The sequence below is a fragment of the Diabrotica virgifera genome, chromosome 7 (assembly GCF_917563875.1).
Source record: "Diabrotica virgifera virgifera chromosome 7, PGI_DIABVI_V3a".
NCBI lineage: Eukaryota > Metazoa > Arthropoda > Insecta > Coleoptera > Chrysomelidae > Diabrotica > Diabrotica virgifera.
In genome coordinates, this window is record NC_065449.1 from 127,569,414 (window position 1) to 127,713,592 (window position 144,179).

A 144,179-nucleotide genomic window follows, 5' to 3' on the forward strand; every position below is an offset into this window, starting at 1 on the left:
TATTATTTGGTATGGCCACATATACTTCTGGTATATCATCGGTGATGTGACAATACCTCCTATCTGCTTTTTCATGAATTTTGTAGGAGACGAAAAACCATTTTTAGGGTCATCTCTGTTTTCACATGTAAATTTTGACATGTTTTGTGGTAAATAGATGATTGAATTTACTACAAAACATGTCAAAAAATATCATATGAAAACAGGAGGTGACTGTAAAAAAAGTTTTTAGTCTCTCTTACAAAAACGGTGAACAGAGGTGACAGTTAATAGAGAGACAGATAATCGAGGTTCTACTGTATAGTGAAATTTGGACACCCGACACCCCATACAAATTTTATGGGGGTTTTGTTCGTTTAAACCCCCCCAAACTTTTATGTAAGTTACAATTGAATTATTATTGTGGTACTATTAAACACAATGTTTTTAAAACTTTTTGCCTCTTAGTACTTTTTTGAAGTCAGTTTTTATCGTGATATTTTGAATATTTGTCCAATCCACCACATATTTGTATATGGTTAAGTACGATTGTAGAGACTAATAATATGAAAATTTATTTATGATTTACATTTTTAGGTATATTTTGAACCATTTTAAAAAGAAGCCATATCTTGATAAAAAGAGCTTTATCGAAAAAATAGAAAGAGGTAAAAAAGTTTTAAAAACACAGTGTTTAACTAATGGTACCGCAGAAATAATTTAATTGGAACATACCCAAAAGTTTGGGGGGGTTAAAGGGAACAAAACCCCCATAAAATTTTTATCATCATCATCATCATTGGCTCGACAGCCCTTTCTGGGTTTTGGCCTGTTCCAGGATTCTTCTCCACTCTGATCTGTTTCGTGCTTTTTTTCTCCAGTTTTTTATTTTTAAGGTTTTTATATCATTTTCTATTTGTTCTAAATATCTCAGCTTCGGTCTTCCTCTTGTTCTTTTTCCTACTGGCATCTGTTTGAATATTTTGTTTGGTATTTCGCCTTCTTCCATTCTTTCTACATGTCCCATCCAACGCAGCCATCCTATTTTAATGAATGTTATGATATCCGGATCCTGGTATATTTCATATAGTTCAAAGTTGTACCTTCTTCGCCAAATTCCATTTTCTTTTGTGCCCTTATATATGTGTCGCAAGATTTTTCTTTTAAAGGTGGCTAGCAATGTTTCCTCTCTTTTAGTGAGTGTCCAGGTTTCTGAGCCGTATGTGAGTACCGGTCTTATTAGGGTTTTGTATATTTGGCATTTTGTTTTCCTTGCGACGTTGTCTGATCTTAGTAGCCGAATTAAGCCATGGTAACTTTTATTGGCAATAAATATTCGCCTCTTCACTTCCTCTGCTACGTTATTATCAGATGTGACTAGGGATCCCAAGTATGTAAAGTTTTTTACCCCCTCAATGTTGTATTCTCCTATTGTTATATTTTGTGGCTGCCTTATTTCTGTGTTTTTACTTACCTGCATATATTTTGTTTTGTTCTGGTTGATTTTAAGGCCACTATTTTGTGCAGCTCGTTCTATTTGATTGAATGCCTCTATCATTTTTACATTAGTTTTTTCAAAGGTAATAGGAAGATCAATACTTCATATAAAATAAATAATGAAGAAGTTAAAGATTTAGGAGTGATTTTTGACGAGAGTTTGAGTTTTGTTGAACACATTAATTACATAACAGTTCAGTCTTCAAAAATGTTAGGATTTATTTTGAGACACTGTAGTAATTTTTCAGTTGACACTGTAAGAGGAGTTTATTGTTCTTTGGTGCGATCTAAACTTGAATATGGCTCTATAGTATGGTCTCCATAACATGCAGTTCATAATATGACTGTTGAAAAAATTCAACACAAATTTTTGAGGTTCTGTGCATTTAAATTAGGTCAAACTATTGTAGATCACGATTATTCATTAATAGAAAACAGTTTAAAACTTAATACACTGAAAAATAGAGGTAATCAAGTAGGATTAGTATTTTTGTATAATTTAATAAATGGAAATTTAGATTGCTGTGATCTATTACAGTGTATTAATGTTGATATACAAACTAGAAATTGAAGAGGTGATTTTATAACATTTTATATTCCTTTCCATCGCACAAGTTATGGCCAAAATTCACCTATAGATTGTTACTGTAAGCTTATAAATGACAAACACATTGAAATTTTTGATATATCTCTGAATATGTTTAAAAATAATTTAAATAGAGTATTTATTTAATTTTTTTGTTAGTTCTAAGGTTATAGGTTACTTCCTTATGCTTGTCATGCACGGGGAGCTATACTGTAATATATATTATATCACATCGCTCTCTATAGTAATGAGTGAGCCTGCACATACGGAACCATTAGTTCCCTGTCTGCAGGCTCACTCATTACTATAGAGAGTGATATGATATAATATACATATATTACAGTATAGCTCCCAGTGCATGACAAGCTTAAGGATGTAACCTATAGCCTAGGCTATATTATAAAAAAATCACTCAGATGGGACAACAGGTTTAGAAAATTCGAGACATCAAAAATGCCCTATTTTTAAGGTGGTGCGTTAATTTCTTGGAGAAGTGTATTGTAATTTAATGTAAATAATGTAATATTAAATAATTGTAATTTAATATAAGATGTAATATAAGTTCCTTAAAAATATATTTTTTATTTCCCACCATACATTCTCCACAGGTCTAAATATCGATGCTAGACGTCCACCGGAGGTCCTCTCAGGACGTTAGATGGACGTTCGGCAGCAAGACATTGGACCAAACTGGGACGTCCTATGAAGGTCCAATTGACGTTCACTGAACGTCCCCTCGGACGTTAGGTGGACGTCCATTGGACGTTTGGCAACGTGGCATTTGGACCAAAATAGGACGTCCTGTTAAGGTCCAATTTACGTCCCCTAGGACGTCCGATTAAGGTCCAATGTACGTCCCTTCGGACCTTAAGTGGACGTCCAACGGACATTCGGTAGCGCGACATTTGGACCAAAATAGGATGTTCCTTGGACGAAAACTAACCTCCCTAAAGTCCGTGAAGGACATCCTTGTGCTATTAGGGATGTATCTATGTAGGTATAGAGTCTCTTTATTCTATTATATTCTACTCTATTTCAAACCTATTCTATATAAGTATCTACACATTACACCTATTATCATCATCATCATTCTCTTTGCCTTATCCCTATGCAGTGTCGGCTTCCCTAATTGCATTTCTCCACACAATTCTATCTTGGGTCATATCAATGTTAATCCCCTTTACCAACATGTCCTGCCTTATCGTCTTCTTTGGTCTTCCTCTCCTACTCCTTCCAGGAATCTGCACTTCAGCTATTCTTCGTATTGGGTGATTAACGTCTCGACGTTGAACATGACCAAACCATCTTAACCTATGCTCTCTCATTTTGGTATCAATTGGTGCCACACCTAGACTTCCCCTAATATACTCATTTCTAATTTTATCCTTCTTTGTCACTCCACTCATCCATCTAAGCATTCTCATTTCCGCCACATGCATTCGTTGTTCCGCTTTCTTTTTCACTGCCCAACATTCAGTTCCGTGCATCATAGCCGGTCTTATGGCTGTTTTATAGAATTTTCCCTTCAGCTTCATTGGAATTTTTCTGTCACACAACACACCACTCGCTTCTTTCCACTTCATCCATCCAGCCCTAATTCTACTGCATGCGTCTCCATCTATTTCTCCATTACTCTGTAATACCGATCCTAGGTACTTAAAACTATTGCTTTTCACAATCATTTCACCTATTATATTATATTTTACTTTATTCTATACTATATATCTATTCTAATCTATCTATATATTTCATTTAATCTGTTACATTCTACTTTATTCTGTTTTAAATCAAATACTTTATTAGTAAGTATTATATCTACATATATATTACATCTATTCTATTATATTCTACTCTATTCTATTTCAAGTTTATACTATACTATATATCTATTCTAATCTATCTCCCTATTTTATTTATTTTATTAATCTGTTCTATTCTATTCTGTTTCAAATCAAACACTTTACTCAAACAAAGAAACAAACGACATTCAAAAGCTTCTAATAAAAAAATCATTGCATTGGTACTACTGAAAATATTGACATTTTTACAACATTTATTCCAAGTTCCTTGAATTTTTTTGAGGACAAGAAAATTTTGCTTTCAAGAAATTCACGAATTTATTGACGTCAAGTTAATAACGAACAAATATGGATGTCAAATTGTGCTTTGAGAACACGTCAAATTTGGCCTTGAATAACTTGGTCAATTTATTGTTCAATTTATTGTTGATGTAAAGTCCACTTAAGGAATAATAGGGTTATGAGATGTTAGCACCTCATTGATCGAATTTCGTAAAAATAATTATACCATTCTTTTGCTCACGGTTTGTACAGCAATGATCACTAGGTTTCAGATTTTGATCACCTGTAGTTTATTTTTTATTAAGGGTTGAAAATTCAAGGACGAAAAAAAAGATGTTGGCACCTCATTGATCGAAATCTTTAAAACGAATGACTGTATTCGATAGGAAATAAAGCGCTGACCAATGATCACCTATATTGAACATTGATCAGGCTTTTTTTTGCACTGAAAATAATTATTAAAGTTGCAATAACCTTAGCACGCACGCGCAGTCCATTAAAAATTTTATATCTAACAGGAGCTCTGTTCTTTATTTGAAAAATTTTCAAGGACAGTCACTCCCCAAGCAGCAAGAGTCAGTCGAAGAGACGTCGAATGTATGTCACTACTCGACGTCCAAATACGTCGAAACAACGGTCGGTTCAACGTGAATTCGACGGCACAATGTCATAGTTGAAACGACGTCGACTTATGACGTTTAATCGACGACGAGATATACCTCACTGATAACGTTATATAGACGTACAATAGACGTTGGAAGTTATTTATCGCAGGTATAGTTTCTTCGAATGGCAGCTTTCAGTCGTCAATTGGATGTACATGCACTTCATTTTTAGCATTTTCAAGTTAAAAAATAAACAGGGCATGTGTCTTCCGATTAGCAACTGCTGCTCTAACAAACGTAACCTGTGTCAAATAGTAAAGAAATCAAAAACTCTGTCAAAACTTTTATTATATAAAATACAAAAAACTTTGTAAAATGACATATGGATATAAAATACAAGAAACTTTGTAAAGCAAATGGCAGGTAGGGTGGCTAAGATATACCTGGTGACGAGATCAGGTAACAGTGAATAACTTTTTTGTTAATAAACCGATTATTTTGAAATCACATAAATATTCAGCTTTTGGCGGTGCTTCAATTATTACTTCCGGTTTAACCCGAAATGAGATAATTTTTTTGTGACAATTTTGTTCTTCACAAAATTTCAAATCTAGTGATGTATCATAATGTATCTTTTTGAAAATCTTGAATCGCATCCCCATGGCTATTTAAAAATAATATTTGAATGGTCATAAATAAGTATTTTTTTTTAATAAATATAGCTTTTTAATAATAATCTTTTTCATAAAATTTGCAAAATATTGATGTGTAAAACATACTTTTTTAAATAGTCAAAAAATTTAATTCATTAAAAATTTGAACATAATCGAGAATATTTTTATTTTTAAATTTTTTGACTATTTTTAAATAAAGATGTTACATTTTATACATCAACATCTTGCAAATTTTATACTTATCCTTAAAAACTTGTGTTTATATTAAAAAAAAAATACTTACGACCATTCGAATATTGGAATTTTTATTTTTGTTTTGTTTTTCAAATATTTTTTTATCGAAATAAAATTTTAAAACAAATATTCGGCAGAACACAAGATGATTATTAATTTTTTTATATGCAAGCTAATTTTTCAAAATAGTATGTTTAAATAGTCATGGCGGGATGTGATTCAAAGGAAATGACAACTTTAACAATTAGTCATCAATAATTTAAGGATGCGTTTACGTTAAAAATGGGATGAAAACGAAAAATGCAAACCATTTAAATTCCTTTCATAAATTCTTAACAAAAATACTTCATAGAATACCTATCTTACTTAGTCCATGTTGCAATAAAATATCGTTCTTAAAAATTACTTTGTAAAGACAGTTATTGCGCTTCAGTGAAATATCATCAAATTTCATCAAAGTATTTTTTGACAATGATATTTTAATTCAACATGGAAAAATATGCGAGGTATTCTATGAAGTATTTTGGTTAAGAATTTATGAAAGGAATTTAACGGTTTACAATTTTGATTTTCCCACCATTTTAAATTTAAATGCACCCTTAAAAACCATATGTTGCCACTTTACAATTTTGGCAATATCTGATAGAAGACTTTAATTTATTACTATTTATTTAATTTATTTTAGATTCGAAAAAATAAAAATGTACTTTTACATTGCTCATTTCTAAATGTTTGAAAGAATTTAATTTTTTTTCATAAATGGCCAAATGTCCCTCTCAAAAGTATACCCTCCTCCATTAAAAGTAAAATTTATTTTTGTAAAAGTCTGCCGAAGTTTGTTTTTTTCCATAATAATGCTAAAATATTTACTTTATAATAAAGGAAATGATAACCATTTACTGTTGTTGGGTGGATCAAGAGGGAATAACATACATTTTGTAATTATACTGTCGAGATTAAAAAGTTCCATATTTTGAAGTAGTTTACTTCCGATGCAAATATTAAGTGATTTTGATTCAAAAGGGTAATTATAGAAAGATTCGTAAGATGTAAACTTTTGACCTATTAAAAAATATTCATTTTTAGCATTAACTATGTTATTAATTTTTATTACACAATATTCCTTGTTTAGACAATAACAGTTGACATTGGAATGTGCTTCTACAGTATACACAATATTATTATATTTAAGCTTATTATACTGTTTAGTAGAATTAAAAGATAAATGTAACAGTGGACCATTAAAATGTTGGATTTCACATTTCTTTGTGACACTATCATTAATTACTGATATAGTATTAGCTTCTGTCAGGCGACAAAACAATTGTTCTAATGGTTTATTAGGCGATTTCACTGACTTTTTTATTTCATTTAAATAGTTTTCAAAAGGAAAAGCAGAAATCTGGTCCAATGGACCAAACAACCGAGCTTCTTCACTCAAGTGACACAATACATGAACATTATAAATTAAAAACTCTAATCCATACAGGTCTTTGGAATGGGTTATAAAGCAGTCCAGTAATTTTCTAGGAACATCACAACCAAAATTTGCTAAGTGCCTTTTAGATAACAGGATAGTAACAGAAGAATGCAATAGAAGAAAGTGTTCATACATAGCCTTATCAATATTTTTTAAAACTAGGACTCCTAAATAAAGCAAAAGAGTTCTAAATTCTGTTGCTTTAAAACGAGCTACCTCTGAAAGACTTCGAGGTTTTCTATTGAACTCTGAGACAACAAATTTTCCATAAAAAAATAAGTTTTCTGATATGTTTGTAACATCCCTACCACATAACCGAACACGCAAGTCACCACATATCCATGTGAGAAGAAGTTTTTTCATAACACCTAAGTATAAACAATGTATAGAGTCAATTGGAAATTTTGAAACCAATCCTATATTTAAGACTTCCAAAGGTGAAATTCCAGTATGATGATTCTGATCAGATTTTAGCAAAAATGACTGATCCGATCTCCTTGGTGCCAAAATGTTATTAAAAATCATCCTATGTTTAAAGTAGTCTCCTTCTTCAGTACATTTATCACACCCTGAATAACCGTTGTGCGATTTATTTTATAAAGGCTCGAGCTGGAGCATCACAAATGAAACTATGAACATGTATCCTATATTCTTTAACTTTAAAGGTTAGACCATTCTCCAGTAAAAATTTAAGATCATTAATAAAGTCATTCAAATAATCAGCCAGTGGGCTAGGTTTAGAATTTCCACAAAAAACACCTATAGCGAATGGTTTCACTTTTATACTGCTATTTACAATTAAACCCAAGATAGGCCAAAACTGCACTGAAGAGCTTTTAAAAAGAGGTAAACCATCAATATCAAAAGATATTAGAATATCGTTTGAAATTATTGAATCATTTGTAGAAATATAGAATTTAAGATAATTTTACAATCCAAAATGAACATAACTGCCTGAAGTTAGTTCTTTTTTTAAGGTAATAGTAGTTGGTGTGTTCAAAAGAGTCTTAGAACTCAGAGGTAATTCTGGATGAACTGGAACTAACACATGAAGAAGATCAGTTACTGTACTATGAGTGACTTTGTTACGAATTGCCCTCTCTTTAGTTCACCATGTAAGTCGTAAGAGTTTTTTTGAAATTTATTGGAGTTACTTGCATTATCTAAACAACTTATTAACTCTAAATCCATTTCAAAGTCAGATTCTATGCTCGTGTCATTTTCAATTTCACTAATATTATTACTATTAATTAAATTTTCAGAACTAACTTTAGAGTTGGTGACATCAGTACTAGAAATTATATTAACGGAATCACTATCTACTACTGTTTTACTAACAAGTGAAGAAGTCTGATTTAAATTACTTCTAGTGACATCAGTACTAGAAATTATATTAACGGTATCACTATGTACTACTGTTTTACTAACAAGGGAAGAAGCCTGATTTAAATTACTATTAAGACTTTCAATCGTATTTTTAAGTTCCTTAGCCACCCTCCTACACATTTGGCGTTCAGCTACAGATTCTTTATAAAACCTTTGCATGTTTAATCAAATAAAAAACTAAAATTAAAACAATTCCAAATTAGTAATTTTTCTTGTTACGGTTAGGAGCATGTTTTAACCAGCGCTTAATAGCGTTCTCAACTTCATGAGTTGTAAAGTCAGTTCCTTGTTTTACCGCATCTATAATAAAAATAAAATTCAGTGTATCAAAAAATATACAATATATGGGTTGTTTCATTCAGAAACATAATTACACAATACGGACTAAAACTGTTTGTACTAAAAATGAGTTTTTTCACTCTGCAAATAATATTACAACCCATTCACACAAAATATAATTTCTTAACTTTTCTTTTAAATCTGGGTTTGGAAATTTAAAAAGATTAAGACCAAAAAAGATTAAAAAACAATATACAAGGCAGTTGGAAAGAAAAAACTGGGCAAAATAGATAAAATGCCCTATACCTCAAGTTATTAAAGGAGTACAACCCATTAAATATGAACCTTCTGCAAAACACCTAGGCATGCCCTATCTGTAGTTAAAGTATGTCTATTTTAGAATGAAACACCCCGTATAAACACCTTTCCTTATTTTCTTCACAAGCCGTGTTTACAATCGAAGCAAGTTAATAAAAAACAAAAAAATTGAAACCACAAGACTCACCTAGAACCACTTTGTTTAAGCGCAGTTAATTAAATGGTCGCTTATTTGATATGTACTCTGTCATGCCGCCAGTTGTTACCGAAGTAATTAAAATGCTTCGCAATATTATCTGTCAAAAGAGATCTTAATAACCTATTATTCTTCTGGGTAACATCTTTCAGGTTTGAAATTGAGGCACAGTTTGATTTCTAAAAAAATATAAATTAAAAAAAAGTTATTTTACATTTAGGTGCAACTAATTTCTTTTAATTTATACAAAGAAAGTTTAATAAGGGAATAATTTTCTATTATAAACAAATCAGCAAAAAATTTAAATTTTCTTAATTTCTACAATTGGGTACAAGATGTATACAACTTACAAAAGTGTTGAAGTTCTCTTCTTCTGCCAAACATATCTCTAGTTCTTCCAGGTCTTGTAAGGATTCTATTGGCAATTTTATTTTGAAGTCATCAGGTAAATCTGAATTTTTAAATGGTTTTGATTTCTCCAAAATATTTAGAATTTTTCTGTTCTGTTCCTTAATTGTTAATATATGTTAGAACCTATGTTGTAAGTAGAACCTTCAATCCTAGAAACAAAACATATTTACAACACATTGAATAAAGTACAGAAGGTTTTCCATTAGTTTTTTGCAATTATTCATTGATACTTATAATGAATGCATGCTAACATTGTGTACCTATATCGTTGGTTGTACCTATGCCCATAAAAAATTGTAAGTTTGGGGAAAACACAATTTGACCATTTACATTAATAGTATCAGTAATAACTATAAAAATTAGATGATTTGTTACACTATTGGAAGCTTTTTCAAGTCAATTTTTACTGTGTGCTTTAAACCAACAATATTTTTGGCAAATCAATAAGGTAGTGTTGTGCAAAATTACTCCCATAAATAAAAGAACTTACCATTTGTATCCTGAAGACTATTATCAAAATTTAGAAACTCGTTCAGAGTCGGTGTTTGTATTTCAGTTGCTTCTTGCCTACCAAAAGACGATGAAATAAGAAATAATCCAAATATAAACTAATTTAATAAACGAGGAGCCAATGGATGGAAAAAAGCGAACTCCTTGAACACGATGGATCAAGAAAAACAGGAAAACGTAAACTAACGGAAGACGGCTTACACCACCATAACCAACAAAGCCATTTTGTTTGATTTGACTATTTGACTGTCAAAAACGTCAATTGTCATCCAAAATACACAGATAGCGGCAAGACCTTTTTTAGCCAATCACTACATAGTATTTCAAAGTAATAATAATTTGATTGGTTAAAAAAATGAACTCGATATTCTGTGGACAGGACCTTTTTCGCCGTTATGACAACTCTGAGAAAGTTTCGCGCAAAATTTGAATTTATTTAATGATAAGTTTTTTGAAGATCGATGAGTGAAATCATTGTTATAGGTACTAATATTAAATTTATAGGTCTAACGATTAAAATAATGTTGTTTTGCTTTGTACCTGTACCTCTGATGTTTTACTGTGTTTTTACTTTGAACTAAACTTTAGAATTGACGCGCGAAGTATTGGTACATTATAGAGTACTACGCATTCGTTTGTCTAATGTCTATTTTCAGTTTGATTTATAGATATTTCTATATCAAATAACTATAATATTGATGGTTACTTTCATAACGTCTTTTCAACGTTCATTTTTGGTCGATAAATTCTACCGCCCTACAATCGACGTTAAATCAACGTCTATATTATGATGTCGAAAAGACGTCTACAAATCGACACCTAATCGATGTCGTTTTAAGGTCGATCGACGTCAAGGTCTACAAATGACTTAGTATCGACGTATATTCGACTAACTCTTGCTGCTTGGGTCTTCGGTCCGAGTAAAATTATTCTGTCTAAATCTTGACCCGAGGGGTAGCGGCGTGTAATTTGGGTTGCCTATATAAACATCGACGAAATTTGAGTTATTTAAAACGCTGAAAAGACTAGTTAGTGATAATAAAAACCGATATTTACTGCGGTTACATGATATTTAATATTAAAATATTATTGGATGTGGTAGAATGTAGACTCTTTGTATAATTACCAATTGAACAGTGAAGCTGTTAGATCAATTTTCCGATTCAATCATTTCTACTGTTTACAGTTGTGTGTTTGTGTTTGCTTTTGAGTATGTATTTCATTTTCTTGACATCGAAAATGTTAGGTGTGGAAAGAATTAATAAGTGCGTGAAATGCGAAAAAGTGTATAAACATAAACATGATTTAAAAAGACATGTAAAAAGTTCGCATCCCGACAAATTTGATGCAATTGCCCCTTTAAAAGTGCTTAAAGGCAACGTCTATAAGTGCACACATTGTGATAAACAATTTAGATATAAGTCAAGTTTAAACTTTCATGTCAAAAAAGTGCACACAAATGTATCAGTTTATGCAGAAACTAAAACATTTCATCATAAATGTTCTGTGTGTAATTATCATGCAACTTTTAAAAAGGACTTTATTAAACATTATGAAACTTCTCATAGCATTCCTATGCAATACGATACAATAGAGTTTTCCAACCATGATGACTTTATTTCTTGGAAGAATAAAATAGAGCTTGAAACAAATGCTAGTGTCGTTTTATTGCTGAAAAAGTGAACTACATAATTGCCACCGATAATAAACAGGCCATTTCGCGATTCAAGTTTATCAACACAAATTACACGCCGCTAATATTCGGGTCAGGATCTAGAATCGAGTATCAAAATTGTTGCAAGCTTTTTACTCTTCGAAGGAACCGTTTTCTTACAGTGTTGCGCGATTTTGAATAAGTAATAAATTATAAGTTCTGATCCAGAAAACTCAGAATTGATTTTTACATTATAATCAAACGAAGCGGTTATAGTTAAATTTGTTGCTATCTAGAGAATGTAAAGATTATTCGTGATAATAAGAATTGTAATAGATTTCTTTGTTGTGGATATTAGGACTATTTTATTCCAAGGAGATTAAGTCAGATCACACCATTGGCAACTGAGAATCTTAAAACATATGTCTTATTATATGCATTGTTGTCAGGTCTAAAAGTTACTTTTTCTCTTAAAGTTTTTTATACCTACCTAATAATATTAGTATAATTATTATATTATATTATATTATATTATATTATATTATATTATATTATATTATATTATATTATATTATATTATATTAGATTATATTATATTATATTATATTATATTATATTATATTATATTAGATTATATTATATTATATTATATTATATTATATTATATTATATTATATTATATTATATAATTATATTATATTATAATAATTATACTATCATTTTTTAAAAAGGAATTTCTTTTTTAAGGAATGATAATATTATATAAAACTGGTGATTTTTTCCTTCGCCATGCGACGGGGGATACAATCAATTGCCATGTACAGTCGCTGTACTCAATTTTTTCTGGCATCCTCTAATTTTATTTGACAACCTCCAACGTTTTCTGACTCGTACTTTTTTTATTTTATAACTATAAGAAAGACTGGATTGATTTCGCTAATTTTGATTTTGAAATATTTTTAGAAGTCGTGTTCTCACCATAGGTATAATAACACAATAGATTAGGCCAGGTCCGAAAAATAGCGTAACGCGGAGCAGTTCGGGTCGGTGGTCTATCTATCTCTCTTTACCGGCGCTTAGCTTTCTCTCTCTAGCATATGATGGCTGCCGCCTCTGTGTCACTCAAGGTTCATAGATAGTATGCAATAATCTACCTTGTGTGTCACTGTCGTTCCATTACTCCCACCTCTTGGTAGATACGCTCACACTGGCACGACAGACAAAGATAGCTAGACCACTGTACTTAACCCGCGAGTAGTCACGCCGTTAGATAGAATCTCACATTTTATCCTTTTTCGCGATAACTTGATGAAAAATTTTGAAATTTTGAAAAAATTTCGTAAGTGCCTCGAGGAAGGGTGTAGTAATACGTAGGATTTTTTTATTTATTTATTTCTTCTTCTTCTTCTTTTTGTGGAATTTATGGCTATGGGGACAGCCAATTAGCTTTAATAATTGTTAGAAATAATATAAAATAAAAATTTGTTGTAAATCCGTATTTAAATTCCAATTTTGAGATAGAATCTAACACGCGACTATTCACGTTACAGAAGTGAGCGCGACTACTTCCGGGTTAATATTGGCGTTACACCCAGAGATATGTCAAGAATAGATCTGGCTAGGGATATGCTAAATAATGCATCGGGGTGTAACGTCAATATCAAGTAAGGTGGTCTAGCTATCTTTGTCTGTCGTGCGAGTGTGAGCGTATCTACCAAGAGGTGGGAGTAATGGAACGACAGTTAAGGCCGCGTCCCACCATCAAATAATTTGATCAAACTGGTTTGAGCCTTAGAATATAAAAAAACAGGAAGGAGTACAATGCGAAATGACTTGGTGGCAGAAAGGAAGTTGCAAATGGCGACCAGCTGTCAGATTTTGATTTCCTCCTCCAGTGACGTACCGTTGAAAGAGGGTAGAAAAGAAGTTTCCTAACGATTTTATTACCGAAAAAAGCTTAATGTGAAAAATGTTTTTGTCCTTACAAAAATATATCTAATGCATATATATAAAAAAGTCCGATCAAAAAGTAGTTTTGTCTAGACAAACTCTTGACAAATAGTTTTAAATCTAACATTTAAAGGATATTAATTTTAGAAAAGAAAATAGATTTAACAATGATTACGATTATTATAAATCCATTGTAACACTATTTTTTATTTTTGTGGTCATGAGATACAAATATACACATACTAAATATGTATGTCTATATAAATACACTAATACATGTTAATTTACAATTTTACCAGGTGGTTAACTTCATGACGCAGCATAGGGATTAGAATAGTAAATAAGAAATATTCAATTATTGTCTTCAATAATTATTTTGGAGCCTAATTTTAGGTTTTCGTAAAAAAATCTATATGCAACAGTAATTGTTTTCCCTTTTCTAAAATCGAAAATAGGTAAATATAAACAGTTTATTGTTTGTGAAGCTATTTGAAATAATAAATAATACTGTGTACGGTCATTGATCATTTTGTATCATCAAATGATCACAAATATTTGCTGCTATGTTCCATGTTTGTGCAAACATCAAATTCATTGTTGTTATTAGCTAAAATTTTTGTGATTGTTTTATGATACAATAACACATGGCCACACAAACTGTTACTTATTTTCATTTATTATTTCAAATAGCTCTTTGTTCGATTTCAAAAGTTGGAAGATCAAAAAGTACTGTTGCATTTACAATTTTTTTTCTCCAAATAATTAGGTTCTAAAATAATTTGGAAAGCCAATAACTTAACATTTCTATTTATCACTGCAATCCCTTTACTGCATCTTGAAATGAACCACACAGTACATTATCAGACATTTATGACTTTCATATATTAACATAAAGGATGCTTTAAAAAAATAAAACTAGATTAAAAAGAAGTGTTTATTGTCCTTTAAACAGTATTAATTTTGTACAAATATTTCTAATACTAATCTCGTTGAGCGCATTTCTACAAATAAAATGTAATCTAGTGTTCAAATACTGATGGCAGATACTTTTAATTAAGAGTATTTTATGACTCTCTAACGGAGTTACATCATGTGGTTGCATATTTTCAAATAAATTTTGATGCGAAAAATATTCCAGTACTTGTATGTAAACAACCTGTTTATTTATTTTACTTCCATGTTTGATCTTCTCCTCTCTTAAGAACTTTTCACATTTTAAGCATATATGAATAACATCATAGCTGGGGTAACTAAGAGCCTTTCTAGATTTTTGATAAATCAACGAATTTAAAAAATTTTCCTTAACACCATATAGTTCAGATATACAATTTTCACACTGTAATATCTTACCAAGTCTAAAGCTGACAAAACCAGCAATGTATGTAACCACTTCTAAAGAATATGATGATAAGGAATCCATTTCGAATGCATAGTTATGATCATTTAACAAGTTTGTCAAATGTTCATTATCCATTTGAAATGCATAATTATGATCATTTAATAAATCTGTCAAAGGTTCATGTTCATTTAAATCTATTCTTCTAGTGACTGATTCATTAATAATTTGTTCTGGGACTTTGTTTTTTGATGTTACATTAAGGATATTAATGTCCTCCAACGGTACACAGTTTCCTGCTCCACCATCCCTTACCTCGGCATGAATTAAAATTTTTTTGTAAGCTGCAGTAAACTGTCTACAGGTGGGATTGTTGTTATAACCCCCTTGAGACCTTATAGCACCAAAAAATAATTCTATATGGTCTTGGTTTATTTTATATGTTGGTATGAATTTAATAATACTGGTTTCAACATATTTTTCATACAAACCAAGTACAACCTTGAGGCCCATTAATAATCCAAAAAAACCAGATTTTCGTTTGGAGTCTAATACTGGTTGCCCATCAATCAACTTTAATCCCAGAACATATTTATAAAATTTTAAATAAAATGCTTTAATATTATTAATATTGTAGGAACATGCTGCTTGCTTGTATCCAAAGTCGCTAACTTTATGGGAATTTAAAATATCAAACGCATCATTCATCAGTAAAATAAATTCTGATGTTGCTGTACAATTATTAAATTCTTTTAATTTGAGTTTATTGGTACAATACAGTAAAGAATCTGATACAGATCGACTTAAGAGTTGTGTTGCAAGCCTAACTTTCATTTTTTGTTTAAAAAATTGAATGTGCCGTTTCCTTAATTTATTTCCCAAATGAAGTCCCTCAGTTTCTTGTAGCTCATTTAGTTTTATAAGATATGTAAAATCTACTACTTTCCCATCACAATTTATAAATCTCTTGCTGTCTGCAAAACAATTTCTGACTAATTTGATCATATGTGGTGGATCAGGCAACAAAAAGTATAAATTATCATTAAATTGAAAATGAGCCGTTATATTATTTTTATTTAATGTGCTGCCAAGCAATGAACACATACTAAAATTTGTTGAAGTGCCATCGAAAGTGATATTTGTTACAGTTATGCCTACATTTGTTAATAATGTAAGTGCTTGTTTTACCAAAGATTCTTTTTGTTCGCTATTTATTCCGGCCATAAAAAAATAACCTATAGGTATTTTCCATGCTTCGTTTATGCAAACAAGCATGAAGACTAACACTTCTTTGGCTATATCCACACTGTCACCACTGAGTCCATTACCACAATCTACATACCCGTAATACTTATCCCCTGCAAATTCTACATGTTTCCTAATGGACATTTCATCAAAAACTAATGAACAAAGCAGCTTCTTTTCTGAATTGACCACTTTAACTCTTAAAAAATCCAATGCTTCAGATGTGAAACCAGGCTTAGCATCAACTGAAGCATACCACTTTGAAAGAGTTTTTGGATGTGGCAAGCAGTTATTAAATGATTTTCTTACATAATTGTAAGCTTTTGGAGAAAAAAAGTGCAATGTCACTGCAAAAGTCCTTACTGAATGTTCATACATCCGTTTAACACTTTTATTTTGGCTTTTTTGGAACAGCCGTTTAATCAATTCATTGTTTTTACCAAAATGGTCCAACAATACATTTTCTTGCTGTTCCAATAACAAATGTTTTTGTTTCAATTGTTTAACCAGGCTTCTTAAAGATAACATTTGTTTTTTTCTTTGCAATGCTAAATTTTGAAGTTTTCGGATTTTCTTGCCCTGAAGTATATTTATTTGCTGTTCTTCCCTAAGTTTTCTCTTCAAAGCTTTTTTTCTTGGTGTGTCTGGCACGTTGACGGTAACAGTGGATGATACATTTGGAATCGGAGAAGGTAAACGAAAGTGGGAAGGTCCTGGTACAGCTATTCTAGACTCTAAGGCTGGGTCTGGAGTGTTCCTTGGTATATTTTCTACACACAGAGGTTTCAACACCATCGGATTGTATAATCTTACCTGTAATAATGAACATATTTAAATACTTTATATACATTACTTTTTAATTTCAAAAGATAAAAAAAATGGATTTTAAAAATCATCATTAAAAATCTTGCACAGAATAAAATAATTTTAAAATATAGTATAGTTGTTCCATTTTATCTTTGCCCATGCGTCACGGTTCATTTTCAAACAAATTAAGTCAAAACATAAAGTGAAACGTACGTCGATGTGTATATACATTGTATATACTGTATACTACAGTGCGTCCATAAAGTAACGCATAAATTCGTTATTTCATAAACCGACGACTTTAAGGAAAAAAAAACAGGTCGATTTTTACTTTTAAATTATGACTTTTTGAAATATATATCATACTGGTGACGTCATCCGTCTGGGCGTGATGACGTAATCGATAATTTTTTTAAATGCGAATAGGGGTCATGTTGAGGCTCATGTGAAAGGGTATTCCATTCTCTATTCACTAATGTAAACATTTACATATTTATTTATACAGGGTGTTCAAAAAAACATTATTTTAATTAAAATAATTTAGACAAAAAGAAGAATGTAGGTATGTAATTTCTTTAATTCAAAATGCGTTTTACTGTCAGAAAACAAAAAAAAAATTGTTTGACAAATAAACATTGATTTTCGCTTAAACGAAATGTTTAAACTGGCAAGGGGCAGGTGGGTGGCAACTTTAACATTGAATTAAGTGAAAAACAATGTTTATTTTTCAAATAAACATTTTTTTCCTGTTTTCTGACAATAATAAAACGTATTTAAAAATTAGATAAATCAAATACATTCTTCTTTTTGCCTCAATTATTTTAATTAAAAAAAGTTTTTTGAACACCTTGTCTAAATAATTATTATGTTAATGTTTATATTACTGAATAGAGAATTGAATTACCTTTCAATTGAGCTATCACATGACCCCTATTCTCATTTAAAAAAATCATCGATTATGTCATCACGCCCAGATGGATGACGTCACTAGTATGATATATATATATGCCAAAAAATCGGAAATTAAAAATAAAAATCGACCTGTGTTGGGATTTTTCCTTAAAGTCGCCGGTTTACGATATAATGAATTTATGCGATACTTTATGGACGCACTGTATATACTATACACATCGACGTACGTTTCACTTTATGTTTTGATTTAATTTGTTTGAAAATGAATCATGACGCATGGGCAAAGATAAAATGGAACAACTATACTAGCAATGTTGCTGCTGTCTACATTGGTCAAAAACAAAAAAATATTGAAATAACATACAGTGAATGTCATAAACATCCTGACCAATCAAAATATGTGAAACATTTAATCGAACAAAATCATATTCTGACATTAACCCGTTAGCTACCCTGGCTCGCAGGTGAGACTCTGGTTAATGGGAAGTCAGATATGGCTCATATGATACGCTTGGTAGTGAACGTACTAAACAACAAAACTTAACTTTTACATAATTGTCAAAATTTCCTTCAATTAAATTTTTTTAGGAGCATTATCAATAAAAAACGCACTTTAGATACTCAAAGTACACTGATGAATGAACAAATTGATCTCATGCATTCATTGCTTTTGGACATTATTACAGATACTCATTTGACATAATTTTGTATTCCAACACCAACCTCCTGTGAACTATTAATATTTATGTTTATATTACTACTTACATATTTCAATCGGTCCACTTCTACTGTAGGGACAGCAGTTGCTAGTAGTCTTATTCTCAGGTTAGAGGTTCTATCAAAAGAGTCCTGGGCAAAGTGGCATGAACACAGAACACTTGATGGTTTTGGTAACCAGTCTGGCTTTCTTACGAATTTAATCCACAATGTTCGTCTATGACAATCTTTTGGAAAACTACAAATAATGTAAATAATGAAATTGTACCTAATCTGCAAAATTTTGATTCAATGATTGACAATATTAAATTTTCTTCATAAATCTGTTTTTTATATGTCAACGTACCATTCCAAGCAGAAACAACATCAATCTTAACTTGCTGTAATAAACTGCAGCTTATATCAAATACGAGTCATCTACTGATGTTGTTTCTGAGAGGAAGCCAGTGTTTGCCTTGAAGTTTGACTACATGCAAAATCTTCGACTTCCACTTATTTTTTGTGCAGGTGACTTTAAATTTACTTCAACTAATCTACAACATCTTTGGAATTCATAATATGCAAAAAAAATAAGGGGACATTTCACACCCACCATGAGAGTTAAGCCCAAAAGTGTCCCAATGAAGTTGTTTCATTTCTTATGGATTAAGTACGTCAAGTCTGAAGAATATTTTTGAATTTAAAATTGGTGGTCTAAACGTTATAAAAAAACATGTATGTCTTTAGACTAAATGGGCAGAAAACACGAAAGGGATAAAAAATCACTTCCTAGATTTTAAACTACTACCATTTTTTTATTCTTTAAACCCACCAGGGACTGTAACAGTATCGGAAAATATTAATGGTTTTGTCATTAACAACTTTAAAATTAATATAAATGATATAATTTCATTTTTACCAACAGTCGTGACCTATCCGAATGGTAGAGTACCAATTAATAAAAAAAAACTGAAGATATATGCAAGCTAATTGAGTACATTTAAAAGAAAAAATAAGACCATGTTTTGAAGAGATTATGCATTGGCCTACTACTGATGCAATTAATGATGATTAATCCTTTTACTGTTGAAAAAGACAATAAAATTTCAAAAAAAATATAATTTTTAATTCTTTCCTGAAACAATATAAGCAATATAAATATATAAACCATATATATTCCTAAAAATCATAGTATGACTTAAGAAAAAAAAATAAAAAAGAATGTGTGATGCATAATGTACAGGCTTGTGAAATTATTTTAAAGTATTTTTTTCTACAGCGTTTTAAAAACAGTTTTTGTGATTTATGACTCATGTTGTTTCTGAAATGATCTTTTCATTTTTTACATTAATAACTTCAATTAATTGATTGCACATTATATACAGGAACTTTACCAGATGGTACGCCTATGCACACAGCTGATCTTTGATGTTCCTATGCAACTTTTAAACATACAAATACAATGTATTTAATGCATGTCATGCAGAACTTTACATATATGTGACAATTTATATAATTCACAGCTTACCTATGAAATGTAATTCCTTCTTTCTTAGTTTTCTCGGTCATAGTACAACCACAAGACGCACAACTAACCATTTTGATTTTATAGTCTTTTTAACGAACTTATACTAACACTATGTAACTAATATATATACTACTCCTAACTACAGATAAATATGATAAAAAATTAATGTAAACGTCGTCGCAAAAGGAAAATTAAAAGTAAAAACACTTGATAACACCAACTAAGAGGTTCAGCTTTCGTAAAACGTAAACACTATGAGTCATCCACAGAAGTACAAGATGGCCGACTTCCGCTAGAAATTTAAAGTGTTGTTGATATGTGACAGAGTCCTTCCTGTTTTATTTTATATTCTAAGGTTTGAGCAAACTGAAAGTGACAATTAGTGACGTCACATCCTGAGTGGTCATTGTGGATAATAATGAAAAATTTTAATTTTAAATAAAGTACAAACAAGTTAGACAACTCAATACACAAAATTTGATCAAACTAGACTGATAGTGAGAGCACAGATTTTTAGAATTTCAAAAAAACTGCAATTGTGATGTCACTTTGACGTACTTCCGGAGTTGGCTCAAATTATTTGATGGTGAGACGCGGCCTTTACACAGAGGCGGCAGCCATCATATGCTAGAGAGAGAAAGCTAAGCGCCAGTAGATAGAGATAGATAGACCACCGACCCGAACTGCTCCGCGTTACGCTATTTTTCGGAGTTGACCAAATCTATGTGTATAATATCTTTGGTTACCCCTCGATGCCACAGTATAGGAGGCCGATGCATTGAGTAGCATATCCCTAGCCAGATCTATTGTTGACATATCTCCGGTTCTCACTATCAAATAATGAACCGTGATAGTGCGACGTCAAAAGGTCCAAAAAGTTTCCAAACAAAGCAAAGGTTTGACGTCTGTGAATTGTTTATACACGTGATTTGTGTAATCCATTTTAATTTTATTTTATTTTAACAATAATCTGCACATTTTTTCTTAAGACACAATCTTTGTTAGTCATATCAATCATATTGCTTTTAATTTTATAAATGCCCTTACACAAAATCAAGGATTTACACACTACATAGTACTTACTGCTCTTCAGGTTCTTAACCAGTCCTATATGGAAATATGGTGGGAAATATACTATGAGCATTGATTACAATCACGGGTACCCAACACCCAACACATTACCATTTTGTAAAAATTAAACATCTTACAATAAGCAATATATTCCAATTATAAAAACCAAAACAAACACCACGTGTGAATTTTTGCTTTGTTTGGAAACTTTTCAGAGTAGCCAACATTGATTTGACGTCACGACTATCAAGGCCGCGTCTCACCATCAAATAATTTGATCAAACAGTTTGAGCAAACTTGACGTACTTGAGGAAGTACGTCAAAGTGACGTCACAATTGCAGTTTTTTGAAATTCTAAAAATCTGTGCTCTCACTATCAGTCTAGTTTGATCAAATTTTTTGTATTGAGTTGTCTAGGCCCCCTCACCATCAAATAATTGACAGTTATTTGATCAAACTTGACAGTTAGTGACACAAACTATACATACTAACTGTCACTTTGTGTCACTAACTGTCAAGTTTGATCAAATAACTGTCAATTATTTGATGGTGAGACGGAGCCTTAACTTGTTTGTACTTTATTTAAAATTAAAATTTTTCATTATTATCCACAATGAACACGCAGGATGTGACGTCACTAACTGTCACTTTCAAGGCCCCGTCTCACCATCAAATAATTGACAGTTATTTGATCAAACTTGACAGTCAAGGCCCCGTCTCACCATCAAATAATTGACAGTTATTTGATCAAACTTGACAGTCAAACTTGACTAGTGACACAAACTATACATACTAACTGTCACTTTGTGTCACTAACTGTCAAGTTTGATCAAATTAACTGTCAATTATTTGATGGTGAGACGGGGCCTTTAGTGACACAAAGTGACAGTTAGTATGTATAGTTTGTGTCACTAGTCAAGTTTGACTGTCAAGTTTGATCAAATAACTGTCAATTATTTGATGGTGAGACGGGGCCTTCAGTTTGCTCAAACCAGTTTGATCAAATTATTTGATGGTGGGACGCGGTCTTTACGGTCCACTTGATCAAACTGGTTTGAGCAAACTGAAAGTTAGTGACGTCACATTCTGAGTTTTCATTGTGGATAATAAGGATAATAATGAAAAATTTTAATTTTAAGTAAAGTACAAACAAGTTAGACAACTCAATAAAAAAAATTTGATCAAACTAGCCACTTTGACGTACTTCCGGAGTTTGCTCAAACTGTTTAATCAAATTATTTAATAGTGAGAACACGACTTAACGCTCGGTTTCATAATCAGATAAAGTGAACTTTAAATTTTAAGTTGGTACCTTTATCAATAGCTAAGGCCATGATACTGTAAATAAAGGCTAAGGCTAATAAATAAATGGCTAAGGCTACGTCGGGGCCGGCGTAGCTAAGCGGTAGTGTGCTTGGCTCGCGTGCCGGTGGTCCGGAGTTCAAATCCTACCGCCGGCAAGAACAACTAGACATTTTTAAAATTTTTATAGGCCCCAGGTCGACTCAGCCTGAATAAAATGAGTACCTTGGGTAAAACCAGGGGTTATAATAGGCGGTTGAAGCGTGGCACGCTGTTGAAGGTGGTTGAAGGTGTTACCTTCCTTGTATACCGTAGGCCCTAGATATTCGCTCTGAGCGTTAACAAAGTGTCAAAACAAAATCGACCGACCTGCTCATGGTGGCGGTTTTTTGAAATTTTATCAGGACGCTTTGTGTATGTTTAAATGAGACATTTAAAAAAAATGCCGTGTCACGCTAGTGATATTATGTATTAATATAAACAGAAAATAAAAACGCACTTAATCTGATATAAATTCTTCTATTTCCAATATTAATTATCAGTTTGATTTTGTATACATAACCTCACTATCGCAGTTTATGTCAATAAATCTTTATTAACGAAAAAGAAAATATTTTTGTTGCACTATAAATTACAGTATAAATTAATAACTAATGAATTCTAACAATTGTATTCGGTTATTATCACTACAAAATAAAATATTCAAGTTTAACAAAATAATCCCATAAGACTAAGGGCCGGTACTTTATGTCCCGGTTAAACCTCGGTTAGCTAACCGGGGTTTAATCGGGACAGAAAAGTACCCCATAGGGCCTCTTGCGTTGTAATAAAAGCAATTATAATTATTATTATAATTATTTATGAATATAATAATAAGTATAATTGCGTTTATGTCTATGTTTTGCATATATTTCTGTCCCGATTAAACCTCGGTTAACTAACCGGCTGTTAACGGAGACATAAAGTACCGGCCCTCAATGTTAAAACGTCCTGACAAAATCTGACAGCGTGTCACGTGACTGTAAGTAGAGGGGAGACGCACGGAGTCAATAGCAGACTACCCTGCTATACTCCCAAAGCCACGTGAGCGGTATAAAACGGGAGACTATTCATATTACCTTTATCAATGCAATAATTCATATGGGTAAATGTCAACGTTAAAGTGAACTTTAGTTGATGTTTAACACTTTAAAATTGACATTTACCCATAGGGCTTTTCATCGATTGGCATTTGTTTCGAGCTTCTGTCAGATGTTGTATAATATGTGTACAATATTAATATTGGCTCCGAGCGTTAACAAAGTGTCAAGGCAAAATCGACCGACCTGCTCATGGTGGCGGTTTTTTGAAATTTTGTAAGGACGCTTTCTGTATGATTAAATGGAACATTTAAAAAAATACCGTGTCACGCTAGTGATATGATGTATTAATATAAACAGAAAATAAAAACGCTCTTAATCTGATATAAATTCTTCACTTTCCAACAGTTTGATTATGTATACATAACCTCACTATCGCAGTTTATGTCAATAAATCTTTATTAACGAAAAAGAAAATATTTTGTTGCACTATAAATTACACTATAAATTAATAACTAATGAATTCTAACAATTTTATTCGGTTATGATCACTACAAAATAAAATATTCAAGTTTAACAACATAATCCCATAAGACTCAATGTTAAAACGTCCTTACAAAATCTGACAGCGTGTCACGTGACTTTAAATAGAGGGGAGACGCACGGGGCGAATACACGGATTATACAACATAAGACAGAAGCTCGAAACAAATGACTGTGAATGAAAAGCCCCATATGATAAGGTTACCAACTTAAAATTTAAAGTCCACTTTAACTGATTATGAAACCGCACGTAAGGAAGAAGATCTCTATACCTAGTCTATACATTGAATCTCATCAGATATCAAATGCGTTATTAGTTGTATAGAAAGTGTCTAAATAATGTGCTCCTTGTTCAAGAATATCTCTATTTTTGACAATATCGAAAATTAATATACGGAAAATATGTTTATAAATAAAAATAAGTTTAAAATATTGTTTATTTATTAGGTATAATAAAAAGTGTTTTTCAACATTTACTCTGCGATAAAGTTTAAAATTCAAAACCCTCCAATGATTGACAGACGCCTATAAAAGACTTTGGCCAGAAGCAGAAGACCAAGCTGCTAGGTCAATTCCAGAGAGTCGTCAATGGACGACACCTGCCACAAGCCAAGAATTTATAAAATATTCAGTGATGAGCGAGCTAATAACGGGCAAAATAACGTAAAAGAGAGAAAAGATAACACGTTGTGAAATAAAAAGAGATGACACTAGTAGAGATGTAAAATTATCAATAGGAAGCTATACTTAAATTTATATTACATAGTTTCTCACCTTTAGACGTCTGTGACAGGAGAATTTTATAAAATTGTGTGTGGCACTTGTCATCATAGATATAACAGAATAGATTAGGCCAGTTCGAAAAATAGCGTAACGCGGAACAGTTCGGGTCGGTGGTCTATCTATCTCTCTCTACCGGCGCTTAGCTTTCTCTCTCTAGCATATGATGGCCGCCGCCTGTGTGTCACTGTCGTTCCGTTATTCCCACCTCTTGGTAGATACGCTCACACTCGCACGACAGACAAATATAGCTAGACCACCGTACCTGATATCGTCGTTACACCCCGATGCATTGAGTGGCATATGACTAGCCTGATCTATTTTCTTTACATATCTCTGCTTGTCATACTCCTTTCATACTAAAATTGTCTAAAGATGGTGAAGTATGTAATGTAATGTAAATTTATAGGTTCTTATCGATAGTTTAACACCTCTGCTAGTTTCAACTCTTTTTATTACACAACGTGTTATGTTTTCAATCTTTTGCGTTATCATGTGTAAGCAAGGTTTGATAATTGAATTGAGTTGAAGCTAGTTTCTATAATAAGAACATTCTTGCTGAATAGGTATACAGTATGATGAGTGCACTAAGAACAGGCAAAATAACGCAAAAGACGGAAAACATAATACGTTGAGAGGTAAAAAGAGATGAAACTAGTAGAGGTGGGAAATTATCAATAGACATCTATAAATTTACATTATATTCATAGTTTCTCACCTTAAGACGTATCGGATGAGTTTGGCGACGTATAGGAGTCAAACTGTGGCAGGAAAATTTTATAAATTCTGTCATAATTTGACTCCGATACGTGGCCAAACTATCAATATAAGGTAAATTTCTAGGTTTTTATATATAATTTCCCACCTCTACTGGTTTCATATCTATTTATTTCACAACGTAATATGTTTTCCGTTATTTTGCCAGTTATTAATGTACTCATCACCGTATATTTTTACCACCAAACTCTGAACAATGTTATCTCGTTCAAATATTTTAATCTGTTTGTCCTTTGTCCAGTGTATGTTATTTATATCGTTAATTTTAAGTAAATGTCTTCATTCTGGGAAGGTATACTTAGATCGAAAGTATGCTTGGGCAAGATAATATTAATAAATAACTATGCTCAATATTTGCATTTTATTTTTAAAAATAAAAAAATATACCTATATAGGTGCATAATTTGCCTTTAATCGGTTTAATAAATACATATATTATATATTCGATAGTTAATTTGTAAGTAAGGGGCTTATTGTTAAAATGTTAATAAATGGTGAACTTATATCTAATATGGAAAAAACATTAATCGAAGCCATCGAGATAAATTTGTAAATATTTACATTTATATGTAATATTTCAACCAAGTTCGTTGATTTAAATAAATATTGAAACTCAGGCAACACTGCTGATGGTAACAACAATTTGCATTAGAAGTAATTTTTTTCTCTCTCTGTTAATAGTTCTATCCCTTCTACTGGATTATTATGAATGTACAAGTTGGCTAACTTGATAGACAGCTGATTATACAGTGTTGCCTTGTTGCCTAAGTTTCAGTATATATCGTTAAACCAATTATAATTTACTATTTTATTTATCTATCAGCCACAATTTAAGTGTGAAATTAAATTTATTTGGCGTTTTATCCTAAGTTGCCATAAGAAAATAGCTTCAGAACAATACAGTATAAAATTGTTTGAAATAAGTTACGTTTTTAAGTAAATATTTATAAATAATATGTAATAATTCATCTTGATGGCTTCCATTAACGTTTTATTCACTTAGTAGGTATAACTTTCAGCATTTATTAACATTGTAATAATAAGCAGCTTACTTTGAAATTAACTATTGAACTTGTTATTTGAAAATTATCAATACAATTCTGATTGAAGACAAACATATTCTGTAACAAGTTGCTTATTTTGGAAGATAGCTTATTTTCTGGGTTGCAAATTGCAATGCAATTATCAAACCTCGCTACCGTATCAGCGATTTAAAGGACGAATCCTGCTTTGTTTTATTTCTTATATTCAATCTTTTATATTTTGAAACAAGGTGGATAACAGAAAACAAACGTAATTTTTAAAATGTGGTTGCATTAAAAAACAACGTGTACTACTTATATAGGTATTTATGGACAAACTAGGGATTCCAAAAAGGTAATGTGCATGATAATAATGACGATTGGGTACGTAGATCTTATCAAACAAGAAAATACAGAACGATATTAAATATATAGATAGAGTGAGATCGACAGACAGAATAAGTCTTCTTAACAGACCTTAAGCTGCGACAGAAACATCCTGTTATGGCTGTTACTAATCTCATACTAATGGCACCAGTGGCGCACCCAGGGGGTGGTTTGGGTGTTAAAACCCCTCCCACCGGCCACCAGGACATACAAAGAATAGTAGGAAAATGTAACTTGTCTTTATTAACAAACATACAAAAAAATTGCTGTGTAATATGTAAAAAAGTAGAAAGAGGCTTTTCATCGATTGTCATTTGTTTCGAGCTTCTGTCATGTGTCACATAATATTAATATATCTACGTCATACGTCTTTGGTTTGTAATCATTGGCAATACCAATAACGTATGACGTAGATATATTAATATTATGTGACACATGACAGAAGCTCGAAACAAATGACTGAATGAAAAGCCCCATGAACGATCACATCAATCACTTATTTTGTATTTGCTGTCTTTTTCTATAAATAACAAACTTTTGTTATAGAAAAAGACAGCAAATACAAAATAAGTATTTAAGGTCAAATGTCTTCTTCTTTTTTTTCTCAAAATGTCATTTTATGCGATTATACATGATTTGGTGTTTATTTAAACAAATTTGCATTTTACATCGTAAAGTATCAATGAAAAAAATATATTTTAGTACAAGGGACTCAAAAATATCATTATATGGCTTTATAACAAGTTATTTTGATGGAAAATCAGTTTTTGATCAAATTTTATAGTGTATAAAACGTTTAAATATCGTTTTTCTACAACCGTGTTAAAAATGCAATTTTTAGCACTCCATACGATCATTATGCCACTTTAAGGCACTAGTGCTTTAAAATTTGTATGGCACTGCAGTTCGTATTGACCGTATAGGCAATTTTGATGTAATGTCAAAAAAATATAAAAATGGAATGTCAGTCAAGTTCAAGTAAAATTTTTGTGGATATTGCCCTGTAATTACGTTTGTAGAAAAAATATTGTATGATATGCGTGTTAAAAAGTACATTTTTAAGACACTCATGTGAATTGCAGAACTCGCTTCGCTCATTCTGAAAATTTTCACATGCGTGCCTTAAACGTGTACTTTTAATATTAATATCATAAATAACTCCGGATACAAAACGAACTAACGGAAACAATAGATGTGAAAAAGGGACTACGCCAGGGAGACGCTCTATCATGCATCTTGTTCAACATTGTACTCGAGAAAATAATGAGGGACACAACAGTCAATACTCGAGGAACAATAATTAATAAAAGCGTGCAAATACTAGCATTTGCAGATGATGTTGACATAATCGCAAGATCAAGAAGAGAAATGATAGAGGCATTCAATCAAATAGAACGAGCTGCACAAAATAGTGGCCTGAAAATCAACCAGAACAAAATAAAATATATGCAGGTAAGTAAAAACACAGAAATAAGGCAGCCACAAAATATAACAATAGGAGAATACAACATTGAGGGGGTAAAAAACTGTACATACTTGGGATCCCTAGTCACATCTGATAATAACGTAGCAGAGGAAGTGAAGAGGCGAATATTTATTGCCAATAAAAGTTACCATGGCTTAATTCGGCAACTAAGATCAGACAACGTCGCAAGGAAAACAAAATGCCAAATATACAAAACCCTAATAAGACCGGTACTCACATACGGCTCAGAAATCTGGACACTCACTAAAAGAGAGGAAACATTGCTAGCCACCTTTGAAAGAAAAATCTTGCGACACATATATAAGGGCACAAAAGAAAATGGAATTTGGCGAAGAAGGTACAACTTTGAACTATACGAAATATACCAGGATCCAGATATCATAACATTCATTAAAATAGGACGGCTGCGTTGGATGGGACATGTAGAAAGAATGGAAGAAGGCGAAATACCAAACAAAATATTCAAACAGATGCCAGTAGGAAAAAGAACAAGAGGAAGACCGAAGCTGAGATATTTAGAACAAATAGAAAATGATATAAAAACCTTAAAAATAAAAAACTGGAGAAAAAAAGCACGAAACAGATCAGAGTGGAGAAGAATCCTGGAACAGGCCAAGACCCAGAAAGGGCTGTCGAGCCAATGATGATGATGATCATAAATAACTATTTTTACATTTTCCTCCATTCCCAAAATACATTATAATCGATTTGGCTGAAAATATGCCCACAGATAGCCAAAGCATAGGACTTTAAGTGGTTAGAATGATTTGAATTAGAAAAGAAAATAATCGTTTTCGTTTTGATTCAATTCGAGTCTCTTGCCATCCTCTGACACCGTGTTTCGGGGTCTCTACCCCTTATCAAAGAGGCTATGCAAGTAGACTGAATTGAATCAACTCGAAACGAAGAAGAACTGCATATATTAAAATATCTGCAGCAGAGTGTGGTTAGACTATCCTCTAACGGGGAATGACAAAATGAATAAAAATAAATTTCGACCAAGAGTCAGGATTCTGTTAACCGAGATACGATAGTACACTTCGCGTCAAAAAAAACTGGTACAACTCTTATAACCGAAAATCGTGTTTTTCAAGTTGTGTAAGTTGATCTTGTCACAAGTGTCATTTAAATTTCTAGGGCAAAGTTGCCAGTTCAACGAAAATATTATATCAAACTAGGTAAAAACGGGGCTGTGCGACAGACCGCATTTTTTAATACACTAAAAACTAAAACAATTGTAATTTTCCGTCATCTAAATTAAGTATCCATGTTATGGCGAGCACGCCACTGTGTGTGTTTATATTTCAATATTTAGACTACGTGACATGATACGCTTGTAATTTCGCGGTGTCAGCGAAATGTTCATGGACTATGAAAGGTTTTAAGAAATATGTAGTTTGTATTCATTAATTTAGGCAGTTATCGTTTTGTATCTCTAACTGTTAACATCTCAATAAATTTGTGCATTTCCTTCAGTAGTTACGTTACTCAATTCTCCAACGAACACACCACATTTTATAAAGAATAAGACTTCCATACATTCCCTAATAACACAAAACATTCCATGAATGTTCCTAGAATGTACACACAGGACATTGAAAACATTCCTGGAATGTCCCCAAATGCACACGAATGTCCCTGGAAAGTCCCAGGAAAGTGCTGTGTCAGCATTTTAAATATTCTTAGAATGTTCTGTTGGAACATTCCATGAATGTCTACGAATGTTCTTTGGACATTCACAGTCTATTTTTTAGACTGAATGTCTTGTTGGAACATTCCATGAATGTTCTTTGGACATTCACAGTATATTTTTAGACTGAATGTCTTGTTAGAACATTCCATGAATGTCTACGAACGTTCTTTGAACATTCACAGTATATTTTTTAGACATTCACTGAAATATATCGTCAGTAATGTGACAATACCTCCTATATGTCTTTTCATGAGGTTTGCAGGAGACGAAAAACATTTTTTAAGGTCACTTTCTGTTTTCGTACGTATTCTGACTTTTTTGTAGTAAATAGATAGTTGAATTTACTGCAAAACAAGTCAAAAAATATATGAAAACAGGAGGTGGCCGAAACAAGTTTTTAGTCTATCTTACAAATCTCTTGAAAAAAACAGATAGGAGGTATTGTCACATCGCTGACGATATGTGGCCATACCAAATAATACATCCTTGATAAATATAAAAAAAATTTATTGCAAAAAATCTTTACATACATTTTTTAATGTAATTTACTGACATTCCTAAATATTATAAAAAAATGTGTCACATTTGCTTTGTAAACCTTTCTTTTGCTTTTCGTAGCCACATATTCCGTTTCCTTTCTGGTTTTTTGTAGACCACTTCTCTCAGCTGATTCTAAAAGAAAATAAAATAAAAGGTAATTTTTCTATCCTTTACAATTAACAATCAGAAGAAATATTATTTACAGGTAATAATACGCATAAATAATAATAATAAAAAAATAAAGATTAAATAATATTTAAATAAATAATAAATAATATTTAATAAATAAAATAATAATAATGAACATTTTGTATTTTGACAACGACATCCGACGTGGAAGTAGAAACCTTAATAAAATTATTTTTTCAAGTAAATTGTGGCTTATTTCCTCATTAGAATAGTTAATTACAAAAAAGCCACAAAGAAATAGATTTTTCACAAACAAATAAGTATTTAGTATTCATTATATTTATTGTTTTTATTATTTACTTTAATGTCCTACTGGTACATTATTTGACAAATAATGACATTTCGAAGTCTGTTAAGTACGATATAACGCCCTTGGGCATTAAATTTAAATAACGACTTAGATACTGTCAAGTTGACAAATATCAACCTAAGTAAAACTATGGTTACCACAATTATGTTACTACTGTTACTGGTAAATGTACTTATTTAAAAACTAATCAATTCAAAATTCATTCAAATTTTTCACATATAAAGAATAATTTAGTCAGACATTAAACGTTGAAGGCACCACAGGTATTATAATAATAACGCTTTCGGTCAACGTATATCCCTCAGGCCCTTGTTAAAAACACCATTGACCTCAAGCGTTATTATCCTTATAATACCCTTGGTACCTTAATAACTGTAACATAAGATTATACCTTAATTCTTGTTTTCTATTTCTGATGTTTTTATTTATTTACATTGAATATTAATCTGTTTTGTTGTATAATCTACTTCGCAATAATTATGTGATATATTTGACTTAAAATGAATTCAAAAATTTTTTGCAGTTGGGCAACAATGTCAACTTAGATCTCCGATGTAGATAATGAATTACAACAGTATCTATATTGTACAGACTGTATTATTAATTAGGTTATTTATTTATTTATTTATTGAAATATACATCCACCAGGTATAAACCCATAAAGGTGTACATAAGAAAACTACATACATTGACTGAACACTTGATGACAAAATATAAAATAAAATAAAGAATAACCAAAAATGTTTCTGTTGTTAATACACATACACAATAATAAACAAAGACCTTAATAAAGAAAAATAACATGGCATCAATTCGATAAGCTATTGTGTATTTCGCGTTTAAAGATGTTAAAACCAAGAAAAAAAATGCATATACCTGTGTGACATAAGCTATTGGAACAGCACAGTCTCTTAAACGAACAGATGAAAGTGAAATTCTGTCAATATCTTTTTCTAAAAAGTGTTTTGAACATACTCCTCTATTAACAAATCTGATCTATACTTCATGTCTTCTTCGCAGGATCTTCTGGAAAGCTAAAAATACAAAATATAGGCATTACTAAGCATTATTAACAAATTTTAGTTTTAAATAAAAAATATGATTAATGGACTCACAAAATATTATAAAACAGCTTAGAAATTGTTTATTAGTAAGTCAGTTCCCCAAACTCTGACACAACTGGCTAGTGATTTTAGTAGGTAATTTTTTTTGTTTTTGGCCAATTTTGCCAAAATTACAGTAATTATTAACTATTTAGTTATTATTTTTTTTTGCAATTTTACCAAATTGGCAAAATTATTTACTAAAATCACTAGCCAGTTGTACTGAGACTGAGTTTAGCAAATCGACTATAATATTCTGTGTATTCATTAGTTGGTACTGCATATTATAGTGTGTGGTCTACCATCCTATTTATAAAGGCATACATTAGCAAAAACGCAAAAAGAATTACTTTAGTTTTACAAATCCTATTGTTATTATCTCTATTTACTATTTTAGTTAGGAATAAGCGAAGTTATTGTGGCTTATTCACAATTATTATTAAAATAATAAATGGATATGACCAATTATTAACTTATAAAATAAAATAATAATTCTTCTGATTTATGCCTTTTATTCACTTTGTTATATCTAGGTTACTTAAAAGATTTTTTATGAATAGTATTATTAGGGTATTAATAGTATTAATTTATTTTCTGAAATACAGGGCATGCCTTCGTTTACATATTTGCATACTAACCTTTTAATAGGGCTTTTCATTTTCATTCACAGTCATTTGTTTGGAGCTTCTGTCATAATTGAAACGTTATTCCTGCAGATTTTTTTATCTACATTTGTTTCTGCTACTCCAACTGCGTTAAAAACAGGACACCATTTTATTCACTATGTTAATAATACTATTAAAGCTATTATAAAAGTATCCGAATTAAAAAAATATTCTTAAAAAGCACAAATAATACAAAGGTGGCAAGATGAAGATGCCAAGATGGCCGAAGCGAGGTCGTTGGTTGGTCGTTTTTAGTCACGTGATGCCCTCTCAAGCGCCATGCACAAAAATATATGCACGGCGAATTTGAAAATGAACGCAAAAGAAATAAATATAAATGCCTCTCTTGGGTTTTGCATAAGTTATAAGTATTTTTTTTATTAACAAAATCGCATTCCAAATTGAATATTCGCGAACAATAATTTTTATTACATTTGTATGTTTATAATATTGTATTAATTGAACTTGGAAAACTCTTTAAATTTGACATATTATTGCACTGTAGGCCTAAAGTGTCACTTAGTTTGTCTGGTATGTTATAAGTAATGTTGTATCTGTTACACGTATGTATTATTTCGCAACTTAAAATATATGAACATTGGTAGTATGTTCACAGAATGTCTTATGGTAACATTCCAGGAATAATTTAAACAGATGTTCACCGAATGTTCCCTAAATGTCCAGGACATTCAAATATTGATAGAACTTTGGTAGTACATTCCTGGAATGTTGTGTGTTGTTAGGGTTGATTCGGTTTTTATTATAATTTATAAAAATATTTCAATTCAAAAATAATGATAGATAATAAATCTTGGCATGACTTTAAATTATTATGTTTAATGTCAAATCGAGAGGTGTGATTGGTTTCTCGTAAATTGTAGGACAAAACTGCATTAAGTTGTGTAGAATACATAAAACACACTGGAAAAATTAAAAATTTAATTTGAAATTAATACAAAATGAATAACTTTTACAGTGAACAAGTGTGTAATTTAAATATATGTATTACAATTATTCGAAATATACATTTTAAACGTTATTTTTTTGCGTTATCTTTGCGTTTTGTATTTGCGTTATCTGTGATGGCAACAACGAAGTGATTCACGAACAATAATTGTCAGTCTGAACACAGGTTTACATTGGGAAAAAAAGTGTACCAGTTTTATATGACGCGAAGTGTACCAAGCGGCGCCGCTAGGAGGAGCATTGAATTACATTACAATACAAACTCAAAATACTCAAAAGTATAATTAGTCCAGTCGGGATAGCATTTGACCTTGCATGCTGAGCTGCTCAAAATTTTATTTTTCTTATCTTTAGGGGGGTCAAAAGTAGTCTAAATTTAAAATCGCGAATGAATTCCTCCGTTACGTTAGCCACCATCTTGATTTTAAAGGAGAACCGTTTTTGCACAATATCTCCGCCATTTTTAACTTTTCCACAAAAATGGTAGAAACTGAAATTGTTAAAAATAAATCGTATTTACAATTATTACAATTTCTTTTTAAAAATTTTTGTCGTGAGGTCGATATTTTCTGAGTTAATTGTACTTACAGTAACCGCCTATATTTTTGACCATGATATTGCATGTAACTTTTTTATTATTGTAATATAATTCAAATCCTTCTAACCACTTAAAGTCCTATGTTTTGGCTATCTGTGGGCAAATTTTCAGCCAAATCGATTATGATGTATTTTGGAAATGAAGGAAAATGACGGTATTTTAACGTTTTCTACACTATAAAATTTGATCAAAAACCTGTTTTGAATCCAAATAACTTGTTACCTATACCTATAATGCCACATAAATGACATTTTTGAGTCCCTTGTATTAAAATAGTATGTTTTCCATTGATACTTTACGATAGAAAATGCAAATTTGTTTAAATAAATACAAAATCACTATAAAATCGCTTAAAATAACAATTTGAGAAAAGAAGAAGAAGACAATTCGACCTTAAATGTTTTATTTCTACATCTCTCAGATGCTATATATATACAAATTTTCAGACAAATCGGAGATCCAAAAGTTTTTTTGATCCAAAATTGAGTGATTTGAAATGGAATCACCCGTAATTATATGGTATAAGTTCTTGGCTTGTGGCAGGTGTCGTCCATTGACGATTGACGACTCTCTGGAATTGACCTAGCAGCTTGGTCTTCTGGCCAAAGTCTTTTTAGGCTTAGGAGTCTGTCAATCACTGGAGGGTTTTGAATTTTAAACTTTATCGCAGAGTAAATGTTGAAAAATACTTTTTATTGTACCTATTATATTATATAAACAATGAAATATTATTCTGGTCCAGATAATAAAAATATTATTTATAACAATATTAAAGCTAATTTACTGTCCCCATAGCCATAATTTCCACAAAAGAAGAAGAAGAAAAAAAAAAATAAAAAAAGTCCTACGTATTACTACACCCTTCCTCGAGGCACTTACGAAATTTTTTCAAAATTGCAAAATTTTTCATCAAGTTATCGCGAAAAAGGATATAATGTGAGATTCTATCTAACGGCGCGACTACTCGCGGGTTAAGTACAGTAGTCTAGCTATATTTGTCTGTCGTGCGAGTGTGAGCGTATCTACCAAGAGGTGGGTTTAATGGAACGACAGTGACACAGAAGCGGCAGCCATCATATGCTAGAGAGAGAAAGCTAAGCGCCGGTAAAGAGAGATAAATAGACCACCGACCAGAACTTCTCCGCGTTAGGCTATTTTTCGGACCTGGCCTAATCTATTGTGTTATTATATCTATGGTGAGAACACGACTTTTAAAAATATTTCAAAATCAAAATTAGCCAAATCAATCCAGTCTTTCTCATAGTTATAAAATAAAAAAAAGTACGAGTCAGAAAACGTTGGTTGTCAAATAAAATTAGAGGATGCCAGAAAAAAATTGAGTGCAGCGACTGTACAGGGCAATTGATTGTATCCCCCGTCGCATGGCGAAGGAAAAAATCACCAGTTTTATATAATAGTATCATTGCTTAAAAAAAGAAATTCCTTTTTAAAAAATGATAGTATAATTATTATAATATAATATAATATAATATAATATAATATAATATAATATAATATAATATAATATAATATAATATAATATAATATAATATAATATAATATAATATAGTATAATAATTATAATATTATTAGGTAGGTATAAAAAACTCTAAGTGAAAAAGTAACTTTTAGACCTGACAACAATGCATATAATAAGACATATGTTTTAAGATGCTCAGTTGCCAATAGTGTGATCTGACTTAGTCTCCTTGGATTATATTAGTCCTAATATCCACAACAAAGAAATATATTACAATTCTTATTATCACGAATAATCTTTACATTCTCTAAATAGCAACAAATTTAACTATAACCTCTTTGTGTGATTATAATGTAAAAAATCAATTCTGAGTTTTCTAGGTCAGAACTTATAATTTATTACTTATTCAAAATCGCGCAACACTGTAAGAAAAAGATTCGTTCGAAGAGTAAAAAGCTTGCAAGAATTTTGATGAGATCGAAGAGTGACTGTCCTTGAAAATTTTTCAAATAATTAATACAAAATTATCTGCTAATGACTAAACCCTGGAAATGTGTGTCCTTTCGTGAGCACTTTGTTAACTTTCAGATGGTATAAATATATTTCAGAAATACTAGCCGTAACATAGTAATTTAGCAAAACTCGGGAAGGCACTGATTTCACAGTAGGTTTAAAATTTTTACCGCGCTAAAGAACTGGGCTCCTGTTAGATATAAAATTTTTAATGGACTGCGCGTGCGTTGTAATGTTATTGCAACTTTAATAATTATTTTCAGTGCAAAAAAAAGCCTGATCAATGTTCAAAATAGGTGATCATTGCTCAGCGCTTTATTTCCTATCGAATACAGTCATTTGTTTTAAAGATTTCGATCAATGAGGTGCCAACATCTTTTTTTTCGTCCTTGAATTTTCAACCCTTAATAAAAAATAAACTACAGGTGATCAAAATCCGAAACCTAGTGATCATTGCTGTACAAACCGTGAGCAAAAGGATGGTATAATTATTTTTACGAAATTCGATCAATGAGGTGCTAACATCTCATAACCGAATAATAGGGCTTTTCATCGATTGTCATTTGTTTCGAGCTTCTGTCATATGTTGTATAATCCGTGTATACTATTAATATACACGGATTATATGAAATATGACAGAAGCTCGAATGACTGTGAATGAAAAGCCCTATAGAGAGATATTGGTTGCGTTCATCAAACAGAGAGCTTGGAATCGGATTGGAAGCTCTTTTACTAGTGAACGGTGCGCTGAATTAATCGGATTGGAAGCGCTCGCCATTTTATTCAGCCTTAAATTTGTTATTGTGCTGTGATAGCTGAATCCCGCCAACTTTAAAATTAAGTTCAAAGTAAAATGGATAATTTAATTAAAATTGAATATAAATACAATAATTATTGTATGTAATTTATTGTAAATATTTGTAGTTCTTATTTTAGTATTATTAATATGTATTCTATATATAGTTATTATCTAAATTAAGTTAGAAATATTTGTGTTTTTTTATTTATATAGTTACTAGAAATATTAACACAATATCTGTATAGTAGGTACCTACCTCATTTATTTTCCAACAATCCAGTTTTTGATTGATTCACAAATCTTATAAAAATTGGTATTGATTGCATACCAACTATTTGTAATTAATATTTACCTACAATAAAATTAAATTTAATATAGGTAGGTAGGTACCTATACAATAATACTCCATATTAGTTATTTTCAATAATATTTCCAATTTTTTATTCTTCTTCACCCACCGTTATGTTATTAATTTCTTTATTTAGCATACCTACTCAATATTTCATTTATCCAGAACATTATTGCCTTCTATATTATAAAATTGTGTAAAACACAATGTTCGTTAATCGAATATTTTCTGTATCAAATTTTAATCCTCTAAATTTGCATTTTATTAGTTCAAACCTTTCTACAGCTGACCGAATCTTTAATTTATTATCAAAATTTTCTTGTTCTTGTAGTAAACGTTTATTATTCTGGTAAGATTTCATTAAGTTAAGTATCTAGATATGCCGAATTTTGAATGAGATTTATATTCGCTGGTAAAATGGAATCTGCTCGAGTTAAATAGTTAATAGGCCTGGATCCTGCATACCAAAAGAAAGTTTATTAATAGCAAGCTGAAAATTTGTTATTAGCTTAACGGTGTCTAGTCGGACAAACTTTGATGTTTTAATTTAAAACAAACACTGGAACGGGAAGTTTTAATTGTTGAACAGGTTACAGGTTTCGAACGTCAGACTACAAAAACGTCTCATGTGTTGTGTCAGACAGAACTTCCAATTGATTTGCTACTCTTTCATTAGCATGCAAAATTAGACTGCTATTTATCACCAATATAATTCCTATCCTCTGACATGTTCTACGTGTCGGAATTATTAAAATGCCCAACATAGAGAGAGACATACTTTATTGATACAATGTACCAAAAGGCCATCGACCAAAGTCTTTCAGCCAACTGCCCAACATATTTTTCGGACAAAAATTTTTTCATATATTATAATATACAAAGTTTGCTATTGAATAAACTTAAAAACAACCTGCTAGTTTTCACAATCATAAACTTGTCAGGATGGCACGTTCCACAATTAAGGCTTCCCCTGTTCCAGTGTTTCTATACATCAAAGTGTGTCCAACTAGACACCGTTAAGCTATTAACAAATTTGAGCTTGCTATCAATCAACTTTTTTTTGGTATGCGGTATCCAGGCCTAGGTACGAAATTTTTAAAAGTAGACGTTTTAAAAAAAATTTAATTATACAGTTTAAACAGCTTTTTCAAAACTATTTACAATCATATTATTTGTTGTCATTTCATGGAATTAAGCATAATCCAAATTTAATATAAGTACTATGAAAAAAGAACTAGAGGGAGATATAATCTATTTTTTAATACGATTCTTTGATCACAACCAACTAACTCTTGAGATAAACTGGGAATGCAGTAGACATCCCTTTATGATGCTCATACAGAAGCACATTTCCAAGCAATCTCACATTACAAAGTTGTTGCTGGCATCCTATAAAGGGAAAAAATAATTATTTTGCATGGTTACATTATCTTGAAGCTGTATTCGATAAAAAATTCTGAAACGAGAAAGCTCACTTTAATACTTATCCGGGCAAGACATTTTACTTCCATATAAAAGACATGGCATTTCGGGCCTATTGAGCCCCACTTGCCCGGATAAGGGTTAAAACAGTAAAAGAAAACGCAGCAGCATAAGGTACTGTTGGTTGGGAGCACTCTGAAGACCACCATGTGTTCGTTGTTCTCTGATAATACCATCAATACAGATAGAATTATTTCTACGAGTATGGCTATGTCAAACGAAATAAGGATTGAGAGACCTTTTAGATGCTCTCAGTGAAACAAATGCAATTTTAGAGCCACAACCAAATACTAGGAACGCTAAGGAAGAAATTCCTCTTATTAAAAAAAGAATGGAGGGACAATTCTTGTTAACAAATTCTGCTTAACAATGGAGGAGGAAGATATATGAAAGGTTGTGTTAAGTACAATACATTTAGTTTTTATCTAAGCATGAAAATAAATATTATGACCACATTTGTACTACATTTATTTTCAAACAAACCAGTTTTTTATTGATTCACAAAAAATTTTTATTGATTACGATTTACAATTAACCCATTCGCAGATACGACTAATATGCATGTACTTACAAAGGGAAATTACTGTCTGCATATGAAGATGTGTCCACAAATGTGTTAATACAATATTTACAATAAAATTATATTATAGAATATTTACAATAAAATTAAACTCAATATACACATTGATATTCAAGATTAGTTATTTCCAATTTTTTGTAATTCTATATTATTTGGGTGAAAATCTTATGTCCAGAGCTCTTTGGCAAACCAAACGTATCCCCAGCAACAAATTCTCTGGTTTACTTAGCATCCACATCATAAACATTAATTTTTTCCAATAGAATTATTCTGTTTTCAAATTGGTGGATATGACCAATACAATTAAATAGTTCCTGGAAATATAACAATATAATATACATGATGTTATTAATTTGTTATACAATTTTACCTGGAAAGTAGTTCTGGACATACGAAAATGTTCTCTAAATTGGATATTGAATTATGGTTTATATATATTTAATTTCATCTCATCCTTCTGGAATAATTGTGAGGCAGGTACATCTGCTAAATGTATAACGGCATTTGCTAATTTCGTCCCCAAACAAAAATTCTTCAAGAATATTATCCATTTTAGCTTAGACACAGTTTCAGTTTTATTTAAAAACAAAACTGTCTAGGTTATAAATTATATAAACAAAGAATAAAAAAATAAACAAATGGAACACAGAACACTCTCAATCGAATGTCAAACGTCAGTCGTTCACTAGTAAAAAAACTGTCAGCGTTTCAGCGCAAATTAATCGGATTGCACTCGGATTATTCTGGTGAACGCAACCATTGGTTGCGTTCATCAAACAGAGAGCTTGGAATCGGATTGCAATCGGATTGGAAGCTCTTTTACTAGTGAACGGTGCGCTGAATTAATCGGATTGGAAGCGCTCGCCTTTTTATTCAGCCTTAAATTTGTTATTTTGCTGTGATAGCTGAATCCCGCCAACTTTAAAATTAAGTTCAAAGTAAAATGGACAATTTAATTAAAATTGAATATAAATACAATAATTATTGTATGTAATGTATTGTAAATATTTGTAGTTCTTATTTATATGTATCCTATATATAGTTAATATCTAAATTAAGTTAGAACTATTTGTGTTTTTTTATTTATATAGTTACTAGAAATATTAACACAATATGTGTATAGTAGGTACCTAACTCATTTATTTTCCAACAATCCAGTTTTTGATTGATTCACAAATCTTATAAAAATTGGTATTGATTGCATACCAACTATTTGTAATTAATATTTATCTACAATAAAATAAATTTAATATAGGTAGGTAGGTACCTATACAATAATACTCCATTAGTTATTTTCAATAATATTTCCAATTTTTTATTCTTCTTCACCCACCGTTATATTATTAATTTCTTTATTTAGCATACCTACTCAATATTGCATTTATCCAGAACATTATTGCCTTCTATATTATAAAATTGTGTAAAACACAATGTTCGTTAATCGAATATTTTCTGTATCAAATTTTAATCCTCTAAATTTGCATTTTATTAGTTCAAACCTTTCTACAGCTGACCGAATCTTTAATTTATTATCAAAATTTTCTTGTTCTTGTAGTAAACGTTTATTATTCTGGTAAGATATCATTAAGTTAAGTATCTAGATATGCCGAATTTTGAATGAGATATATATTCGCTGGTAAAATGGAATCTGCTCGAGTTAAATAGTTAATAGGCCTGGATCCTGCATACCAAAAGAAAGTTTATTAATAGCAAGCTGAAAATTTATTATTAGCTTAACGGTGTCTAGTCTCGGACAAACTTTGATGTTTTAATTTAAAACAAACACTGGAACGGGAAGTTTTAATTGTTGAACAGGTTACAGGTTTCGAACGCCAGACTACAAAAACGTCTCATGTATTGTGTCGGACAGAACTTCCAATTGATTTGCTACTCTTTCATTAGCATGCAAAATCAGACTGCTATTTATCACCAATATAATTCCTATCCTCTGACATGTTCTACGTGTCGGAATTATTAAAATGCCCAACATAGAGAGAGAGACATACTTTATTGATACAATGTACTAAAAGGCCATCGACCAAAGTCTTTCAGCCAACTGCCCAACATATTTTTCGGACAAAAATTTTTTCATATATTATAATATACAAAGTTTGCTATTGAATAAACTTAAAAACAACCTGCTAGTTTTCACAATCATAAACTTGTCAGGATGGCACGTTCCACAATTAAGGCTTCCCCTGTTCCAGTGTTTCTATACATCAAAGTGTGTCCAACTAGACACTGTTAAGCTATTAACAAATTTGAGCTTGCTATTAATCAACTTTTTTTTGGTATGCGGGATCCAGGCCTAGGTACGAAATTTTTAAAAGTAGACGTTTTAAAAAAAATTTAATTATACAGTTTAAACAGCTTTTTCAAAACTATTTACAATCATATTATTTGTTGTCATTTCATGGAATTAGGCATACTCCAAATTTAATATAAGTACTATGAAAAAAGAACTAGAGGGAGATATAATCTATTTTTTAATACGATTCTTTGATCACAACCAACTAACTCTTGAGATAAACTGGGAATGCAGTAGACATCCCTTTATGATGCTCATACAGAAGCACATTTCCAAGCAATCTCACATTACAAAGTTGTTGCTGGCATCCTATAAAGGGAAAAAATAATTATTTTGCATGGTTACATTATCTTGAAGCTGTATTCGATAAAAAATTCTGAAACGAGAAAGCTCACTTTAATACTTATCCGGGCAAGACATTTTACTTCCATATAAAAGACATGGCATTTCGGGCCTATTGAGCCCCACTTGCCCGGATAAGGGTTAAAACAGTAAAAGAAAACGCAGCAGCATAAGGTACTGTTGGTTGGGAGCACTCTGAAGACCACCATGTGTTCGTTGTTCTCTGATAATACCATCAATACAGATAGAATTATTTCTACGAGTATGGCTATGTCAAACGAAATAAGGATTGAGAGACCTTTTAGATGCTCTCAGTGAAACAAATGCAATTTTAGAGCCACAACCAAATACTAGGAACGCTAAGGAAGAAATTCCTCTTATTAAAAAAAGAATGGAGGGACAATTCTTGTTAACAAATTCTGCTTAACAATGGAGGAGGAAGATATATGAAAGGTTGTGTTACAATACATTTAGTTTTTATCTAAGCATGAAAATAAATATTATAACCACATTTGTACTACATTTATTTTCAAACAAACCAGTTTTTTATTGATTCACAAAAAATTTTTATTGATTACGATTTACAATTAACCCATTCGCAGATACGACTATATATGCATGTACTTACAAAGGGAAATTACTGTCTGCATATGAAAATGTGTCCACAAATGTGTTAATATAATATTTACAATAAAATTATATTATAGAATATTTACATTAAAATTAAACTCAATATACACATTGATATTCAAGATTAGTTATTTCCAATTTTTTGTAATTCTATATTATTTGGGTGAAAATCTTATGTCCAGAGCTCTTTGGCAAACCAAACGTATCCCCAGCAACAAATTATCTGGTTTACTTAGCATCCACATCATAAACATTAATTTTTTCCAATAGAATTATTCTGTTTTCAAATTGGTGGATATGACCAATACAATTAAATAGTTCCTGGAAATATAACAATATAATATACATGATGTTATTAATTTGTTATACAATTTTACCTGGAAAGTAGTTCTGGACATACGAAAATGTTCTCTAAATTGGATATTGAATTATGGTTTATATATATTTAATTTCATCTCATCCTTCTGGAATAATTTGAGGTAGGTACATCTGCTAAATGTATAACGGCATTTGCTAATTTCGTCCCCAAACAAAAGTTCTTCAAGAATATTATCCATTTTAGTTTAAGACAGTTTCAGTTTTATTTAAAATAAAAACAAAACTGTCTAGGTTTAGGTTATAAATTATATAAACAAAGAATAAAAACATAAACAAATGGAACACAGAACACTCTCAATCGAATGTCAAACGTCAGTCGTTCACTAGTAAAAAAACTGTCAGCGTTTAAGCGCAAATTAATCGGATTGCACTCGGATTATTCTGGTGAACGCGACCATTAAATTGATCAGGGCCCTGATTCTAAATCAAATTTCGACACTAAACAAGTCGCTTTCAATATGGCGATGGCGACTGTCGAAATTATTTGACACGGAGATGAATGAATGGCCAAAAGCGAGGTTAGGTTTAGTTTAGATGTGTTTTGTTTATTTCTTGCAAGGAAAACTAAATCAAAAGGTATTATAATATAGCTGGGTTTAATTGAAATTTGCTTGTTTTGAGGAATTAGATAGAATAGTATTAAATTAGAAATATAATAATTGAGAATGTCCACAACATGAATCATCAACTCAATGAAAGATGTGAGGTAATAATCTGGGAAAATTAGTAAAAAACAAGGAAAATTAATTACCAGCTATTTTATTGCTGGACATGCTGAAATAAAATCTTCAAGATTTCCTATATTAGTAATATAGCTGTGCAAAGTCCACAGAAAGTGTGCTATTTTGTTTATAAACAAATTAGCGCTCCGAAATCTTTTTTTTTTATTATTGCTCTAAAACTCCGAAAATTTTAACTTTAAACCAAAACACTCACATAAAAATTGACAGTAATTTAATTCTGCACATTAATAATTTATTCCAATTTCCTTCGACGGAAATTTTCTTTGGAAAATTCGGGTTTTCCAAACAAAATCTTTAATTTTCAACTAAAATTTGAGGGAAGTAATTATTTATCAATAATTAAATAATTTGGTGACAGTGACATAAATCTTTTTTGTTATGAGTGTCTTGAAGATATGAAAATTTGTATGTACAAAGAAGACCGGAATTAAAAGGTATCTAATGGTTCAAAGATTAAAATCCTGTTGTTTATAACTCTGTCGCAAATGCCGGTCAAATTTGACCGGTTATACCTGGAATCACTCCTCGCAATTCAATTTGTTTTTCTTCGAAAAGGACACAGAAGCCGTGCTCTTTTCAACAGCGTTAACTTAATTTAATTTAATCTAATATTTTCTGAGGGGTTCTATTTGTTTATAAGCCAAAAAATTGTTTCTTTATAACATTCCCGAGACCGCTCAAATGGTCCAATTTCAATCCTGTAAGGTACGTTGAATAGGTATAGTGCTTTTTTATATGAAAATCATAGTTATTCTGGTGTATCATAATCTTTCTGGTTATTATTTCGACCGAAATTTTTTAATTAACATTTTAATTATTGCTAAACTATTGGTTAGATTGTCGCCGGTCTCCTGATATACAGAGAGGGGCTAAATTATGGAATAAATTCATTTTCTCTAAAATGGACGATTTTAGAGAAAAATCCCGAAACAGGTCGATTTTTATTTTTAAATTAAATTTCTTGGCATATATTTCAAACTAGTGACGTCATCCATCCGAGCGTGATGACGTAATTATTTTTTTAAATAGGAATATGGGTTCGTGTTGTAGCTCATTTACAAAGGCGTTCAATTCTCTATTCAGTATTATAAACATTAGTTTCATTATTTATACAGGGAGGCCAAGAAAAATTTTGAATTAAATTAATTGACGCAAGAAGAAGAATGCATGTAATTTATTTAACTCAAAATACATTGTATTGCTGTCAGAAAATAGAAAAAAATGTTTATTTTGCAAATAAACATTGCTTTTAGCTTAAATTAAAAGTTCAAACTGCCAATAGGTAGGAGGGAGTCTGTTTGTGATTTAATTTAAGCGAAAAGAAATGTTTATTTGTGAAATAAACCTTTTTTTCTATTTTCTGACAGCAGTACAATGTATTTTGAGTTAAATAAATTACATACATTCTTCTTTTTGCGCCAATTAATTTAATTCAAAATTTTTTTTTGGCAACCATGTATAAATACCTAATGATATTAATGTTTATATTACTGAATAGAGAATTAAACGCCCTTTCAAATGACCTACCACACGACCCCTATTCCCATTAACAAAATTATCGATTACGTCATCACGCTCAGATGGATGACGTCACTAGTATGAAATATATGCCAAAAAATTGTAATTTAAAAATAAAAATCGACCTCTTTCGGGATTTTGCTCCAAAATCGTCCGTTTTAAAGAAATGAATTTATTCCATAATTTAGCCCCTCTGTATAATCTACTATAATAAATCTTTCATGTCTTCAATTATTTAATTATTGATAAATAATTAGGTACTTCCCTAAAATTTTAATTGAAAATGGCAGATTTTTTGGGAAAACTCGGATTTTCTGAGTAAAATTTTTGTTGAAGGAAATCGGAAAAAAAATAACTTTGTGCAGAACTAAATTACGGTGAATTTTTATTTGAGTGTTTTTGGCTCAAAGGAAAAAATATAGGAGTTACAGACCACTAATTGAAAAAAAAAAGAAGATTTAGGAGTGCTAATTTGTTTATAAATAAAATAACACACTTTCTGCGGACTTGTCATACCCCATATTACTAATATATGCAATCTTAAGATTCGATTTTAGCAATAAAATAGCTGGTAAATAATTTTTCCCAAAAATGGTATTTTTTCGATAATTTTCCCAGACTATCAACAAAATCCAAGAAACCGAAGCGCCAACCCAAATTCTGAGCAGTCTCAACATAATAAGGTTAATATCCCCAAGAATCGCGCGGTGTCGAAATGAAATTGCGACTGTCGAAATGAATTAGAATCAGGCCCCAAGTTATTCAAGGCCAAATTTGACGTGTTCTCAAAGCACAATTTGACATCCATATTTGTTCGTTATTAACTTGACGCCAATAAATTCGTGAATTTCTTGAAAGCAAAATTTTCTTGTCCTCAAAAAAATTGAAGGAACTTGGAATAAATGTTGTAAAAATGTCAATATTTTCAGTAGTACCAATGCAATGATTTTTTTATTAGAAGCTTTTGAATGTCGTTTGTTTCTTTGTTTGAGTAAAGTGTTTGATTTGAAACAGAATAGAATAGAACAGATTAATAAAATAAATAAAATAGAGAGATAGATTAGAATAGATATATAGTATAAAATAAACTGAAATAGAATAGAGTAGAATATAATAGAATAGATGTAATATATATGTAGATACTTACTAATAAAGTATTTGATTTAAAACAGAATAGAGTAGAATGTAACAGATTAAATGAAATATATAGATAGATTAGAATAGATATATAGTATAGAATAAAGTAAAATATAATATAATAGGTGAAATGATTGTGAAAAGCAATAGTTTTAAGTACCTAGGATCGGTATTACAGAGTAATGGAGAAATAGATGGAGATGCATGCAGTAGAATTAGGGCTGGATGGATGAAGTGGAAAGAAGCGAGTGGTGTGTTGTGACAGAAAAATTCCAATGAAGCTGAAGGGAAAATTCTATAAAACAGCCACAAGACCGGCTATGATGCGCGGAACTGAATGTTGGGCAGTGAAAAAGAAAGCGGAACAACGAATGCATGTGGTGGAAATGAGAATGCTTAGATGGATGAGTGGAGTGACAAAGAAGGATAAAATTAGATATGAGTATATTAGGGGAAGTCTAGGTGTGGCACCAATTGATGCCAAAATGAGAGAGCATAGGTTAAGATGGTTTGGTCATGTTCAACATCGAGACGTTAATCACCCAATACGAAGAATAGCTGAAGTGCAGATTCCTGGAAGGAGTAGGAGAGGAAGACCAAAGAAGACGATAAGGCAGGACATGTTGGTAAAGGGGATTAACATTGATATGACTCAAGATAGAATTGTGTGGAGAAATGCAATTAGGGAAGCCGACACTGCATAGGGATAAGGCAGAGAGAATGATGATGATGATAATAGGTGTAATGTGTAGATACTTATATAGAATAGGTTTGAAATAGAGTAGAATATAATAGAATAAAGATACTATATACCTACATCCCTAATAGCACAAGGATGTCCTTCACAGACTTTAGGGAGGTCCGTTTTCGTCCAAGGAACGTCCTATTTTGGTCCAAATGTCGCGCTACCGAATGTCTGTTGGACGTCCACTTAAGGTCCGAAGGGACGTACATTTGACCTTAATCGGACGTCCTAGGGGACGTAAATTGGACCTTAACAGGACGTCCTATTTTGGTCCAAATGCCACGTTGCCAAACGTCCAATGGACGTCCACCTAACGTCCGAGGGGACGTTCAGTGAATGTCAATTGGACCTTCATAGGATGTCCCAGTTTGGTCCAATGTCTTGCTGCCAAACGTCCATCTAACGTCCTGAGAGGACCTCCGGTGGACGTCTAGCATCGATATTTAGACCTGTGGAGAATGTATGGTGGGAAATAAAAAATATATTTTTAAGGAACTTCCCTAATAACACAAAACATTCCATGAATGTTCCTGGAATGTACACACAGGACATTGAAAACATTCCTGGAACGTCCCCAAATGCACACGAATGTCCCTGGAAAGTCCCAGGAAAGTGCTGTGTCAGCATTTTAAATATTCTTAGAATGTTCTGTTGGAACATTCCATGAATGTCTACGAATGTTCTTTGGACATTCACAGTCTATTTTTTAGACTGAATGTCTTGTTGGAACATTCCATGAATGTTCTTTGGACATTCACAGTATATTTTTAGACTGAATGTCTTGTTAGAACATTCCATGAATGTCTACGAACGTTCTTTGAACATTCACAGTATATTTTTTAGACATTCACTGAAATATATCGTCAGTAATGTGACAATACCTCCTATGTTTTTTCATGAGGTTTGCAGGAGACGAAAAACATTTTTTAAGGTCACTTTCTGTTTTCGTACGTATTCTGACTTTTTTGTAGTAAATAGATAGTTGAATTTACTGCAAAACAAGTCAAAAAATATATGAAAACAGGAGGTGGCCGAAACAAGTTTTTAGTCTATCTTACAAATCTCTTGAAAAAAACAGATAGGAGGTATTGTCACATCACTGACGATATGTGGCCATACCAAATAATACATCCTTGATAAATATAAACATTTTTATTGCAAAAAATCTTTACATACATTTTTTAATGTAATTTACTGACATTCCTAAATATTATAAAAAAATGTGTCACATTTGCTTTGTAAACCTTTCTTTTGCTTTTCGTAGCCACATATTCCGTTTCCTTTCTGGTTTTTTGTAGACCACTTCTCTCAGCTGATTCTAAAAGAAAATAAAATAAAAGGTAATTTTTCTATCCTTTACAATTAACAATCAGAAGAAATATTATTTACAGGTAATAATACGCATAAATAATAATAATAAAAAAATAAATATTAAATAATATTTAAATAAATAATAAATAATATTTAATAAATAAAATAATAATAATGAACATTTTGTATTTTGACAACGACATCCGACGTGGAAGTAGAAACCTTAATAAAATTATTTTTTCAAGTAAATTGTGGCTTATTTCCTCATTAGAATAGTTAATTACAAAAAAGCCACAAAGAAATAGATTTTTCACAAACAAATAAGTATTTAGTATTTATTATATTTATTGTTTTTATTATTTACTTTAATGACCTACTGGTACATTATTTGACAAATAATGACATTTCGAAGTCTGTTAAGTATGATATAACGCCCTTGGGCATTAAATTTAAGTAACGACTTAGATACTGTCAAGTTGACAAATATCAACCTAAGTAAAACTATGGTTACCACAATTATGTTACTACTGTTACTGGTAAATGTACTTATTTAAAAACTAATCAATTCAAAATTCATTCAAATTTTTCGCATATAAAGAATAATTTAGTCAGACATTAAACGTTGAAGGCACCACAGGTATTATAATAATAACGCTTTCGGTCAACGTATATCCCTCAGGCCCTTGTTAAAAACACCATTGACCTCAAGCGTTATTATCCTTATAATACCCTTGGTACCTTAATAACTGTAACATAAGATTATACCTTAATTCTTGTTTTCTATTTCTGATGTTTTTATTTATTTACATTGAATATTAATCTGTTTTGTTGTATAATCTACTTCGCAATAATTATGTGATATATTTGACTTAAAATGAATTCAAACACTTTTTGCAGTTGGGCAACAATGTCAACTTAGATCTCCGATGTAGATAATGAATTACAACAGTATCTATATTGTACAGACTGTATTATTAATTAGGTTATTTATTTATTTATTTATTGAAATATACATCCACCAGGTATAAACCCATAAAGGTGTACATAAGAAAACTACATACATTGACTGAACACTTGATGACAAAATATAAAATAAAATAAAGAATAACCAAAAATGTTTCTGTTGTTAATACACATACACAATAATAAACAAAGACCTTAATAAAGAAAAATAACATGGCATCAATTCGATAAGCTATTGCGTATTTCGCGTTTAAAGATGTTAAAACCAAGAAAAAAAATGCATATACCTGTGTGACATAAGCTATTGGAACAGCACAGTCTCTTAAACGAACAGATGAAAGTGAAGTTCTGTCAATATCTTTTTCTAAAAAGTGTTTTGAACATACTCCTCTATTAACAAATCTGATCTATACTTCATGTTTTCTTCGTAGGATCTTCTGGAAAGCTAAAAATACAAAATATATGCATTACTAAGCATTATTAACAAATTTTAGTTTTAAATAAAAAATATGATTAATGGACTCACAAAATATTATAAAACAGCTTAGAAATTGTTTATTAGTATAGTCGGTTCCCCAAACTCTGACACAACTGGCTAGTGATTTTAGTAGGTAATTTTTTTGTTTTTGGCCAATTTTGCCAAAATTACAGTAATTATTAACTATTTAGTTATTATTTTTTTTGCCAATTTTACCAAATTGGCAAAATTATTTACTAAAATCACTAGCCGGTTGTGTCTGAGACTCAGTAGTACTGAGACTGAGTTTAGCAAATCGACTATAATATTCTGTGTATTCATTAGTTGGTACTGCATATTATAGTGTGTGGTCTACCATCCTATTTATAAAGGCATACATTAGCAAAAACGCAAAAAGAATTACTTTAGTTTTACAAATCCTATTGTTATTATCTCTATTTACTATTTTAGTTAGGAATAAGCGAAGTTTGTGGCTTATTCACAATTATTATTAAAATAATAAATGGATATGACCAATAATTATTAACTTATAAAATAAAATAATAATTCTTCTGATTTATGCCTTTTATTCACTTTGTTATATTATCTAGGTTACTTAAAAGATTTTTTATGAATAGTATTATTAGGGTATTAATAGTATTAATTTATTTTCTGAAATACAGGGCATGCCTTCGTTTACATATTTGCATACTAACCTTTTAATAGGGCTTTTCATTCACAGTCATTTGTTTGGAGCTTCTGTCATAATTGAAACGTTATTCCTGCAGATTTTTTTATCTACATTATTTGTTTCTGCTACTCCAACTGCGTTAAAAACAGGACACCATTTTATTCACTATGTTAATAATACTATTAAAGCTATTATAAAAGTATCCGAATTAAAAAAATATTCTTAAAAAGCACAAATAACAACGATCCACCCACGGCAAAGCAAGGTGACCAAGATGAAGATGCCAAGATGGCCGAAGCGAGGTCGTTGGTTGGTCGTTTTTAGTCACGTGATGCCCTCTCAAGCGCCATGCACAAAAATATATGCACGGCGAATTTGAAAATGAACGCAAAAGAAATAAATATAAATGCCTCTCTTGGGTTTTGCATAAGTTATAAGTATTTTTTTTATTAACAAAATCGCATTCCAAATTGAATATTCGCGAACAATAATTTTTATTACATTTGTATGTTTATAATATTGTATTAATTGAACTTGGGAAACTCTTTAAATTTGACATATTATTGCACTGTAGGCCTAAAGTGTCACTTAGTTTGTCTGGTATGTTATAAGTAATGTTGTATCTGTTACACGTATGTATTATTTCGCAACTTAAAATATAGGAACATTGGTAGTATGTTCACAGAATGTCTTATGGTAACATTCCAGGAATAATTTAAACAGATGTTCACCGAATGTTCCCTAAATGTCCAGGACATTCAAATATTGATAGAACTTTGGTAGTACATTCCTGGAATGTTGTGTGTTGTTAGGGTTATATTACATCTTATATTAAATTACAATTATTGGATATTACATTATTTACATTAAATTACAATACACTTCTCCAAGAAATTAACGCACCACCTTAAAAATAGGGCATTTTTGATGTCTCGAATTTTCTAAACCTGTTGTCTCATCTGAGTGATTTTTTTATAATATAGCCTAGGCTATAGGTTACATCCTTAAGCTTGTCATGCACTGGTAGCTATACTGTAATATATGTATATTATATCATATCGCTCTCTATAGTAATGAGTGAGCCTGCAGACAGGGAACTAATGGTTCCGTATGTGCAGGCTCACTCATTACTATAGAGAGCGACGTGATATAATATATATTACAGTATAGCTCCCCGTGCATGACAAGCATAAGGCAGTAACCAGCTATAGCCTCAGGCTATATTATTATAAAAAAATCACTTAGATGGGACAACAGGTTTAGGAAATTCGAGACATCAAAAATGCCCAATTTTTAAGGTGGTGCGTAATGCACTGTATATATAGGTAAACTTATATACAGGCTGTAACAAAAATAAAATTTTTGTGTTTATTTAGTTGGCTATCTATTATAGTGTACAATCATCTAGAATATTTTGAACAAACTAAAAACATGAATATATCATCGAAAAAATAATAAAAAGGTCTTAAAATGCTTGGTTAGATATTAAGATCTAGTTAAAAAGAAACCAAAAACTGTATATTTTCTACAGAACGTAGATTATGAATTTTTAAGCCAGCTAATCCCATTTATTATACAGGGTGTCCCGAAAAGATTGGTCGTAAATTAAATCACATATTCTGGGACCAAAAATAATTTGAATGAACCTAACTTACCTTAGTACAAATATGCACACAAAAAAAGTTACAGCCCTTTGAAGATACAAAATGAAAATTCGATTTTTTCGAATATATCGAAAACTATTAAAGATTTTTTATTGAAAATGGACATGAAGCAATATTATTGCAGTAACATCTTAAAGAAAAATTATAGTGAAATTTGTGCACCCCATAAAAATTTTATGGGGGTTTTGTTCCCTTTAACCCCCCCAAACTTTTGGGTACGTTCCAATTAAATTATTTCTGCGGTACCATTAGTTAAACACTGTGTTTTTAAAACTTTTTTACCTCTTTCTATTTTTTCGATAAAGCTCTTTTTATCAAGATATGGCTTCTTTTTAAAATGGTTCAAAATATACCTAAAAATGTAAATCATAAATAAATTTTCATATTATTAGTCTCTACAATCGTACTTAACCATATACAAATATGTGGTGGATTTGACAAATATTCAAAATATCACGATAAAAACTGACTTCAAAAAAGTACTAAGAGGCAAAAAAGTTTTAAAAACATTGTGTTTAATAGTACCACAATAATAATTCAATTGTAACTTACACAAAAGTTTGGGGGGGGGGGTTTAAACGAACAAAACCCCCATAAAATTTGTATGGGGTGTCGGGTGTCCAAATTTCACTATACAGTGGAACCTCGATTTTAACTGTTAACCATTTTGTAAGAGAGACTAAAAACTTTTTTTACAGTCACCTCCTGTTTTCATATGATAGTTTTTGACATGTTTTGTAGTAAATTCAATTATCTATTTACTACAAAACATGTCAAAATTTACATGTGAAAACAGATGACCCTAAAAATGGTTTTTCGTCTCCTACAAAATTCATGAAAAAGCAGATAGGAGGTATTGTCACATCACCGACGATATACCAGAAGTATATGTGGCCATACCAAATAATACATCCTTGATAAATATAAACATTTTTATTGCACAAAATATATATATTTCTATATATATATATATATATATATATATATATATATATATATATATATATATATATATATATATATATATTTCCATAATCATCACTACGATGATGATTCATTTGTATTGAATTGTACATTGCAATTCTCTGATGTTTGGGAAAAAGGGCTTAAGTCAGAATTGCACATCGATAATGTTTTGATGATTTCTGGACCAGAAAAATCGGCTCTTTTTATTGGTACATACAGTTTAAGTCTGCAACACTTTTTTTATGGTCCAGAAATCATCAAAACATTATTGATGTGCAATTCTGACTTCAGCCCTTTTTGCCAAACATCAGAGAATTACAATCTGGTCATAACTGACCAATGAGCAATTTTAATTTAACCTAAATTACTACTGTTCCTTAAAATGAAGAGCTTACCCTATAGCGTCTCTTATCTAATCTAACAAGATCGTGCACTATTCTAACATACACAGGCACACAAGCACTACGCTCTGCTTTTCACTATCACCTATCACTCAAACTAGTTCAAAAGGCTTTGTCCTCTTCAATCTTCTAGTTTGTCCAGTAGTAGATATCGAGGAGCTGGATTTCCTCAATATTCTCATACTCATGAAGTTGTTGTTGCTCATGACCTCCTGCTATCTTCTTGATGACTATATTATCCAGGTTCCATTCCTAGGTCTTGATATTTGTTTATAAAGTAATATCTTATTATGCATCGACAATGTGGAGTTTCTTCCAACTAGTCAATACACTTTTTATAGGTATCTTTCTTTTGCCTTTCATAGCCACAACAAGGCTATAATACGTTTCCTTCCTGGTTTTTTTGTAGACCACTTTCAGCTGATTCTAAAAAATTAAAATGAATGGTAATTTTTCTATTCTTTACAATTAAAAATCAAAAGAAATAGGAAATAGGTACTACTATTTACAGGTAATAATATGCATAAATAATTCGTTTCCTAAAGAATACAGAAAATTGAAAACGTTTTTATAATACTTACATAATTGTTTAAACAAAAGAGACCCAGCCAGAGCAAAACTAACAGACAGAACTGCAAAAAAGCCACTAATTTCCATTTTCCCACCCCCTTATCTTATATGCATTTTCCAATCAAAATTTTTAGGTTGTCATGAACATGAAAGACTCAACCTCAACCTCAACAAATAATAATAAACAAAAAGCTCTACAGCTCTACTTCCACTTCCCGCCAAATGGACACAGGTTGGTGACACTGAATTCACGCCAAATAAATGAAAAAATAGAACAATTTTCTTTTTCGTCAATTTCTTCACGTGAAGTTTATAACGAACAAACTTAGATGTCAAAGTGTGCTTTTACACGTCAAATTTGGCCTTGAATAACTTGGTCAATTTCTTGTCCAATTTATTGTTGATGTAAAGTGGACTATAAACATATACTTCGCTGAAGTACACGTTTTGATAGGAAGGGGAGAAATTTTTATGAACACGAGACGATCAAATATTGTTTTGTTTGTATGTGCATATTTGATCGTTGTTTGTCTTGTGTTTTTCATTGTGAAAATCGAATTATATTTTATATTTTTGGGAGTGTAGAGTGAAAATGTCTAAAGGGCGCTTTACAGCTTGCAATTCTACCTGCAAGACGCAAGAAAGTTGCCTAAAGGCATGCGCAGTATGTCGTCAGTTGATTATTGCATGCAACTTCTTGCAATTGCGCGATAATCGGTTTGGTTCCATTTTTTCTGCAAGTTTTCATGCAAGTCTAGGGGAATTTGATTTTTCCACAATATCAAATGTCATTGACGACACGGATTCAGGGAATACATGCCGATCAGCTGTTTTCTGTTTGTGAAATATATGGAAATATATCAACGATGGAAATGAATGAATAATGAAATGGCACTTTCTGAGATTCTATAATTATTTTAAATTGTATATTAAGCTACGGAAGCTCTCTCTCCTCTAGCTAAGTACCTTAGAATAATAATTAATTTGTGTTTCGCAGAAATAGTATTTCGAAATATAGATTTCTTTGTAATTGTTCAATTTTTCCCAAGGGTTTATTCAAATGTACATTCATTCCTAGAAAATTAGAGTCATTTTCATCATCTACTTGGATAAATTCTTCTGTTGGAGATACATTATTACCCCTCTTCTTGTTCAACTAAGATCTTACTCACCATCTCCGATCTCGGCGTTCTAAATTAGTGACTAAAAGGCTGGCTGCAGCAATAATAATACTTAAAGTTGCTGCTACCCAAGTAGCAATTTGTCGACGAGATAACGTTTTCTACCGCGTGGCAACGTTTTGTTACAACGTTGTTATTGCCTAGAAGACGACCCAATTCTGCACTAATTTGGTGGACGATTTTTGAGTTGTCTTGACGTTGCCTAGGTAACCTTAAGCGTTGCATAAGACAACTGAAGCGACTATAAAAAGTGACTGCGTGCAATGGTTGCTCAAAGAGTCGGGCTGGTTACGTTTTTTTACCTATATAAAAAGTAAACTATTTTGACAGCATATCAGGTATTTAAATTTATATAAATACATAAATAAGGACTTAAACAAAATTACCTGATGTGAAATTTATAAACGCATCTCAGATTACCGTCAAATATGGATATTCCACCTTTAAAAAACACACGCGCTCATTTTTTATCACCTTTTTAACAAAAAATAATATGTATATTTAAAAAATCTAATTTTAATATAAAAGCCAGAATTTATGTTAAAGATGTTTTGTATAAATTTAATGTATTGATGGTGCTTTTAAAGGTATTAGAAAATGCCTGCATTTTTTATATTTTGTGTTTTTATTTTCTTTACATCCCAAAAAAACTAAAATGGTGCATTAAACAACATTACCAATATTACTTAAAATATACCTTATTACCAACCATAGACGGATGAGACAACCGAGAAGTCCAATCGCCGACCAAACACGGCATGGACCGACTATCCCACCCACTTTAGAACGCACCCTCTTATTGGGTGACAGAGGTCATGTGACCAGTGCAATGAAGTGCATCATTCTCCTTAACAGCGTTGCCACATTTAGTAGATATCTACTGTTTTGGTATATTTTTGATATTATTTAAAAAATTCTAGTAGGCAATGTTTTTTTTAGATGTTTGGTATATTTCCATATTTTGTTATCACTAAAATAAAATTTGTTTTTAATAGTATTCACCCCATTTCTAAATTAATTTTCAGACATTTTGTTACAATTTCCCAATGTCATTACCGAAAATAAGATTCAGGACGTAGATGATAATAATAAATGGACAGAGAAATGAAACTGGTAAATACCAGATCTAAATAAGGAAATCTTCATATATAATTGGTTTGGAGAATTTTCAAAATGATTGTAACGCTCGGTTTCATAATCAGTTAAGGATTTTAAATTTTAAGTAAGTTGGTACCTACCTTTATTACAATTCATATATGGGTAAATGTCAACTTTAAAGTGAACTTTACTTAATGTTTACTTTAAGTTGATTATGAAACCGGGCGATTTTGACAGGTAACCGTTAACACAGATTTTACTGTATTTACAGGGCCTAAAAAGAATCTACTGATTTCTATTGATTTTTTGAAAGCAAAACTACTATCCGCTGCAAGATAATTCGGATGGAATTCAGACAAAATATGTACAAAAAGTACATATTTTGTCGGAGTTTCAGCCAAATTATCTTGCAACGGATATAGTACTGAAAGAGTAAGAACTGGCCTGGCAACCCTGTCTAGCAAAGCTGATACAAAGATTTAAGCTTATCAAATCTACTGATAAAACAATGGACAATGGAGAAACCAGCTAATAAAAAACAAATAAACAGGTTGTTAAATAAATCGAAAATTTCCAGCAAAATAAAATATAAAATAATAAGAAAAAAGTACGGTTATAAAGTAAATTCTTTTTTTGCTCCTGAAGTTGCCGTAAACGTATCACACATCTATAGAACTATAAGTAAAGGCCCTGGGGTCGTGAGAGACAACTACCTAGTCGGCCAGAAAACCCATGGGCGTAAATTAGTTTAGCATTATAACGTTTTTAAGTAGTTGCGATTGTTGAAAAAACTTAACTGTGATATGTAGTTGTCACAATAGTAATAACTTAGTTGCCCATATAACTAAAGATATTACTTAACGTTGTAACATCGTAATGTCAGTCGGGTTAGGGGTCGTTGGCCGAAACAACTGAAAGTCCACTGTGGCAACGTTATATACAGTGCATTTGTTTGTACTGACAACCAATGCGTCGAAAAATTGCTACTTGGGTACCGCCTTTTTCCTTTTATATTTGGTTATTTCTGATAGTCTTGGCATTTCGAAATTTACCAAGTTAAATAAACAGCAATAAAGTAATTAAAAAAAACAAAAGTTTATAAGTTAGGTTAAGGGTAAAACTTTCAAATTGCATGCAAGCCGGGTTGCAAGCTGTAAAAGACCATGCAATAGACTTGCATGAAAGTCTTGCATGCAAGAAATTGCAGCAAGTTTTCTTGCAAGCTGTAAAGCGGTCTTAATGATCTTTATGACACCCGATTCTGTGTCAGATATAGGGGAGTTCTCCGTCCAATGGTTATTAACTTGACGTCAATAAATTCGTGAATTTCTTGAAAGCAAAATTTTCTTGTCCTCAAAAAAATTGAAGGAACTTGGAATAAATGTTGTAAAAATGTCAATATTTTCAGTAGTACCAATGCAATGGGTGCATTCAGCAGACTCAATCGATGACTAATCGCTTACGCTCGGTTTCATAATCAGTTAAAGTGGACTTTAAATTTTAAGTTGGTACCTCTATCAATGCAATTCATATGGGTAATGTCAACGTTAAAGTGAACTTTAGTTAATGTTCACTTTAAGTTGATTATGAAACCGGGCGTTATAGTGATTTTCTGCTGAATGCCACATAAATTGTCGATTAGTTATCATTCGATGACTTATCGGTCGCCATTTTAAACATCGGTTTTGAAATATGATTTCTTAGCAAATCAAAATAAGATTGACGTATGACGTGTGTCTAACACGTATATTTTAAGTTATGTATCTTAAAAAAACATGAATTGAAGGCAAGGATAAGGCTGAAAGGCATATAAATCACGCTGATAAATATCTGAGCTGCTTTGTTGGATTATTCGTATGTACCTATTAGGTTTACCTATGTCGCAAGAAATTCAAGAATTTGAAACTATGTATGAATTAAATGGGTTTATTTATAAATTACCATTTCATAATAATTTTTATTTCTGTTCTTGGGGTGTCTTTCACGTATTTGCAAATCATTTTGAAAAATGTGACAGTTGTCATAACCTATTTCGTATGTACATGAAAGTATACCATTCAAAAGAATCGTTAGCGATTATACATCGCTAAGTAATCGATTAGTCATCGCAGTTTTCTGCTGAATGCAGCCAATATTAGAAGCAAGGTTGCCAGGTCTGGTGAAAATTCACCAGATTTGGTGATTTTGTAACCCATTTGGTGATATGGTGAAAACTTTTTTAAAAAGCTTAATATCTGGTGATTTTTTGACCTTATCTACATATAAATTTATTTTAAAATTTAAAAAGTACGATTATACTATATATGAGTTTGTTATTCGTTATTAAGAATTGCCTAATATTCATATCATACAAAAAGTATAATTTGTAATATAAAATGATCCACCTCTGTGGTGTTCAACCGGGGATTTCCCGAAGTTTACGCTATTCTTGCACGTTTCATGCACTTCCAATAATTATTTATGTTTTGGTTTTATAAACAAACCTTTCAGTTAATATCAACATAGCGATTTACGCTGTGTCTAGGTACACGCTAACGTGTACGCAAATAAAAAAGTTAGGTACACGCGAATTAAACTTCATCAAGCCAGTGACGTCATTATTTAGCGTGCGCGGTGACTTTATATTTTGGTACACGCTATTTTGATATTTTTAGTGTTTGTTGTTTGTTTGATAGAAAATATTTTTATTAAGGGAAGGGGAAGGGAAGCAAAACTATTCAGATGTTTGAAACTTAATTGTAATAAAACAATATGCATATAAAAGTATATATTCAGGTTAGCAAAATAAATATTAGTTAACATGATATATACAAAATACTGCTAAAATAATTTTTATACGTAAGTTAATTATACCAGTTTATTTGGTGTTTATTTTTATTTATACAGGGAGTTGAACTTGTTACGATTTTCATAGAAAATTGGTTATAACTTTGTAAATATCCTGTATAACATAATAAACCTTTATATTTTTGTGATATGGAAGTTAAGAAGATTTCGAACATAAAATAAAATATAGGGTGTTCCATTTAAAAAACATAAGTTTGGTCCGAGAGTATATTATCGAACGCCCTGTAACATTCTAACTAATTTTAGTAATTTTGTAATATGAAGCTCAAAGTTTGCTAAAATTTTTGATACTAACTTTTATTGCTATCTATTACTTGCGGATCTACTGAGCTTTATCACACTAATCAATCGCCCCGTATATTTTATCTTATTACTTCTGCTACCGTTAATCACGAATTTTTGTCTCTTATCTTTTTCATACTGTTTTAGAATGTTGTTAAACTCATTAAAAGAACTAAATAATTGTCCACACTCCATATAGTTAATTAAAAAAAAAACACTAAACAAGTAAAAAATAAGGAAACTCTTTACAAATCAATATTAAAGTGTAAACATAACGCGATTAGACAAATTCTAACCACACTCTGACACTCGCGATACTTACAGATACTTAATACCACAGCATACACGCGGCTCAAATTAGCGTGTACCAAAAAACCCAGTCATAGTACACGCTAAATAATAACGTCACTGACTTGATGACGTTTAAGCGTGTACCTAACTTTTTTATTTGCGTACACGTTAGCGTGTACCTAGACACAGCGTTCAATTTATCAGTTGTATCTTTCTTGTGTCGGCTGTAGAGTTGTAAGTGATTAGGTACTGTTTTTATAGTTTTGTCATGTATTGTGTTGGTTTGATCATCTTTAAAATCTCAAAGGTGGGTAGGTGTATTACCACAGAATAACTAACCATATATGGTTAGTTATTCTGTGGTATTACTAACTATTTTTTCAGTTTTTATTTATATTACAAATTTGGTAGCATGAGCAAAAGTTACTAGGTGTTTTAACAAAAAGTTTGGTGGAAACAAGGTGGTCTGCCAGGCCAAGTTTATGACAGAAAAACTTTAGTTTTAAATAGTAAATAATCTACATTATCGGGAGTTTCAGTAAGTAATAAACCATAAACACACCCTTCACATTACCGTTCTCGAATTGTTACGCGTATGCGCATGCGCAATAACCTATAATCATGCGCAGTAACACATTTTTCGTTACTGCGCATACTCATAACAATCTGGTGATTTTTAGCAAAATCTGACAACTTTTTAAGCGACTGTCTGGTGATTTTTAGTTTTTTGACCTGGCGACCTTGATTAGAAGCTTTTGAATGTCGTTTGTTTCTTTGTAACAGTGTTTGATTTGAAACAGAATAGAATAGAACAGATTAATAAAATAAATAAAATAGAGAGATAGATTAGAATAGATATATAGTATAGAATAAACTTGAAATAGAATAGAGTAGAATATAATAGAATAGATGTAATATATATGTAGATACTTACTAATAAAGTATTTGATTTAAAACAGAATAGAGTAGAATGTAACAGATTAAATGAAATATATAGATAGATTAGAATAGATATATAGTATAGAATAAAGTAAAATATAATATAATAGGTGAAATGATTGTGAAAAGCAATAGTTTTAAGTACCTAGGATCGGTATTACAGAGTAATGGAGAAATAGATGGAGATGCATGCAGTAGAATTAGGGCTGGATGGATGAAGTGGAAAGAAGCGAGTGGTGTGTTGTGTGACAGAAAAATTCCAATGAAGCTGAAGGGAAAATTCTATAAAACAGCCATAAGACCGGCTATGATGCACGGAACTGAATGTTGGGCAGTGAAAAAGAAAGCGGAACAACGAATGCATGTGGTGGAAATGAGAATGCTTAGATGGATGAGTGGAGTGACAAAGAAGGATAAAATTAGAAATGAGTATATTAGGGGAAGTCTAGGTGTGGCACCAATTGATGCCAAAATGAGAGAGCATAGGTTAAGATGGTTTGGTCATGTTCAACATCGAGACGTTAATCACCCAATACGAAGAATAGCTGAAGTGCAGATTCCTGGAAGGAGTAGGAGAGGAAGACCAAAGAAGACGATAAGGCAGGACATGTTGGTAAAGGGGATTAACATTGATATGACTCAAGATAGAATTGTGTGGAGAAATGCAATTAGGGAAGCCGACACTGCATAGGGATAAGGCAAAGAGAATGATGATGATAATAGGTGTAATGTGTAGATACTTATATAGAATAGGTTTGAAATAGAGTAGAATAATAGCACAAGGATGTCCTTCACGGACTTTAGGGAGGTCCGTTTTCGTCCAAGGAACGTCCTATTTTGGTCCAAATGTCGCACTACCGAATGTCCGTTGGACGTCCACTTAAGGTCTGAAGGGATGTACATTGGACCTTAATCGGACGTCCTAGGGGACGTAAATTGGACCTTAACAGGACGTCCTATTTTGGTCCAAATGCCACGTTGCCAAACGTCCAATGGACGTCCACCTAACATCCGAGGGGACGTTCAGTGAATGTCAATTGGACCTTCATAGGACGTCCCAGTTTGGTCCAATGTCTTGCTGCCGAACGTCCATCTAACGTCCTGAGAGGACCTCCGGTGGACGTCTAGCATCGATATTTAGACCTGTGGAGAATGTATGGTGGGAAATAAAAAATATATTTTTAAGGAACTTATATTACATCTTATATTAAATTACAATTATTGGATATTACATTATTTACATTAAATTACAATACACTTCTCCAAGAAATTAACGCACCACCTTAAAAATAGGGCACTTTTGATGTCTCGAATTTTCTAAACCTGTTGTCCCATCTGAGTGATTTTTTTATAATATAGCCTAGGGGCCTAGGCTATAGGTTACATCCTTAAGCTTGTCATGCACTGGGAGCTATACTGTAATATATGTATATTATATCATATCGCTCTCTATAGTAATGAGTGAGCCTGCAGACAGGGAACTAATGGTTCCGTATGTGCAGGCTCACTCATTACTCATTACTATAGAGAGCGATGTGATATAATATATATTACAGTATAGCTCCCCGTGCATGACAAGCATAAGGCAGTAACCTATAGCCTCAGGCTATATTATTATAAAAAAATCACTTAGATGGGACAACAGGTTTAGGAAATTCGAGACATCAAAAATGCCCAATTTTTAAGGTGGTGCGTAATGCACTGTATATATAGGTAAACTTATATACAGGCTGTAACAAAAATAAAATTTTTGTGTTTATTTAGTTGGCTATCTATTATAGTGTACAATCATCTAGACTAGAATATTTTGAACAAACTAAAAACACGAATATATCATCGAAAAATTAATAAGAAGGTCTTAAAATGCTTGGTTAGATATTAAGATCTAGTTAAAAAGAAACCAAAAACTGGATATTTTCTACAGAACATAGATTATGAATTTTTAAGCCAGCTAATCCCATTTATTATACAGGGTGTCCCGAAAAGATTGGTCGTAAATTAAATCACATATTCTGGGACCAAAAATAATTTGAATGAACCTAACTTACCTTAGTACAAATATGCACACAAAAAAAGTTACAGCCCTTTGAAGATACAAAATGAAAATTGATTTTTTCGAATATATCGAAAACTATTAAAGATTTTTTATTGAAAATGGACATGAAGCAATATTATTGCAGTAACATCTTAAAGAAAAATTGTAGTGAAATTTGTGCACCCCATAAAAATTTTATGGGGGTTTTGTGCCCTTTAACCCCCCCAAACTTTTGGGTACGTTCCAATTAAATTATTTCTGCGGTACCATTAGTTAAACACTGTGTTTTTAAAACTTTTTTACCTCTTTCTATTTTTTCGATAAAGCTCTTTTTATCAAGATATGGCTTCTTTTTAAAATGGTTCAAAATATACCTAAAAATGTAAATCATAAATTAATTTTCATATTATTAGTCTCTACAATCGTACTTAACCATATACAAATATGTGGTGGATTTGACAAATATTCAAAATATCACGATAAAAACTGACTTCAAAAAAGTACTAAAAGGCAAAAAAGTTTTAAAAACATTGTGTTTAATAGTACCACAATAATAATTCAATTGTAACTTACACAAAAGTTTGGGGGGGTTTAAACGAACAAAACCCCCATAAAATTTGGTTGGGGTGTCGGGTGTCCAAATTTCACTATACAGTGGAACCTCGATTATCTGTCTCTCTATTAACTGTGACCTCTGTTAACCGTTTTGTAAGAGAGACTAAAAACTTTTTTTACAGTCACCTCCTGTTTTCATATATTTTTTGACATGTTTTGTAGTAAATTCAATTATCTATTTACTACAAAACATGTCAAAATTTACATGTGAAAACAGAGATGACCCTAAAAATGGTTTTTCGTCTCCTACAAATTTCATGAAAAAGCAGATAGGAGGTATTGTCACATCACCGACGATATACCAGAAGTATGTGTGGCCATACCAAATAATACATCCTTGATAAATATAAACATTTTTATTGCACAAAATCTTGTCATATATTTTTTTTCATAATCATCACTACGATGATGATTCATTTGTATTGAATTGTACATTGCAATTCTCTGATGTTTGATTTGATGATTTCTGGACCAGAAAAATCGGCTCTTTTTATTGGTACATACAGTTTAAGTCTGCAACACTTTTTATGGTCCAGAAATCATCAAAACATTATTGATGTGCAATTCTGACTTAAGCCCTTTTTGCCAAACATCAGAGAATTACAATCTGGTCATAACTGACCAATGAGCAATTTTAATTTAACCTAAATTACTGCTGTTCCTTAAAATGAAGAGCTTACCCCATAGCGTCTCTTATCTAATCTAACAAGATCGTGCACTATTCTAACATACACAGGCACACAAGCACTACGCTCTGCTTTTCACTATCACCTATCACTCAAACTAGTTCAAAAGGCTTTGTCCTCTTCAATCTTCTAGTTTGTCCAGTAGTAGATATGAGGAGCTGGATTTCCTCAATATTCTCATACTTATGAAGTTGTTGTTGCTCATGACTTCCTGCTATCTTCTTGATGACTATATTATCCAGGTTCCATTCCTAGGTCTTGATATTTGTTTATAAAGTAATATCTTATTATGCATGGACAATGTGGAGTTTCTTCCAACTAGTCAATACACTTTTTATAGGTATCTTTCTTTTGCCTTTCATAGCCACAACAAGGCTATAATATGTTTCCTTCCTGTTTTTTTTGTAGACCACTTTCAGCTGATTCTAAAAAATTAAAATGAATGGTAATTTTTCTATTCTTTACAATTAAAAATCAAAAGAAATAGGTACTACTATTTACAGGTAATAATATGCATAAATAATTCGTTTCCTAAAGAATACAGAAAATTGAAAACGTTTTTATAATACTTACATAATTGTTTAAACAAAAGAGACCCAGCCAGAGCAAAACGCAAAACTAACAGACAACTGCAAAAAAAGCCACTAATTTCCATTTTCCACCCCCTTATCTTATATGCATTTTCCAATCAAAGTTTTTAGGTTGTCATGAACATGAAAGACTCAACCTCAACAAATAATAATAAACAAAAAGCTCTACTTCCACTTCCCGCCAAATGGACACAGGTTGGTGACACTGAATTTACGCCAAATAAAATGAAAAAATAGAACAATTAGGGATTCCAATGAACTGTCAGTGGTGGTCGGTGGATGGCTAAACTGACATGGCCATAGACACAGTTAAGGGGGGTGGTCATGATGTATGTAATATTTACATTGAATATTGACAAATTTGTAAAGAATATCCTGTTTGGTTTTGTTTTTTTGTTAATTGTGTAGCGAAATTTGTGAAATTGTGATAGCAAATTAAATATGAAGTGGTTTAAACATTGGATACGCCTATGGATGACAGTTTCGCCATCCAGCAGCCATATTATATCACGTGATTTGGAATGCCTAATTTTCTTTTTCGTCAATTTCTTCACGTGAAGTTTATAACGAACAAACTTAGATGTCAAAGTGTGCTTTTACACGTCAAATTTGGCCTTGAATAACTTGGTCAATTTCTTGTCCAATTTATTGTTGATGTAAAGTGGACTTAAGAAATTCTATGGACATTTGAGTGTACATCACAGCGGATGTGACAGCGGCTCATGACAGCGGACAGTATTAAACGAAAATTATCGGTGTGCCCAAGGTTCATAAATAGACAGGTTGCATGGTAACTTTCCACCAATCAGCGTCGAGAATCTAATGGCGGGAGTGACGTCACCCAGAATGCTGCATTCAAATTCATTCACTTCACTCAATGAAATGAACTCGGAAAGTAGGAATGTATTGAAAATGTGTATATTTTAAAAAAAATACGTTTGGATTTTTAATGACTATTTATTTCATATATTCTTTAAAAAATGTGGTAGATACCTGTAGAGTTACAAAAATCATAGAATATAATTGCAATTAAATATATGCAGTAGAATAGCATTACTACTTAATTAAAGCAGAAGGAGATTCTTTCTTGTGTATATATATGATACTAAATCATTCAAATATCCTAGGTATATTAATAATGGGTTGAATACAATTTACTTTTTTAAATGATTTTGAGTAGGTATATAATAATTTTGAATTGGGGATAATGCATGTAGTTCATTATTATAAATTCCTCCTAACATGTAAACCATGGTGAAAAAGAGATTCAACTAAAGATTTATTTATCAAAATTAGTAGTTTTTCCCTTAAGTTTAACATAAGAACATCTGATTACGTTAGGTACTGGATTATAATATCTAAAACTATTAAAACATTATGATTCCATTCAATAGGTACCTGTGAAGTTTTACATTAACAGTAAATTATAAAAAAATACAATTTCAGTGCAATAAAGGGAATTTTCCCCATTTTATATATTCATTTAGTTTATAATTATTGTTTATTCAAACGATCTTCAGATGGCTGCAATATTGGTTATAATTTTAAATGAAACAATTACATATAATAGATCTATTATCTATAGACTTAATTAGATATATTGTTAACCTACATAGACGATGTAAACTTGATGTGAAGAACCGCAAGAGACATTACAATACAGAACTGTAATGTCTCTATACAAGAATGTCCTTTACTATACAATACAGCAGAAAGAAAATCCAGTAAGTAAGTAGGTACTTAATACAACCACATTAAAATGTATCTTAACACTTGTAAAAGAGTTTTGGGTTTAAGTTATTATACTAAAAACACTTAATGATATCTATAGATACATTATATCTCAAGATATAAACACAAATTAAAACGCTAACGATATTCAATATTTCATTTGTCAGTGTCAAAGTTACCATACAACCTATGGTATAGGGACCTTGCGGTGTGCCAATCAAGCAAAGGGACAAGGAACTTCCGAATATGGCCTAACTGGGGCACATAACATAACCTAATCCTAATATTTACATTTGTAAAGAATTGACCATTCCAAATCACGTGATATAATATGGCCGGCAGTGGGCAAAAATTTATTAATATATGGTTTACATCAGTTTTTGTAAAGAATATTCTGTTTGGTTTTGTCTTTTATTGTTAATTGTGCACCGAAATTGTGATAGCAAATAAATATAAACTAGTTTATCGCCTACAGAACTGAATTATCCCATAGTAGTTATTGACACAAACTGGTAACTAATATGGGATAATTCAGTTCTGTAGGCGATAAACCACTTCATAGTTAATTTGTTATCACACTTTCGCAGATTTCCCTACACAATTAACATAAAAAAACAACCAAACAGGATTTTCTTTACAAATTAATGTCGATGTAAGGTTAGATTTTGCCATAGCCACCTTTACTTTACAAGCCATGAAGTTGAAACTTGGCAACATTTAAGCGTAGACCGGTTAATTCTGACAGTTCTCATTTATTTTTAAATGTTTTTAAATAATATTCACTGTATTTACAGAAAAACTCAAACATTTTACAATATTTCGTGCTCCAAATTATAAAGAATATTAAAAGGTATGTATTAAGATGATTTTAGTTCAATATAATATATTTTTATATAATTTATTTTATAGTATAATATATTTTTATATAAACTTACGTGCATATAGAAATGCGTCCACTTAAAATTTTTGTCATTTTTGATGTCTTATATTTACTAAACCTGTTGGCCGATTCAAGTGATTTTTTTAATATGTTATAGCCTGATTCTTTAACAATACCGCTGTAATAATATTGTTGCTAAGCAGTTAATTTTTTATTGTATAACGGGCATTTATAAAATAGTGAAATTAAAACTCAACTATAGCCTCAGGTTTTCTTAACATTCTGTTTTTTATTCATTCGCTTATGTTGGATAATAAAAAAAAGTTAGCTACTTTAACAACTAGATAATATGTCTTTTATCAATACAGGGTGTTTCTAAATAAGTGCGACAAACTTTAAAGGGAAAGTAACAAAATTCAAAATTTTGACCCCTGTCCAAATTTTCAATGTATTTTAAATGTAATCATTTTTTTCGAATCTTGAAAAATCTAATAAGTATTTTTGAAAAATTTAAACGCAGAATGAAAGATTACTTTATCACCGAGGGCCCAAAGTCCCTTAGAATGAATATTCCATAGGGTGATGCGAACTTTGAAAAAAAAAGACAGTTTAATTCGTACACCCGGTATATATACAATGAAAATTTACTTATTTAGCAACAATATTATTACAGGGGTATTGTTAAAGAATCAGGCTATAACATATTAAAAAATCAATTTAAATCGGCCAACAGGTTCGGGAAATACGAGACATCAAAAATTACCAAATTTTTGAGGGGGCTGATTTCTATGCACGCAAGTTTATATAAATTTCTTTAAGTTTGGTATTTTACATACGGCATACCTACTTATAATTTTTGTTTTTGTAGATGCCAAGCCGTTGCTGTGTGCCAGAGTGCAAAAGCAATTACGATAGCAGTCTTAAAAAGAATGAACAACCAGAAAGCACTTTTTTATTTCCAAAGGATCCAAAGCTGCGAGAACTTTGGTTACAGTGTATCCACAGGAAAAATTTTGTTATTGGAACATCAGCGGTAGTATGTGCCAAACATTTTTATTCTGATGACATCGAGAGAGTTAGAGAATGGGTAGATAAGGAAGGCAACAAACATGTAGAGAAATTAACGAATCCTAAGTTAAAACCTTCTGCAGTTCCTCGCATTTTTCCAATTCAGGATGTTTCTAAATAAGTGCGAAAAACTTTAAAGGGAAAGGAACAAAATGCAAAATTTTGACGCCTGTCAAAATTTTCAGTGTATTTTAAATGCAATCATTTTTTCGAATTCTGAGAAAACTAATAAGTATTTTTGAAAAATTTAAACGCTGAATGAAAGATTACTTTATTACCGAGGGCCGAAAGTCCCTTAGAATGAATGAAAGGTTGTTTTTGAATGACATATTTGAAACTAAAAGTCACACTAAATTTTCTTAATTTTTCGCCCCTGTAAGTTATTAAAATAAACATAGAAGTTTTCAGGGACTTTCGGCCCTCGGTCCTAACGTAATCTTTCATTCTGCGTTTAAATTTTTGAAAAATACTCATTAGTTTTCTTAGGATTCGAAAAAAATTAATCCCATGTATATTCTTGTTATTGGTTTTTTTTTGTATAATAAACGTTACTTACAAGGAAGTACTTTTAATTTTATTTTGTACAAACTTCTAATTAATAATATTTTCTTGTTCGACTCAAAAAATACTATAAATTTTACCATAATTTCTACTTTAAAATTGTGTTTTCAAAAGCGGTAGTCCGAAAGTCGGACTACGCACGTCATCAATTGCGATGTTGCCTTTTTCTCTTCATGGCTTGTAAAGTAAAGGTGGCTATGATTTTGCCCACACCCGGCCATGTTTGACGTTTCATTGGAATGCCTAATTAGGCAATCCAAACCACGTGACCTCTGGTTGGCACACAAACTAACAAAGATGTTATGTTTGTATCTATTTTTCAATGATTTTTCATTGTTTATCGTCGTATTTTGGATTCATTTGGATTTCGTTTCCTGTTTTTGTGAACTTTATAAACTTTACCACAATGCAAACTGATTATTTAAGGAAATTATTATTGGAAACTCCAGATGTTGCGAGAATGGTAGGCGAAACAATTTTTATTTACTGTTCATTAAGTTCATTTTGCCCCGATATTTATCAATAATGATGAATTTTGCAAGCAATAACATTATTTCTTTTATTGTTTTAGATATTTATTGAAGCTGAAAAAAATTGGGGATTGAGATCCATACGCAATTCAGTCAGAATTGGATTTTACAGTAAAGTGCAGTCCATCAAGTTACTATTATAGATATTTATACATATCTGGTGGAGTCTGACAGTTGCTACTCTAAGCAGCAGGTGAAAGCATACAAAAGCCTTCAGGCACATAAATATTTTACAGCTGGATTTGTTTTGAATGGAGTAAAAATTGTTAATGGATTTCCTGATTTCCATATTATTGTCGGAAAGGTATGCCTTTATTTTATTTATTCACCATTAAGAAATATATGGATAACAGTATTAGTGTCTTTTGGATAAATTGGTTTTAAATATTAGATTTATTTACGTTTATATATCTGTATGAAACCAGACATATCGTCGTCCTAATCTGTAAACTGCGAACTCCATAATTCTCTGAAAATGATTTATTACTGCCATATATTTGAATTACTGTCATGATTGTTCTAAAATTATATTATATGAATGTCTGATTTTAAATAAAATATTCTCAATCATTGTAAAGAACGCAAATACTCTAATAAAAATAAATTTTTGTAGTTGAAGAATTTCCAAAAAAATAAAATATTTTTTTTAGGTGAAGCATTTCCAAAAATCTAATGCTAAACGACTAAATGCTTGGGTGGGGTGATAGCCAGTTCTGATGACATAGCAAATTCACATTGTATGCGTATGGCCGGTAATAGTGAAGTCTGCAGCCATATTGCAGCAATCCTATTTTTAGCTTAGTATGCTCAGGGCAAGACAGACGAAGAAGAACCCAATGTATGTACATATGTTACAGCTACATGGTTTGGAGATAGCAACATATGCATTCTCTGATGAAAAACTAATGAGTTTTGAAACTGTTCGGTCAGAGTGCTTGTTGCGCTCACTAAACGAATTGAAATATAAGATGGCTTTGGCATTGTGTTGCAGTGATATGAAAATGGTTATTCATTTTTAATTATAATGTACTTCTTCATCATGAGTAATTATGTATTGGTCTTTTAAATGTGTATTTATTTTTGTAATTAGTATCAACTTGTAATGATAATATACATTTATCGTTTAAGGTATGACTATGTTTTGACTCTAAAATAAATGTTTTAAAAATCGAATCCTGCCTCTTTCTGTTAGTAACTACCCATGGATATCACAAATTGTGCTTACTGATAGGTTTGTTCGTAGAACGATCAGCAACTCTTGCCAACCATCAGACACATGCGCATTCGTAGTCTATGAATGCTAACTATTAACTGCACAATGCTAACTGTTAACTGCTCATGCATCTGATGGTTGGCAGCAGTTGCTAATCATTTGTGTCGTACTATGAACAAACCTATTAGGTCTGGATCCCGTGTACCAAAAAAAATGATTAATAGCAAGCTGAAAATTTGTTAATAGCTTAACGGTGTCCGGTTGGACAAACTTTGATGTATTGTGACACTGGAACAGGGGTAGTTTTAATTGTGAAACAGTTTGGAAACTCAGATTTGGAACATCAGATTACAAAAACATCCCATATATTTTGTCGGACAGAACATCCAATTGATCTGTTATCCTTTCATTAAATTCTCATGCAAAAATCAGACTGCTATTACTAACCAACATGATCCCTCTAGTTTGACATGGTCTTCGTGTTATACTCATTAAAATGCCCAGTTGGTGATTTTTTCACCAGTCTGGTTTTTGCATGAGAGTTTAATGAATTGGTAGCAAATCAATTGGAAGTTTTATCTGACAAATTACATAAACATTTTCGTAGTTTGACGTTCCAAATTTTTAACCTGTTCCACAGTTAAAACTTCCAGTGTTCCCGTACATCAAAGTTTGTCGGACTAGACACCATTAAGTTATTAATAAATTTTCAGCTTGCTATTAATCAACTTTTTTTTGGTATGCGGGATCCAGGTCTATATGGAATAAATAAATAACAAAACAAATTCCCTGTCAAAACTGCATTTATTTTGGATAGAATGAAAAACAAAATAATATTGTTTTAACAAAATAGGGGATAAATGTTAAAATTTAGTATTAATAAAGTTTGTCACATTGGCCTAAAAATGAATGTCACTAGTTACGTTAGTGTCACATAAATAATTGTAATAATATTAATAAAAACCATAATTCCTAGCATGAGTGCGTCCTGTTATTTGACAATTTAGTTAGGTGAGGAAACATAAATGAGTTTCTAATACGGCTTTTCATCGATTGTCATTTGTTTCGAGCTTCTGTCAGATGTTGTATAATCCGTGTATAATATTACTATACACGGATTATACGACATATGACAGAAGCTCAAAACAAATGACTGTGAATGAAAAGCCCTATAGAGGGAACACGAAAAAAATTAACATTATCCGATCAGCTCGACTTCCACAGTTCACTACTATACAGATTACAGGCATGTTTTCAGCACTTAAAATCACCACAAACGAAAAGTTTATAAAATAATCAATCTAATGAATGTCTTTAAATACTATATTAAGCTCAAAATCACGACAAAAAACAAATTAAAATTAACATTATTCTGATCAGTTGGACTTCCACAGTTCACTACTATACAAGTCACAGGCATGTTGTCAGCACTCAAAATCACCAAAAACGTAAAGTTTATAAAATAATTAATCTAATGAATGTCTTTAAATACTATATTAAGCTCAAAATCACGACAAAAAACAAATTAAAATTAACATTATTCTGATCAGTTGGACTTGCACAGTTCACTATTATACAAGTGACATGCATGTTGTCAGCACTCAAAATCACCAAGAACGTAAAGTTTATAAAATAATTAATCTAATGAATGTCTTTAAATACTATATTAGCTCAAAATAAGGACAAAAAACAAATTAAAATTAACATTATCCCGATCAGTTGGACTTCCACAGTTCACTAATATACAAGTCACAGGCATGTTGTCAGCACTCAAAATCACTAAAAACGTAAAGTTTATAAAATAATTAATCTAATGAATGTCTTTAAATACTATACTACCTCAAAATCACGACAAAAAACAAATAAGAAAAATCAATAATTACATTGAGTTTAGGTTAAGAACAGTTTTGTGTGCCAACCAAAGATCACGTGATTTAACTTTGACAGGGACAGGTCGATGGATTCCCTAATATCCTCCTTGTTTTAATTTTTTATTGTCGATTGTGCAGCGAAATTGTGATAGCAAATCAAAAATAAAGTAGTTTATCGTCTACAGAACTGAATTAGTCCATAGCAGTTATCAGTTTGCAAGTAGCAAGAGCTTTCTTGAGAAGCTTATACATGTAACTTGTATTGCTGTAAATTGTGGGAGTAGGGCAGACAAGGAAAAGTAGTATTTTGTACTGTTCCCAAGGCTCCCCATGCAATACATTTAAATGAATTATCCAAACAAAGCCGGGGACAATGGATAAAAACCACAAGAACAGATATAACGGAACTAAAATTAAAATATGAAAAGTAAACATTTTATAAGTTTAATGTAATTCAATTAATAAGGATTTTAAATGTCTACAATAATAATAAAGATGTGATAATTCAAGCTTAATTATTAGGAAAGCCAGCCATGTTTCACTTCCATGAAGCAGAGAAGGGAGGTATATAATATACTGTCGCTTTTGTCTTCTCACTAATTTCTCTTTTGCTAATGAAACCTGTAGTGAGGGAGTGATATAATCATGATGTTTTAGCAATTCTGTTGTTCAACTCTTTTTGCATTTTTTGTCTATTATAGTTTATAAATATTCAAAATCGTTCATATGTTCTACTAAATTTCCGTCTAGGTTTATATGGATTTCTCTCGGTGTCTTGGAAATAAGTAAAGTTTTGGTCTTTGCTAATTTTATTTTCATTCCTTTGTCTGCAAGTTCTCTCGTCTATAAATTTAGGTTGCTTTGTAAAGATTTCTCTGAACTTGGTATCAATGCAATGTCATCTGCAAATACACATTTACTCAGAGTTATACTTTTTAATCAATGGTAACCTAAATCTAATTTTCGGGACTCTACTGCATTTTTTTATTGGTTCATTCATATATATAATATAATGAATAGCAGTGAGCTTAAAACTCCACCTTGCCTTACTCGTTGTGTATTAGCAAATTTGTTTGATTCACAATTTAATGGTCGCACAATGTTCCAGTACATAAATTTTACTTGCATCAATTAGTTCTCCTCCAACATCGAACAGTTCAAGCCCTTTCCAAATGTGATGTCCGGGTACCTTGTCAAAGGCTTTTTCCATTGTCTTATAGTAAAGATATGATCTTGGACACTGTGCCCGGTCAGAAACCTTTTTGTGCATCGTCTAGTTGATGTTCCACTTTCTTTCTCAGTCTCATCTCCGGTGTTCATTCATAAATCTTAGCCAGTACACTTAGCATGAAAATACCTCGATAATTTGAACATTACTTTTTTACCTCCCTTCTTTACCAGAAGAGCCATTACTGCTGTTGCCCAATCTTCTGGGATGCGTTTCTGTTTCCAAATTGTTATCAGTAATTTGTGTAAGTAGTTTAATGCAGATTCCCCCATATATTTCAACAATTGTGTTTTGATATTGTCTATTCCTGCCACTTTACCATTTTTCATTTTTGCAATGGCTTCCGTTAATTCTTCCATTGTTATTTCATTACTCAACTCTTTGAAATATTTACTCCATCTATTAACTATTTATCCATCTAATTTAGGTCATTTTCACAACCGTGTTGATAAAATTTATCTCTGTGGAGACTTTAATATCAACTACTTAATTCAGAGCAATGAAAAACTTCGATTAGATGATCTTTTTCAATCGTTTGGTTTGTCTCTTAATATCCCAAATATACCAACACGTATTTTCATGAATAACAATAAAGTAACAAAAACAAAAATTGACTACATTGCTACTAATAATATCACTATGAATCATACTTGTCAAGTCAATCAACCCAATATGGGTGACCATCTTGCCATTATTTTTGACATTGTTGTAGGTCGTAATCAGGATAGGATGGAATCTAATATAAAACAGCAGTGTTTTAGGTGTTTAAATGATAATAATTTAGACATCCTAAAACAAGACTTGATGAGGATTGGTTTTTGCGAGGTATACAATGAAAGTAATATTAATAACGCTTTTATCGAATTTATGGATACTTTAAACTTTGCTATTACTTCAAACTGTCCCCTTAAAAGTAAAATAGGTAAGGACGTGCATAAAAGTAAAGGTTGGGTTGATCATGACATATATGCTAGGAGTAAACAATTAAAAAACCTATTTAATGAAGCTAAAAACTCTAATAATAGTAACATCTGGAATGAGTATAAAGCTACCAAGAAGGAATACAATAATCTTATTGCTGAAAAGAAAAGGGAATTCAATTATCTTCAAATTGTAAGTAGTAATAATAAACAAAAAACTATGTGGAGTATAGTAAATAAAACTATAGGGAGAAAGCAAAGTACTAATAAAATTAAACTCAAAATTGAAGACAAACTAATATCAGATGATAAAAATTTAGCTCAATATTTTGCATGCCATTTCAATGACAGAAATAATGCACTAAAAAATAGGCTTGACAATAACCCTCAAAACTGTACTTTATCACATAGGTGGACTATAGACAGTTTTGTTTATTTTCCAGTAACATCTGATGAAGTTCTTGATATTATTTGTGGTCTTAAAAATAAACATTCTTTTGGAAATGATGAATTAAACACAAGAATGATCAAACACATCAAGGATGTTATATCAGAACCGCTGGCATATTTAATTAACCTAGTATACAACACAGGTGAATTTCCTGAAAACCTAAAATTAAGTAAAATTGTTCCAGTATATAAAAAATCCGATCACACTTGTATTGATAATTATAGACCTATTTCTTTGTTAAATGTAATTTCAAAAATTTTTGAACGAGCTTACTACACTAGGATCATACAGTTTTTGGACAAAAATAATGCACTGTGTTCAGAACAGCATGGCTTTCGATCCGGAAGATCAACAGAGGGGGCTACTGAAGTATTTATGGAATCTGTCTATAGGCATCTTGATGATGGTCTTCTTGTAGTGGGTATCTTCTTTGATCTTTCCAGAGCATTCGACAGTCTTAAATTTGAATTTGTCCTTAACAAATTGTATGTCCACGGAATAAGAGGTAACATGTTAAATTTATTGAACTCATATCTTCTGGAGAGGAAATTCTATGTTGAATTAAACAAGGAAAGGTCAGACATCTTCAGTGTAGATGTAGGAGTGCCGCAGGGATCTGTGTTGGGACCACTGCTATTTCTTATTTTTGTCAATGACCTACCCGATCATATTACTCATGACCACATTGTAATGTACGCAGATGACTCATCTGTGATTGTATCAGCACATACATACGTAGAGCTTCAAAATAGAGTGTCAAGGGTTATCAGATTATTCCAAACATGGTGTACACAAAACTTGCTACAACTGAATATTGATAAAACATCGTATATACATTTTAGATGCAAACGAAATATGCCAGTTGTGTCTATTCCTGAAATTGTAAATATTCCAAACATAAAATTTTTAGGTGTATTCTTGGACCAGTTTATGAGTTGGGATGTTCACGTTGAATATGTTAATAAGAAACTAAATTGTTCATTCTATGCTTTAGTACAGTTGAAGAGAACACTCAGTATTAAAACTCTCATTAATGTATATTATTCTTTGGTTTATTGTCACCTTACTTATAATGTTACGTTATGGGGTAATTCCACAAAATCAGACACAGTGTTTATTAAACAGAAGAGAATTATTAGACTTATCTTCAATATTCCTTTTGGGCATACTTGTAAGCAAGTTTTCATTAATAACAATATCTTACCGTTGCCTTCCATATATGTCTTGAAATCCATATTGTATATTAAGCATAATTTACATTCATTCAAGAGAAATTCTGATTTACATGCATACTCAACTAGGAATGCCAATCAGTTTGTTACTGTTGGTCACAAACTATCCAAATTTGAGAAGTCCACAGATTATGTGGGGGTCAGGCTATATAATCATCTTCCAAATGAAGTTAGATCTTTGCATCCGGTGAAATTCAAAAGAGTTGTGAAAAGTATACTATGTAAACATGCATTCTACAGTGTAGAAGAATACTTAGCAACTAGATTGCTGTTATGAGTTCTGTCTAATATTAATAATTTTCATATTTATCAATGTACATTATGTTAAATCTAAAATTTAAGTGTATGTATAGGTATTTGATTATGTGTCTGTGACTATATTGTGTTGTATATCTGACGTGTATATCCATCTTTATGATGGCAGCTGTAAAGCTATACCAATAAAGTATTCTATTCTATTCTATTCTAACTATATCTTGTGGCTGGGTAAGTGTTTCTCCATTTTTATTTTTTTATTTGCACGACAGTACTACCTGATTTACCTCTCATTTTTTCAGACCTTAATAGAACAATTTTTGGTTTGTCCTACTACTGTCTTGCTCCATCTTTTCTCCAAATCTCTCCCACTGTTCCAATTTAGCTTTTTTAACTTTTTCTTTCACAAGCTTCCTTGCTTATTAACTGTTATTTTCTAGATAAGCTCTCCATGGTACTTTCTTTTCTTTCACAGCTATTTTTATCTCTTCGCTCCACCAACTAGTCCTTTTTTTTTGACTACTTTTATTCAATAAAAATATTAAAATACTCTTGTGATAGTGAAGAGACAGTTTATGTTTCCTTTCGATCCAGAGGCGATACACAATCTCCAGACAGTTGTTTCTGCCTTACGGCATCCCCAGTGGAGCTGCCTGCACACCTCTGAATCAAAACGAAATCAAATTGTCTATTTAAGTGGAATTTCAAAAATAGTTATCTACTATTAGGATGCTTCAGCGATATCTCTTAAAGAAAAGTCCCAGATACAAAATTCACTATTAAAATAGTAAATAATTATTTAAATCTGAAACTTTTCTTATTGGAACCCCTTTCTGGTAACATCCTTAATCTCTTTTTGACTTTTACAATTTCGGACTTTGAATTATCTTTCTGATCTTTTTTCTAGATTAGTGAAAGCAGAATGTAACTGTATACTGCAGAGTCCTTTTCCCTTTCTTTATTCATCATCTCTTGTCTTATAAATTGTAAAAGTCAGAGATTAAGGATGTTACCAGAAAGAAGTTCCAATAAGAAAAGTGTCAGATTTAAATAATTATTTACTATTTTTATTTTAATAGTGAATTTTATATCTGGGACTTTTCTTTATTCTTGTGATACTTTCCACATTTTTATGATTTTTTTATGGTACACAATGTAGAATTTTTATTTATGTCTTTGTTTTAGGAACAACCACCAGATATTTAAAAGGTATAAAAAGAAGAAACTGCTGGAACTTCAAAACAAATGTGTTTGACTAGTAAAGATTTGGATAAATAACAGGAGTTACTTTGGGCTATAGCTACATGCAGATTTATTTCCTTGTGGCTTCCTATGTTAATTCTTATTAATTATACACTTAAATATGTTTTTAGCCTCAGGAAGATTTTATATTTGATTATTTTTGAATAAACATTATTATTATTATTACCTTAATTTCCATTAAATAAATTAACTGTAATCCATAAAGTAATCGTTTAATTGTTAATAAATTATCAAGTATGATTCCCAAATATTTTATTTGTTTGACACCTTCTATGGGCTGATTGTGAGATTATAGTTATTAAGGTATACGCTGTGAGCTCGTACGTAGAGGGGATATTAGGGAGTTTTTGTTGCTACGTAACGTACGCATCTCTGTATACGTAAAGCAACTAACGTGTCGTAGAGGATGAATGTTAAAATAGGTAGTTTTTGTAACTGCCTTAACGTAACGTAAAGCAAATCGTAAAGTCATTTTTAAATTCCGTTGACATTAAAAAAAATAAAAGAATGTTCACACAATATACAATTAATATACAAATGTAAAAAAAGATAAATGAATGATGAAATTGTATGGTTTTAATTGCTTCTATTTAAATATAAAAATATTATTTTTCCTTAGGTTAAAATTTTTTTATTTTTGTTTATACCTACTTTTTAGTTGTAAATTATTGTATATGTACATCAGAATTCCAGTAGGTATAATGTAAATAGTGTGGTAATATTTATTTGAAAATTTTACTGAAACTAGGTCATTTGTTTATCTAGTTATTAATTGTGGTGATCACTGTATTTCTTAAATTAATACACGATTTGTTTGTTTTGCTTTATTAATAAACAACTTAAAAACAATAAAATTTTAAATCTATTATGAAGTTCCAATTTCCAATTAGAAACACAGAATAATTTTACTCAAATAGACTAAACCAATAGGTAACCAATATAACCTTAAAATGTTTAGAAACGAGTAGTACGCTGATCAGGGTTGCCAACGACAGAACCTCGTTTTCTACTAGATTTATATATAAAATCTACTAAATTCTACTAGATTGAGGATAAAATCTACCAAAAATTCTACTAAATTATTTGCTCACAAATGACACATGACAGCCAAAAAAGAAGAAAAAATGACAGATGACTGTCCAAAAAAGAAGAAAACATGACAGATGACAGCCGAAAAAGAAGAAGAAATGACATATGACAGGCTATTTTGTTATATACAAAAACCATTTTTATTTAAAATATAAATTTTTATAAATATTTACATGAATAACAACATAACTGAAACTTCTAAAAAATAATTTAAAAAAATGTTAAATACTTATTCTATGGAAAAATATATCCTCTCTAGGAGAAAGTGGTGAAAACAAGAGAAACAAGTTACATTTTAACTAATACCATTGTTTAAGAACTACCCTTTTTTAAACAATGCTAATACATTTTGTACATTTAGTTTTTTAAAGTCACTTTCTTGTGCTTAACATAGTTTACTAGCCAAAATTTTACTTCAAAATTAAGTTAGTTTAACGTTTCGAATTGTAAACTTATTTTAATGTAAAACTATAGCTTATTCCCAGTAAAAATAGTGCATTAAAGTTAATTTCTAACACACAATAAACCCCAACTGATAAAATGCTGCAAGCATTCGCAATTTCATCTGATTGCAGATATCACAAAATTATCCTCTCTAAGAAGAAATAAGTAGGTAAAAATAAGTTGTATTTAACTGAAAGGAAAGTTCTACATATTAAACATGTAAAAGACAAATATAAGTTCTAGTCAAAAAATATTAAATAGTATATAATCTGTGCAAAGTCATTTTTAACTTAAAATATTTTCGATTTCCTCTAATTCTAAACCTGCAATTGTATGTTTCTGTCTTTTGTAATGTCTAAAGGTAGGCATATCGGAATTAAAATAACATTTGTATATATTTTTTGCTCCTTGTGAACTTTTATTTACAATCAATTTCTTAAAAGTTTTAAGCAAGTTTGAATGAAATTTTAAGCAAGGAAGGATGATGATCCAACGATGCTTCGTCTTATAGGTTTATTTCACTGTTGTATTAAATCTTGTTTGCTTGAATCTTCTGATTCAATTCAAGATTCAATCTGATCAGTTCGTTGTCCTGGTTTCTTGTTTGACTTTCATGGTTGGTTGCTGTATTTCATCTATTACGAAGGGAATATTCAGATCAGTGTGAGTATATCTACTGACATACCAGTACATACATAATTAATCTAAGGACTTTTAATTGAAATCGATGTATGGTTGTGATGTGTGTTAATTTAGCGCAATCCCACCAGAGATGGATACCATACATCCTAATTGATTTCAACATGGCTTTGTAGAGTAGTAATTTGTTATTTAATAACAATTTGGATGTCCTACCAAGGAGCCAGTACATTTGTCCGAACTTGAGATCCAACTGCCTGCATTTCATTTGGAGGTGTTTGTTCCATGTTATCCTTTGGTTGATATGCAATCCAAGGTATTTCAGATGCAATGTAAATTAATTTGAATGCACAGATATGCTTGAGACGAGACATTTTGGAAAAGTTTATGATTTGTTAAAATTCTGGATTCAAAAGTAGGAGTTCAATTCAACAGATATATAACAAATGGTATTAACAATATAAACAGGTTAATACAATAAAACAAAGGTTTAAGTATTTATTTTTTAAATTTTAATACTTTATGTATTAGAATCTATAAAGTTTTGAACCAAAAGTATTACACTTTCATTTGCATGCCACCAGCATTTGTTTATTTAAATGTGCTATAAAAAATCCATCAAACTAGAAAACAGACCAAAACATGAAAACCCAAATAAGGAGTGGGAAGAGTGCAGAGAAATCATAAAAGAGACAGCTAAAGAAGTATTAGGCATAGAAGGTAAAGAAAGAAGAACAAGAACGAATGACTGGTTTGACGAAGAATGTCAGATTATAACAGACAGAAAAAACAGAGCATATTTACTGATGCAACAGGGGCACAGAACCCGACAAGCAGAGGAAGAATATAAGCAACTGCGCAAAGAAGAAAAGAAAACTCACCGAAGAAAAAAAAGAGAATATATGAACAAAGAACTTCAAGAACTGCAAGAACTAAGTAGATTGACAGAGACAAGAAAATTTTATCAGAAACTGAACAAAAGCAGAAAAGACTTCAAACCGAGAACGACGATGTGTAGAGATAAGGAAGGTAATATATTGACAGAACAGCAAGATATACTAAGAAGATGGACAGAACATTTTATGGAAAAGCTTGAAGGAGATGGGAGTGAGACGAACCCTGATATACCATTAGACCAATCAGACAACAGGGAAAAGAGTCCACCAACAATAGCCGAGGTTAGAACAACAGTAGACAAATTAAAGAACAATAAATCACCGGGATCGGATCAAGTAGCATCGGAATTACTGAAGGAAGGAGGAGACGCACTACAGAAAACAATACATGAATTGATAACAAAGATATGGTCAAATAAACAGCTACCAGCGGAGTAGAATAGTGGTATTATTGTACCATTACATAAAAAAGGGAATCAGTTAGAATGTGGAAACTACCGTGGAATTACGCTGCTGAATGCAGCATACAAAATAATGTCCAACGTCATTTATGAAAGACTTAGACCACACGCTGAAAAAATAGTTGGCAGGTACCAAAGTGGCTTCTGTAGACAGAAGTCAATAATAGACCAGATATTTGTTCTGCGACAGATCCTCGAAAAAACAAGTGAACATAACATCGATACACATCATCTCTTCATAGACTTCGAAAGCGCATATGACAATATAAACCGAGAATTCTTAATAAAAGCAATGAAAGAATTTAATATACCAACACAACTAATAGAACTGATAAAAGAATCTCTAAAAGTAGAAAGTAAAATCCGGATACAAAACGAACTAACGGAAACAATAGATGTGAAAAAGGGACTACGCCAGGGAGACGCTCTATCATGCATCTTGTTCAACATCGTACTCGAGAAAATAATGAGGGACACAACAGTCAATACTCGAGGAACAATAATTAATAAAAGCGTGCAAATACTAGCATTTGCAGATGATGTTGACATAATCGCAAGATCAAGAAGAGAAATGATAGAGGCATTAAATCAAACAGAACGAGCTGCACAAAATAGTGGCCTTAAAATCAACCAGAACAAAACAAAATATATGCAGGTAAGTAAAAACACAGAAATAAGGCAGCCACAAAATGTAACAATAGGAGAATACAACATTGAGGGGTAAAAAACTTTACATATTTGGGATCCCTAGTCACATCTGATAATAACGTAGCAGAGGAAGTGAAGAGGCGAATATTTATTGCCAATAAAAGTTACCATGGCTTAATTCGGCAACTAAGATCAGACAACGGCGCAAGGAAAACAAAATGCCAAATATACAAAACCTTAATAAGACCGGTACTCACATACGGCTCAGAAACCTGGACACTCACTAAAAGAGAGAAAACATTGCTAGCCACCTTTGAAAGAAAAATCTGGCGACACATATATAAGGGCACAAAAGAAAATGGAATTTGGCGAATATTGGCTCCGTGCGTCTCCCCTCTACGTACAGTCACGTGATACGCTGTCAGATTTTGTAAGGACGTTTTAACATTGAGTCTTATGGGATTATTTTGTTAAACTTGAATATTTTATTTTGTAGTGATAATAACCGAATACAATTGTTAGAATTCATTAGTTATTAATTTATACTGTAATTTATAGTGCAACAAAATATTTTCTTTTTCGTTAATAAATATTTATTGACATAAACTGCGATAGTGAGGTTATGCATACAAAATCAAACTGATAATCAATATTGGAAAGTGAAGAATTTATAGTGCGTTTTTATTTTCTGTTTATATTAATACATAATATCACTAGCGTGACACGGCATTTTTTTAAATGTCTCATTTAAACATACACAAAGCGTCCTTATAAAATTTCAAAAAACCGCCACCATGAGCAGGTCGGTCGATTTTGCTTTGACACTTTGTTAACGCTCGGAGCGATATTCGAAATATACAAGGATCCGGATATCATAACATTCATTAAAATAGGACGGCTGCGTTGGATGGGACATGTAGAAAGAATGGAAGAAGGCGAAATACCAAAAAAAATATTCAAAGAGATGCCAGTAGGAAAACGAACAAGAGGAAGACCGAAGCTGAGATATTTAGAACAAATAGAAAATGATATAAAAACCTTAAAAATAAAAAACTGGAGAAAAAAAGCACGAAACAGATCAGAGTGGAGAAGAATCCTGGAACAGGCCAAGACCCAGAAAGGGCTGTCGAGCCAATGATGATGATGATGATAAAAAAATCACCATAAAGCCCATTTCTTTACTATTATTTTTTTGTCCTTTTAGGCCCGGTCTTTTCACCTCCGAATAAATATGCTCTTATCTGGCAGTTAGCTATCTGGAGGATAAATATTTATTCGCCAGATAAAATGTACCCGTCTTTTCACGTCAATTTATGTTCCAGTTAGTTATCCGGTAGATAAGCTTAAAAGTAAGTTTGGATTCGGAACACACCTGATTTTTGTGTTTATTTTTATAATTTCAGCTTATTAACCTAACATATAATCAAGACCAAGATGATTTTCTCGATTTTATTTCCATTTTGGAAGAAGGAAATGTAAGTAAATCAAAGAATTACAACTTAAAATAAGAAGTATATAATAAGGTTTAGAAATACATTTCCATATTTTAATCAAACAATGGGGGCTATGCTGTATCCTTTACGTAAAGTGATTACGTACATGTGTAAAGTTCAGAATTACGTACATCAGATTACAGTCGTCAAAACATAAGTGTATAAAGTGGTATGATGTATGAAAAAAATTACGTATCATGTTATTAGGGTTCTGTTATGTCCTGACTGTCAGTTAATTCATGTTAACCCAACTTTTTGCTTGTTTTTAAGTTTAATGTTTATATTTTGAAAAGATGAATTTTGTAAATCGGTTATTTATGTACTTAAATGCTGTGGCAGAAAGACATAATTTAAATCTAGAGTGACTTCAGTTACGAGATGGATTACGAGACAACCAGTAATCCGTTTTTATGAGATATTTCAGTGCCAAAAACTATTACTGTGATATAAAATTAAATAAAACATTGTAATTACTACTAGATTAACAATCTTATATTTTTTATGTTTAGTGATAATGTTTAAAATTTAATGGACTAAGCTCATGTTGTAAGTTTTTATGCTTCTTTAATACAATGCTTTTTTGTCTTAATTTCATTGTATTTACTGAGAAAAGAATTATAAATTTATTTTAGACTTGATGAAACAAATAAATTTTGCGAAAGCTTGATATTAATACATTCACTGACACAACTACATATGAAGTCACTCCTTAAGAAGATGTGACTACATGTGAAGTGTGTCCGTTAATGTGTCTACAGAGTTTTTTTTTATTCTGCCCCTTAACTTAATGACTGCAACCTCAAAATACAGATAACAGACACTAAGAATTCAGCTTTTTCACCCATTTAGTGAAGATGTTTTGTTTACAAATCAACATTATCAGTTTATCTACATTTCTGTATGCTATACCGCTATACCTACTAGAGGTGTATGCTAGCTTGGGAAAAGATCACTACAGGAGCAATGCAACCAATTTGTGACAATAATGTTAGAAGATCCTAACGATTCCAGAGCAACAACTAACACATCCAAGGAGGAAGCTACAGCTACCTGAGGAAAGGAATGCGGAATGTTTCAAACAATCAATGTTTAGAGTTTTTCAAACAAGGAAAGGTTAACGCAGACCTATTCTAATTTGGCTATACTGTACTGATGATAGCTAATGAGTCAGAGACATGTGTCTGTCTTCACATAATATATCTTAAACATACTGTATTTTTTCCATCCTTGTTGCGAGACGTGCTGATATATACTTCCTACTTGATTTTACTGTCAACTCGCACTGACCATGAGGAAGTGGTTCAAGCACTTCAAAAAATAAAGGAATCGGGATATTCCTGGGGAAATGTGGAAGCCATTAGAAGAGGCAGGAATAAGTTGGCTAATACGTTTATTTAATAGAATTATGGAAGTTGGACAAATGCTAAACGAATGAAGAAGCAGTATATTTGTACCCGTTTATAAAAACAAAAAAAAATACAATAATGAACAAACTACAGTCATAAAACTACTTAGACACTTCATGAAAATATGGGAGAGGCACAGTAAGTACTCAGTTCTTATTTATACTCATTAGTTTTGGATCAGTAAACAAGGGAACTGCATAGACCTGGATAATGCGTACCAAAAAAAAGTTGATTAATAGCTAGCTGAAAATTATTTGTTAATAGATTAACAGTGTCTAGTCAGACAAACTTTGATGTATGGGAACAGGGGAAGTATTAATTGTGGAATAAGTTAAAAATTTGGAACGTCAGACTTTGAATACGTTTTATGTATTTTGTCGGACAGAACTTCCAATTGATTTGTTTCCATTTCATTACTCTCATGCAAAAATCAGACTGGTGTTTATCACCAACTGGGCATTTTAATGAGTGGAACAAGAAGAACATGTCAAATGACAGGAATCATGTTGGTTAGTAATATCAGTCTGCTTTTTGCATGAGAGTTTAATGAAAAGGTAACAAATCAATTGGATGTTCTGTCTGACAAAATACACATGAGTTTTAGCAATCTACGTTCCAAATTTTTAAACTGTTCCACAATTAAAACTTCCAGTGTTTGCGTACATTAAAGTTTGTCTGACTAGACACCGTTAAGCTATAGGGCTTTTCATTCACAGTCATTTGTTTCGAGCTTCTGTCATATGCCGTATAATCCGTGTATAGGGCTTTTCATCGATTGTCATTTGTTTCGAGCTTCTGTCATGTGTCATATTATATTAATATATCTACGTCATATGTCTTTGGTTTGTATCATTGGTATATGCCAATAACGTATGACGTAGATATATTAATATTATGTGACACATGACAGAAGCTCGAAACAAATGACTGTGAATGAAAAGCCCTATATTAATATTATATAACATATGACAGGAACTCGAAACAAATGACAATTGATGAAAAGCCCTATTAGCAAATTTTCAGCTTGCTATTAATCAACTTTTTTTTGGTACGTGGGATCCAGGCCTAGCAGGGTAAGGGTGCACTCACTAAGGAGACCAAAGGATGGTATCCTCTCCTAGAACAGAGTATCCTACTACTCTTCATTATCGTGAACGATCTCATCGCATTTAACATAATGCATCGGGCGATCCATGATATGGTACGAGGGATACCAGGGAGCGAGGGTCGGCGCCTCGTTGTGAGCACAACTTTACATTTCCTGGTACTTACTGTATCCTGATGATGTAGTGTTAGTAGGAAATAGTGAAAGCTACTTAGAACAAAAACAAAAATTCATTTTATGATATAATATATTGAAGTACTAAACAACTAAAAAATCACTTAAAAATTAAACACTAAACCAATTAAACTAAAAATCAAATAAAGTCTATCACACAAACAACTTGGTTTCACAAATAAAAATAACAATATTTATTAATATAACATAAACATTTTCACATAACCAAACTAAACGGCAAGTAATTTTTGTTTAGAAAAGTTTAAAATTACGTTTACGCGTGCGTTTACCTAAAAGAAATTACATACGAAGGTAGGCAACCCCTTGGATATCATTGATACAGCATACCGATTTTACACACAAGATTACAGCCTGTAATTCGAGTTTACCGTACGTAATCAGTTTACGTAAATGATACAGCATAGCCCCCATTGTTTTAGAAAGAAAACATTGATTATGGTGAAAAAGTTTACTGGAGAACTTGAACAAGAGGTAAATAAATTTTAAATTAGTGGAAAACTGTTGATTTGTATGTAAAGAAGACAAAGACAAGTTTAAATAAAGACAAGCTAGCTAATGAAACATGAATGAAACAGATGCAGTGGTAATTTTGTTTACATAATTAATAATTTTAACATATTATATTATTAATATCTATTAACTGTTCAATGATGTAAAAATTTGTTAATGTGGGGAAAACTTTTATTTAAATTCAATACTATATTTCTGTAGTGGTAAGGCAAAAATTTGATTTTATGTCCGATTTTAGCCAGAATGAGATTATTTGCTTGATATGCTATTTAGTAAAATTTCTTCAAGATGGTGGAGTTTGGTATAGTATTTTTACTACAAAAACGTTATTACGTAGGTCAAAATTTTTGACGTAAGAGAACTGTCAAAACATTAGAATGTGACTTTTTATTATTGCCATGTTTATTATAAAAATGGCAATAATGAAAAGTCACATTCTAATGTTTTGACAGTTCTCTTACGTCAAAAATTTTGACCTACGTAATAACGTTTTTGTAGTAAAAATACTATATGTGTATGATGAAGGTAAAAACCCCTTTGTTCCACATATCTTTTGTATAAAAGTTATGTCCCCTTTTAACTTACTTAGTAGAACCCCGATTATCTGGGTGGGCTTTCTATTACTCAAGTTGCATTTTTGAGGTTTTATCAAAATAGCGTCATCGTAAATCACTTGACTCTATATGACGAAAGAGAGACTCATAATGAAAGATTTATTTTTTTCTGTTATCTCTTTATAGTAGGTACATAATAATATCTATGTATACACATACATATTATGTATGTGTATACGTACGTATTATACATAATATGAAATACATGTTCAGATTATCCGTGCTTTTCAATTATCAGTGCCACCTTCGGTCCCGAGGAGCACGGATAATCGGGGTTCTACTGTATTAGGTAGGCCAGAACTTGATATATTACTTGATTTCTTATGTTGATTACTTTTCGTTTTTGGGTTGGCAAAACATGATTCAAACTTTCAAAATGCTCTCCTGAAAAATTAGGCTAGATGGACATATCAATCATCGTCAAAACGCTTTATCCATCCAACTGGTATATTGAATAGTAAACTAGGGAAATAACCAACTAAGGCCCGGTCTTTTCACCTCCGAATAAATATGCTCTTATCTGGCAGTTAGCTATCTGGAGGATAAATATTTATTCGCCAGATAAAATGTACCCGTCTTTTCACGTCAATTTATGTTCCAGTTAGTTATCCGGTAGATAAGCTTAAAAGTAAGTTTGGATTCCGAACACACCTGACTTTTATGTTTATTTTTATAATTTCAGCTTTAACTTAACCTAACATAATTAGATTCAAAGTATTTCAAAGATGATTTTATCGATTTTATTTCCATTTTGGAAGAAGGAATGAAGGAAATGTAAGTAAATCAAAGAATTACAACTTAAAAAAATAGGTATACAAAGTCATAAGGTTTAGAAATACATTTCCATATTTTAATCAGACAACAATATTGTTTTAGAAGGAAAACATTGATTATGCTGAAATAGTTTACTGGAGAGCTTGAACAAGAGGTAAATCCATTTTAAATTAGAGGAAAACTGTTGATTTGTATGTAAAATAGAAGACAAAGACAAGTTTAAATAAAGACAAGCTAGCTAATGAAACAGATGCAGTGGTAATTTTGTTTACATAATTATATATGTACATATTATATGATTATTAATATTAGGTTTGTTCTAGCAAACAGTCAAACTCTTCAGAAACCGTCAGCAATTAGTTGCTCAGTGAGACAACATAATACAGTCACCAGTGCTATCCCCTATCTACTCGTGCTGGTCGACTATTCGCTGATGGTTTCAAACCGTTTGAAACTGATGCTAGAACAAACCTAATGACTGTTCAATGATGTAAAAATTTGTTAATGTGGGGAAAACTTTTATTTAAATTCAATACTATATTTCTGTAAATATCATGCAATATGGCAAAACTTGATGTTACGTCTGATTTTAGCCATAATGAGATTATTTGCTTGATATGCTATTTAGTAACATTTCTTCAAGTTGGTATAGTTTGGTATGTGTATGATGAAGGTAAAACCCCCTTTGTCCCACATGTCCCCTTTTAACTTACAGTAGAACCTTAATTATCCGTGCTATGATTTTCTATTACTCAAGTTGCATTTTTGAGGTTTTATCAACATAGCGTCATTGTAAATCACTTAACGGAAACTCTATATGACGAAAGAGAGACTCATAATGAAAGATTTATTTTTTCTGTTATCTTTTTATGGTAGGTACATAATATTATAATATGTATGTGTATACGTACTTATTATACATAAGAAATACATGTTCGGATTATCAGTGCCACCTTCGGTCCCGAGGAGCACGGATAATCTGGATTCTACTGTATTAGGTAGGCCAGAACTTGATATATTACTTGATTTCTTATGTTGATTACTTTTCGTTTTTGGGTTGACAAAACATGATTTAAACTTTCAAAATGCCCTCCTGAAAAATTAGGCTAGATGGACATATCAATCATTGTCAAAACGCTACAGATTTATAATCCATCCAACTGGTATATTGAATAGTAAACTAGGGATAAACCAACTATGTATATCAAAACACAATATTTTAAAGATTGGATAATTTACATGGTAAATTGAAGAATCCCAATAACAAGAATAAAACCTAATTTTAATATTTGTTATGGGTCATTCCACGAACATACGCCTGTTTTGGATTACTTCGACAACGAATATTTTACGTTGCAAAATAAGAAGAACAAAAGTAAATTGCAAATTACATTGTTATTTATTGGAATAATTATTAGTGCCATTTACTTTCGTACTTCTTAGGTTGCACAGTAAAATATTCGTTGTCGAAATAATCCAAAACAGGCGTATGTTCGTGGAATGGCCCATAGTAGATATCTTTCACTTTTCTAAATAAAAAAAATTGGTTACAGATATGACAAACACCTAGAAGATGGAATCCTGTGTTCTCAAAGAAAAAGCTAGTTCCAGAAATAAGCTACCAATAATAAACTAGAGAATGTATTACAAGAAAGAACAACGCTAATACCCAACATAGCTCAATTGCTTCAGATAGAAAAAGAGGAGGAAAGGGTAGAACACAAGCGTGCCAGAGAAAATTAAAGGGCAGAAGAGACACAAAAATTCATTGATTTATTAAATTTAATAATTAAATTATACAAAGGACAATTAAATAAAGAATAAAAAATTATACATGTATATTAATGATCCTTCTATTTCCCCATAAAGCTTGTTACTGACCAGGAGGTATACTATAATAGATATATTACATCCCATATTGCTCACTATAATAATGAGTGAGCCTGCATAAACGGAACCATAATATACATTAGGTATAGTTCCGTGTATGCAGCCTCACTCATTACTATAGTGAGTGAATGAGATATATTTTAGTATAGTTCCCCGTGCGTGACAAGCTTAACACAAAAATTTTTATAAGGTTATCAAACATCATAACTTCAGTAAATTCAATAATTTAGCTTATTCCTGGTCTATACTTAGCAATTCATTTTCAAAATTGTCTTCATTTTCATCTCTCTCTATGTTATAAATATATTGCTTCAGTGTAGGACAACTGAATCAATGTAATCATTTTGTTTTCTGCTATATACAAAAAGGGATGTATTTGCGGACTAATTAAAAAAGTAACAACCCATTGCTATGATCTGAATTTAAACAGCAATAATACAGAATTACTTATATTTGGCACAAAAAAATATTAGTAAGAAGGTACCTATTTAAAACATATCCGGGGAGTATTACGAAATTCTCAGAATATAAAATCAGTCTTCCTATATTCTATTTTTTTAGAATTTCATGATACACCCAGTATGTTTTGGATACTTAACAGCAGCTTTTTTTTCAAGGTAGGTATCATCTACTGTTTCTGAGAACCATGTGCATACATAATTCTAGTTACTACCTACATATATCAATACCTTTCATTTTGGAATCGTAAAATATTTGGCAATTCAAAGAAATGATGGGATAAGAAACTATTCTATTTTTATTTTTTACAACTTGTTTTCCTTTGTAAATGAATATAGTTGGGTAGGTATACAATAATACATACCTATTATAATTTTTTCAAATTATAACCCATCTTTAATTTAATATCTAATAACTCTGCTTAAAAAATTACAGTAGGTGGGTATGTATAAAAACAAAATAACATAAAATTTGTGATTGAGAATTTTTAGAAAGAACAAAATTTTACTTTTGCAATAAATTCAATCAGACCCTCAAGATTTTAGGTTATATTTTTAGTTTCCTGGTAATCAGAAACCATGAAATATACGAAAATCAAAGTTTATCTCCCAGACTCCCAGATAACTTCTTATTCGGTACTTTATTCGGCAGTTAAATATTTGATATTTAACGTCAATTTATCTGCCGGATAACTTTATTCCAGAGTGAAAAGACGCTACTTTTTTTATCTGTCAGATAAACTTCCCGTTAACTATTTATCCGGAGGTGAAAAGACCGGGCCTTAAACAATTTCTTTATTCATACATTTTTGCTAGTTGTGGAAGTTCTTTTAAGGGAATGTGATATTATAACATACTTTAAATGATACTTAAAATCATTTCAAATCAAACACCAATATCATGTATGTATTTATAAATTTATTAACAAACTGCAGTCCAAGAAAAATAATAGGTCTGTTCCTTTGTTTTTTAGTGTTACACTTTTGAGTGTAAGTGTACGAAATTCTATGGACATTTGAGTGTAAAATGACAGCGGATGTGACAGCGGCTCATGACAGCGGACAGTATTAAACGAAAATTATCGGTGTGCCAATCAAGCAAAGGGACAAGGAACTTCCGAATATGGCCTAACTGGGGGCACATAACATAACATAACCTAATCCTAATATTTACATTTGTAAAGAATATCCTGTTTGTTTTTATTGTCGATTGTGCAGCGAAATTGTGTGCAGCAAATCAAATATAAAGTAGTTTATCGCCTACAGAACTGAATTAGTCCATAGCAGTTATCAGTTTTTCTTTCTTGGGAAGCTTATACATGTAACTTGTATTGTTGTAAATTGTGGGAGTAGGGCAGACAGGGAAAAGTCTTATTTTGTACTGTTCCCAAGGCTCCCCATGCAATACATTTAAATGAATTATCCAAACAAAGCCGGGGACAATGGATAAAAGCCACAAGAAGAACAGATATAAGGGAACTAAAATTAAAATATGAAAAGTAAACATTTTATAAGTGGTAAGTTTAATGTAATTCAATTAATAAGGATTTTAAATGTCTACAATAATAATAAAGATGTGATAATTCAAGCTTAATTATTAGGACAGCCAGCCATGTTTCACTTCCATGAAGCAGAGAAGGGAGGTATATAATATACTGTCCCTTTTGTCTTCTCACTAATTTCTCTTTTGCTAATGAAACCTGTAGTGAGGGAGTGATATAATCGTGATGTTTTAGCAATTGTGTTGTTCATTTTTTTTGCAATTTTTGTCTATTATAGTTTATAAATATTCAAAATCATTCATATGTTCTACTAAATTTCCGTCTAGGTTTATATGGATTTCTCTCAGTGTCTTGGAAATAAGTAAAGTTTTAGTCTTTGCTAATTTTATTTTCATTCCTTTGTCTGCAAGTTCTCTCGTCTATAAATTTAGGTTGCTTTGTAAAGATTTCTCTGAACTTGGTATCAATGCAATGTCATCTGCAGATACACATTTACTCAGAGTTATACTTTTTAATCAATGGTAACCTAAATCTAATTTTCGGGACTCTACTGCATTTTTTTTATTGGTTCATTCATATATATAATATAATGAATAGCAGTGAGCTTAAAACTCCACCTTGCCTTACTCCTTGTGTATTAGCAAATTTGTTTGATTCACAGTTTAATGCTCGCACAATGTTCCAGTACATAAATTTTACTTGCATCAATTAGTTCTCCTCCAACATCGAACAGTTCAAGCCCTTTCCAAATGTGATGTCCGGGTACCTTGTCAAAGGCTTTTTCCATTGTCTTATAGTAAAGATATGATCTTGGACACTGTGCCCAGTCAGAAACCTTTTTGTGCATCGTCTAGTTGATGTTCCACTTTCTTTCTCAGTCTCATCTCCAGTGTTCATTCATAAATCTTAGCCAGTACACTTAGCATGAAAATACCTCGATAATTTGAACATTACTTTTTTACCTCCCTTCTTTACCAGAAGAGCCATTACTGCTGTTGCCCAATCTTCTGGGATGCGTTTCTGTTTCCAAATTGTTATCAGTAATTTGTGTAAGTAGTGTAATGCAGATTCCCCCATATATTTCAACAATCGTGTTTTGATATTATCTATTCCTGCCACTACCATTTTTCATTTTTGCAATGGCTTCCGTTAATTCTTCCATTGTTATTTCATTACTCAACTCTTTGGAATATTTACTCCATCTATTAACTATATCTTGTGGTTGGGTAAGTGTTTCTCCATTTTATTTTTTTTTATTTGCACGACAGTACTACCTGATTTACCTCTCATTTTTTCAGACCTTAATAGAACAATTTTTGGTTTGTCCTACTACTGTCTTGCTCCATCTTTTCTCCAAATCTCTCCCACTGTTCCAATTTAGCTTTTTTAACTTTTTCTTTCACAAGCTTCCTTGCTTATTAACTGTTATTTTCTAGATAAGCTCTCCATGGTACTTTCTTTTCTTTCACAGCTATTTTTATCTCTTCGCTCCACCAACTAGTCCTTTTTTTTTGACTACTTTTATTCAATAAAAATATTAAAATACTCTTGTGATAGTGAAGAGACAGTTTATGTTTCCTTTCGATCCAGAGGCGATACACAATCTCCAGACAGTTGTTTCTGCCTTACGGCGTCCCCAGTGGAGCTGCCTGCACACCTCTGAATCAAAACGAAATCAAATTGTCTATTTAAGTGGAATTTCAAAAATAGTTATCTACTATTAGGATGCTTCAGCGATATCTCTTAAAGAAAAGAGAAAAGTCCCAGATACAAAATTCACTATTAAAATAGTAAATAATTATTTAAATCTGAAACTTTTCTTATTGGAACCCCTTTCTGGTACATCCTTAATCTCTTTTTGACTTTTACAATTTCGGACTTTGAATTATCTTTCTGATCTTTTTTCTAGATTAATGAAAGCAGAATGTAACTGTATACTGCAGAGTCCTTTTCCCTTTCTTTATTCATCATCTCTTGTCTTATAAATTGTAAAAGTCAGAGATTAAGGATGTTACCAGAAAGAAGTTCCAATAAGAAAAGTGTCAGATATAAATAATTATTTACTATTTTTATTTTAATAGTGAATTTTATATCTGGGACTTTTCTTTATTCTTGTGATACTTTCCACATTTTTATGATTTTTTTATGGTACACAATGTAGAATTTTTATTTATGTCTTTGTTTTAGGAACAACCACCAGATATTTAAAAGGTATAAAAAGAAGAAACTGCTGGAATTTCAAAACAAATGTGTTTGACTAGTAAAGATTTGGATAAATAACAGGAGTTACTTTGGGCTATAGCTACATGCAGATTTATTTCCTTGTGGCTTCCTATGTTAATTCTTATTAATTATACACTTAAATATGTTTTTAGTCTCAGGAAGATTTTATATTTGATTATTTTTGAATAAACATTATTATTATTATTACCTTAATTAAACTTAAATTTAATTACATTAAATAAATTAACTGTAATCAATAAAGTAATCGTTTAATTGTTAATAAATTATCAAGTATGATTCCCAAATATTTTATTTGTTTGACACCTTCTATGGGCTGATTGTGAGATTATAGTTAAGGTACCAAGGGTATTATAAGGATAATAACACTTGAGGTCAATGGTGTATATACCGAGGGCCTTTGGCCTGAGGGATATAAGTTGACTGAAAGCGATATTATCGTTAATACCCGTGGTGCCTTCAACATTTAATGTCCGACTAAATTATTTTTTATAGGCAAAAAATTGAAGGAATTTTGAATTAATTAGTTTTCAAATAAGTACATTTACCAGCAATAGTCGTAACGTAATTGTGGTAACCATAGTTTTACTTGGGTTGTTATTTGTCAGCTTGACAGTATTTAACTAGTTATTTAAATTTAATACCCTAGGGCGTAATTTTTCAAAATAATGCCCTAGAGCCTAGGGCATTATATCATACTTAACTGACTTCGAAATCATGTCATTATTTATCAAACTGACTTCAAAATCATGTCATTATTTGTCAAATAATATACGAGTCGGACATTAATATTATTACAGTAGAACCTCGATTATCTGTCAGGGCACCGGACCAAGGGTATGACGGATAATCGAAAAGACGGTTAACAGAACATTAAAAAAAAATAAAAATTCATAGTACAACTCTCAAATTTCATTTGTATGGTTTGTTTGACAATATAAGAGGGATTTGTGTTCATACAATCGAATTAATTTAAAATATTCTGAAATTTGTGTTTGTTTTACTGCTGCTTCATATTTTGCGACGGCTGAATTTCTTAATCGGCATAAGATCATGCAATCTACTTTATTGGCTTCTTCTTGTTGAGAATACCACTCGATGAATTATTGCATATGCGATGCAGCTTCTCTAGATTATTTACGCAAATCTTTGTCAGTTACAATAGGTTCATCAATATAGCTACAGTCAAGCTTCCTTGTGTCCAAGCATCAATATAGCTACTGTGTCAGCTTCCGAATAGGTTTGGTCCGCCTTTGTTGCCATTTCAATGAGTTCTTTATCTGTCAGCAATGGATAGCCGTTTGTGTCCTCATCACAAATCAAATTACCTTTTTTTTATTTTTTTGCATTTAAATGATTGCTAATGTATAACTCAATACAACTTCTGTATGTACCCTGACGGTTAACAGAGGTGATGGTTAATGGAGAGACGGATAATCGAGGTTCCACTGTACATGATTTCAAAGTTATATTATAATGCCCTAGGGCGTTATTTTTCAATATTTATTTTGAAAAATAATGCCCTAGCTAGGGTATTAAATTCAAATAACTAGTTAAATACTGTCGAGTTGACACAATTACATTACAACTGTTGCTGGTAAATGTACTTATTTAAAAACTAATTAATTCAAAATTCCTTAAATTTTTTTGCCTATAAAGAATAATTTAGTAAGACATTAAATGTTGAAGGCACCACGGGTATTAAAGATAATATCGCTTTCAGTGAATGTTTATCCCTTTAGACCCTTTTAACCCTTAAGATTGCTATCTAAAAAAAAATACCAAGAAACTTTACAGAATCAACGATACTGATCTGGCTGTTATTAACACATTCACAGACACACTTTAGATGTAGACACATCTTATGGAGTAAGTGGCTTCATATGCAGTTGTGTCTGTGAATGTGTTAAGAGGTAAAGATTGACGAGCTCCTGTATAGGATAATGCTACTGTTTTATGTTAAAAAAAGGTAAATTAGAATCGGACCAGGTTTTTATCGTGAGTAGATCAGAAGGTATAGTAGCAATATTTGAGTTGCTCCAAGTAATACTGGTATCATCAGCAAAAAGAAAATTTTTTCCATTAATTTTTAAACTAGGGATGTCATTAATAAACGTAAGGAAAAGTAGAGGACCTGATACTGAACCTTGTGGTTTGTAGAGGACCCCACATACAATATTTTGGAGACTAAAGTCTGTATTATTTGCTCTAACCAGTTGTTTCCAACTATCCAAGTAAGATTGAAACCAATTCAAAGAAATTCTTCGAATTCCATATAAATTTAGTTATTTTTATCAAAATTTCATGATTTACACAATCAAAAGCTTTGGCATAGTCACAAAAAACAGTGGCAGTGTGAAGATTATTGCTCAGTGCTTGATAAACCTCATGTAGTACAGAAAACATGGCATCAGCAGTACATTTATTATTTAAAAAGCCGAACTTTTGTAATAAAATGTTGTTTTCAACAAGAAAGGACATAAGTCATGCTTTTATGAGTCTCTCAATAATTTTGGAGTACCGGTAGTAATGCAATAGGTATATACTTGCAGGAATTAGATTTTTCACCACCCTTATGAAGAGGAATAATGATAGCTGTCTTTAGGTACTCTGGAAATTTACCTTTCTCAAAAGAATCATTAATTGGCGAGATGAGGACACAAGGATCTACAGATCGAGCGAGTCTCGTAAATTGCACGGCTTCGAGCCACGCTTCACACAACCATATTTGCGTACTTGTGTTTTGGGTTGTGTGGTCGTGCTCTGGTCGATTGGAGTTATAATTTACCAAATTTAAATATAATCGTTTCTACTGATTCATAATATGTATACTATAATATAATATATTGAAGTTTTTAAATATTGCTAATATTATTAAAGTTTTTAACATTGTATTTTAATATACTTTGTTTTATTAATAATAATATTACCTAAGTATTGCACCTTGTTCAAAAAAAGTTCAAGATAAATACCGCGGTTTTTTCATATGAAAATGCAAAGAAAAAATATACAATTTGCAGAGTATGTAAATGCTTGTTTTTTGATAAAACAATACAAATTGTATGTAGGTAGGTAGAGTAGCAAAGCATTGAGTAGTTATAGCAAAAGTAGCTACGCCATCTGAGACATAATAAGGATGAAATTAGTTTTATATTTTCTTTTCTCATGGAGCATGCATGATGGAGAGTTTTTTAAAATACGTAACAAAGCATGTTGTTTTGTTATCTATGTTGCAAATATGTTGTTTTTTTTTTCAAATTACAAAATATGTTGTTTTCAATACAAGTACCTAATTGTTGTTATTATTTACTGAGCATTTAGAATTTTGACTAACTCTCGATTTCATAATAAAGTTAAAGTGTGTGTTACCTTAAAAAAAGCAATTGTTACAGTTAAAGAAAACTTTAAATTTAAAGTCCACTTTAACTTTATTAATATAAAATCGAGCGTAAGAAATTTTATAAACTTTGGAAAATAGCATTTCAAAAAAAGTACTGTAAGTATGCTGTATTTTTAATTTTTTCTCAAAAAATAAAACAAAACTCATTTTAAAACATATATTAAATTATAAACACAACACTAAATAAATAATTTTTCTCAACGGTTAAAAACCACACTTAAAAGTTTTAGAAATTCACACCCCAGAATCAAGTTACTCAAATTTTCAAACACCTCACCTGACACAGTGTCTCAAGTACAATTGCACGAAGCTGTTGATGTTATATTTTTACTCACATTAACAAAGTATTCATTTAGATTTCCAGGGTCTGAAAGGAAAAATGTTTAAGCTGGGTGAATTTTATTTCGAAGATCGTTTATTATGGACTAAGTTTCTTTTGCAACACTTTTAGAGCTTCTCAGACAATTTTGATAGTACGATTTTTTAGCTGATTTTATAAGTTTTAAATAGGTTTTCCTATAATTGCTGATATATTCAGTGACAGAGCCATTGGAAAGTAAATTTCTTGATGTAGAGTAGTGAACACATATTCATGGCTGATATGCGGATACCGGATACCTTTAGTAGTCCAGGGCCCAGGATTTGCGATGTTTTGGCTTAATTGTAATTAAAGGAAATGCTTTGTTGAACTTAAAAGCATATTAAAGCACATAAAAGCATATTAAAAAAATCACTGAAAAGTGATAATTTTAAAATTACAGGAAAGTGCCACTCGGAGGTTAAGCAAAATTAAATTAAAACTTGTAGCTACTTTAGTTTTTTCAATTTATAAATCTAGTTTAAATTAAACTAAAAAGAAATATATCTTTTTTGTAAACAAACACATTTAACGGCTAAACAGCTGGCTCCGGTTGGATGATACTGCGCAGGACGAGTGTAATATCCACCACCGTCTCGGAGGTAGGTGTAGAAAAGTGTTACACTTTTTTTCCTACAGCATTTCAAAGAAACGAGTTGTACGCGTTCTACGACAGAAGTTGAGTGTATCGTGAAAAAAAGTGTAAACACTAGAAAAACAAAGAAACAAGAAAGTGTAACACTTTTACACTTTTCAAGAACTAGTGTTACACTTAAAACAAAGGAACAGACCTAATATATTATCAACATTAACCATTTACAGTAAAACCTCCGTTAACCAAAATAATTGGGGGATAGACCGTTTTGGATAACAAGAATTTCAGTTAAAAATGACATTGTTCTTTATATAGTCGGTTCGCTAAACTCAGACGCAACTGGCTAGATATTTTAGTCGATAATTCCCAAGTAGCAATTTTTCGACGCATTGGTTGTCAGTACAAACAAATGCACTGTATATAACGTTGCCACAGTGGACTTTCAGTTGTTTCGGCCAACGACCCCTAACCCGACTGACATTACGATGTTACAACGTTAAGTAATATCTTTAGTTATATGGGCAACTAAGTTATTACTATTGTGACAACTACATATCACAGTTAAGTTTTTTCAACAATCGCAACTACTTAAAAACGTTATAATGCTAAACTAATTTACGCCCATGGGTTTTCTGGCCGACTAGGTAGTTGTCTCTCACGACCCCAGGGCCTTTACGTATAGTTCTATAGATGTGTGACACGTTTACGGCAACTTCAGGAGCAAAAAAAGAATTTACTTTATAACTGTACTTCTTTCTTATTATTTTATATTTTATTTTGCTGGAAATTTTCGATTTATTTAACAACCTGTTTATTTGTTTTTTATTAGCTGGTTTCTCCATTGTCCATTGTTTTATCAGTAGATTTGATAAGCTTAAATCTTTGTATCAGCTTTGCTAGACAGGGTTGCCAGGCCAGTTCTTACTCTTTGAGTACTATATCCGTTGCAAGATAATTTGGCTGAAACTCCGACAAAATATGTACTTTTTGTACATATTTTGTCTGAATTCCATCCGAGTTATCTTGCAGCGGATAGTAGTTTTGCTTTCAAAAAATCAATAGAAATCAGTAGATTCTTTTTAGGCCTGTAAATACAGTAAAATCTGTGTTAACGGTTACCTTGTCAAAATCGCCTGGTTTCATAATCAACTTAAAGTAAACATTAATAGCCAGTTGCACCAACAAATAAACGATTGATTTTTTGATTTGGATTGCCCGTTTATTTTAAAATGCGTTGCACCGACCATTACTCAATTAAAACCGACAGTTTTTGATGTGTCAAAATTAACCACCCGATTTTCTGCGGTTATTTAAAAAATCGACTGTTTTTTACCTGACGTTTGACGTTTATTCCAATAACCTATAAAATTCCAGTTGTTGATAAAAATTAAAATAAGATAATTGAAAAGAGTAAAACCACGTAAAACGTTAAATTTAATTATTTTGTCATTTAAAGATGTTTAGAGAACATCATATATCCCATAATACTAATCGTTCAATAATATGGAAGTGCAATTGAAAATACTATTTTAGTTTTTAAATACTTTTACATTATGGGTATATAAAATGGGGAATTTCTGGAGAATATAATATTATTAGGGAATAGTGGATATCCCAGTCCTCAACTACAACTACCCAATGACACATGACACCATTGCAGAATATTCAGACAGAAGTTGTGTTTTACAATCAATCACAAATCCCTTCAAGAGTTGTTATTGAAAGAACATTTGGTATTTTGAAGAGATTTCCCATTTTAACATATGTAATGAGATGCAAGTTACCTTTTCTTCAAAGAATAATATCAGCTTGTTCAGTTTTACACAATATTGCAGTAGATAATAGATAGATAATAGAGAAAACCTTGAAATAGTGGCAAATGAGTGTGCTGTTGATATTGATATATTAGATTAGAAGCTGTGGCAGTACATTTTCAACCAGAAGCTAATCTAATGCAACTAAATTGTGTGTGTGTTTGTTTAAAAATATTGTTTGACATTTAAAGCTAGCTTAAATTAATTTTATTTTTGTTGGACTGCAGTTTGTTAATAAATTAATATTAATATTATATCGGTGACTGAGTTTAAGTACTTTATGTTCATTAGCAGGTTTTCAATAATAAATTTATTAATATTATACATGCTATTGGTGTTTAATCTTTTATCATTTAAAATATGTTCATTACTATCCATTATGACCCTCTCTTTTCACCTTTGGATAACTAGTTATCAGGAAGTTTATCTGACAGATTAGATACTAACAGATATCTGACAGAGAAATACTTCCCGTTAACTAGTTATCCGGAGCTGAAAAGATAGATACTAAGGATACTGCTATATAAACTTCCCAATAATTAGTTATCTGGAAATGAAAAGACCTCTAATATCTAATCTGTCAGATAAACTTCCTGATAGACAAAAATATAATAGAAGAATTAACCTTTATGATGGTTTTTTATTAATTTTTTTTTGGCAGTGTTTAAATAAACAAATACTGAGGGCATGAAATGGATCACGAACAAGGATGTTCTAGGAGGAATGAAAAAAGAATTGGAGATTGTGTTTACCATTAAACACATAAAACTGCAGTATCTGGGACACATATGAGAAATCAACACCGTTACTTCCTGATGCAGTACATATTGCAAGGTACAGTCAAAGCTAAGCGAAGACCCAGTAGAGGGAGAAGATCAATGGAACTGTTTCGAATCGCAGCTAGCAAGGTTATGATTGCTAATATGATTTCCAACATTCGAAACAGATAGGAATCAAAAGAAGATGGCATGAAAATGAAAGTGTATTACCTAATACTTTTGACTAAAAACTTTATAGATTCTAATCTATAAAAAGATTAAATTTTCAAATATAAATACTTGAGCCTTTGTTTTATTTTGTTAACCTGTTGTTATATATCTGTTGAATTGAACTCTATTTTGAATCTAGAATTTTAACGATATTAAAATTGATTGAAATTACCTCTTTATATCTATAATAAAAAATATTTATTTCTATACAAAAATGTAAAATATATTGAGTTTAATAAATGAGTTAATGATATTCTATGTCTGATCACTGTAAGTAGTAACACTTTAAAATTATTTACATAATATTCCTTTTTACTTTTTGTAATAACTCTAGCTTCAATAAAATGTTCTTTTTTATATTCGTTTGGGTCAAAAGTCAAAACATCAATAATCTATATCTGAGAATATTACTGTAGAGTTCTTTTTAATAAATAAAACCCAACATACAACTTTAATGATGAAAGTTTAATCAAATATCAATCCCACAATAATATATAAATTATTAATCCAAAGAAGCGACAACACGATAAATTCAAAAAACAAGTGAAGTTAGAGCTTTCTTCACATTTTTAACACGTTATGTCAAAATAAAGGAACTTTTATAATCATCTTACTGTGAATGCGGAAAAATTGAGTATCTAGATCATATTCTTCTAAAGTGTCCAATAAGAGTATCCAAGCAGTTTAATTTGAGAATCGAACTTACAAAATTAGGAGTACCAAAGAATTCCAATGTTCAAAATATATTGCAACATCTTACCCATGAACAACTAGAGGCAGTGATTATTCATTTAAACATTAACAAAATGGTAAATCAAGGCAACATTTTTAGGTTTTCATTTCAGTGTTGCAGCATTGATTAGAGCAAGACGAGCTGCAATACAATCAAATGTACTGACAGATGCACAAGTATGCAAGCCAAGAAAGAGAGTAAGAAGAAGGAACTTTTATTAAAGGATCGATGTTAAATAGGGTTTCGATATCTCTCTATTATCTAATAAAGTATCATAGTATCATCATAGATTATAATTTATAAAAATGGATTTATCATCAAGTTCATCTTGAGGATTTGGAAGATATAATGCATATGCTACCAAATATAAGATCTGTAAGAGATCGCAATGAATTGTATAGTATAATAAGTAAGTATAATGAAGATGAATTTAAAACAAGGTATATCTTCCCATATAACAAGCTAATATTTTCCCATGCAATGGCTTTTTGTTTATTTTTTACACCATCTGTTTGTTTATTTTCTACTATAAATTTATATTTAATTGCTAAATCTAAAATTATATCTTTCTCTAAACTACAGAAGTGGCTTCCTTTATTTTCCATCGTAAGTATGAATAGTATGATAAGTATAATACAAACAAATTTGCAAGAAAACAATGTAGTGTTCAATTCATAACATAGACATAACCTTACAAACTACAAAAACAAAACTTTCTTTGACAATCTTTTTTGACAGACGACACTCGGATTCGAATGAAATAATCGAATGAAGTACGATGTTGCCACTTATATATTGTCGGTTTGTAAACCAACAGTTTTTTTGAATGGTGCAACCCGTTTGAAAAATATCCATTGATCATCGATTTAAATCGTCGAATTGACGGTTAGCAAATCAGTTGATTTACAGTCTGTTGGTGCAACTGGGCATAAGTAAAGTTCACTTTAAAGTTGACATTTACCATAGCCACCTTTACTTTACAAGCCATGAAGAGAAAAAGGCAACATCGCAATTGATGACGTGCGTAGTCCGACTTTCGGACTACCGCTTTTGAAAACACGATTTTAAAGTAGAAATTCTGGTAAAATTTATAGTATTTTTTGAGTCGAACAAGAAAATATTATTAATTAGAAGTTTGTACAAAATAAAATTAAAAGTACTTCCTTGTAAGTAACGTTTATTATACAAAAAAAAACCAATAACAAGAATATACATGGGATTAATTTTTTTCGAATCCTAAGAAAACTAATGAGTATTTTTCAAAAATTTAAACGCAGAATGAAAGATTACGTTAGGACCGAGGGCCGAAAGTCCCTGAAAACTTCTATGTTTATTTTAATAAGTTACAGGGGCGAAAAATTAAGAAAATTTAGTGTGATTTTTAGTTTCAAATATGTCATTCAAAAACAACCTTTCATTCATTCTAAGGGACTTTCGGCCCTCGGTAATAAAGTAATCTTTCATTCAGCGTTTAAATTTTTCAAAAATACTTATTAGTTTTCTCAGAATTCGAAAAAATGATTGCATTTAAAATACAGTGAAAATTTTGACAGGCGTCAAAATTTTGCATTTTGTTCCTTTCCCTTTAAAGTTTTTCGCACTTATTTAGAAACATCCTGAATTGGAAAAATGCGAGGAACTGCAGAAGGTTTTAACTTAGGATTCGTTAATTTCTCTACATGTTTGTTGCCTTCCTTATCTACCCATTCTCTAACTCTCTCGATGTCATCAGAATAAAAATGTTTGGCACATACTACCGCTGATGTTCCAATAACAAAATTTTTCCTGTGGATACACTGTAACCAAAGTTCTCGCAGCTTTGGATCCTTTGGAAATAAAAAAGTGCTTTCTGGTTGTTCATTCTTTTTAAGACTGCTATCGTAATTGCTTTTGCACTCTGGCACACAGCAACGGCTTGGCATCTACAAAAACAAAAATTATAAGTAGGTATGCCGTATGTAAAATACCAAACTTAAAGAAATTTATATAAACTTGCGTGCATAGAATCAGCCCACTCAAAAATTTGGTCATTTTTGATGTCTCGTATTTTCCGAACCTGTTGGCCGATTTAAATTGATTTTTTAATATGTTATAGCCTGATTCTTTAACAATACCCCTGTAATAATATTGTTGCTAAATAAGTAAATTTTCATTGTATATATACCGGGTGTACGAATTAAACTGTCTTTTATTTTTTCAAAGTTCGCATCACCCTATGGAATATTCATTCTGCGTTTAAATTTTTCAAAAATACTTATTAGATTTTTCAAGATTCGAAAAAAAATGATTACATTTAAAATACATTGAAAATTTTGACAGGGGTCAAAATTTTGAATTTTGTTACTTTCCCTTTAAAGTTTGACGCACTTATTTAGAAACACCCTGTATTGATAAAAGACATAATATTATCTAGTTGTTAAAGTAGCTAACTTTTTTTTATTATCAAACATAAGCGAATGAATAAAAAACAGAATGTTAAGAAAACCTGAGGCTATAGTTGAGTTTTAATTTCACTATTTTATAAATGCCCGTTATACAATAAAAAATTGACTGCTTAGCAACAATATTATTACAACGGTATTGTTAAAGAATCAGGCTATAACATATTAAAAAAATCACTTGAATCGGCCAACAGGTTTAGTAAATATAAGACATCAAAAATGACAAAAATTTTAAGTGGACGCATTTCTATATGCACGTAAGTTTATATAAAAATATATTATACTATAAAATATATTATATAAAAATATATTATATTGAACTAAAATCATCTTAATACATACCTTTTAATATTCTTTATAATTTGGAGCACGAAATATTGTAAAATGTTTGAGTTTTTCTGTAAATACAGTGAATATTATTTAAAAACATTTAAAAATAAATGAGAACTGTCAGAATTAACCGGTCTACGCTTAGATGTTGCCAAGTTTCAACTTCATGGCTTGTAAAGTAAAGGTGGCTATGCATTTACCCATATATGAATTGTGATAAAGGTAGGTACCAACTTACTTAAAATTTAAAATCCTTAACTGATTATGAAACCGAGCGTTACAATCATTTTGAAAATTCTCCAAACCAATTATATGAAGATTTCCTTATTTAGATCTGGTATTTACCAGTTTCATTTCTCTGTCCATCTATTATCATCTACGTCCTGAATCTTATTTTCGGTAATGACATTGGGAAATTGTAACAAAATGTCTGAAAATTAATTTAGAAACGGGGTGAATACTATTAAAAAGCAAATTTTATTTTAGTGATAACAAAATATGGAAATATACCAAACATCTAAAAAAATATTGCCTACTAGAATTTTTTAAATAATATCAAAAATATACCAAAACAGTAGATATCTACTAAATGTGGCAACGCTGTTAAGGAGAATGATGCACTTTCATTGCACTGGTCACATGACCTCTGTCACCCAATAAGAGGGTGCGTTCTAAAGTGGTTGGGATAGTCGGTCCAGGCCGTGTTTGGTCGGCGATTGGACTTCTCGGTTGTCTCATCCGTCTGTGGTTGGTAATAAGGTATATTTTAAGTAATATTGGTAATGTTGTTTAATGCACCATTTTGGTTTTTTTGGGGTGTAAAGAAAATAAAAACACAAAATATAAAAAATGCAGGCATTTTCTAATACCTTTAAAAGCACCATCAATACATTAAATTTATACAAAACATCTTTAACATAAATTCTGGCTTTTATATTAAAATTAGATTTTTTAAATATACATATTTTTTGTTAAAAAGGTGATAAAAAATGAGCGCGTGTGTTTTTTAAAGGTGGAATATCCATATTTGACGGTAATCTGAGATACGTTTATAAATTTCACATCAGGTAATTTTGTTTAAGTCCTTATTTATGTATTTATATAAATTTAAATACCTGATATGCTGTCAAAATAGTTTACTTTTTATATAGGTAAAAAAACATAACCAGCCCGACTCTTTGAGCAACCATTGCACGCAGTCACTTTTTATAGTCGCTTCAGTTGTCTTATGCAACGCTTAAGGTTGCCTAGGCAACGTCAAGACAACTCAAAAATCGTCCACCAAATTAGTGCAGAATTGGGTCGTCTTCTAGGCAATAACAACGTTGTAACAAAACGTTGCCACGCGGAAGACAACGTTGTCGCGTCGACAAATTGCTACTTGGGTTTTCTTGTTTTTTGTCAATTTTGCAAAAATTGGCAAAATTACTAACTATTTAGTGATTATTAACTATTTAGTAATTATTTTTTGCCATTTTACTAAAATTAGCAAAATTACCGACTAAAATATCTAGGAAGTTGCGTCTGAGTTTAGCGAACAGACTATACTATTATTTTATCAAATTACCTAGTATTGGAGGGATATAGCTACAGAACATTATCATTGTCAAAGGGAAACACAAAAGAAAATAGATTTCTTTAAAAAAACACTCAACATGTTCATTTTCCTTAATTTTATTGCTTTTTGTTTAAGAGGAAACAGTAGCGATCAACAGGTAGCAAAAACACGTTCCAAGATTGCAGCTGTAATTTTGAATATTTTTTCGAGATATTTGGCACACGTATTCATAATATAATAAAGAATGGCGGTACAGAGCCCAATTTGAAAAATATATTAATATGTGGAAATTACTCTGTAATTAAATACAATATTAAAAAAAGAGCCTGTACCGCCATTAAGAAGAACAAAAAAATACACTTTCTTCAAATAAACTTTTTTATCCGATGCCTAGATTTTGTGTCATTTTGGAACTACTAAAATTTTTTATTTCATTATAGTTCCAAAATGACACAAAATATAAGCATCGAATAAAAAAGTTTATTTGAAGAAAGTGTATTTTTTTGTTCTTCTTAATGGCGGTACAGGCTCGTTTTTTTAATATTGTATTTATTTACAGAGTAATTTCCACATATTAATATATTTTTCAAATTGGGCTCTGTACCGCCATTCTTTATTATATTAGAATACGTGTGCCAAATACAGCCGCAATCTTGGAACGCGTTTTCGCTACCTGTTGATCGCTACTGTTTCCCCTTAATTTACTTTTTATTGACAAAATTATTGAAACTGTCAGCCACTTCGGTTTAACGATGTTTTGGTTAACGGAGGTTTTACTGTATTTGCCTTAAATGGCAACACTTTAAAACAAACAAACACACACTGCACAAAAAGTTGCACTAGATGTTCTTCTGGTTAAAAATGTATAAATGTACTGCCATAGCTTGTTGGATTAAATAACCGCAGGCTCCAGTTGCCAGTATTTCAATGTTTTCTCTAAAGCAACTGCAATATTTTTAAAGCTGATACTATTTGAACAAAAGGTATCTTGCATTGCATCTCATTTCACATATTAATATGAAAAATCTCTTTAAAATACCAAACCTTCTTTCAATAACAATTGAAGCAATAATTTATGATTGATTAAACAGCACTTTATCTGCTGTCTGAAGATTCTGCAATGGTGTCATTTCATTAGGTAGGAACTGGAACTGGAAATTCCCTAACAATACATTGTCCATAAATTCCCCATTTTATATACCCATAATATGCAAAAGTATTTAACAACCAAAATACATTATTTCTGAATACACTTCCATATTGTAGGATGAGTATTATGGGTTATGTTGTTCTTTAAATGACAAAATACTAATTAAATTCAACGTTTTACTCTTTTCCATGATCTTATTTTACTTTTTATCTATATTACAGGTAACAAATTGAATTTTAGCACATTTTATAAGTTATTTCTTAAGACCGCTTTACAGCTTGCAAGAAAACTTGCTGCAATTTCTTGCATGCAAGACTTTCATGCAAGTCTATTGCATGGTCTTTTACAGCTTGCAACCCGGCTTGCATGCAATTAATGTTTTACCCTTAACCTAACTTATAAACTTTTGTTTTTTTCTAATTACTTTATTGCTGTTTATTTAACTTGGTAAATTTCGAAATGCCAAGACTATCAGAAATAGCCAAATATAAAAGGAAAAAGCTGGTAGCAGCAACTTTAAGTATTATTATTGCTGCAGCCAGCCTTTTAGTCACTAATTTAGAACGCCGAGATCGGAGATGGTGGGTAAGACCTTAGTTGAACAAGAAGAGGGGTAATAATGTATCTCTAACAGAAAAATTTATCCAAGTAGATGATGAAAATGACTCTAACTTTCTAGGAATGAATGTACATTTTATTAAACTCTTGGGAAAAATTGAACAAGTAATCACAAAGAAATCTATATTTCGAGATACTATTTCTGCGAAACACAAATTAATTATTATCCTAAGGTACTTAGCTAGAGGAGAGAGCTTCCGTAGCTTAATATACAATTTACAATAATTACAGAATCTTAGAAAGTGCCATTTCATTATTCATTTATTTCCATCGTTGATATATTTCACAGAAAGAAAACAGCTGATCGGTATGTATTCGTGAATCCGCATCAATGACATTTGATATTGTGGAAAAATCAAATTCCCCTAGACTTGCATGAAAACTTGCAGAGAAAATGGCACCAAACCGATTATCGCGCAATTGCAAGAAGTTGCATGCAATAATCAACTGACGACATACTGCGCATGCCTTTAGGCAACTTTCTTGCGTCTTGCAGGTAGAATTGCAAGCTGTAAAGCGCCCTTTACAAATTTACAAAAATAAAAATATGTAATGTCATTGTCATTTGTCAAAATAAATGATTCCTTTACTTACAACCAAATCCTACTAAAATCTACTAAATTTTCTACCAGATTCTAAAATCTACTAGATTTAAAATTTTCCCACTAAATCACAAGAAATTCTACTAGATCTAGTAGAAAATCTACTAAATTGGCAACCCTGACGCTGATGAAATGTTCATTTGGTACAAGGTTCATAAATAGACAGGTTGTATGGTAACTTTCCACCAATCGGCGTCGAGAATCTAATGGCGGGAGTGACGTCACCCAGAATGCTGCATTCAAATTCATTCACTTCACTCATTGAAATGAACTCGGAAAGTAGGAATGTGTTTAAACTACTTTATTTAATGGGTTATAAGTCAAACAATCATAGTATTGAGTAAACTTATATATTTTTATAAAACTTACTAAACATCTTACATACAATAAATCATACAAGTGACAACCATGTTGACTGGCTTGAAGTTAGCCATGTCATGTCTAGCACGCAGCCCCTTGCTACGCTGTTACACAGCTATATATATTAAACACCTTCCCCCTAAGATCGATATCTATAAGGGGTCTTTATATTACGACCAACTCTCGTCTTATAACTGTTAGAAGTCTCAATATTTGGGTTGACTTTATGACTCAATGTAGGTACTGATTTTACATTTGGGCTTGGGCAACTAATGGTTTTATTAACACTATCATTTACGTTAATGTGAGTGGTATCTTTATGAACACTTTGTGACTGAATATCAGGGTACAACTCGGGTTCTAAATGAGTTCTTTTTCAAGTGTTGTGGTGTATGAATGTTTCATTTGGTGTGAATTCCGTCTAATAATTTTATTGTTATCTTCTTTTTTCACCCAATATGATCTAGGTTCATTGGCCTTTTCTAACACAATTGCTTTACGCCAATAATTATCTTTTGAACTTCTTATTACTACCCTATCTCCCTTTCTAAACTCTACTGGTTTTCTTCGTGCTGTCTTATCATAACGTACTTGTAATTTCTCTTTTTCTTTGCATAAATTCTTATATACTTGTTTCTGGATTGTAGGTTCTAATTTATTAGCTGTAGTTGGTAATTGTCCTCTCAGGATCCTGCTCTGTAAAATTTGAGCTGGAGATGCATCAAGATTTATTATGCAGGTATTATTATATTCCATCACCAAATCTCTAAAATCAACATTTTCCTCATTACTCTTTCTTAAAATTTGTTTGCTTATATTGACTGCTTTTTCTGCAAGTCCATTACTCTGGTGGTAATGTGGAGTGCATGTCATAATTGTAATGTCTTTTTCTCTATAATAATTTTTACATTTTACCGAAGTAAATGGTAGATTATCTGCAATTAAAATTTCTGGATATCCAAATCTACTAAAAGTATCTTGAAATGAGTTGATTACTGAACTGGAGGTTTTATCTTTTAATATTGAAATGTCCAACCAATGCGAAAAATAGTCTACAATTACTAAATATGCTTTTGAACCGTACTCTAAAATGTCTGTACCAACTTTATTGAATCTTAGTCTGGGAATGTCATGAGGCATCATTGGTTCTTTAAAATTATTTGGTCTGTATTTCTCACATATCCTGCATTTTTTTATATAGTTTGTCACATCATCATTAAGTCCTGGCCAATAATATATACTCCTGGCTTTGTTTATAGTTTTACTGACTCCTATATGGCCTTTGTGAAGCAATTTTATCATGTCAAGCCTAAGTTTTTCCGGAATAATTATTTTGTCATCAATAAATGCGATGCCAGCTTCAAAATACAGTGAATCTCTTATACCATAGTACTTTTTACACACTTGAGGAACATTTTTTTCTTTTGGCCACCCATTATAATAAAAATCAAAAATTACTGCTAATGCCTCATCCTGGCTAGTAGCTAGTCTTAACTCAGATTGCTTTTCCTGGCTCATAGGTAAATGTTTACTCACTGAGTGGACCATTTCAAACATTTCTGGGTCATGTGTCTCTATATTTAAACTGGACCTAGATAGCATATCAGCAAAATGTATGTCTTTCCCAGGAACAAAATATACATTTAATCTGTACTTGAGAAGTTTAAGCCTTAAACGTTGGAGTCTAACTGATCCAATTTTGGAAATTGGCTTCTTCATAATGGAGATTATAGGTTTGTGATCTGATTGAACGTCAACATCAAAATTATAAATAAAATTGTGAAATTTTTGAGTAGCATAATAAATTGCCAATAGTTCCTTCTCAGTCTGACTATAATTTATTTCACTATCATTCATATTTCGTGATGCACAAGCTACTAATTTTAAAATAGAATCATATTTCTGGAACATACAAACACCTAAACCATTTTTAGATGCATCACATTGTAAAATAATTTTTTGATTAGGATCATAAGGGACTAACGCTGGTGATTTACAAATTATGTTCTTTAAATTATCAAAACATTTTTGATGTGACGGGAGCCACACCCATTCTACATTATTTTTAAGTAATTGACAAAGAGGTTGAATATGTTCAGCCATGTTCGGAATGTACCGTCTAACGTAATTAAATGCGCCCAAAATTCTTTGTAATTCTACTTTACTATTTGGTTTTTCAAGTTTACAAAGTGATTCCACTCTGTCAGGATCTATTTGCATCCCTTTATGTGAAAAAACTTGACCCATAAATCTGACCTCTTCTTGACAATATTGAAATTTGTCCCCATTAAACTTTGCTCCTACTTCTTTAGCCCTTTCTAACACTTTTTTAACAGTTGTATCATGTTCTTCTTTTGTTGTTCCCATAACAATCATATCATCATGACAAATCAATAAATTCTCTATACCTTTAAATTTATCTTCTACTACTTCTTGAAACAGATCTTGGGAATTTGATAATCCATATGGCAATACTTTATATCTGAAAATTCCATAAGAAGTTGCAAAACAGCATTTCCATGATGATGTCTCGTCAAGTTCTAAATGATGATACCCTTCAGAGAGATCAAATACAGAAAATATCTTTTTACCTATCATTTGTGCATAAACATCTTCCAATTTATGTACTACTCTTGGTTTGCGGACTATTTGTTTGTTTAGATCTAATGGGTCTAAGCATAAACGTAACTTACCATTTTGCTTTTCCACAATAACAATGCGGTTTATGCTTGCCCTGGGGTCAATTTCGTTAACTTTGACAATTGCCCCTCTTTTTGTTAACCTATCTAATTCATTTTTTAAATTATCTCTAATTGCGACAGGTACATTTACAGGTGGGTAACTTACTGGCTCAAAATTGTCTACTGTAGTGATCCTATGTTTACCACAAAATTTACCATGACCTCTAAAAACTTCAGGGTTAAGGTTTATAAATTTATCCCTTTCTGCTAATTCTAAAGTACCACAACTCTCAATATTGTTGATTCGTTTAACTAACCCCAAATCAATACATAATTTACCACTTAAAAGAACTCGAGTTGCCCCATTAATAATTGTAAAATCCTCGTAAACATACTTATTTTTATGTTTACAAAATAAATTTACGACACCCATTGTTTTAGCCTGAGTACCCTCAAACCCTTTCAGTACATAATGATTATCCCTAATTTTAAATTGTTTATCAATTTTCTTAAAAATTTTTAATGGAATTATACTTACATCTGCACCTGTGTCAAGTTTTACTTTAATTCTCTTGTTTTCAATTTCTATAATTTCATCCCAAATATTTTGACTACTTACATTTTGGTATACTTTATTGACATTTCCTACAAAACTATCAGCTGATCCATCACTGCTATCTTCATCTATGACATCAATATTCTTCACTCTACACGACTTTGCAAAATGGTTTAAAAGCCCACATTTCTTACATTTCTTTCCATACGCTGGACATTCTCTGGCCCCATGAGTTGATTGACATCTTTTACACTTGAATTTTTCATTGGTATTCGCTTTACTTCTAGAGTTATTATAATTTCTATGGCCCTGGTACCTATCTTTACGAACTTCTCCTATGTCTACATCTTTTCTTTCGGTATGAAATTTCAAATTTTGGTTCTTACTTTGTTCACTAGTTCTACAAAATTCGATGGCTTTTTGTAGGGTAAGTTTGTCCACTCTCAATAGAGCTTCTCTAGTAACTGGATCTCTGATGCCCATTAATATTTTGTCTCTCAGAGCTTTATCTTCGGCTGTTTGTTCTGGATCAATTTCATTATAATTACATGTTCGAATCAAATGTCTACAACTAGTAAGAAACTGCTCAAACGACTCTCCTTCTTTCTGGACCCTCATGATAAAATTGTATCTTTCAAATGATTCATTCATCCTTGGATTAACATACTTATCGATTAGTGATATCATCAAGTCATACTTGTTATTTTCGGCTTCTGGGATCTCGAATGTGGACATAATTTTGGCAGACTCAGCCCCAATTATATTTCTTAAAATTGACATTTTCATTTTATCTGCTGACTGGTCTTGTCCCGTTGCTAGTAAATAATCTTCGAAACTAGTCTTCCAGAACTTCCATTCGCTTGCAGCATTTTGATCCTGCAGGTCAAAATCTGGTGGTAATTTTACATTTATTCCCATCACTGCCATTGTAGGTTATGTATGGTACCTCGTGTACAAGTTGCTATAAATTTAGCTTTTCGACTGTAAACTATAACCCAACTAGCTGTTTGACTGCGCCATGTTTAAACTACTTTATTTAATGGGTTATAAGTCAAACAATCATAGTATTGAGTAAACTTATATATTTTTATAAAACTTACTAAACATCTTACATACAATAAATCATACAAGTGACAACCATGTTGACTGGCTTGAAGTTAGCCATGTCATGTCTAGCACGCAGCCCCTTGCTACGCTGTTACACAGCTATATATATTAAACAGAATGTATTGAAAATATGTATATTAAAAAAAAATACGTTTGGATTTTTAATGACTATTTATTTCATATATTCTTTAAAAAATGCGGTAGATGCCTGTAGATTTACAAAAATCATAGAATATAATTGCAATTAAATATATGCAGTGGAATAGCATTACTACATACTTAATTAAAGCAGAAGTAGATTCTTTCTTGTGTATATATGGGACTAAATCATTAAAATATCCTAGGTATATTAATAATGGGTTGAATACAATTTACTTTTTTAAATGATTTTGAGTAGGTATATAATAATTTTGAATTGGGGATAATGCATGTAGTACATTATTATAAATTCCTCCTAACATGTAAAACATGGTGAAAAAGAGATTAAACTAAAGATTTATGTATCAAAATTAGTAGTTTTTCCCTTAAGAGCATCTAATTACGTTAGGTACTTGATTATAATACCTAAAACTATGAAAACATTATGATTCCATTCAATAGGTACCTGTGAAGTTTTACGTTAACAATAAATTATAAAAAAAATACAATTTCAGTGCAATAAAGGGAATTTTCCCCATTTTATATATTCATTTAGTTTATAATTGTTTATTCAAACGATCTTCAGATGGCTGCAATCCAGTAAGTAAGTAGGTACTTAACGCAACCACATATTAAAATGTATCTGAACACTTGTAAAAGAGTTTTGGGTTTAAGTTATTATACTAAAAACGCTTAATGATATCTATAGCGCTGTGTCTAGGTACACGCTAACGTGTACGCAAATAAAAAAGTTAGGTACACGCGAATTAAACTTCATCAAGCCAGTGACGTCATTATTTAGCGTGCGCGGTGAGTTTATATTTTGGTACACGCTATTTTGATATTTTTAGTGTTTGTTGTTTGTTTGATAGAAAATATTTTTATTAAGGGAAGGGGAAGGGAAGCAAAACTATTCAATGTTTCAAACTTAATTGTAATAAAACAATATGCATATAAAAGTATAGCAAAAGGTTAGCAAAATAAATATTAGTTAACATGATATATACAAAATACTGCTAAAATAATTTTTATACGTAAGTTAATTATACCAGTTTATATCGGTGTTTATTTTTATTTATACAGGGAGTTGAACTTGTTACGATTTTCATAGAAAATTTGTTATAACTTTGTAAATACCGTGTATAACATAATAAACCTTTATATTTTTGTGATATGGAAGTTAAGAAGATTTCGAACATAAAATAAAATATAGGGTGTTCCATTTAAAAAACATAAGTTTGGTCCGCCAGTATATTATCGAACGCCCGGTAACATTCTAACTAATTATAGTAATTTTGTAATATGAAGCTCAAAGTTTGCTAACATTTTTGATACTAACTTTTATTGCTATCTATTACTATATAGCGGATCTACTGAGCTTTATCACACTAATCAATCGCCCCGTATATTTTATCTTATTACTTCTGCTACCGTTAATCACGAATTTTTGTCTCTTATCTTTTTCATACTGTTTTAGAATGTTGTTAAACTCATTAAAAGAACTAAATAATTGTCCACACTCCATATAGTTAATTTAAGAAAAACACTAAACAAGTAAAAAATAAGGAAACTCTTTACAAATCAATAAGTGTAAACATAACGCGATTAGACAAATTCTAACCACACTCTGACACTCGCGATACTTACAGATACTTATTAATACCACAGCATACACGCGGCTCAAATTAGCGTGTACCAAAAAACCCAGTCATAGTACACGCTAAATAATGACGTCACTGACTTGATGACGTTTAAGCGTGTACCTAACTTTTTTATTTGCGTACACGTTAGCGTGTACCTAGACACAGCGTATCTATAGATACATTATATCTCAAGATATAAACACAAATTAAAACACTAACGATATTTAATAACAAAATATAGCCTCCAAACCACGTATCCTATTATGTTTACAAGCAATTCATAAAATTGATCGTCTGGGTGACGTCACGATGACAATATTTCATTTGTCAATGTCAAAGTTACCATACAACCTATGGTATAGGGACCTTGCATTTGGTAGGTAATCGGGCAAGATCCTCGTGTGCATTCGGTGACTTTCGGCTCGATAGGGATGCGTATGAACCTAACGTACCAGCCCGTAACCTTAGGTAATACGTACCGCGATACGGGAGTTCAACCATTAATGCGCAAGCGTATATGTCAAAAAGATGCGTTACGTTTACGTTATGGAGACCTGTAAGAAGGAGTGGAAACGCAATGCATCGTTTGTGGGCTAACTTTTCAACCTCTGATTCAACTTTCAGCAATCGCCGCTAGAGGCGCAAGTGTTCGAATAGGTGCTACAAATACATTAGCTCTTATGGACTTATTTAATATTTAACTCATTTTATTTTTGTTTTTAGCGTAATTAGACATTAATTTATTGGTGGATTGTAGCTGAATATGTTTTATGCCAAAAATAAATTATTTTAACCTTATAACATATCGACGTGTGGTAAAAAGTGTATTCTTTATATACCATTGTAGATGGAGATGTGACATCAAATTTAAATTTGTCATTACTTTAATATGTAGGACAGCTTATTTTGAAGCGGAAATATTTTGTCACATTATCTAACTGCCACATTTATATACCAATGGTATTTCAACGGCAAATTAATTTTTTAATATCTTTGTAACTGATATTAAAAAGTTTGTTAGTTGAAAAAATTGACTTAACTGTACGTAATTGTTTTTAAAAAGTTTAAAAAGTTATTTAAATAATTTGAAGTTTATTGATCAATTTTTTTAAATTAGGTATTCTTTTTATCAAAATTTAAACTGCTTTTTTTTAATACTTCATTTATCTATATTCTGAAAGCTTACCTATCAGATGTTTAAATTTAGTTAATAAAAATATATGTCTATAAACTACGCAGACGATAGTCTGACTTTTATAAAATTAATGTTAATTTTTGTGAAATATTTTGTCTCAAAAAATGCATTGTTTCGACAGAAAAACTTTCAAGATCGTCCTACTATTATCACTATAATTTAGGTTAAAATAAAAACCAATAATAGGCACAAATTTTATTTACACCGAAGGAAATAACATACAAACGAATAGGTTTAATCCACGAACGTTATAAATAACATAAAGACAAATCTTTATAAAAAGTCTTTATTAACTTCGTTAAGTTCCCTTTTGAATTTTTTATCGGAACGATAACTCGATATAAATCCCGGTACGAAGCAAGTTCTTTTAGTGTAAGCTTTCTTGGCACTCATATTTAAATAATATTAACCACCAAAACCAATAATCTTATATTAACTACGAATAATTAATTATTTTCGAAATTTTCACATTCACTCCAATGCAAAAGTAGCATCTATTTTTACGCCACCGCCGCCCTAGCGAGAAACCAAGCAAACAGGCAAAATTGTGTACAAAAATTTCAAGGTCGTCCTATCTCGATTCCTCTCCTCTGTGTAGGTCTCCATAGTTTACGTATTTGTGTGCACAAAAACTCCCTAATTACAAATTTGCGAACGCCAATAGTGACAAGTCTGTAAACCTTTACCGGAAATTTGACATAAACGTCAAAGTGATTAATTTAAAATTAAAATTAAAAATATTAATTATAAAAAACTTTAGTTGGTCAAAGCTGTGGTATATATTTTTACCTTAAATATGCTTACGTTTTAAATACTGAATTTAAGTTTTTTTAATGTTCTATTAATCTATTAATCCATTAATCTTAGCGCCATCTACACGATAATTGTGAAAGTATCCGAAGTAAGAAATTCATATTTTGTCAATAGAACGTCAAAATGATTAGCAAAGTCTTAAAAAAATCCATTACAATTTAATTACTTTTTTGCGTTGTAAATATTAAGTGATAACAATTAAATAATAAATTTAAAAATTACCGGTGAAAGTTGAATACCAGGCCGCCAGGAGCGACACCAGCGAAGCTCACAGCGTATTATACCAAGGGTATTATAAGGATAATAACACTTGAGGTCAATGGTGTATATACCGAGGGCCTTTGGCCTGAGGGATATAAGTTGACTGAAAGCGATATTATCGTTAATACCCGTGGTGCCTTCAACATTTAATGTCCGACTAAATTATTCTTTATAGGCAAAAAATTGAAGGAATTTTGAATTAATTAGTTTTCAAATAAGTACATTTACCAGCAATAGTCGTAACGTAATTGTGGTAACCATAGTTTTACTTGGGTTGTTATTTGTCAACTTGACAGTATTTAACTAGTTATTTAAATTGAATACCCTAGGGCGTAATTTTTCAAAATAATGCCCTAGAGCCTAGGGCATTATATCATACTTAACTGACTTCGAAATCATGTCATTATTTATCAAACTGACTTCAAAATCATGTCATTATTTGTCAAATAATATACCAGTCGGACATTAATATTATTGCATACATGATTTCGAAGTCAGTTATATTATAATGCCCTAGGGCGTTATTTTTCAATATTTATTTTGAAAAATAACGCCCTAGCTAGGGTATTAAATTCAAATAACTAGTTAAATACTGTCGAGTTGACACAATTACGTTACGACTGTTGCTGGTAAATGTACTTATTTAAAAACTAATTAATTCAAAATTCCTTAAATTTTTTTGCCTATAAAGAATAATTTAGTCAGACATTAAATGTTGAAGGCACCACGGGTATTAAAGATAATATCGCTTTCAGTGAACGTTTATCCCTTTAGACCCTTTTAACCCTTAAGATTGCTATCTAAAAAAAATACCAAGAAACTTTACAGAATCAACGATACTGATCTGGCTGTTATTAACACATTCACAGACACACTTTAGATGTAGACACATCTTATGGAGTAAGTGGCTTCATATGCAGTTGTGTCTGTGAATGTGTTAAGAGGTAAAGATTGACGAGCTCCTGTATAGGATAATGCTACTGTTTTATGTTAAAAAAAGGTAAATTAGAATCAGACCAGGTTTTTATCGTGAGTAGATCAGAAGGTATAGTAGCAATATTTGAGTTGCTCCAAGTAATACTGGTATCATCAGCAAAAAGAAAATTTTTTCCATCAATTTTTAAACTAGGGATGTCATTAATAAACGTAAGGAAAAGTAGAGGACCTGATACTGAACCTTGTGGTTTGTAGAGGACCCCACATACAATATTTTGGAGACTAGAGTCTATATTATTTGCTCTAACCAGTTGTTTCCAACTATCCAAGTAAGATTGAAACCCATTCAAAGAAATTCTTCGAATTCCATAGAAATTTAGTTTTTTTTATCAAAATTTCATGATTTACACAATCAAAAGCTTTGGCATAGTCACAAAAAACAGTGGCAGTGTGAAGATTATTGCTCAGTGCTTGATAAACCTCATGTAGTACAGAAAACATGGCATCAGCAGTACATTTATTATTTAAAAAGTCGAACTGATTTTGTAATAAAATGTTGTTTTCAACAAGAAAGGACATAAGTCATGCTTTTATGAGTCTCTCAATAATTTTGGAGTACCAGTAGTAATGCAATAGGTATATACTTGCAGGAATTAGATTTTTCACCACCCTTATGAAGAGGAATAATGATGGCCGTCTTTAGGCACTCTGGAAATTTACCTTTCTCAATAGAATCATTAATTGGCGAGATGAGGACACAAGGATCTACAGATCGAGCGAGTCTCGTAAATTGCACGGCTTCGAGCCACGCTTCACGCAACCATATTTGCGTACTTGTGTTTTGGGTTGTGTGGTCGTGCTCTGGTCGAGTGGAGTTATAATTTACCAAATTTAAATATAATCGTTTCTACTGATTCATAATATGTATACTATAATATAATATATTGAAGTTTTTAAATATTGCTAATATTATTAAAGTTTTTAACATTGTATTTTAATATACTTTGTTTTATTAATAATAATATTACCTAAGTATTGCACCTTGTTCAAAAAAAGTTCAAGATAAATACCGCGGTTTTTTCATATGAAAATGCAAAGAAAAAATATACAATTTGCAGAGTATGTAAATGCTTGTTTTTTGATAAAACAATACAAATTGTATGTAGGTAGGTAGAGTAGCAAAGCGTTGAGTAGTTATAGCAAAAGTAGCTACGCCATCTGAGACACGATAAGGATGAAATTAGTTTTATATTTTCTTTTCTCATGGAGCATGCATGATGGAGAGTTTTTTAAAATATGTAACAAAGCATGTTGTTTTGTTATCTATGTTGCAAATATGTTGTTTTTTTTTCAAATTACAAAATATGTTGTTTTCAATACAAGTACCTAATTGTTGTTATTATTTACTGAGCATTTAGAATTTTGACTAACGCTCGATTTCATAATAAAGTTAAAGTGTGTGTTACCTTAAAAAAAGCAATTGTTACAGTTAAAGAAAACTTTAAATTTAAAGTCCACTTTAACTTTATTAATATAAAATCGAGCGTAAGAAATTTTATAAACTTTGGAAAATAGCATTTCAAAAAAAGTACTGTAAGTATGCTGTATTTTTAATTTTTTCTCAAAAAATAAAACAAAACTCATTTTAAAACATATATTAAATTATAAACACAACACTAAATAAATAATTTTTCTCAATGGTTAAAAACCACACTTAAAAGTTTTAGAAATTCACACCCCAGAATCAAGTTACTCAAATTTTCAAACACCTCACCTGACACAGTGTCTCAAGTACGATTGCACGAAGCTGTGCAATTTACGAGACGCGCTCGACCTGTAGATCCAAGTGATGAGGACTCCCAACACATGTCCTGGGAGATTTAAGAAAATTTTTATCAGTACTATAGGAAGATTTGCTTTTGATACTATTGATTGTTTGGATCAGTTCAGATGGCAGATCAACTGGCCTTATAAAGAATGAATTAATGAGATAGGAAACCGGATCTTGTGACAAAATAGTTGATGTTATATTTTTACTCACATTAACAAAGTATTCATTTAGATTTCCAGGGTCTGAAAGGAAAAATGTTTAAGCTGGGTGAATTTTATTTCGAAGATCGTTTATTATGGACTAAGTTTCTTTTGCAACACTTTTAGAGCTTCTCAGACGATTTTGATAGTACGATTTTTTAGCTGATTTTATGTTTTAAATAGGTTTTCCTGTACTTGGTGATATATTCAGTGACAGAGCCATTGGAAAGTAAATTTCTTGATGTAGAGTAGTGAACGCATATTCATGGCTGATATGCGGATACCGGGTACCTTTAGTAGTCCAGGGCCCAGGATTTGCGATATTTTGGCTTAATTGTAATTAAAGGAAATGCTTTGTTGAACATAAGTACATAAAAGCATATTAAAAAAATCCACTGAAAAGTGACAATTTTAAAATTACAGGAAAGTGCCACTCGGAGGTTAAGCAAAATTAAATTAAAACTTGTAGCTACTTTAGTTTTTTCAATTTATAAATCTAGTTTAAATTAAACTAAAAAGAAATATATCTTTTTTGTAAACAAACACATTTAATGGCTAAACAGCTGGCTCCGGTTGGATGATACTGCGCAGGACGAGTGTAATATCCACCACCGTCTCGGAGGTAGGCGTAGAAAAGTGTTAAAGCAGCTTTACATCAAGGCTATGCAAGTCTCATGCTATACAAGTCCGTCTTGCATGGCATATCTCTTGCCTACCCTAACCTTTTTACATCGGAGCTATTTCTGTGCAATTTTAGATACCACTTTCATTGTTGCCAATAGAAGAAATATATCAAAATATTAACTTTAGATATTTCACTTAAGAGGCTACAGTAGCGAGCAACAGGTGGCATCAAACGCGTTCCAAGATTGCGGCTCTAATTTTGAATATTTTGTCGAGATATTTGGCACACATATTCGTAATATAATAAAGAATGGCGGTACAGAGCCCAATTTTAGAAATATTTTAGTATGTGGAAATTACTCTATAACTAAATAAAATATTGAAAAAAGGAGCCTGTACCGCCATTAAGAAGAAAAAAATAATAAACTTTCTTCAAATAAACTATTTTATCCCATGCCTAGATTTTGTGTAATCTTGGAACTACTAAAATTTTTTATTTCTAACAAGAAATCGAACATATTATAACTAAATAACTAATTAGGCAACATACAGAAATTATCACTGTCATTTTGACAGACCTGCGTCAGATTTTCTCTAATTTGGTCTGTCATCTTTATTGATATCTGTTCAGTGCAGTAGTGCATGCCCCGCTAACTCTAATAAAAAACATGTAATCGTATTTAGTTTCCTTCCGTTTAGTCAGAGGCGCTGATGTCGGAATTGTGATTGGTGGAACACGACTTTTGACAAATCCTGCGCTATCTGTGAATCTGTAATCTGTGTTCGTGTTCGTTCGTTCGTTGTCGTTCACTTATTTTATATGGTCGGTTATGTGATGTGTTTGGTGTTTGTGTTTAGTTTGTGTCACCATAAAAAGCTGATATTCAGTCGTGTTTTTTGATATTTTTGTTATTTCATAATCGAGTACCTTTTTAAAGGTAAGTTTTTCTGATTGTAGGTACTGTTTATCCAACAGTTTTAAAATACACATTTTATTTCGCGTTTTGTTGTTGGGTCTAATGGCCGATCAGCTGTTGTGTGCAGCCGATAAATTCAACAAGTAAACATATATTTAATCGAAATTAAATACTCATATTTCTATGTAAAATGTCACATTATTGTATAAATAAATAATTAAGAAACAAAAGTTGTTTGTGTTTTACCTTTATTGTCCACTTGAATAAAATAATATTAAATATTGGAAGTACCGTATGGAGGCTATGGTGTACCTAGCGTGGAGGCTAGATAACGCTACCCTTCCTATCCAATCAACAGCAAGAACGTTTAAAATTTCACACCTATCATGTCGAAGCTACAGACCACTTATGTGGAGGCCAGATTTGTAGTATCCTTCCAATTTTCCAGGTGCTGAAATACGTGACATATTTTTTGAAGGGTAAGATCGCATTCTACCAAATCACACAACACTTTTTTCTATGCAGTAGTGTGTTAATTTAAGAATTCGTTATAGTTGTTTCATAAGAAAATAGTATTTATTGATAGTTAATTTATTATATTTTTGTTGTTGTATAAGTTGTTGGCCTCTTTGAAATAATAGACTGTTGTTAATTGTGTTTTAGTTCAATGTAGGTAGGTAAGTATATTTTACGTAAAAATATTTCGAATTCTAATGCGAGTATAGAGTTTTAGGAGAATTTTTTATTTTTAACATATTATCAATAGTTTAACGAAATGAGAAAAGTTAATCAAACGAAAAATAAAGCGAATCATTCCAAGAAAAAGTCCATTAAAAGCCGTGCCAAAATTATGAGAACACCGAAATTGGAGCCACCACAAATTTTAATAATGTAAGTACCTACCTATAAGAAGTAATCTCTACTGTTGTCATAAATAAAAAAGTGTGAAAAGTTGTTTCCCATGAAAATGAAATTCGTAATAAATCTATGTTTAGGTACAGAAATCCTGACTACAGTACAAATGCCAATTTTTTTGAGGTAGGTATTCATAGTCCTGTCCTTAGGGGGATACAACGGCCTTCTTTATTCAGATGGTCTTACCCAAGTTTTTTTATGTATTTTGACCCGTAGAACAAGAATTTTTTGGGTAACAGTTGATCCGGATGTCGATAAGATTGTTATAAACAAAGAACTTGAGGAATTACATAACAGCGATTTCTCTCAAAACAAAACATTTTTTTGTATTTTTTGGGCCATTCTAAGCAAAAACTGTTCTGACAAGTTTTTTCGTAGGATACATAGTTTTCGAGATAAAGGCGGTTGAACTTAAAATCGAAAAATTGCAATTTTTGAACCCGAAAAAATTTATTTTTGCTAAAAATTTATTTTTTATTGTTAAACAAAGCTATAAACACATAACGCTTGAGTGTTGCTTTCAATGATCTCTCATGTAAAATCGAACGAGTAGGCAGAGTAGGTACAAATGCAAGCTAGGCAATTTCTATGTAGCATGAATTAAAACGCATGTATTGGGAACGAAAAACACTATGTGTTTATAGCTTTGTTTAACAATAAAAAAATAAATTTTTAGCAATGCAAATAATCAAAACCGATATAATTTGACTCTAACTTTCAAATGCGGTAAGCCGAATTGCTATTTTATTTTTTAATCAAAAGTTATTCGGGTTCAAAAATTGCAATTTTTCGATTTTGTTAAAGTTCAACCGCGATTATCTCGAAAACTTGTAAGAACAGTTTTTTCTTAGAATGACTCAAAAAATACAACGTTTTTTTTTTCGAGAAATTGCTGTTATGTAATTCCTCAAGTTCTTTGTTTATAACAATCTTATCGACATCCGGATCAACTGTAACCTAAAAAATTCGTGTCCTACGGGTAAGTCCATCTGAATAAAGGAGGCCGTTGTACCCCTGGCGACTGGACTATCATTGGTGACAATATTTTCGAACTTGATTCAATCTGTCGTTCATTTCTTACGACTAAACTATTAGATATATACGTTTATAGTAAAACTTATAAGTAGGACTCGGATAGGGCGAGCAATTTCCAGGGTAGTATTTCCTATATACTTTATTTTTTGTTGAGATGGATAAATTATTAATTTAGGTGAGATATTTCGACTGCTTTTACATTCACTAAGCAAAAACCAAAGTATTCTTGCCACTAAACATGCATTTGTATGTCAATGTTTTTGTGTAAAATTGGTTCAAAAACTACACGTTACAAATAATATTCTTTAGAAAAAAAGACTAAGTTTTCACTCTAATGGCATATAAAACAACATAATGCTATTCTATATCCCACCAGAATGAAAACAATGGGAACCTTCTGTGGTTACACCTCCGAGGCTTCTACAATTTGTAAGCCGTACGGATGCTGAGAGTAAGGAAGATGAGTGAATTCTGCAATTTACAATTCACGTCCCATCTGCTCAGCGCGGTAAAGTTCCAACGAGAATGGTTCTCTTCATACTCCACACAGAGTAAATGTAAATCAAAAATGAATAACCATTTTCAATTTCGTTGCAAAGCGAAAATACAGCCGAACCATATTCTAGTCCAATCAGAGAGTGCTGCAAGCACCTCTACCGGTTTCGAAACTTATTAGTCTCTCATCAGGAGGCACATATGCTGCTCTCCCTGATCCAACCAAAACAAACCCCAGCGTGCAGTCCCGGATTGCAACGAACGAAATGGCATAGATTGGTGTTTGTTTTGGTTGGATCAGGGAGAGTAGCATATATGTGCCTCCTGATGAGAGACTAATAAGTTTCGAAACCGGTAGAGGTGCTTGCAGCACTCTCTGATTGGACTAGAATATGGCTCGGCTGTATTTTCGTTTTGCAACGAAATTGAAAATGGTTATTCATTTTTTTTTAATATTCTTTAGACTTTGTACATAAGCGGACGCTTTGCCATCGCCTTCGCCGCGATTTACCTGTTGAACGATACCATTTTTTGTTGCCTGGTATGGTAAACCTAAGGAGCTGGCATGAAGCAAATACTTCCGTTTATCAAGTAAGATGAATTGTGGAGGTTCTGGGAATACAGATATATCTTCTAAAATAAAATAAATATTTGATGTTCACAGTTTCTTTTCTACATGATGATGAACTTATTATTATTTTTAAACTACATTATCTAACCCTGTATAATCGAAATTAATTTTAAATTATACTTGTAATTACACAAATAGTCCGTTCTTTAACGGTAAAATATTGCAAAATCTCTAAATTTTAAAGAACCGCTTGGATTGACATGAAAGGCATACACATAGCTAACAGGTCAAAGATAAAAAATTGATATTGTGCCGATATGTGCTTTTGCCCTGGGGGTGGTTTTCACCCCCTATTGGGAGTGAAAAAATATTCGTCCTAAGAAAGTCAGGAAATGGATAAACTGGCTAATTTTAAGTAATTTTTGTTCTATAGAGTTTTTTCACTAAGTCAATACTTTTCGAGTAATGGTTTGAGTCAATGATTTGGACTAACATCGATCGAGTTATTCAGAAACTCGGCAAACAAAATTAAAATTGCTATGATAATAGCCAACGGACAAGTAACATGAAGAAGAAGAAGAACAAAATAAATATAAAAAAATATATATGAAAAATATGGAAAACGGTTGATTTCCGACAACCGAAATCGTTGATTTTAGAACAGTTATGCATAAAACCTATCTTGTTTTAAATGTGACGTAGAATATTTTTGAATAGAACTTTCTTCACTTTAAACCAAAAACCGTAAAAACTACTAATTTATCAACTTCTCCTAACACTCCCCCTCGCCCCAAACCCCAACGCTCGAAATAGTGTAACTTTTTACTGAACTAGTATTATGTATACCGGGTGGTGAATTGGAAAGCGGGCCATAGGAAACTCAATGTAAAATTCTAAGCTGTTAAATTCCTGCTTCCCTAATTATTTTACATCAAAAGTCATCAGAAACTATTTGTAGAGAATTGAAATCTCTATTGAAAACAACTGTTAATATTGTTCTATGAACAATAATTATTCAAAATTTTGTAAAAATATAATACAATTTTCAGAGTAATACGCCAAAGCTAGGCCACACACAATACAATAATGTGTATAAGATTGCATTTGTTGACAATGAATTTATTATATTAACAATTAGAACTGTCAATTTTTTAAATTATTTTATCATTTTTTGTTTAAAACACAATAAAGTTGATAAGATACCCTTAGTTAAGGAGAAAGTATTAATAATAAAGATATTTTCTTCAGTCAATAATGTGCTCACTGTCAGTTAAATAGTAACGTGTGGCCTAACATACCCACACATACCTACTGCGGTAAATACATTATATTTTTCAAAATTTTGGAATGTGTTTAAATCGTAGAAAAATTGTAACTTCTGTTTTTAATACAGATTTCAATCCTCTACAAATAACTTCTCATGACTTTTGATGTAAAATAGATAGGGAAGCAGGAATTCAACAGTTTAGAATTTTACATTGAGTTTCCTATGGCCCGTTTTCCGATTCACCACCCGGTATGTGGACCGTATGTAATAAAAACGAGTTGTTAATTTTTTCAATTTTTTTATGTTTTTGATTTGTTAATCAAATAAGTGTTCAGGACAACTTAACAAACAAAAACATTAATCAAAAACAGTCCACCAAAGAATATATAACTTATCTCTATTTCAGATGTATTTAATGCAATTTAATGCATTTGTCAATTTTTTTATTTATTTTTCATTCATTTTCACAACGTTTCTATTATGTTCTTCAAACTAACGTTAGAATATGTACCATATTAGTTTCCTATATTCTCACGATTAAATTAAACAAACTACAAATTTTGTTTTTTTCCAACCCTAAGCCTATAACATATATTTTTGCAACCATCTGTTCTCTAGAATATGTATGCATAATCAATGAGAACTTACCGAGACAAACTGTATATACCACGCCAGCACAGCAATTGAACAGGGAACGAGACACGCTGTATGTCACTTGTATGATTATTTTCGCTTACAGCTCACGTCCAGACGTGTATTCGCTCCGAGCGTTAACAAAGTGTCAAAGCAAAATCGACCGACCTGCTCATGGTGGCGGTTTTTTGAAATTTTATAAGGACGCTTTGTGTATGTTTAAATGAGACATTTAAAAAAATATCGTGTCACGCTAGTGATATTATGTATTAATATAAACAGAAAATAAAACGCACTATAAATTCTTCACTTTCCAATATTGATTATCAGTTTGATTTTGTATGCATAACCTCACTATCGCAGTTTATGTCAATAAATATTTATTAACGAAAAAGAAAATATTTTGTTGCACTATAAATTACAGTATAAATTAATAACTAATGAATTCTAACAATTGTATTCGGTTATTATCACTACAAAATAAAATATTCAAGCTTAACAAAATAATCCCATAAGACTCAATGTTAAAACGTCCTTACAAAATCTGACAGCGTATCACGTGACTGTACGTAGAGGGGAGACGCACGGAGCCAATACGGAAATACGAAATATGGGGGGAGTGTCAATACCGTTTTATTATTCGAATGAAAGTTTTACTTTTAATATTAATAATATCAAAAATAAAACTTTATTATTAGAACTAATTTTTGGGTTACATCATTCGTGGCTTCTAAAATTTGGAATCCAACGAATTGCAGGAGCTAACAATGCCGAGGAAGATCTATCAGGCTGCATCTCACTTCCCACCTGTCCAGCACGGTAAAATTCCAACAAAGATTAGTTCCCAATGCTCAGATTACTAGTAGAACTAATCAAAATAATAAATAATCATTCCATGAAGTACGACGTAACCTGGTAGAATTCCCTCGGCCTTCTTAGCTCCGGCAATTCGTTGGCTTGCAAATTTTAGAAGCCGCAAGCCACGATTGGTTTAACCAGAAGACTAGTTCTAATAAGTTTTATTTAATTTGTGATATTGTTAATATTAGAAGTAAAACTTTCGTTCGTCTTTAGCAGATACCGCCACGGCATTCATGCCATCATTTCGTTGTGAATCGAATACGGTAGCCCGAATTTTAGTAATTCAAAAAGAATGAAATATGCACCTCTGATGGGACCCTAAGAATGGTTGAAGGGCCGTTCTAGAGTGCCTTTGGCGCTCTATGAACTAAATAAAATAAGACGGCTCTCGTTTCGCTTCACAACGAAATTATTATTTATTATTATTATTTCGTGCAAATACCATGTTAACATAAAATTTTTACCCATTTTGGTTTATTTTTAGAAATATTTATTTACTAATAAAACAATTGTTTCGGTTACTTCCATTTAGCGCGCCTATGAGTTAAATTGTCAATAATATTAATCTTGGATAATGTCAAAGATTACTTTACCACTGTTGCCAAAGTTTATGATACTATCTCCCGAAGTTATATTTTTATTGCTACCTGTTGATCGCTACTGTTTACTCTTAAAAACTTCAGTCCATAATTAAATATATTCAAATATAAACCACAAATTATTACATCCAATAAATACCATTTAAACTTACACAATAAGGTTAAGTTTTTTTCTAAACTATAAATTTTGTCATATTGGCAACATGAATTTTGACAGGACTTGCATCAAAATAGCAGAGAACAAGGACCACAGAGAAACGACACAACCGCACTAAAAACGTGTACCGTTTTTGAAGACGCATGCGCGAACCTGGTTGCTTTAAGTATCACCAGCATGCTAATTCTGTCCCTCCTGGTTGTTTTACGATAGTCCGTAGGCGTGTATGGTAAATACTCGACTTAAAAAGTTTGTTTGAGCATTTATATAATTATAATAGTTAAAATGTCTGGTTACTCGTATGTGTTTCACGGATGTTCATCTGCGACAGGAAGAGAAATAAGTTTATTTAGATTTCGTAAGAATAATAACAGGTAATTGTTATTGCTTTGTAATTTTTACATAAGTACATGTATTAGTTATTACGTATCTAATAGTCTTAATTTGACTTGATTAAATATTATTGATAATAAGTCATGACGAAAGTGATTCATTTTCTTGAATTTAATTACCCCTACGTAATGCATAAAAAACTAAACTTCGCTCTGCCAAGCAAGGGATATTTCAAATTAAAAATATTAAATTTGGTGTCAGACGCAAGTCTACGAAGGGTCAGCCAGGTCAAAAATTCAACAGATGTTTTCCGTATGTTATCGCACTCCAAGATATCCTATTTTTACGAAATAAAAATATATAAAGAGTTCTATACACGAGAATTTCTGATTTAAACGACAAAAACAAAGTACGATTCAAACAAAAATTGTTGGAAACATAATTGGGCCGATAATTGAGAAAATCTTAAAATTATAGCAGAACAAGACTTCAAAATTGCAAAAACACGGTTGCAAATGAACAAACTTACATTCAATAATGAAAAAACTAAATACTTATCTACCTTTTGCAGTGCAGTATACAAAAATTGTCTGCCAACTTTTAATTATTTAAATATAAATAACAAAGGTTACCTATATATATATATATATATATATATATATATATATATATATATATATATATATATATATATATATATATAAAGCAGTTAGGTAATATTGACTGACACTATGTAAAATCTTGTTAATGTTGAGGTTGCAGTCATAAATTTCAGGGGAAAATTTTTTAGCATATCTTGAAGAAGCAAATAAATTTTGCGAAAGCTTGATAATAACTAAGAGTTTTACTTATCCTGCCCCCTGAAATTTATGACTGCAACCTCAAAATTAACAAGATTTTATATATATATATATATATATATATATATATATATATATATATATATATATATATATATATATATATATATATATATATACATCCCGCTATTAAATTGGCATCTTTTCACGTTGCAGTCATTTGGCATCACCTAGAAATGCTATCATTTTCTAGGTATAATCCGTGAATGTTCGCTTAGTACACTTCTTTAAGCTTGGCACCGTTGTCGGATTTTCAGTAATCCGATTTATTTATATATTTTATTCCTTACACTATAACGACAATTTGACCCCCGTAGGTCAAAAACATTGCTTAAACATCACTTTGGCAACAACAGGATGTTGCCAAGATATACATTTTTACGGAAAAGACAGTACCTAGTTAGATACATAATATCGATCGCTTCACGTTACAAGTCTTCCACTCGCACTCAGGTAAAAACCAGTTGTAGGCTCTTTTGTCTGAACGGGTCCCTGAATGAGTTTAATAATTCACTTTTATTGTGTATTTTGTTTCGTTTAGTTGAAATATCAGATTTTGTTTGTAACGAATTTCATAATAGATATTTAAATTATTTTTTTGTTAACAAAAACAAATTTTAAAGTTTGACATTTGAAAAATTAATTTTATATTGCCATTTTCATGACATGGTCAATGGTTAATTGCATTTATAATAATTTAATGGGTCATTGCGAAACAATATACAGTGCGTCCATAAAGTAACGCATAAATTCATTATTTCACAAACCGGACACTTTCAGGAAAAATACCGAAACAGGTCGATTTTTATTTTTAAATTACAATTTATTGGCATACATATCATACTAGTGACGTCATCCATCTGGGCGTGATGACGTAATCGTTGATTTTTTTAAATAAGAATAAAGGGCATGTAATAGCTCATTTGAAAGGGTATGTAATTCTCTATTCAATAATATAATTGTTAATATAATTATTTATACAGGGTGTCCAAAAAATGTTATTTAAATTAAATTAATTGGTATAAAAAGATGAATGTATGTAATTTGTTTAATTCTAAATATATTTTATTGGTGCCAGCAAACATAAAAATGTTTTATTTAAAACCTAAATATTGATTTTCGCTTAAGCGTAATCTTAAACTTCCAAGAGGCAGGTGGATGGCAGCTCTAACATTTAATTTTCTGACAAAAGTAAAACGAATTTTGAATTAAATAAGTTACATACATTTTTCTTTTTGTCTCAATTAATTTAATTAAAGAATTCTTTTTGGACACCCTGTATATATAATTATGTTATTGTTTGTATTAGTAAATAGAGAATTAAATACCCTTTCAAATGAGCTATCACATGACCCCTATTCTCATTTAAAAAATTCATCGATTACGTTATCAAGCCCAGATGGATGACATCACTAGTATGATATGTAATATGCCAAAAAATTGTAATTTAAAAATAAAAATCGACCTGTTTCGAAAATTTTCCTTAAAGTCGCCGGTTTACGAAATAATGAAATTATGCGTTACTTTATGGAAGCACTGTATGTTACAATGTGTAAATTTTTCAGGAAACGTAAAAATCTTTCCATTAGTAGTTAGAGATTCTGATAGTAATACTATATTTTATATAAGTATTATGGGTTATAAATGCATCTATTAGGTCTGGATCCCGCGTATGAAAAAAAAGTTGATTAATAGCAAGCTGAAAATTTGTTAATAGCTTAAGGGTGTTTAGTCGGATAAACTTTTATATATGGGAACACTGGAACAGGGGCAGTTTTAATTGTGAAACAGGTTGAAAATTTGGAACGGTCACACCACGAAAACGGCACATTTATTTTGTCCGACATAACAGACTTAAACTCTCCGAATAGAGATTAAACTCTCATGCAAAAATTAGACTGCTATTTATCACCTGTCATAATTCCTGTCATTTGACATATTCTACATGCTCTACTCATTAAAAGGCCCATTTGGTGATAAATAGCAGTCTAATTTTTGCATGAGAGTTTAATCTCTGTTCGAAGAGTTTAAGTCTGTTCTGTCGGACAAAATACATGTGCCGTTTTCGTGGTGTGACCGTTTCAAATTTTTAACCTGTTCCAAAATTAAAACTGCCCCTGTTCCAGTGTTCCCATATATCAAAGTTTATCCGACTAGACACCCTTAAGCTATTAACAAATTTTCAGCTTGCTATTAATCAACTTTTTTTTCATACGCGGGATCCAGACCTATATCTGAAAGACCAAAAAAGTTTAAATGTTGCTTATTTTTTTGATATTATGTTTTAAAGTTTGTGGACTTATGTTGTTTTCGAAATGAAACCATAATTGGTAAAGTTTTTTCTTTATTCTCAACAAGAAACAGTCATAATACGGACAACGCACACATCTTATGGAAAATATAATGTCACTCAAATTCAATAAAATTTATATGAATAGATCCGTTTTAATTTACCGATCAAATCTTATCATTGCGCCAACTCTTAATTATGATTAATTACGGCGCAAATTGCAATTAAAGTTTATCGAAATCACATTTTTGGAGTCCATAAAGTGTTAAAAGTGTTAAAGTTACAATCATTATTGCTCCGAGTGCTATTCATAAGAGCTTAAATCCCGCTGGGCCTAAGCGGATTAGTGAAACTAATCCGCTGATTTATGGAGTACCGAAAATCTGGGTAGTTTAAAATATTTTTTCTCTCTCTAACTTATGTACCTACCCATTTGATTTCAGATTTATTTGTATCAATTTCTGCTCTTATTTTTGAAAATAGAGAGTTGGCGCAATGATAAGATTTGATCGGTAAATTAAAACGGATCTATTCGTATAAATTTTATTGAATTTGAGTGACATTATATTTTCCATAAGATGTGTGCGTTGTTTTCGAAATGAAACCATAATTGGTGAAGTTTTTTCTTTATTCTCAACAAGAAACAGTCATAATACGTAGAAATTTATACTAAATTTAAAATCCAGATTCAGTAGAAATAAACAAACCAAGACACGTTAAATGCTACTAGGAGCACTCCCGAATCATAATTATTTACAATGTATTGTTATATTTCTATTTGATATGAAAATTAAATTTTGATGGTTGTAAACAGGATTCAATTTAATATAAAATATTTTCAATTTTCTCAACCACGGGCATATAAATTTAGAACACCCTGTATACAACAAATTGTTATATTTAATTTTAAGAAGTGATTAGACGGAACTCGGGACAGTGCGCTTAAAATAAACAAAGTGAATGACGCGTACCATTATCGTTCTTCTCGGAAGGTCGATCATTAGCCTATGCTAAATAAAACTCAGTGAAATAGATGATAGTTCATTATCGTTTTTCGCGGAAGGTTTCGATCATTAGCCTATGCTAAATAAGACTCATTTGAAAGAGAGAATAGGTCATTAAAATTTGTAAATAGTAGAAAGTGATTTTAGAATGGGAATTAAATATTTTCTTTTGAAATCCATTAAGCATATTTAGAAAGATTAAAAATTGGTTTTTGAGGAATACTGAGAATGAGAGTTGGTGGTGGAAGGTTGATTTGTGAATCTGGAAGGGATATTGAGAAAGTAGGTGAATGAATGACAAAGTGGAATCAGAATGTTTTGAGCTGTCGAGAAGTGAAGTCGAGTAGTAGACGGTAGTGTTCGAGGAGTGAGAAAGCCGGTAGTTCCGTGAGTGTGGAGTATCTATCGTGGAACGAGAAGTAGGCCAGGTCGAGAGTAAAAGAACCTCCTTGAGCCCAGAGTGTCCCGGTAGCTGATAGCAGTTTCGAAAAAGGTAGAACACAGCATCACGACAAAAGCAGGAACGAGAGCTATTCGAGCTAGTTTTTCAAAGGAGAACATCACTGGAAGCCAGGACGAGGTTTGATCGCAGCCAAGGATAGCAGGAAAGGGTTTTGTGTGAGGACATTTTCAGTTCACCAGGAAAAGGTCAGTCTCATTTGTTTGGACATGAATGTATGGGTTTTTCGTATTAAATTCCACATAAAAAATTGAATAACATAATCAATAATATCAGAAAAGCTTCATCAAACTTAAATAGAGTTGTCCCTAATAACTCCTAATAGTTAAATGTTAATAAAAACTTTCAATAGAAAACCAAAAGGAAATAAAATTCCCAGTTGTAAATGTTATGTTTAAGAATAATAAGAAATAGCAAATATTAAGCATTGATTGCCTTTTGAATAAAATAAAAAATATTTTGATTATAATTGTAACCCATATTTGTATTTTTTTTTACTCTTTTCTTTTCTATCCCGATTAGGAACCATTAAGAAATATTCAGAAGCCACGAAAGTAAGTAATTAATTTATAATTCGCCCTGAGATTGAAAACATATTGATATGTGATCTGGTTAATTAATTAGATTAGTATTAATACATTGATTAAATTAAGTGACATATAAGAATATTATCTCATATCAATAATCAAGATCACATCAGTATATACATTGTAAATTCCAAGTCATGATTTCCAAAGTTTACACATTGTAAATTATGATTCGGGAGTGCTCCTAGTATCATTTAACGTGTCTTGGTTTGTTTATTTCTACTGCATCTTTACTGTTTCTGTTAACTAATCTAAACGTAGAGATATTTTTTGAGATTCTTTAACTCTTTCAATGCTGGGGTTTGTCACATCCCACCTGTCTGTTAGTGGCAAAAAAGTTCACCTGTCGGATGCCGGGTTAAAACATGACAAATTAGATGTGGAATGAAAGCTTATAACCCAAAGATGGTACTAAAGGTGAGAAATTTGGCCTCCGACTTCAGGATAAAGAGTTGCAACCCGAAGTATTGTTCTAAATTCGCAGAAATAGTACAAACTATGTATTACTCGACGCGCCTTAGAAAGACGAGAACAAATATTTATGCCTGTCCGGTTTTATGCCTGTCTGTCCGTCCGTCTGTCAGATATAATCACAGAGGTTGAATGAAAGATTATAACCCATAGATGGTACTAGCGATTAGAAATTTGACGCGCATTAGAAAAATGAGAACAAAGAAATACTTTTTTTAGTTTTACACCACTTCCGGTTAAAATGGTGTACCCGGAAGTGACACACATAGTCACAGAAAAATATACTTGATCAATTTACGTGTATTAAGAGGTCGAAACCGAATTTTTTTAATTCTGGTTTTGATGTCATATGCGGTTAAAAAATTGTCTGGAAGTGGAAGAAACCAGTTTAATAGTTGTCCCCTTCGAGTAGCGAAAAATAAACAATACTTTGTAAAAACATTCAACATTGGTTGATATTCCGCTGTTTTCATATTATTTATTGACCTAAGTTTTTGTAAAATGCACTAGTCTTTTTTAAAGATATCATTGGACAATTTACTCACTGTTTTTGGATTTTACAAAATCGCTTGGATTGGCATGAAATTTGACATAAGCATAGCTAACATGTCAAAGAAAAAAGTGATATTGTGCCAGTGTGTGCTTTTTTCTGGGGATGAGTACCACCCCCTTCTCGAGTGTGAAAAAATATAGGTAAAAATATGTCCGTAAGTGGATAAACTAATTAAATTCCTTGTATTTTTTGTTTTTAGATGGTTTTTCGTAAATAAATCAAAAAGTAAGTATTTGATCGAAAAAACTATTCTTAGCAAATATAAAGCTTATAAAACAGTAAAAAAAATTATGTATGTATGAAGTCTGGACACACAATAAAAACAGAGTTGGAGCTGAACAACAGTTGGTTCTTATTCGTCGAATTCCAAATCGACTAGTTCAACGTAAAATATCCAAAAAATAACGCACTTTTCGGGGAAAACTCGCCACAAATTTTTTAAAGTGTTTAAAAAAGTTTTATTTTTGTTATTTAAAAAGTATCTATTCTATCACCATCAGCATCAAAAGTAAGTTACGCTTTAAATAAAATATGTCCCTTTTTTTGCTAAAAGAAATCGTGAAAATCACCACCTAATTAGCATTCCATATGAAATTAATAGTTACCGCCCTAGTTAATTTACTTATATTATACTGTTTATATGATCTATAAGATTTATTGGCAAGAAATGCTTATTAAAAAAAATTGGTTTTAAAATAAAAAAATTTTAATTTTGAAAAAAAATGCCTTGGTTTAAAATAACTTAAACATTAGTGATACTAAATATCTCAAAGAGTAAAAAATGTACATATCACATAAACAATACATAAGTAAATTAGGCGGTGATTTTTACATTTTTTTAACAAAAAAGAGACTTCATTTTGATGCTAACTAACTTTTGATGCTAGAAACGTTTATAAAAATACAAATAAAACTTTTTAGACATTTTATAACAGTTGTAAGTCATGAGTTTTTCCCGAAAAGTGCTTCGTTTTATGGTTATTTCATGTTAAAATATTCGATTTGTATTTTGACGAAGTAGAACCTGCTTTTCATTAAGGTGATACAGTAGCGATCAACAGGTAGCCAAAACGCGTTCCAAGATTGCGGCTGTAATTTTGAATATTTTTTCGAGATATTTGGCACACGTATTCGTAATATAATAAAGAATGGCGGTACAGAGCCGAATTTGAAAAATATATTAATATGTGGAAATTACTCTGTAATTAAATATAATATTAAAAAAACGAGCCTGTACCGCCATTAAGAAGAACAAAAAAATACACTTTCTTCAAATAAACTTTTTATCCGATGCCTAGATTTTGTGTCATTTTGGAACTACTAATGAAATACAAAATTTTAGTAGTTCCAAAATGACACAAAATCTAGGCATCGGATAAAAAAGTTCATTTGAAGAAAGTGTATTTTTTTGTTCTTCTTAATGGCGGTACAGGCTCATTTTTTAAATATTGTATTTAATTACAGAGTAATTTCCACATATTCATATATTTTTCAAATTGGGCTCTGTACCGCCATTCTTTATTATATTACGAATACGTGTGCCAAATATCTCGAAAAAATATTCAAAATTACAGCCGCAATCTTGGAACGCGTTTTCGCTACCTGTTGATCGCTACTGTTTCCTCTTAACTACAACTCTACTTTTACAGGGTCTACAGACTTCATACATACACCATTGTTTTCACTTTTTTATACGCTATATTTTTGCTAAGAATATTTTTCGTTAAAATACTTTTTGAGTTTTTTTCTAAAACCGTCTAAAAACGTGACTTTTTTGTTGAAAAACGAACATAATATATTCACTTGCAAATAACTCAAACAGTATGTTAAGAAAAAATCTATAGAACAAAAACTAGCTTAGAATTACTCAGTTTATCCACTTTAGGACTTATTTTGAATGTATGTCTTTTCACATTATAAAAGTGGTTGTACTAACTCCCAAGGCAAAAGCACACGTCGGCACAATATCACTTTTTCTTTGACCTGTCAGCTATGTGCATACCCAATTTCATGTCAATCCAAGCGGTTGTTTAAAATTCGGAGGTTTTGCAATATTTACCGTGAGTGGATGGACTACAGATATATGTATATTAGATAAAAATTATAGTCTCAGCGAATCTTTGAAATATCTCCATTCCTTTGAAATGTTACATTTTTTAAGCCTTGAGGGAGTAGGCGCAAAATTATGACCAATGCTATTTAAATGCATTCAGTTTATTCGAATCCTGAGAAAACTAATAAGAATTTTGGAAAAATTTAAACGCAGAATGAAAGATTACATTATAACCGAGGGCGAAACTCTCTAAAAACTTTTATGTTTATATTGATAAGTGAAAGGGTGAAAAAAAAAGAAAATTTAGTGTGATTTTTTATTTCAAATATTTAATTCAAAAGAAATTTTTGTTTATTCTATTCTTTTTGACATGAGGCTGTATTTGATTTCTCTATGTCATTGTATGCTATTGGTTAGTTCCTATCATTTCAGCCGACGTACGTCACGATTGGATCAATAGGGCCGAACATACATAACTAAGGCCCTTTTGGCATGATGCTGTATTATTTTGAAGTCGATACAGCCTGAATATTTTTTTTTATTTTTTTACGTTCTATGTGATTAAAAAAATTAAGAATCACCGCAATTTTAGCCCACCACCCCCTTCCCCTTTCCCCACATCAAAAAATGTCAATTTTTCGATTTTATTTTTTTTTAAGTTGGTTTGCAATTAAATTATAAATTACAAAAAATTCACACGCACAGCTGAGGCTTTTACAAAACATATATTTTTATGGACCCGAAGGTCGAGTGTACATAACCTCAATGTTTTTTGTTTTTTTAATAGGTACGTATAACTTTTTTTGGCGATGGCTGCATGTCTAATTTTTTTGCGTTTTGTGAATTTTATCAAAATCTGTATTTCTGACTTTTTTCAGATTTATTCGTAAGGTGCGCCATCTTCAAAAATCCGGAAAACTGGTTTTTTCGGTAGTTTTTTGGGATTTTCTCCATTTTATATACTTCAAAATAGACTAACTCAAGGTTTTTTATAGGTTACGTATATATAATTTGAAATAACTGAGTTTTTAGGGATATTCAAAAATTGTGTAAAACACCTAAACCCCCCAAAAACTATGTTTTTTCAAATTCTTAAAAGTTTCTTAATTCTTTCGTACCCCATGAAGTTAAATTACAAAGCCATTAAAATATAACTAGAGGTGATTCATACCTACTTACCATCTCAATTGAATGCAATCATCGGCAAAGCCATCTTTTAGTGTCATTGTGTCATCCCCAAAAATCTACCTGGGTCTTAAAATGCAGGTATGCATACTTGTTCCGTTATAACTCTTATCTTTTAAAATTTTGTAGTAAAAGCATTTCTATAGCTATAGTGAGTTTATTGCCCTACCTCTTTATGTGGCTTAATGATTTGGATTGTAAACACAGATAAGAAAGGGTGTGATAGACCAGAGAAATTAGCAAATAAATGGCCTCTTTCGTGACATCCGTTGATACAGGTATCTAAGAACTGCTTATGGCATTAGGGTAAATTTAGTTACAACAGTATCCAATATAAAAATTATGCAAAAAATCAAACGTACTTTTTAACTTATAAACAATATATAAACAATTAAAGATCGCTATTTGATTGTAAATATTAAAGGTGGAGACCGGTATGCTGTATGGAAAGGTGATACAATTTTACTGAAGAGCATAGAAAATTCTTTAAAATGAGTGTTTGGAAAGTTCTTTTTGTTAATTTGTTGCTTAGTTATTGGGAAAATAGCTTCAAAAGTCGATTTTTTGAAAATAATTAATAACTTTTCTAAAAATACACTAAAAGCTTTATTTTCGCGTAAGTAAAGGAACAATATTAGAAGTATTCAGCCGTTAAAATTTCAAGAAGTTTTACCTAATAGTTATTGCAAAATTGAAATTGTTTATCCCAAAAAGCTTCTATCTACAGCGTTATTATGCATAAACTATTAGGTCAACATAAATTCTAAAGACATCAAACCAAAGAGAAAGGTTCAATTTATCAAATTAGATCAAGTCTTGAATAAAAAGTTTATAATAAATATTATAAATAATTATAAAATAATTTTGAAAAAGTAGTGTTATTTTAAGCTTATTCGCGAACTCAAGCGAGGGTGCTGCCGCTTATTTTGAACTAGAGGAATTGGGATGAAGATTTAAACAAAACATCCGTTAACCTATATATCAATGTCGATTGAATGCTTGTCTGGTGTGTTCATTTAATGAATGATTTATTTATATTAATTAATTACATCAATAAAAATATTAATTATATCAAAATGCATTATCCCAATTACATCGGCCATTTTCATGCAACTGCACTGCCACCTATAGTCGATTGAGTTCGCGAATAAACAATTAAAATAACAACCGCATTAACATGTGGGAATTAACTAATTTTGATGGGAAATAAGCCACAATTTTACTAAAAAAAATGGTTTTATTTTGACAACGACACCCGATTTGAGCGTCGAAACGTTAATAAAATCAGTTTTTTTAGTAAAATTGTGGCTTATTTCCCATCAAAACTAGTTAATTCCAAAAATGCCACAAGAAAATAGCTTCAGAACAACAACACGTAGGAAGTTAATTTTTTTTATTCGACATGTTGGTATTCTTATAGAAACTGAAACAAAAATTTAATGCCCTACAACCCTTAAAACCCGAGTTAGCCACTTTTTTCAAAAATTCACCGGGGCTTTGTTTATAAATATTAGAAAATTTGAAAAGCAACATTTAAACGAATGAAAGAGCATGTTTATACAAAAAAAAATTAAAACGATTCTTTTAAAAACGAGCCGTCCATGATGCGCCAAAAGTGAAGAGTTTAAAAGTAAAGCGATTCTTACCCTCTTGATTTTATTATCAAAAACTTAATTCACAACTACACATTTATAAAAGGCGCAATACCTCCGGTAAGATTTAGGTACAAAATTAACAAAACCCAAAAAAAAATATATAATACAATATTCCAGTTACCCGTCGTTTGTCACCATTAATCCCTTTATCCTAAAGATAAATAACAGTTTGTCGACGAAAATTCCATTCGATCAAATGTTCGTCGATGAATTGTCCATTCGATGAATTGTGCATTCGACCAACTGTTTGTCGACCAACTGTTGTCGACCAATTTTCCGTCGACGAAGTGTTCTCGACCAGCTTTCCGACACCGGATTTGGGTGTCATTGTATTCTGTTGGTTAATTCCTACCATTTTAGCCACCGTACGTCATGATTGGAAAAATAGCAGCGAATATACGTAACTAAGGCCCTTTCAATATTTTACTGTAATTGATTTTTCTGTGTCATTGTATTCTGTTGACTGATTCCTATCATTTGAGCCGCCGTACGACACGTTTGGACCAATGGGAGTGAAGATACGTAACTAATACCTAACAAGAGGTTTACTCAAACTTCTTTTTTGTACTTATACCACTCGGTAAAAGTACAAAAAAAAGTTTGGGTAAACTTTTGCACAACTGTGTAAATACTAACGAAAAATCTAAAATATTAAAAAAAATTAGTGGAATCCGTTAATCTGTTCTCGAAAAAATTAGCTATGAAAATGAGCATAATTTTCTATATCCCTAACTTTTGACGAGCAGTTTAGCTTAAATGGGGAAAAGCGGTAAGCTTAGACCAAACACCAGTAGGAGGCATTCAATTAATTGAGGAAAAAAATTAAATGGATAACAATATTTATTTCAGTTACACAAAAGGCATTGTCCCGCTAGAATGTTTGAAATCACAATTAATAGTCCTACAAAAAAGACAGGCGTTTAAAAGTGATAAGACCATTGAACAATAAGCCTGTGAGCTACCTTTTAAACACATTCTTAAAAATAATCCATAACACAATTAAAAAAAGGTTTGTTAAGAAATTCTTTTATAGACTTCAGAAATTCAACAACTTCTCCTGATTATGTTTAAAAAACGTACGGAATGCACTAAATGAAAAAAAAAAAAAAGAAAAAGATTTATCATACCGTTATACTATAATATATCCTTACGTTGAATATTTGATGCTTCCCTGTGGAGTATAAAACGGACAGTTGTGTTTTTCCCGTGATCTGCCTTGTTTAGTCTTCTTTGTCGTTTTATTCGTTAAATCCTATCCTCTTAAGTCACAGCGTCAGAAAGCAGTGGGTATATGCAGTGAACGGGAGGCCTATGTCGAACAGTGAACGTTGGGGCCCTTTCGCGTTTATCATATGTAGAGAAGTCGCTTGTCAAAAACTGGACGTATGTAATCGTATTCTATTTGTTAAATACTCTCACATAATGTCATACCATGTGCGTTAATCCATTTTATTTCTACAATTTTAAAGTGTTATTACATGCCGTCATTTTCATTTGTCTACACCATCGTATTCTGCCAGTTAAATCCCATCGTTTCAGGCGCTGTACGTCACGATTGAACCAATAGGACCGAAGATACATAACTAAGGCCCTTTTGACCTGCTGCTTGTTTGATTTTTCTGTGTCATTGTCTTCTATGATGCCTAAGGCATATTTATGACATGTCTTATTTTTAAAGAAAACAAGTAATTGGACTTCGTAAGTCCTAGGTTTTCACCCAAAGTAATCGAAAGTAGAATTGGAAGTCGATATTTGAATTCTTCGTGTAACTTTGCGTGGATTGATATACAAATTTACTAATTTTGAGTCATTTTTACTAAACTGTTTACACAGAAATAACTCTAAAGATTCAAACCTTTCAATACGCTTCGATTTATGTGTTCGTATACTATTTCTGAGTCTATTGGGACCGTGCAAGTTCGGCAAAACGACACCTGGTTTCTACGCTCTGCAACTTTATTCGCACTTTTAATTATATTGGCCAATTATATTAGTCCTGGTTACTGGATAATTGTCAAGGCCATAATCCAAAAAAATAATAAGAAGAAAAAATAAGATTCAGGTTATGTTATTAAAACGTAAACAATTGTATGTAGTAAATAAAATTAGTTATTAAAATGCAGTACTGCAAGCAAAATACAATTAATTTAATTTGCCTTCATATAATAATTGCATATAATATCAATATTGCAGAGCAACATATAATTTTTCTTCTTCAATGACAGTAGGTATGAAATGTACGGCAATTTGACAATTTCAATGGACAATATGAATTATTTAAGAAAGTTGCAATATTTCTCCGCTATTCGCGCACGATCGTTTCTCGTATCCGTTCCAAGTACTTGCACACCGCGAATAATGGCATTTCCGGTTATAACTTTTTAAGCGGAAATTACGTAAAAACCAAAATTTTACATTTGTTCTCATCTTGCTAAGCCACGTTGAATAATATATCACTTATTCTCTTTCGGCAACTTTAAAATAGTAAATACTTACGGTTGCAACTCTAAAACCGGAACTCCGACGTCAAATTTCTCATCTTTAATAATACCATCCTTAAGTTAAAAGCTTTCATTCGACACCCGATTTGTCATTCTATCTGTATTAATAACGGAGGAGTTGTATTCGCGGATGGACAGACATACGGACAGACAGCCTAGGTAAAATTTTTCATCTTTAATACCATGCTTGAACTATAAGCTATCATTTGGCACCTCATTTGCCATTATACCTGGTATAATGACGGAGGATTTATACTCGCGGTCGGAGGGATCGACGGACAGACAGCCTAGGTCAAATTTTTCACCTTTAGTATCATCCTTGGATTATAAGCTTTCATTTGACACCTCATTTGTCATTCTACCTGGTATATTGACGGAGGAGCTATATTCGCGGTCGGACGGACCGACGGTCAGACAGCGTAAGTCAAATTTCTCACCTTTAGTACCATCCTTGGATTATAAGCTTTCATTTGACACCTCTTTTGTCATTCTACCTGGTATAGTAGAGGAGTTATATTCGCGGTCGGACGGACCGACGGACAGACAGCCCAAGTCAAATTTCTCACCTTTAATACCATCCTTGGATTATAAGCTTTCATTTGACATCTCATTTGTCATTCTACCTGGTATAATGACGGAGGAGCTATATTCGCGGTCGGACGGACAAACGGACAGACAGCCTAAGTCAAATTTCTCACTTTTAGTACCATCCTTGGATTATAAGCTTTCTTTTGACACCTCATTTTTCATTCTACCTGGTATAATGACGGAGGAGTTATATTCGCGGTCGGACGGACCGACGTCTCACCTT

At 31.4% G+C, this 144,179-nt stretch overlaps 3 protein-coding genes and 7 long non-coding RNA genes across 15 annotated transcripts; 4 read left to right on the forward strand and 6 right to left on the reverse strand.

The window, feature by feature from the left end:
* Positions 1 to 5,078: 5,078 nt before the first annotated feature.
* On the reverse strand, positions 5,079 to 10,469 carry LOC126888114 (uncharacterized). The gene is made up of 4 exons (XM_050656132.1): positions 10,217 to 10,469; positions 9,666 to 9,875; positions 9,307 to 9,494; positions 5,079 to 8,822 (listed from the first exon to the last, which is right to left on the reverse strand). Exon 4 carries the CDS (start codon positions 7,659 to 7,661, stop codon positions 6,528 to 6,530), a length of 1,134 nt encoding a protein of 377 aa, XP_050512089.1. The 5' UTR covers positions 7,662 to 8,822; positions 9,307 to 9,494; positions 9,666 to 9,875; positions 10,217 to 10,469; the 3' UTR covers positions 5,079 to 6,527.
* A 20,525-nt stretch (positions 10,470 to 30,994) lies between these two features.
* On the reverse strand, positions 30,995 to 34,052 carry LOC126888120 (uncharacterized). Its single transcript, XR_007699406.1, has 3 exons — positions 33,285 to 34,052; positions 32,420 to 32,577; positions 30,995 to 31,176 (listed from the first exon to the last, which is right to left on the reverse strand). It is a non-coding gene; the product is annotated as an uncharacterized LOC126888120 (long non-coding RNA).
* A 5,897-nt stretch (positions 34,053 to 39,949) lies between these two features.
* Positions 39,950 to 41,301, reverse strand: LOC126888121 (uncharacterized). The gene is made up of 2 exons (XR_007699407.1): positions 40,449 to 41,301; positions 39,950 to 40,392 (listed from the first exon to the last, which is right to left on the reverse strand). It is a non-coding gene; the product is annotated as an uncharacterized LOC126888121 (long non-coding RNA).
* Positions 41,302 to 43,087: 1,786 nt separating this feature from the next.
* Positions 43,088 to 44,077, reverse strand: LOC126888119 (uncharacterized). Its single transcript, XR_007699405.1, has 2 exons — positions 43,736 to 44,077; positions 43,088 to 43,679 (listed from the first exon to the last, which is right to left on the reverse strand). It is a non-coding gene; the product is annotated as an uncharacterized LOC126888119 (long non-coding RNA).
* Positions 44,078 to 49,016: 4,939 nt separating this feature from the next.
* On the reverse strand, positions 49,017 to 51,942 carry LOC126888124 (uncharacterized). Its single transcript, XR_007699410.1, has 3 exons — positions 51,327 to 51,942; positions 50,441 to 50,598; positions 49,017 to 49,197 (listed from the first exon to the last, which is right to left on the reverse strand). It is a non-coding gene; the product is annotated as an uncharacterized LOC126888124 (long non-coding RNA).
* A 2,674-nt stretch (positions 51,943 to 54,616) lies between these two features.
* Positions 54,617 to 66,143, forward strand: LOC126888123 (uncharacterized). Its single transcript, XR_007699409.1, has 2 exons — positions 54,617 to 55,036; positions 65,578 to 66,143. It is a non-coding gene; the product is annotated as an uncharacterized LOC126888123 (long non-coding RNA).
* A 1,745-nt stretch (positions 66,144 to 67,888) lies between these two features.
* On the forward strand, positions 67,889 to 69,707 carry LOC126888117 (THAP domain-containing protein 2-like). The gene is made up of 2 exons (XM_050656135.1): positions 67,889 to 68,047; positions 68,946 to 69,707. The coding sequence occupies exon 2, from the start codon at positions 68,946 to 68,948 to the stop codon at positions 69,264 to 69,266; it is 321 nt and encodes a 106-aa protein (XP_050512092.1). The 5' UTR covers positions 67,889 to 68,047; the 3' UTR covers positions 69,267 to 69,707.
* Positions 69,708 to 69,976: 269 nt separating this feature from the next.
* Positions 69,977 to 71,409, forward strand: LOC126888122 (uncharacterized). The gene is made up of 3 exons (XR_007699408.1): positions 69,977 to 70,169; positions 70,278 to 70,540; positions 70,887 to 71,409. It is a non-coding gene; the product is annotated as an uncharacterized LOC126888122 (long non-coding RNA).
* A 12,619-nt stretch (positions 71,410 to 84,028) lies between these two features.
* Positions 84,029 to 90,774, forward strand: LOC126888118 (uncharacterized). 6 transcript variants are annotated; one of them, XR_007699403.1, is made up of 5 exons: positions 84,220 to 84,321; positions 84,435 to 87,516; positions 88,852 to 88,943; positions 89,046 to 89,201; positions 90,497 to 90,774. It is a non-coding gene; the product is annotated as an uncharacterized LOC126888118 (long non-coding RNA). The 6 variants fall into 6 exon arrangements; XR_007699402.1 differs by having other exon boundaries at positions 84,238 to 84,321; positions 87,465 to 87,516; XR_007699400.1 differs by lacking the exons at positions 84,220 to 84,321; positions 84,435 to 87,516 and adding an exon at positions 84,029 to 84,195.
* A 13,692-nt stretch (positions 90,775 to 104,466) lies between these two features.
* On the reverse strand, positions 104,467 to 105,876 carry LOC126888125 (THAP domain-containing protein 2-like). Its single transcript, XM_050656136.1, has 2 exons — positions 105,706 to 105,876; positions 104,467 to 104,844 (listed from the first exon to the last, which is right to left on the reverse strand). Exon 2 carries the CDS (start codon positions 104,842 to 104,844, stop codon positions 104,524 to 104,526), a length of 321 nt encoding a protein of 106 aa, XP_050512093.1. The 5' UTR covers positions 105,706 to 105,876; the 3' UTR covers positions 104,467 to 104,523.
* Between the last annotated feature and the right edge of the window lie 38,303 nt (positions 105,877 to 144,179).

Coding starts and splice junctions, on each gene's coding strand:
- LOC126888114 (XM_050656132.1), bottom strand. CDS start 7,661: ATGATTTTTAATAACATTTTGGCACCAAGGAGATCGGATCAGTCATTT.
- LOC126888117 (XM_050656135.1), top strand. CDS start 68,946: ATGCCAAGCCGTTGCTGTGTGCCAGAGTGCAAAAGCAATTACGATAGC.
- LOC126888125 (XM_050656136.1), bottom strand. CDS start 104,844: ATGCCAAGCCGTTGCTGTGTGCCAGAGTGCAAAAGCAATTACGATAGC.